Source organism: Peromyscus leucopus, chromosome 10 (assembly GCF_004664715.2).
Source record: "Peromyscus leucopus breed LL Stock chromosome 10, UCI_PerLeu_2.1, whole genome shotgun sequence".
In the NCBI taxonomy this organism is placed as follows: domain Eukaryota; kingdom Metazoa; phylum Chordata; class Mammalia; order Rodentia; family Cricetidae; genus Peromyscus; species Peromyscus leucopus.
In genome coordinates this window covers 62,454,552-62,598,730 of record NC_051071.1, presented here as the reverse complement: position 1 = coordinate 62,598,730, position 144,179 = coordinate 62,454,552, and the positions used below count along the sequence as shown (strand labels likewise).

The window sequence follows — 144,179 nt, the reverse complement described above, 5'->3', positions numbered from 1 at the left end:
CCAGCTGTAAGGCATTTTCTCAATTAGTCATAAATGGAGGAGGGCCCAGCCCATGGCAGGCAGCATGCTTGGGCTGCTGGTCCTGGGTTCTATAAGAAAGCAGGCTGAGCAAGCCAGTAAGCAGCTCCCCTCTGTGGCCTCTGCCTCAGCTCCCGCCTCTGGGATCCTGCCCTGTTTGAGTTCCTGTCCTGACTTCCTTCAGAGATGAACAGCAGTGCTCAAGTGTAAACCTAATAAGCCCTTCCCTCCCCAACTTGCCTTTTGATCATAGTGTTCCATCGCAGCAATAGAAACTGAGACATGGGCTTTGCCACAGTTTGGCATGAGGTGGTCCTCTCAACTGATGGTGACTGAAGTGTCTTACTGCTCGGTGGGGCTCTACAGCCGCTGATCCATGGGTGGGCAATGGCAGACCCAGGGGAGCTGAGGACGCAGAGCAGAAGTTGCTCCACACAGATGCTGGCCTGGCCCTGGCCTGAATGAAAGACCTACCTGGGCCAGCCTGTCACGGGAAGAAGGTGTTAGGTCTCCAAGGCACCTGTTGACCGTGTCACGGTGACCAACACCCCTGACAGAAACTGCTCAGGGGAGGGCAGGTTCATCTTGCCTCATAGCTTCAGGGGATACAGGGCATGGCGATGTGGCTCAGTCTGTGGTGGAAGGAGTGAGAAATGGAATCTTTTTCCTTTCCCTTTTTCCTCTCCCCTTCTCTCCTTCTTTCCTTCAGTCCTTTTCAACTTAATAAGTTTCACTATGGCATTCTCACAGAAACGTTGGGTGGCTCTTCCTTCCCCATGCCCCTCCCTCCCCTCCCTCCCCTCCCCCTCCCCTCCCGTTCCCCTCTCCTCCCCTTCCCCGTCTGCCCTCTCACCTGTCCCATCCGGTCCTCTTCCTCTCTCTGGTAGCCTGTTTTGCTTCAGGTCACGTGTGTTCTATTCCCCCCGCATTTTCCTCTTCTCCCACTTCCTTTAAGATCAGTTTTCTGCTTTAATAGTCCCTCTCCAGTTTCATGACCTATTCCCACACCCCGTGTGTGTGTGTGTGTGTGTGTGTGTGTGTGTGTGTGTGTGTGTGTGTAAGTATTGTAAAAGCCAGAGGTGGGGGAGGATTGAGGCAAAACGTGACAGGACCTATAAACTCACAGCAGCTGTGGTTGTCTGCACAACATCAAGCCAGTCAAGCCTATCATGGAAAGGGGGCAGGGTACACACACACACACACACACACACACACACACACACACACACACGAGCTCCCACCCACCCCTAGCTGAAGAACTGCTGACAGTGGATGGCTCTGCTAGGCTCGGGAGAACCCATGTTCTTTAGAGATGCGGTCCCTGGTAGGCTGACCATGCTCCAGTGCCGACCCCACACCCATACGCACATGAGCAGCACTGGGTAAACTCCGGGTTACTTTTTTAAAAAATGACATGAAGTTGGGAGAGAAACGTGATGAGAGATATGGGAGGAGCTGACAATGGAAATTGGAGGGCAGTGAATAAAATCAAAATACATTGTATGTATACATGAAATGCTCAAAGACTAAGTAAAAATACTGAATTTTCCAAAAGTTAAAATCTAGGGGCCACATACAAGAAAGAACATGTGATTTGTTTTTCTGAGTAAAAGTTATTTCACTGATTATAAAGAATTATTAAATATAATACTTATAATAATACAATATAATAATTATTAAAATGTAGTAATTATATTATAATATAATTTCCAAGTCCATCAGTGTTCTAGCAAGTGCTGTGACCTCATTTTTCTTCATAGCTGCATATAACCCCATTGTGCATATGTGCGTTTTCTGTACCCATTCAGCTGTTGATTGTTGTGGGTTATTATTATTTTAACTAGGCAAAGATGTGTTACATTTGCTTATGCTGTGGAATATTACTTTAACTATTAACAATTTAAAGATGTGTTGTATTTTTTTACACTGTATTGTTTAATTATGTAAAGATGTGTTGCTGTTTCACCTTGGCTGCCTAAGGCACCTGGTTGGTCTAATAGAAAGCTAAATGGCCAATAGCTAGGCAGGAGAGGGATAGGTGGGGCTGACAGGCAGAGAGGAGAGAGGAGGAGGAAGAAAGAGTGGGACATGCCAGGGCCAGAAGCCAGGCAGCCTCCAGCCAGGCATGGACAGCAGGGAAGTAAGATATACAGAAAGAAAGAAAGAAAGAAAGAAAGAAAGAGAGAGAGAGAGAGAGAGAGAGAGAGAGAGAGAAAGCCCCAAGGCAAAACATAGATAAAAAGAAACAGATTAAAATAAGAGCTAAGATAAGGCTGAGCCTTCATAACTAATAAAAAAAAGTCTCCGTGTCATGATCTGGGAGCTGGTTGATGGCCCCCAAGAAAAAGCCTGTTACAGCTGATAGACATTCAGACTGGTCTACTTCCCGGCTCTTGTGAATGGTGCAGCTGGACACCTGCTTGTACAGACCCCTCTGTAGTGGAACTTACATGTGTTTGGGTATAAACCAAGCAGTGCAGTAGCTGAGTCATGAGATAGTTCTTTGTGGCTTTCTTGAGAAAACTTCAGACTGATTTCCAGTGTCTGGTGGAGGTGTTTTCACATCGTGGCTGCATGAAGACCAGGTATAACCTTCGATGGCCAACCCCTAGTGTCAACTTCCAACAGCCAGGAGCCATCTCCTCATGACTCCACAGACTTCAAAGTTGCACCAGGAGCCAGAGAACCAGTCATCAAAATGCAAGTATGGGGGGGGGGGCGCAGTTTCCCTTGAAGCCATAACCATGGACACAAGTCCTTTGGTAGGCCAACCCATACACATGGCATGGTCGGCAGAGCAGCACAGATATGCTCCTTGGATTACAGGACTCCAGAGTCCGGGCAGTTCAGCAGAGCTGGTCTGATGTGGAATACTGAGGAAGAGGAGGGAGGAAGGGACAATGGGGAGGGGAGAAGAAATAGGAGGGATGGTTAGAGGAGGAAGCTCCAAATTAGCTTCAGGCACTTGAGCTGGGAGGGGCTGGGCAAGGACAGGTCACAGGTACCAATAGGCCGGAGTGGGACCACCTATGCTTGACTATTTCTGTTTCACAAGGCTTACCAGGATCAGACCTGTTCTGCCTGAGTGATCTTATTCTTCCCTGGGCCCACTGTGAGTTTCTCCTTTGGTATGCACCTGGAAAGAGGATACCTCATTTTCTGTTAATTACTGAAACAACAAAACAGTAGTGTGATCATTAAGTGCTCATGTCCTCGGAGAGTCTGGTTTAAAAAAAAAAAAAAGAAGAAGAAAGAGGAAAAGAGAGAGAGAGAGGGAAAGATGCAGAGCCACCTAATATTCCTTATTTTCCCATCTTTTGTGGATCCCATAGGAGCCCATCCATGATGGGTTTTACCATGGGTAAAAACCCACGGTCTCCTGTTACAACTTTCTGTCTGATGCTTTAATAACCTCGACATGAAGACTTCATATTTGTGCATTTCCTCTAAGTGTCCTTCCATATGCACAAGCAATTGTTCCGGTGCAATTACAATCTACATACAATTGATGTGCTCTACTTTAGAAAACCCAACATTATCTTGTAAACAGTTTTCTATGTTGTCATATAGTCTTGACAATTATAAATTTCAATGAATGTACAAAATTATGTTGAATTGTTGCAGTATAATTTTCTTAACTGTTCCTCAATGATTAGGTGTTTAAATGGCTTCTAATTTTGGATTAGGGTAGGTAATGCTTGATGGCATATCTTTATGCATTTGTTTCGTTTCTGGTGATGATTCCCTTGAGAGAAATTCCCAGGAGTGGTTTTACTGCATCAAAGGGGAAGAATATACATACATACATACATACGTATAATACATCTATACATATGTACAATACACACACACACACACACACACACACACACACACACACACATATATATATATATATATATATATATCTTCTTAAAACATGATGTTATAATTCCTTTCCAAAGAGGTTGCATGTCCTGAATTATGACACCCTTATCCATAATCTTTCATTTTGTTTTTATAGACAGTCTCACATAGCCCAGGATAGCTTTGAAATCTCTATGTAGCTGAGGATGATCTTGGACTTAAGGTCCTGCTGCCTCTGCCTCCTGATCATATGCTACCAGGCATGTGGTCACAGGCATATGACACCGCATCATGTTTATGCAGTGTTGGGGATCGAACCCAGGGCTTCAGGCATGCTAAATGAGCATTCTACTAGCTGCACTACATTCTTAGCTTCTGAAAAAGAATTTTTTTTTCCTATCGAGTCTTGTGAGCTGTGGGTTTACCGAGGGGTGAAGTAGAGATGGGAAGAGGGTGATGGCTAAGGGGACAGTCTATGTAGCATGGAGTGGACGGGTTTCTCTGTGTTCAGAGCAGGTAGACCCAGGAAGGAAAGGAGAGTCACAGCCTTACTCCTCAGAATTAGGGAGCAGTACATACCCATTGTAGCTCCTGATGCCTTCTCCAACTTTCACTTCGAGACACCATGATTGGTGGGCTCTGAGGCTGGGCTAGGACAGGACCAGAAAGGTTACTATGCATCCCTTAGCAAGGACACGGGGATGCAGTACTCAGTGATGGTCCCTCTTTGAGCAGTTCCACCCCTTAAATGCCTCGCACTGTAGCTGCACTGCCCAAAGAAAGATGATGTGAGCACGGGAGTGACCTTCAATGTGTCCATGACTTCTTTCTTCAAAAGCAAGAGGAAACATGAGCTTCTTGATTTCAAAATCTATTACAAAGCTGCCATTACTAAAATACGATGGAGCTGGCATAAAAGCGGCCATTTAAACTCATGAAACGCATCGTCCAGAAGAGAACCACGTAGATAAAGCCAACTGCCCTTCCACACAGGAGCCAGGGACACACAATGGATAAAAGGCAGTCTCTTCAACAAATGGGGCTGGGAAAACTGGATCTCCACTACAACCGAAGGAAATTGGATCTTTACATTACACACACACACACACACACACACACACACACACACACAGACACACAATCAGTTCAAAGTGGATTAAGATTCACCAACCTGAGCCAGGCGGTGGTGGCACACACCTTTAATCCCAGCACTCGGGAGGCAGAGCCAGGCGGATCTCTGTGAGTTTGAGGCCAGCCTGGTCTACAAAGCGAGTTCCAGGAAAGGTGCAAAGCTACACAGAGAAACCCTGTCTTGAAAAACCAAAAAAGAAAAGAAAAGAAAAAAAAGATTCACCAACCTGACACCTAAAACGTAGGTGGGAAGCTTTTTAAACACTAGGCTTTAATGGTGATTTCCTCAACACAACACCAAAAGCAAATTTTTACACATGGTATCTCATCATACTGAAAAGCTTTATTCAGCAAGGGAGATAACTGACAAACTAAAAACATACCCTATAGAACAGGTGAAAAATGTTTCCAAACCATGTATCAAATATGGTATGGATCACATGTAAGGCACATCACCTATGACTCAATAATAAAAACATAAACAACCCAATTCAAGAATGGGCAAAACTGAGTAGACATTTCTCCAAAGACATACAAATAGCCAGCAGGCATATGAAAAGATATCTGCTCCACATCACTATCCAGCAAGGAAATGCAAATCAAAGCCACAATGACACATCCCTTCCTAAGAGTTAGCATGGCTGTTATCAAAACCAAGACAGTAAATGATATCAAGTGCAGTGAGGATATGGAGAGGTCATATGCTGCTGGATTGCATGTGAGGATATGGAGAGGTCATATGCTGCTGGATTTCATGTAAGGATATGGAGAGGTCATATGCTGCTGGATTGCATGTGAGGATATGGAGAGGTCATATGCTGCTGGATTGCATGTGAGGATATGGAGAGGTCATATGCTGCTGGATTGCATGTAAAATAGCACAACTGATATGGAAAACAGCAGGGAGATGTCTCAAAAACATTAAAATAGAATCTAGGGATATAGCTCAATTAGTAGAGTGCTTGTCTAGCATGCACAAAGCCCTGGGTTGGATCCCCAGTACCACAGAAAACAAGTGTGGTAGTACATGCCTATAATCTAAGCACTCTGGAGGTGAGGGCATGAGGATTGCAGGTTCAGTCATATTCAGCTACATAGGGAGCTTGAGGCCAACCTTGGATACATGGGATCTTGTCAAAACAAAACAGCATAAGATAAAATAAAAATTGCCATATGAGCCAATAGCCCATCTTTGGGATATATTTTTTTTTCAAAAGAATTGAATTAATTCTAGGAAAGATTTCTGCACCTTCATTTCTGTACTTTTATTGCAGCATTATTTATAATAACTAAGATATAGAAACCTGTGGTTGATATATTGTATACCCCAATAAACTTATCTGGGGGTCAGAAAACAGAACAGCCACTAGATTAGACATAGAGGCCAGACAGTGGTGGCACACACATTTAATCCTATCACTGGACGGCAGAGATCTGTCTGGATCTTGGTAAATTCAAGGCCACACTGTGAACAGAGCCAGGCATGGTGGCACACACCTTTAATCCCAACACTTGAGATCTCATGTCTTTGCTTGGGAAGGATATATACCTTTAATCCCAGAAAGTAATGGCAAAAAGCAGAAAGGTATATAAGGCACGAGGACCAGGAACTAGAGGCTTTTAAGCAGTTCAGCTGAAATCCATTTCAGTCTGAGAAAGCAAGATCAGCTGAGGAGTTGGCGAGGTGAGGTTGGCTGTGGCTTGTTCTGTCTCTCTGATCTTTCAGCATTTATCTGGCTCAGGATTTTTTTAATCAAGACCATTTAAGAGTCGTGTTACAGAAACAACCCAATCAACAGATGAACAGATGAGAAAAATGTGACATATCCATACAACAGCATAACAGTCAACACTCAGAAAAGAAGGAAATCTTGCTGTCTGTGGGTAGGCCGTGACTGAACCTGGGGGACATTATGCTACAGGAAACAATGGAAGTCACAGAACGACAAAGACTACATGAGTTCAAGTTCACAGAAGCAGAGAATAAAATGGAAGCTGCCAGGGTTGGGGGTGAGGGGGCCGAGAGCTGTGCCGATAGAATTTCAGTTATTTGAGAAGACATCATGAGCCAGGCCAGATGGCTCGGGCATGTAGCCTCCAGAGGCCGAGGCAGGAAGATCAAAAGTTCAAGGCCAGTCTGGACAGTTTTAGTGACACCCTGTCTCACAGGAAAAAGTAAAGGAGGGTGGGCATACCCCTAAGACATTCAAGAACATGGCTGAGTTCCTAGTATCAAGAGGGGTGGGGCTCCAGAGCTCTGTGCAGCTTGACATCTGTAGACAATACTACATAGTACAATTAACATTTTTTTTTTTTTTTGGTTTTTCAAGACAGGGTTTCTCTGTGTAGCTTTGCGCCTTTCCTGGGACTCACTTGGTAGCCCAGGCTGGCCTCGAACTCACAGAGATCCGCCTGCCTCTGCCTCCCGAGTGCTGGGATTAAAGGCGTGCGCCACCACCGCCCGGCAAATTAACATTTTTTAATAAGTAGATTCTGAGTTCAGAACACATATATTTAGCAGGTTGTTTTTAAGTTTTGGTAAATCTCTTGTTTTTTTTAGCACAAAAAGTTTTTGGGGTACACTGTGAAAAGTTTAAAGGTCATGGGCATGTCTAGTATTATGATCGTGGAGATTATTTCATATGCTCAAATTCATCAAATAGCATGCATCAAATATGTAGGGATTTTTAATATAATATTCCCATAAAACTTCTTTTTAAAATTGAGCTAACATGCTGGATGGTGGTGGCACATGCCTTTAATCCCAGCACTTGGAAGGCAGAGACAGTTGGATCTCTATGAGTTTGAGGCCAGCCTGGACTACAGAGTGAGTTCCAGGACAGGCTCCAAAGCTACATAGAGAAACTCTGTCTCAGAAAAAAAAAATGGACCTCACATTAGGGGACCAAAAAGATGTCTCAGTAGATATGGCACTTGACACACAAGTGTGAAGAATTGAATTTGGATTTCCAGAATGCAGGTTGATGCCAGGCAGGTGTAGGCAGGGCACCTGAAACCTCTCATTTAGCAATGTTCAGGGCCAGAGACAACAGGTGCCCTGGGCAATCTGGCTACCTAGACCAGTCAGATCAGGTAACTCAGGGCCTTGGAGAGACCTAGCCTCAATATATAAAGTGGAGAGTGCTCAAGGACACTGATGTCAACCTCTGACCTCCATGTGCACACACATCCATGTGCACCTGCATACACAAATGCACCCACACATACACAAGTGTACATACACACATGCAGGAGTAACACATACATACACAAATGAGTAAGTGAGTTAAGGGGCTGGAAGATGGCTCAGCAGTTAAGAGCACTGCCTGCTCTTCCAGAGGAGCCTTGCTTAATTCCCCGCACCAACATAGAGGCTCACAGCCATCTGTCACTCCAGCTCCAAGAGATCCGACACCCTCTTCTGACCTTTGTGGGAAATAGTCAAATACAAGGTGCACAGGCATACATGCAGAAAAAAACTCCATATACATAGAAATAGTAACTTAATTAATAAACAGGTATTTAAAAATGGCTATCTTTAATATGTTATTTGTTATTATATAAAATGTACCACTTGATTATGTAAAGATCATAAAAATATATAGATTTTATGTACCCTTTGGCAATGACACCTTTGAAGTCCGATACATATTTTACATTTACAGTGCATCCCAGTTCCAAAGAGCTGTGTTTCTTTTTTGGAATAGGGGAAAGGAATTGAGATAAAGTCTTGGTATGTAACTCAGGCTGGCCTTGAACTCATTCAGTGCTGCCTAGAACTCAACATCCTTCTCCCTCCATCTCCAAAGTGCTAGGATTATAGACACGTGACACCATTGCACATGAAAAAGCTCTATCAGAGGCTCAATAGCATGTAGTCATGGCCACTGTGTGGGAGGCTGTAGTGCTAAAGCCCACCCAGAGGCATTAATGATGTTCCACACTATGAAAAATGTATTTCTGTTGATGCATGGAGCTTCTGGGAAATAAAAAGCATGATCTTTGTCAAAATAGAGCATTTGAGGAAAGCTTTGTCGTGTCCTGGGTAGGATAGAAGCTTCATACTAAAGACAATGAAGGGGACATCACAGATGCCTGTAGGTGGAGGTTTCTGTTCCACCAACAACTCCTAAATACCCAGCAGCCACTTCCCAAATAATTGAGTTGGAGGCTTAATATTACTTATAAATGCTTGGCTGGTAGCTTAGGCTTATTACTAACTAGCTCTTACACTTAAATTAACCCATAATTCTTATCTATGTTTAGCCATGTGGCTTGGTACTTTTTCTCAGCACAACATTCTCATCTTGCTTCCTCTGCATCTGGCTGGCAACTCCTGACTCCACCCTTCCTCTTCCCAGAATTCTTAGTTTGGCTTTCCCACCTGTACTTCCTACCTGGCTACTGGCCAATCAGTGTTTTATTAAACCAATTCAAGTGACAAATCTTTACAGTGTACAAGAGGATTATTCCACAGCAGATGCCCTTTGCTTATAGAATACATTTAAGCATCTCTCAGTCTAGCTCACTCTCTGCTCTGCCAGTGTATCCATCATTCTACATTTAAAACAGTTACAGAGTATATATTATCAGCATGCACCAGGATGCACGGATTCTGGCCCTGCTACAACCACACAGAAGCAAGATCTCTGGGGTGAGCCTGGAAACAAGTGTTTCTAAAGCAGATTTTTAGCTAGAGGTTTAATGTGATAACAAACAGAGCCTATTATCATTGAGGAGTTTGAAACTTAGAGAACAGGCAGCTCACTCAGGCTTTCTTGGCTAGGGGTCACGTGACTCATCAGGCTTCCTCCCATACCACACACCCACCACGGACCACCTTTCCAGCACAGTCTATGCCACAAAAATCTCTGCTGGGGTGTGGCAGCCATCATCGTGCTGACAGAACAGTAAAGGGAAAATACTACATGACGCTTGCCCAAACTGGAGAAGGAAGAATGGATTTCTGCCTCTAATCCGGCCTTGCTGCCGGCTGAGTGTGATCTCTCCTGCCGAGTGTTAGGACCGCATCGTGTGATATGATGACATGCATGGCTCCATCACTGAAGGGTGTAGAGCCCTGGGACCTCTTCTTGTCACTCCAGTAGCAGTGTGTGCACCCACATGTGGACAGGAAGGGCTGAGGCAAATGCCTCCGAGAAGTGTCTCGGCTGATGAATGCCATCCAAATGGCCCACTTCGGCCGTGGCCACGTGTCAACGCGGTCTTCAGACCCACGTGTGGTGATGAGACAAGCACTGTAGAACTGCAGCAGAGCTGTAAACATCCCAACAACAGGAGCCAGCAGCTGGGCTGAGACCCAGTCAGTCTAGGCGAAATGCTTTGGATCCAAGTGCAAGCTGAGCGGATGCACGGGAGCGGCAGCTGCCACACAGCTGGACTCGGGAGGCCTGTGAGAGCCGACTTGCAAATCACGCTTGAAAAATTCATCTGACTAAGCTTGGACGTGAATGCAGTCACATGGGCTCCAATCAACTCACATGCCTAAGCCAAGAGGGAGATAGAAATGCAACCAGGCTAATGGGAGGCAGTAGGCTGACTTCTAGCTGGATGTGGCTGACTTTTGGGGAATGGCAGAGTGCACTATATTTGGAAATGACCCTAAATTTAGAATGATGGACTTAGTCAAGAAGAGAATGGAGTGAGCTGGGCTAAGAGATGCTCGCACGTATTCTATAAGTGAGGAGCATTTGTGAATCCTTTATCCTGTGTTTAACACTGAAGTTCACTCTGAACCTATTCTATTAGTCTAGCACATTGGACTTGCAGTGAAACTTAAACTTACTTTACTTGGCAAATGAATGAGGCTCAGAGAAATTAAGTGAACATCTGAGATGCATGTGGATGTATACACATTCTGTTTGATATATGCAAACATTGTGTGTTTATTATGAATTATATACACATATATTAACTATAATACTATAAGTATATATGTGCATATATAACACAATCATTCATCCAATAATTACTCATTGGGTAGTAATTAGATTCTACATAGTATATAGGTATTGTAACAATGAGGATAAAGGGATAATACAAATATTGGTCCAGCCTTCCTGAAACTCCGAGTCCAGCTAGGAAAAATGACAAGCTATCTCAATAGAGACAGGAGACAGAGTCTGGGGTGAATACTGTAGAAGAGGTGAAAGGGACTGTGAGGGGTAGTGGGTAGCCATTCCACCTTTGACCCAGAAGTTCCAACCCCCATTGAGGCTTTGGTAACTGTCATGCCTACAAGGTGGTGCCAACAGAGGACCCTGAAGACCCGAGATCTGGATGCATGGGCTTTCTTGGTTCCTGGACCCTGGACGCTGGAGGTAGACCAAGCAGAGTTCTCCAGAGAACACCGCCGGACTGCTCTACACCTCTCCCCGACCCTATAAACTATCCCTTCACTTGTAAGTTACTCCACAAAATAAAACTCCCTTTTAACTATGTGGAGTGGCCATAATAATTTCACCAACAGTGAGGAGATATAACAGCAGAGGTCTGGCCCTGCCTAGGTTACTAGGATGTCTTCCCTGGGAGGAAGCCTGGAGCTGAACTATCTAGAAAAGCAGATATATACCAGGACACGTGTCTGCTGTTTGAATCTAGAAATTAAAACTACCATTGCTGATGGTGCTGGTGTTGATGATAGTTTCATTAGGCACAGAGGAGTAAAAGGATGTCCTTTAAAACTTCCCAGTTTATGGCTGGGTGTGCTGGTGCGTACCTATAACCCCAGTACTCATGAGGGGGAGGCATAAGGTTTGACATAAGTTTGAGGCCAGCCTGGTCTATGTAACAAGTTCCAGGTGAGCCAGAGCTACCTAGAGAGACTCTGTCTCAAACAATCAAGAAAAAAGGGGGGGGGCAGCTTCACAAAACAATTATTCTCAACCTGAATTAAAAGATAAGAAATGAAAACATGCAATTGGAATAATTAATGTGGGAATTCTGCCATTCGGTCCAATGACCAATTAAACGGACCGATTTGGGTGTGGTCTTTTCTGAAGACACGTGACCCCTAAACAACCATGGGGGAAGTTCAGTCGCACACTCTCTTGGGCTGGTCAGAGCAGGGTGGAGAAGCATGGCCTGCAGTTTGGTTCCCATCTCCCTTGGACGGAACGGCAGGACGGCGACGGCTGGGTCAGCAGCAGCGCCAACCTTGTTCTGTGCCCTGCGTGGACCTTATTGATTTCAACTGTTCATAAACCTGACCTGATCCCAGCCTTCCTATCTCGCTATACATTAACACTCCAGAAGAGACTGGGGATAGCTGGGTGGTAGACCACACGTACCTAACACGTGCAAGGCCTTGAGTTCAACCCCCAGCACTAAAAGCTAACCAACCAACAAGAGACAGGAGCATTCTATGAAAGCAACAGCGGCGTGCAGATGAGAGAGCGCGGCGTGCAGGTGAGAGTCACCGCAGCGTGCACGTTGGCTCTGTCGGTTGAAAGCAGAAGAGAGATGTCGAGATGCGGGTGTAATCGTTGACTCCCAGAGCGAGGTCACTTTTGCTTACCTCCCGTCTCTCCCTTCTCCCTTCCCCATCTATCTCTTTTCTGTTTCCTCTGCCCTCTTTATCTTTCACTGACAGATTAGCAGCACGTTCTCTCATCTTGACCTTGTTAAATGATGCCCAATTAACCTCCTCGTTCCAAAATTTCAAAGGTGTACATGACACTGCGAAACTTAGGAGATTACAGAAGCAAGCCTCTAATTATGTTCTTCCTGGTTCCCCGCCCCCCAGCTCCCACAGTCTCTAAATTAGAATGACTATTGCTATCAGCCACATTAGCGCTTCAGATGCGTCATAGAAATGCTAGCAGACTTGTAGCCGCACTGCGTGTTTATATAAATTAGCCTTTGACGGTCTTTCTCCTCCTCCTTCTTTTCTTCTTCAGAAAACAGTAGGATCAACATGGCCTCATAAGCTATTTTCTTAAAAACAAAGCATGGAATTCCTTGCTGTGGTAGTTCTTAAGTAAAGCGGCTACTTGCGTCTGGTTGCTCAAGTGCTGCATTTTCCAGGCATCCAGGACATCAACAATTTGGCAGAAATAGAGGGGGGAAAGGAAGAAGGAAAAGAAAAGACCAGTGAAGTCAAGGGAAGTTCCGACACAGCAGTTGCCTTGGATCCCATCTGGAGTTTAAGCAAGCAGCTCTTGCCTCTCCAGCAATTTTCTTGCTTAAGGAAATTCGTACTCCCTTTGCAGCCAAAGCTCCATCAAGGCTGTGATAAGATGCCCCGCAGGGCCAGCGAGGACTGGGGTGCAAGCGGTCAGATGGTATCATGGGAACCAGCCTGGATTCTGCAGAGGGTTCTGTTGACTGCTCTCTGCTTGCCAATAGTGGGACGCCTGTTCTCATTGTTAAATAATTAAATAGGCAGTTTTGTATTTATTTAACATACAGACTGTAGCCAATTCCTGCTGACAGCGACCAAAACAGTGGCATTCCCGAGCTTGAGATGGTTCAGAGGCTCTCAGCAGGCAAATGGGTAGGACCCCACCCCACCACCACCACCCTGACTACCTTTTTCATCATTTCAAACAATAAGTTAGTTCACAGCATATGATCCAAAAGCAACAGCCTGGTTTTAGTGGATAGGATGCCATTCTCTGGGACACTTCCCTTTGTCAGTGCTGAGGTCCCCTGAAACTGTGCTGGGCTTATTGAGGGGAGGGGACTGTTTTCCTCATCTGTGCTTATTCACTCAAAAAAAAGTGGATTTTGATCTCATAATTGAATATATATATATATATATATATATATATATATATATATATATATAATGAAAACTTGGAATAGGAGTTGAGGTGGTGGTAATGGTACTTGCTTGTAATCCTAGCATTTGGGAGGCTGAGGCAGGAGGATTGGGAGGTCAAGGCCTGCCTGAGCTACAGAGTGAGACTGTACCCTAAAACACATACAAGAGAGGGGGAAGATTAGGAGAGGTAAGCTATGGAGGAGAATCATGGGAGTTGTGGGAGAAAAATCCTTCATCATCTAAGTGGAGAAATATCTGTGGCGCTTTGGACAACCCAGAATAAAGTAGAACGCTCCATTTGGTGTGGCCCAGGCAACTCCTAATACAGCCCAACAAAACTCCATAAACTAACTTACAACATTCTGCATTTGTGGGGAGTGTCGAGAAAGACTGTCACTCAGGAGTGTAGTTTTAGAGAATGAATTTTGTAGATGGCAGTATCATGCTTCAAGATCAAGGGCTTGCACATACCTGCATGATCCAGCAGCCAAAGACAGTACCCTATCAAACAGTGGAGGATGGTGGGAGACATATTGGGCCATCCACATCTTATTAACCTTGTCACATGTACAAAAAATATTGTAAGCTGAGATGGAGACCAGAGCCCTCCTGTCTCCTGGAGGTCAGACTTTGTGAAATATCTAGGGCAGTGTGTGCTGAAGAGGCATCCCTGAGACTCCAGCTCTGCTCTATTTAACTCATGGCCAGCCTCCTGAGGTGGGTGGGTACTGCCCTATATGGCTTAGTACTCCGCCATTGTGGATTCCAAAGGCCTACCCTGGGGAAAAAGTGACCACAGGTAGAAGGTAAGAGTGAAGAAAGATACCATAACTTTCATTCTTCTCTTCATTTCTCTTTGGCCTTCTGACCCATCTTTCTTCTATACATTTTGCCTTTTGCATAGTTCTGCATGCAAATGGTGGATGCCATAGGGACCTCTCTGATTTCAATATCAAAACTCAGCAGCGGTTGAGGTAACAGGACTCCACTTGCCCCATCTTGGGCAGCACCACAGGTATTGACATGGTCATCCTCCAAACTGCTGGATCGATAGACGTGTCCTCCCACACTCAACTAAGCCATTCCCACAAGGAGAGTCAGCCCTTCAGGGTGGCACAGCATTTACCACTGCAGGGGGGCATCCCCTCCCTATTATCTGCAGATTCCTAAAAGGTCGGAACTCTGTTTCTTCATCTGCAAAACAAATCAGGCCCACTATTCTTATCATTGCCTACTCTAAGGATTGAAAGAGACAACGGGCATAGAAATGATGTCTTCATTGTCTACTGTGTCCTGGTGTCCTGTTTGTCAACCTGGAGACACTGCAGAATTCACTTCCACCTCCCTTGAAGACCAGGAGCTGAGGACCCAACTTCAGAAGCAGAATTTGTGGGGTGTTGTTCAGTGGCCACTCTGGTCTTCATTTCCCCAAATCTAAAAGAAGGAAGTTTCTCTATATGATCTCTGTGCTGATGAGTAATCTGGAAAGCCAGAACTTTGGTTGAGAAACACCTCCATCAGACTGGCCTGTAGGCAAGACTGTAGGGTATTATTTTCCAGATTGATGATTGATATGGGAAGACCCAGCCCATTGTAAGTGGTTTCACCTCTGGACATGTAATCCTGGATGGTATAAGAAAGCAAACTGAGCCGGCCAGGAGGAGCTAGCCAGGAAGCAGCATTCCCCCATGGTTTCTGCTCCAGCTCCTGCCTTGTTTGAGTTACAGCCTGTGATGGGCTGCGATCAGACTATGGAAGCCAAATGAACCCTTTCTGCTCCAAATTGCTTTTGGTCATGGTCTTTATCACAGCAATAGAAAGCAAACATCGACAATCTCTAAGGGTTCTCCTACATTAACTGCTGTTTCAGGTTCGTCAGTCCAGTCATGGCAGTGGAGATTCTCTCCATGGATGTCTGGGAAGCTGAACTGGAAACTCTGGAGGTTTCTAAAGCACCACGAGGTGGCTATGCGTAGCACAGAAGTGTGGCATATCTGCTCAGGATCTGGGATGCCTCCCTTGCAGGCTACCCAGCTATTCACAGCCAAGAGACATTTCTGATTATTATCTCAGTGTCTCTTGGCCACAGCCTTAAGTCACTGTTCAGAAATCTGCTCCTGGCAGATCCCCTCTGCCATTATATCCAGTTCTCTAGACCGGAAATGGTCCAGTGACCATTGCCTAAGGATTCCATCACCTCTGTATCCTGTGTCTTCTCTACTTCCTGCTCCACCTGCTGGAGCCTGCTCTGATCCCTTCCCACACCTCTGTTCTCTTCAATGACTCCCTCCTCCCTCTATTTTTCCCTTCTCAGTACTCAGCTGATAGGAGACCCTGCTTCCCACACTTCCAAAATCCCTCAGGACGAACACAGCTGGCCTCAGTCCCATTTCGCAATCCCCTCCTCTTTCCTGTTCCTCTTCATTTTTCCACAAGGAAATGACTGAATACAATCAATAAGGTGCCAATGACCTGAGCCATAACACCCATAGCAAACTGACCACACTCCTACATCACACTCAGGAGATCACAGACCCCCCCCCCAAACATCCAGTCCTTTGGGGGATGAGACATGTTCAGTCCCTGTGGAGACACACTCTCTGTCCACTGGATCCCCTGACACCCATAATCTAGAGTGAGAAAAGAAGTGAGGAAAGATCAGCTCATGAAGAGATTCGGAACATGTAACTGGAATCTTTGATAATTGTTGGATGTGCCGAGAGCTACATTATCCCTTAACACCTTTATTTAAAACAAAACAAAACAAAAACCTCAAGAGTGACTTTGTAAAAGACAGCAAATGATGATAAACCTCAACTACTGGCCATTTATCTAGAGGTATGATCACGGACACACACTGCAGTCCAAAATTCCCGGACCTGAAGATGTGAGGCTGTCGTCTTTCCCTGAATTTTGCAGTGTGCTCCTAGTTGGTCTCCTTGTTTCCGTAGCCCGACGGACGGAAGATTTAGAATGATTGCCAAAGCATAAAGCCAAGGCAATGTCTCTGTTGAAAATCGCCATTGCTTCTGTCACTTAGACTGCAACAGCGCATGACAGCGCGCTCTGCAAGAAGCAGGTCACAGATCTGAGGTCGGCCAACACCACGCTCTTGATGACCTGCTCTGACCCGGCCACACCCGCTCAGACCCGAAGGCACAAGTTCTTCTCGCCTTCCTGCTCTCACCTCTGACCCCTTCTCAGCTCCCAATCCCAATCTCTGCTCCCTCTGCTTCTCAGGGCTCCCGACTTACCACCGGTGTTCAATCATTCGCATACACCTACAAACACACACCACATCCAAATTGGGTTCATTGGCTGCATTTCCCCCCTTAGCAACCTAGTTTTCTTTTATAATTCTTGTCTGTATTTATAGTTTACCTTTCGCTACTTTTTAATGCATGTTCATGTGGTAGGGGGTGCTCTGTGTGTGGGGGGGTGGGTACTCTGTGTATGGCGGGGGGTGGGGTGGGGGTGGGGGGGGTGCTTGCGCATGCGTGTGGAGGACAGAGGACAACTTGAGGCAGGTCTCACCCTGAGGAACTTGTTTGACTCCTTTGAGACAGGTTCTTTTCTCATTGGCCTGGAAGTCCCCTATTATGGTAAACAATCTGGCCAGTGATCCTCCTGTTTCTGCCTCTCCCAGGCTGCTATTACAAGTGTACACACCACCATGCTTGGTATTTTTAGGTGGGTTCTGGAGGTCTAACTCAGCTCCCCATATTGGCAGGGCAAGCACTTCACTGCCTGAGTGACCTCTCCAGCCCATCGTTCAGTACACTCTGGGAGATAATGAACATATTTCCAACTGCCAGTGCTTCTCCACCTTCCTCCTGCTGCGACCCTTTACTACAGTTCTTCATGCTGTGGTGACCCCCAACCAGAAAATTATTTTCATTGCTACTTCATCACTGTAATTTTAACTGCAATTTTGCTATTGTTATGAATCATAATGTAAGTATTCTTGGAGATAAAGGGCTGCCAGAGGGGCCGTGACCCACAGGTTGAGAACCGCTAAGCTAGACGGTGAGAATTTTCCATAAGTGACAGGTCTCTCTTAGTCCCACTCTTGTGTCCCCAGCACCTGAGATCCTGATTCACTCCATGAGATGCCAGTGAAAAGCACGTGGTAGGTTGAGAGACTCCCAGTTTAGCTCTTTATCCGCTTCCTAGCTGCTCTACAATCTTTAGAAACATATTCAACTCCGACGCCTCTGAGTCCTTTGATCTATCTGTTCAGTGGGGCTAATGGGACCTAAATAAGAACAGCAACAAAAAAATCTACATGGAGGAGATACATGATCAAATCACTAAAACGTTTCATGGGCCATGAAACCTCAGATTACCAACTTTCAAGGAAGGGCTGGATGTGTCTTAACCCTTATGAAGCGAAGGGCAGCGCTAGTCTACCGGGCTCCACTTGCAGAGGAGTAAACTTTCCTCAGCCTGCTGGTGACTTGCTCAAGGTCACCACTGGGCTGCAGGCCCAGGACACTTAGGCTCACTCCTAGTGAGCCTGACCCAGCCCATCCCCTAAGGCTTCTAGCAGTTCCTCGGCTGAGCCTGGGTCCTTGTCTTGCTTACTTCCAAGTCATAAGTTCCTTGTCCTCTTCCCTAATTAACTGACTTCTCCTCCAAAGCACCAGGCCAAAGGGAAAGCCCCAGGGATTCTGGGCATCCACAGAGCACAGGTCCTGGGAGGACTGCAAGGACTCCTGGTTATGTTAAAGGAGGAAAAGAAAACATCTGTAGGCCTCTATCCTGTATGGCTCTCATCCGTCCCACTGAGAGCCATGGCTTCCTTAACTGCTGGAGATATTTAGAAGAAAGAGATGTTTCTGATTCTGCCTAGAACTTCCCCCCAGAAGTTTGGGTAATGCTTCTCTTTCTTCTTTAGCAGGAACTGCAAAAGCAATAATATCTGTCACTTCCGGGGAAAAGGACAGAATGGACACAGGTCACTTGAAAGGGAAAAGGTCAGTAAGGAGAAAGGTCGCCTGTGGATTCAAAGTCTAGGATGGATGTTTCCTTTTGACTTCCTTTGAGGTGCCTGTGAACAAGTGGTCTCCTGGGTATTAGCTTTCTTAGAACCTTCTAGAAATTCTCTAACGCCTTCCAGAACGCTGAGGTAGACAGGGTACCTCAAAGCAGACAAATTCACGGCCCTTTGCTGTTCCATGGGTTGGGCTCTGAAGTAAATGAGAAAATAACTCACCTTCCAACTGGTCTTCTGAAAACCCCAGCTTTGGGATTCTGGTACTAAAGGCGTGGGAGGAACTTCTTCACGTTGGTAAAGAGTTCCAGGATCTGTCTGGCACCGGGTAGCCCCTTTCTCTGCTCTACCAATGTGACACCGCAGTTGGCAGCCACTCTCTGCTTGGACCACTGCCACAGACTCCTAAGTGGCCTCTCCACTTCTGCGTTTCCCTCAGCATCCCTAGCCTGTTCTCTACAGTTAGCCCAGAGTGGCTTAAAGCTCCTCGTCAGGCCCTGCCGTTCTTGTGTGAAGAACGGGTCACATGGTCAATCAGGCCCGGTGGAGCTCTCCCTCTTCACCACTCACCCCTGCCCACCTCTTACTATCCGGCCACACCCCTGTCCTAACAGGTCCCAAAGGGACTACAGCATCCTGGCGTTCCTGCAGATTTTCATGTGCCTGTGAACACTCAACTTTCTCGGTGATACAGATACAACGTGTTTTCCTTGAGTCTTAAGTGTTACAGACAGCACCTTCTGAGATTTCCCGGTTCTTATGTCCCCTAACAAACACAAGCAGATAAGGTTCTGTGGTAGAAGTGGAGGTAACTCAATAAGAAAATAAAAAATCCACTTCCAAGAGTGAAAGTGAGCCAGAACTTAGAGAAAAATGTCAGAAGTTCAATGGTACTATCTCTCCAGTGCGCGCGCGCACACACACACACACACACACACACACACACACACACACACACACGGTGACTTCTGTAGATCTTCTTTTGCACACCCTCTCGTGCTTGTCTAGTCTTTCTGCCATTGATTTCTTTTGTACACTAATTTTGGCCTCCGGTTGGTTCTCCATCCCCCTCTCCTGCCTCCCTGCCCGGCCTAACACTGAGCCAGGTGATGAATAAGTTACTTCCTGCCTTGAGAAGGGAGGTAAGAAGATGAGCAGGCAAATGCAGTTCAGATGTGGACAGAAGAAAATGTACACACATCAGAAAATGGCCATGGTTGCGTCCAGAGATGCCATACAGGATGGGGGAGATGAGTGGCAGATCGTTCATGTTGAACATTTCCTTGGTTCTATGCTGGGTGCTCGTTGTTGTGGTTGCTGCTGTTGTTGTTTCCCAAGACAGGGTTTCTTTGTATAGCCCTGGGTATCCTGGAACTCACTTTGTAGACCAGGGTGGCCTCGAACTCAGAGATCTACCTGCCTCTGCCTCCCAAATGCTGCGATTAAAGGTGTGTGCCATTTTTTAAAGTAGGATAATACTATGTAGTCTTTACTTACCTGAAACTCACAAAATAGGCTATCCTTAGACTTGCAGAATCCTGTCTCTACCTCCCAAAATGCTGGGATTACAGAAATGTAATCTGTAATCCATACCCATCTGCCACCCATACCCATCCTTCAAATACTTAACCCTATGACATAGGGCAGTGGTTTTCAACCTGTGGCTTGCAATCCCTTTGCGGAGGCATCACAAATCAGATATTTGCATTATGATTCATAACAGTAGCAAAATTACAGTTATGAAGTAGCAACAAAATAAATTAATGGTTGGGGGTCACCACACCATGAGGAACTGTATTAGAGGACCACAGCATTAGGAAGGTTGAGAACCACCACCATAAGGGAAGGGGGGGGTAGGTAGGTGGAACCCATGTACTGGGGCCTCAGCTCTAGCCCTTCACTTCTGCCTACAGCCTTTCCAGCCTTAGGCAAGTTGTTTAACTCCAGAGGCAGGTCCAACTTCTTCAAAGTCGAGATAGAAATTAGTTGTAAATTGATATTTCTTTCTCTCGTGTTGTTTTGTGTTGAAACAGAGTCTCATGTGTCCCAAGCAAGTCTTGAACTTTCGAAGAAGCTGAGGATGTCCCTCAGCTTCTGCCTCCCAAGTGCTGGGACTGCAGGCATGTGTCTCCATATCCAGCTTTAAAACTCAGTATTTCTAAAAATACTTTCTTAAAAAGGAAAATATATATAAATACCTAGAATGGTGCCTGGTGTTTAGCAAGCATCCTTTAAAAACTGGCCAATTTTGTGAGTTCCTTACAATAATGTAATTTTTTTTAATTGGCTACTACTGATACTCTTACTGGCTTACAGAGAGGTAGGTAATTTCACCACAACCACACAGGTAGCAAATGCAAGAACCTACATTCAAACTCAAGCTTGTCTGTCACACCTGAGAACCCAGCCTCCAAATCAGGGCGTTCCTCTGAATAGTGGGTCTGAATAATGAAGGAAAGAAACTTTGTGATGAGCCTTTGAAACTATTTCTCAAGGTAGGAGTCAGAAAGCAAAGAAAGGGCCCTGTGGTCACAGCATCAGTCAAGAACAGGTCCTTGGAACTGAAATCTGAAAAAAGCGCTGCATCCCTGCCCCGAGGAGAAAGTGCTGGGGCTGGGCAAGAGCAGGCTGGTGGTCCACACCTAGTACACTGTGCTCCAGGCTGGCTGGAGGCAGCCAGGCCAGCACATCTCTAGGACTGGGAAAACTTCTGTCTTCCCTGGTCTGGCCAGGTTGCTGCTGTGGGATCTGGTGGCCACCTTGAATGCAAAGCATCTTGTTCTCCTTACACTGTCATCATCTGAGCCTCCACATTGCTGTTCTTCCTGGTGCTAACAGAAGACAGAGTGCAGCATCCAAACAAGACTAGAACAGGAGATCCATCCTGCAGACTTGAATTGCTCCTAAGGAACAGTTATGGTGTGTCTGCATAAAGGGCCTTAATTATCTGTTAGCCCAATAAAACAAGTTTCAAAGGATCCACAAAGACCAACTTACCAGGCACGTAATCTGTAATTGCATATTATCTGTTGAGCAATCCATAGTTGCTTAAAATCATTACATGAAAGTTTATGTGCTTCTAGGACAGATTATTTTTCTGAATCCTTTCATGTTTTTAAGCTAAAACATATGTGTGTGCGCTTGTGTTCATATATAGTATGTATGTGTTTGTATATACATATAATTGTGTGTGTGTGTGTGTGTGTGTGTGTGTGTGTGTGTGTGTGTGTGTAATGAGCATGCAGTTGTTGAAGAACTTACATTTGGGTGAAAAACATAAACTATGGAGTTTGTTGGCATGGACCATGATGTTGAGAATAGTCGTATCAAAGGTTGTATCAAAGACAATGGATTTGGACCTTAAAACCTGACATTGAGCCTATGCTTATAAACTGGTCCTAATTCACTGATGGCCAGCTTTCAGTGTATCTCATGTATGAAGCCAGAATGCGCCATTTAGGGGAACAGCTTCTGGCTCTTGAGCAGAGTGGGTCCCCTGTGAGGTGGTTTCATCTACATAGCCATTACTTACGAAGATGATATTTAAATTGTCATCCAACACCAGGGAGCACTCTGATAAGCAAGAAGGACTGGCATGGGCAGGCCTGCTTCTGTGGAGGGAGGCAACATATCAGTGGATTTACTCTTCCAGAGAATGGGAGTTGCTATTGAAATCTAAAAGCAGTAATAACTACTCCTAAGTAGTGCTTTTAGTCCAGATAGTCCCTCTAGAGATGGACTCATTTAGACAAATGGTCACAGAAGATCTCTAAGAATGTGATTTTTTTTTTTTTTTTTTTTTTAGCTGAAGAGGCACTTTATCAGAAGGGTCCAATACTATGAAGGCTAGTCTGACTGGAGCATGAAGAGGTACAAGATGACCACAGAGAAGTTCATGGAGACTGCCTCATCTAGGGACGTTTAATATGTGAAGAGTCCACATTCCATTACAAGTGCAGCAGGAGATTTCTTAGGAGAATTTCAAGTAGAGGGGCGGCATGACAATGGATAATGTGTTCTAGCTACTGAGCGCGTCGTGGGTGTAGGAGAACAAGCGTAGACCTAGGGAGGCTAGTGGACTACTGTCGTAATTGAGATGGAGAAGGTGTAGTCACGATGGTGGGCAAGGTCAGAAGTGGTTGGGTTTGGGGTCTGATCTGGCATCGGAGAAACGAGGGAGAGTGATTCACGGAGGGTGGCTCCTGACAGTTGAGCTGGGCAGGTGAGGGAGGCACAGGATGAAGGGGAGGGAGACGAGGGGTTGGAAGAGCAAGATCCAAAATTCAGCTTTCCAAGTTAGTTAAGTGTGCCTGCTGAATATGAATGGGCCAACGTATCACCGAAGGACCTAGAGCTTGGAAGAGAAGTCAAGGTTAGAATTTCAGCATGTGGAAAATTCTCCCCTCCTGAGGAAAGTTGATGTTTCAACATGTGAAGGGGTTTGCTGAGGTTCATACAGCTTGCATGTAAACCCTTAAGGCTCCCATCATATAATCTCTTTGTCTTCCCATCCTCACCCACCACTCCTGGACCTGTACCGTTCACCTTCCAATCACATCCGCTTTCTACTTCTCAGAGTCTGCCTCAGGGCCTCATGCACAATTTAGCCTCCACCTAGATAATATCATGGTTTTCTATAGTCAACATTTACAACTTCTCACGAAAGCTTCTACCTCAACCCCTGAGGTAGAACACGCATGTTAGTTGACTCCCCATTACTGTAACAAATTACCTGAGATACTTACCTTAAAAAGAGACATTTCTTTTGATTCACGGTTGTGGAGGTTTCAGTCCAGAGTTGGCCCATTGCCTGGGGACCAGTGGTGAGGTACACTTCGTGGTGAGGCAGGTGGCAGAGGACACCTTCCACCTCATGTTGGCCAGGAAGGGATTGAGATCTCAATATTCCCTTCTAGGACATGCCCTCCATAATATAACTACCTCCAATCAGGCCCACTTATTTCCTTAAAATTCCACCACCTCCCCACAGCTCCATAATCTGGTGACCCTGACTCTAACACATGAATCTTTGGAGGACACTAATGGGACCATAGCTCTGTGTGTCTCTGAAGCGTGTGATCACAGTTCCTTCTTGTGTTATGTGACGTGATCAAATTTGAAGAAATGGGATGTATTATCCACAAACCATAATAAAAGCCTCATAAGTGGTAATCAGGTAATAAATGGGTAATCAGGACATAAATGTTGGTACTGGTAATTGATAGTGGTAATCAGTGAATGTATATTTGTATTAGTCAGGGTTCTCTAGAGAAACAACTGATAGAATGAATATATATATATATATATAGATATAGATATAGATATAGATATAGATATATAGGATTTATTAGAGTGGCTTACAGACTGTGGTCCAGTTTGTCCAACAATGGCTGTCTGTCTACCAATGGAAGGCCCAAGAATCCAGCCATTGTTCAGTCCATGAGGCTGGATGTCTCAGCTGGTCTTCAGTATGTGTAGCCCAAAGAAGTAGGCTTTAATGCCAGGGAAAGAATGAACTTGCCAGTGAGAATGAGGACAAGCAGGCAAAGAGAGCAAGCTTCTTTCTTCCACGGCCTTCATATAATCTTCCACTAGAAGGTGGGACCCAGATTAAAGGTGGATCTTCCCACCTCAAAAGATCTGAAGTAAAGGTGGTCTTCCCACTTCAAAGCATTTAATTAAAACAACAAAACAAAGAGCCTTCACTGATGTGCCCAGATGCTTAGATGTTAGTTAATTCCAGATGTAGTCAAGTTGACAACCAAGAACAGCTATCACAGTACTGAATGAATTAATGTATTTTAAAAAAAGAAAGAAAGACAAGTAGGCTGGAGAGATAGAACAGTGGTTAAGAGTACGTGCTGCTCTTTTAAAGGAATCAAGTTTGGTCCCCAGAACCCACGTGAACCACATGTAACTCCATCCAGCTCCAGGAGACCCAATGCCCCTTCTGGCTTCCATGGGCATCTGCACTCATGTGCCCATACCCACACAGAGACACACATATATATACGTAATAAAAGACTTTCTTAAAAGAAGAGATAGATGAACAGCTATATTACCTGGATCATTTTGAGGAATGTTATTTATTAAATTAAAATATCTTCTCAATATTTAGGGCGTGTTAAAGATAAAGTGATTTATCAATTTAAAAGTAAAGCATTTAAGTACTTTTTTAAATCCAGAGGCATGAAAAACCAAAACCACCATCTAGATGGTAGTCATAATCATGCCCTCAAAGCTTTTCTTGGCATTCCAAACAAATTCACCTCCACAGATTCCCATCTCCCTCCCCTCACCATTTGCTCACTCACTTGAAGTGGGAAGAGTAGTGAATATGTCTCCAACATCAGTCACCAAGAAAGACTCAAGCCATTCTCAAAAAACACTGGAGAGCTCATCTAAAGCAAAGCCTGCAAAGGCTGGGGCTGCTATTCTCTGCCTGTTGATCTTTTATTGGTGGCCAAGAGACATTGGACCCAATAAAAAGCCTCCCAGGGAATCCACGGGCCATGGGAATGCAAGCGCCATTCGCATTTGAACCAGATGAAAGGCGTCTTGCTACCCTGATGGGAAGACCTTGTGGGAAGGAGGTGGCCCAGGAACTGCATGCAGCGGGGAGCATGGCCAAGCGTGCCAACAACCCAGCGGAGACCAGTTCCTCTGCCACCTCCACCCAGGCACAGGGCATGTGAGCCAACCAGTATTGGAGACTCGGTTCCTTCCACCCCTCTGGGACGCTAGACCCAGCTGATGCTGAATGCAAGGCAGGAAACAGGCCAAGTCAACCCACGGAGTCATGAGAAATAATAAATTGTTGTTTTTCAACCTCAAATTGGTGGAGTAATTTGTTATGCAGCAACGAACAATCAAAGTAGCAATTGCTACAAGGAATGGAATGTTTCAATAAAAAAAAGCTAAAAAATCTGTGGCTTTGGAACCAAATGGCTGGTAGGGGGTCTATACAAGACTGCTTGAACAGCTGCAACAAGGCAAAGAATAAGAACTCATGTGTTGTTATCCAAGGAAAAGGCCACCTGTGCCATGTAGTTGTAGAAAGTTTGGTAGGTTGTCACCTCTAGTTAGAGGGAACACATAGAGTAGTTAGTTAGTGACGTGGCTGGGAAAATCCCCAGAGGATGCGGCGAGTGTCTAGTTTGTTCTGTGCAGCTTTCTGTGATACATGAGAAGAGATCTACTAAAGAAACAGTGGTTCCATTTTCAAGCAGGAATGTAAAGGAAACATAGAGATCCCAAAACAGGGGGTTTGAGCAATGGCTCAGTCAGTAAAGTGCTGGCCTTGTAAGCACGAAGATGTGTGTTCGATGCCCCAGAACTCGCTTTAGAAAGCTGGGCATGATGACCTGAACGTGCCGACTCGGGCTCGTGATTTCAGGGCTGGGGAGACAAGGACGGGAGACTCCCTGGAGCTCACTGACCTGTCAGTCTGGCTCAATCAGTGGGCTCCCTGCTCAGTAAGAGACTGAGGAGAGCACCTGACACTGGCTTCAGGTCTCTACATATACCTTTGTACACACATGAACATGTATGTGTACACACACACAGCCATACAGACATAGACACAGACACAGACACAGACACAGACACAGACACAGACACACACACACACACACACACACACACACACACACACAAGGGTTGGGGGAAAGACCCAAACAAAATTTTAAGCTTCAAAAAGTTTCTTAAATTGAGCAATGTTCTTCAAGAACAGCAGCAGAACCCTTCCTACTAGTTAAAAATGGCTATGGGATTGAAAGACTAGTTAAAACCTTCAGGAAAAATCCAAGGTAGTGACCCCCCCCCCCTACACTCTCCATTGAACTGAACAACCTGAAACAGACAAACTCTGTTCTACTCTTGAGGAACTAGGAAACAAAGACAAGAATTTGAGACATGAGGAGACAGAGAAATGCTTCACAGAAATCCATCTGACAACCGGATGTGGGATGAGTCAGAGAGGACAACCCTGGGACACTAGGAGGCCAGATAGACATCCACCTTGGCTCTGCTCACGCCATCTTGAAGACACTGCACTGCGTAGCAGCACTTTGAAGACTACCCAAGGCTCATGACCGATTCTAATGACCAGCACACATCAGGCAGGCAAGACATGCCATCAAATGAACTAATATGTGAGCAACTCAAAATACTTCAGAAGAGTAACCCAGAGGAGGCTGTATCAGGGCCCCAGACCTTAGCACAACTGACTCCATGATGGAAGAACTATTCAGGCTGTAAAACTCAGCACGTAGACAGCACCACTTGCCAAAATGAAAACAAAGACCTCATCCATCAAAGTCTATGGTTCTGGGAAAGTCTCTAAAGGTACTAACCTTATTTTTGACTTCTGTAGTTCTGCTACTGGTAAACTGTTCTTATTAACTGAAGTATGCCAACCCAGGACATGGTTTTTGTGCTTAAAAGCTCACCCTGGGAAAGGCTTGGGAGCTACACTGGGCTTCTGAACACCGGCTGGCTAATGAAGACTTTCTATTGGCTTAAATCCATTCCCAAGCAGCCTCTTTTGGTGGCTACCCCACAACGGATACACGGGGACAGAGCAGCTCTCCTGAAGAGTCAGCTCTGAAACAGCTCATTCGATTGAGATGATTTAATGCCCCTCAAATGGCCTGAGGAAGAAAAGGCAAACCCTCGGTAAATTCAGAATAAAATACCCACCTAAAAGAGGAAACAAAAGAAAACATACATGTAAGATTTAGCGTAATTCTCTTATTTTTGATATGATAACCAGACAAAACTATGAATGCAGAAATAAAAGATTTGAATATTACGAATAAGGTTGATAATTTGTAAATATAAATAACTGTAAATATAAATGGATACAAACTGAGCTGCTATTTATTTATTTGTTTGATTGGTTGTGGTTCCCGTTATAGAACACCATTGCTCTTGTGCTGACTCAAGAAATTAAACTAAGGAAACAATCTTGGGGGTAGTGAAAATGTTCCTCTCACTGTGACTCTTACAGACATTGAAAATATAATGGAAAGATGTCAGGAATATTGGTTTTGCTACTTAAAGTTGGCAGTTGAGATGAACGGCAGCCAAGTGTAGTGGCACATGCTTGCGACCCATTAGTCCGGAGGCTGTCACGGGAGGACTGAAAGTTCAAATTCAGCCTCAGTTACATAGTGAGACCCTGCCTGGGAAAAAAAGTAATTTGTTGTTGTTTTGTTTTAAGTCAGGGCCTCAGTTTGTAGCCTTGGCTGGCCTGGAACTCACTGTTTAGAGTAGGTTGACCTCACTCATGGAAATCCACCTCTGTATTCTGAGTGCTGAGCTGGGGGCTGGGATTAAAAGTGCACCACCATACTTGATATCTGTCTCTGTCTCTGTCGCTCTGTCTCATCACTCGGGTAAACAGGTAGAAAAGAAATCTACCAACAATACCCACAGAGTAAACAGAGCATCCGCACAGTCCTGTATCTGCCGCGCGCGTGTGTGAATATGTTCTACCCTCCTGGCAGAGAAAACTCAGACACAAATGGTGCCATCAGGGACTTTGCTTCCTCCCTGCATATCTAAGCTATTTAAGGAAAGGAAAAAAGAAGAAACTATCAAATTCTTCCTGAAGAAAGAAAAAGAGAAAAACACTTCTCAACTGGTTTTTTATGGTGGCATTATTGTTGTTTGTTTGACCAACAGAAATGAAACTAAATTCTTTTTGTTGTTTTGTTTTGTTTTTCAAAACAGGGTTTCTTTGTGTAACAGCTCAGCTCTGGCTATCCTGGAACTCGATTTGTAGACCAGGCTGGCCTCAAACTCACAGAGATCTATCCTATTCAAAGATGATTTTACATTTGAGAATCAATAGCTGTGATTTAGCAGGGTAACAGAACAGAGGGGGGAACATCACAGAATCTTAACAGAGGCAGAAAAAAAGCACCTCAAGAAATTTAGCACCACACAGGGTAAAAACTCTTAGGGACCTATAAAGAGGACACTTTCTTCACCTGGAAAAGAGTCCGGACAGCAAGCCTACAGAGCAATGGTCTTGGGATCTGGCATGAGGCAATGAAAACTCTTTGCCTCTTGCAGCCAGGGATGTACAGGGGGTCCAGGCTGTTGGATAGGATTGATGTAATAAAGGACTCAAAAGGCATAAAGGGTACAAGAACTGGGAAGCACGGAGTGAAGTTGTCATTATTGACAGCTGGCATGATTGTGCACATACCCAAGAAATCTCCATATTTTATAAATAATGAATTAAAGGGAAAGATGGACAAAGGTCATTTGTATCTTTATCTGATAGGCTACAGATACGTTTTAAATAAAATAGATCATATACAGTAGTCTCAATCAAATACCCAAGACTATATTTAATAAAAGTTCTTCAATAGCTGCAGACTGGAGAGCATAAAATGCCAGGCAGAGAGAGTAAAGAAATTTTAAGCAAAGTCACAGACAGGTTAGTTTTCATGAGCCCAAGGATCAGTGTGATGAAGAAAGATGTCAGTGCTCAAATTGATCTATGGTTTTAATGTAACAATAATTACAATCCCAGCAGATAATTTAAAACCCAACAAGACAATTTTAGATTTTTATGTAAAACATAAAGAATCAACAACAGCTTACTCTCCCCAGTAACTTACACAGTCCATCTTAGAAAGCCGTATAGTCAGATAGCCACTCCCGGAGATAAAAACACTATGTTTGCACAGGCATGGACACAAGCTAAAGAAACATCATTGAAAAACCCAAAGTAGATCTACACGTGTGTTTAGTGATAGTAAAATACTTCATGATGTCACACCTATCGACAGTAGAAGCGGCAGAGGAGAGCAGAGCGGGGAGACTGTGCTTTGAAATAATTACAGCCCCGCCAGTTGAAGATGCTCACAGGGAAGAACCGTTCTTAATCCTCGGATCCTAGGATGGGTACTTTGCTGTGGTAAGTCTTCACATGAAGGAGGGAGAGGGCCAGCCTCTTCCTTTTTTTCTCTTACTTACTTATGTCCTTCCAGGAAGAAGGATTTACTCTGTTTACAGTCTGAGGGGAGAGATTCCACCAGGGCAGGAAAGGCATAGGAACAGAAAGCCAGTTGGTTACATTACGCCAGCAATCAGGAAACAGAATGTGAACAGGAAATGAGGCCAGACCGTAAATCCCACAATCTACCCCCAAGTAAGCGGAAAGGCTTCACCTCCCAGTGCATCTGTTATAGCCAAGAATCTTCTCTAATCTCAAAGGAGCTCACCCTCACAACCTTGTTCAAACCTACGTTCCAAAGGCCTCAGCACCCAATACCAGCCCACGAGGGGTTGAAGTTTCAACATATGGACATGGGGAGAATTATTATGTGGTCCAGAACAAGTGTTCTTATCAGCCCCAAAACATCAGTCATCAAATATCAATTGATTATAAGATGAACAAGTTGTGGTGATCTAAAAGAAAGAGAGAGAGAGAGAGAAAGAGAGAGAAGAAAGGGAGAAAGAAAGGGAGAAAGAAAGAAAGAAAGAAAGAAAGAAAGAAAGAAAGAGAGAAAGAAGGAAGGAAGGAAGAGAAAGAAAGAAAGAAAGAAAGAAAGAAAGAAAGAAAGAAAGAAAGAAAGAAAGAAAGAAAGAAAGAAAGAAAGAAAGAAAGAAAGAAAAGAAAGAAGGAAAGAAAGGAAGGAAGGAAGGAAGGAAGGAAGGAAGGAAGGAAGGAAGGAAGGAAGGAACTGAATGGGTTGTGATCCCTAGACTTGGGAGACAGGAAGGGAGTGGGTTCCAGGATAGCTTGGGCTATATAATGAGACTTGGTTTCAATGCCTCACCCTGCTAATTAACAACAACAACAACAACAACAACAGAGGGTTTCTCTGTATAGCCCTGGCTGTCCTGCAACTAGTTCTGTAACCAGTCTGGCCTTGAACTCACAGAGATCCATCTGCTTCTGCCTGCCAAGTGCTGAGATTAAAGGCATGAACCACCACACCTAGCTAATAGTAACAGTAATTTTAAATGGAATATTATATAGTAGTGAGGGTGAATATTATAGAAGCATTCATATCAGGGAGTCTCCCAGAGAACCCAGCCACCATGACATAAAGTTTTAAGATATCTTTATCCCGTGATGTTGGAAGCCAGACTACTGATACTTTGGGGAGACAGAAGTCAAGAGCATCGCCAAGGGGAGACTGAGGGCACAGCTGTGTTCTGTACAGAGCTGAGTGGTAAGAACATGTGGACGAGCATTTTGTGGTAACTAACACAGCTGCCCAAATGTCATTTGCGCAATTTTTTGGACATATACCATACTGCAATGAAAACGCGTAGTAAAAACCACTGGGCCAGGGTGGGACAGATGGGGGGCCTGCTACAGGGGTGCTACTTGAGGGGTGCACCCGCTGTTTCTGGACAGCACCTCCCTCCAGAGCCCAGTGAAAACTTTGAGTTTGATCATGGGTGAGCGTCACTCAAACCTCAATAGAGGAACTATCTACTAGAAGTGGGAAAGGAAAATCATAGTCTTCAAGAATGGCAGCGTCCGATACAGGCATGGTGGCTCACACTTGTGAACCTGGCATGAGAGAGATGGGGGTTACAGAGTGAGACTCTGAAGAGAGAAAACAAAAAAAAAACCAAAGCAAACACATAACAACAAAGAGAAGTGAACAAAGAAAAACCAAAGAGGGGCCATGAAAACATTGCCCAATTCTTTTGCTTTTGCTGTCCAGAGAAACTAAAAGACTGGCTCCCCGTGGTCTAGGCAGAATACACACACACACACACACACACACACACACACACACACGCACGCACGCACGCACGCACGCACGCACGCACGCACGCACGCACAGACAGGTGCGGAAAGAATTCATGGATGGCAGAGTGCTTCCGGCTGCTGAAAGTCAGTCATCGCCAGCAGTTGCCAGAATCTGGGGAAAGGCAGAAGTTCCTGCTTTTGCCCCTCTGGATGGGATCCTGACATTGGGGAAACCTTGGTTTGGGCCTCTAAGACTTGGGAACCACAGAGCGTGGTGATGCACGCCTTTAATTCCCACACTCAGGAGGCAGGGCCAGGCAGATCTCTGGGAATTTGAAGCCAGCCTGGTCTACATAGTTCTAGCCCAACCTGTCTCAAAAAAACAAATAAACAAAAAACAGAATTTCTGAGAACCTGAGGTCAAAGCAAAGCTACCTGGTCCACAGCCCATTTTGCTAGTTTCTGACCTTGACCTTTCTCCTGAGTCACACCTATAACTAAACGTCTCCTTTATGTTGTCCCTTGGATCACTAATAGGCATTTCACATGTGTTGAAATTCACATGTCAAAGCCAACAGTCCAGTGTTCCTTCTTTCCTGCAGAGTCCCTGTTTCATCCCCGTAACACGTATGGCCACCCACCAAAAATTTTAATTGAAAATATTAGAAGTCATCCTTGATTAGCCCCATTCCCTAAACTACTTTAATCCATCAGCAAATCCCATTAGTTTCACCTCCAAATAAATCCTGACTGTCACTGTCCTGGCCCTCTGAGCCAGGGGCTTTTCTGGGTTGTTGGAGACTTATTCAAAGAATGGAAGGCATCAGCCAATAGCAAAGGAGCAGAAGGTGTCGTCCAAAGGCAAAGTGGAAGCACAAAATGGATATGCTGGAGGATGGCAGCAGGCTCTGAGGGAGATTTGCTCCCAGGAGCCCTGGTAACTGCCTGGGGCTTCCTTATGCAAGTGGTGGCGAGGTTGGTTGCTAAGGGCAGGTTATAGGTGATTTTCTGTCTTGACTGCAGGCTTGAATTACATACGCATTTGTTAGCTGTGCCTCTCCTTTCCCATGATGCACCTGATCCTCTAAGCATGTATAGCGTACTATGACGTCTTTCCCTAAAAAGTTCACTCATAGGACACAGTTTGCTTGGCATCACAGGCACCTAAAAGCAGTTCAGATTGGCTGGACACACTACCTCTGTACCCAGGATGTGTCTGATCACAAAAGGGAATCAGTAGGAGTCACTAGGGATTGCTGGGGAGAAGTGATTGCTTTGTTCAGAGAGGTGTATGTGTAGATTGGTACAGGCTTGTGTAGATTGGTACAGGCATGTGTAGATAGATGCAGGCATGCATAGATTGATGCAGGCATGTGTAGATTGATGCAGGCATGTGTAGATTGATGCAGGCATATGTAGATTGATGCAGGCACGTGTAGATTGGTGCAGGCATGTGTAGATTGATGCAGGCATGTGTAGATTGATGCAGGCATGTGTAGATTGGTATAGGCATGTGTAGATTGATGCAGGCATGTGTAGATGGGTACAGGCACGTGTAGATTGATGCAGACATGCGTAGATTGATGCAGGTAGGTGTCCAAGCTGGTTAAGCCATCTTTGCAAAAATACTTGCCTCATACCCATGTGTCTTAGCCCTCACTGTAGCCATGGTGGTCACACCTATATTCTTTCTCAGCCTTGGCCCTGGCTGTCATCCTCTGAAAGCATAGGCTTTTGTTTTCTGAAATCTATTATTATTGTGTGCATATGATGTCCTGGGAGGACATGCAAATGCCATAGCATATGTATGAAGATCAGAGGAACCATTAAGTAGGTCCTAGGAGTCAGAATCAGGTCCTCACATTTGTGTATCATGTGCTTTACCAGCTGAGCCTTCTCTCCCAGGGTGACCTTCTAAAACTATGAATTGGAGCTGGGGATGTAGCTTAGTAGCAGTGTTTGTCCAGCATGCCTGAGGCCCTAGGTTCAAACCGCAGCACCATCACAAACAAGCAAAACAATGAAGTAGTTCATACCACTCTCTGTTCAACTCCGTCTCTGACTTGCCATTGCACTTCAAAGAAGAGGTGACATTTGCCGTGATACAGAGGACATTTGTCATTTTCTTGGTTACCCAGAACCTTAACTCAGCTTCTACAAGCTCCATCTTGCCTTTGGAGTTTTGATGGATGGGTTGTCCACTTCCCTCTCTAGAACATTCCACATTCCCTCTTTTTTGAGCTTCCTTCTCCCCAAAAAGTAAATATGGGATTCTTAGCTAATCAGCTGTACTCCCCCACTGTGGTAACCCCTGATATGTGTCATCTCCACATTATAGTTAAACTTTATCCTAGGTATGTCTGGGAAGGTGTTTTTGAGTGAGTTTAACCCTTGAATAGACAGAACGACTCAAGTAGATTACCTACCTCTCAATATAGGTGGGTCTCATCCAAACAGTTGAAAGCCTAGGATAAAAACGGAAGTCTTGGATTCAAAGAATCCACCCTCTGCTTGCCTAACCTCAAGCTGGGATGTCAATTTTCTCCTGCCCTTAGACCTGGAGTTGTAAGGTTTGGGCCAGAACTATGCTATCTGTGTTCCTGGGACTTCAGCTACCCAGATGAAGATTTTTGGGGATTCTTAGTCTCTATAAACAGAGAGCCAATTCCTCCTGGCAAATCTCTGGACAGCCCTGTCTAAGGGACCTGCAGTTGACTCAAGGTTTGACCTGTGGTCAGAGGAGATGACATGCATTCACATGGAGCATAAGCAGGGAGGGGGCTGCTGTCTGGTGCTCAGGGGTCAGTGCTCACAGGGATGGCAGCAGGAGGACCAGCTACAGTTAAGTCCAGCGATGGCTACGTGTTCCTCTCTTTTCTGCATCTGTCCCTCACAATCCCATGGGACTGAGCACCTCCGAATGAATTCCTTTGCCCATAGAATCCTGCATTCCATCTCTGTCACTCCCAACACAGATCTAGAGACATAGCTTCCAAGACCCTACGTAGTATTAAAGTCAGCATCGCTTTCCCAACTCCAGTGTCTACCACCTTCCACCTGAGATTGCTACAATCCATTCCTGGGGTCTTTGATCCCTAAATCCACCTTGGATCTTTGGCACTGGTATGGGGTGCCCTGCCCAGGTCTCTCTGTGGCTACTGCTTCTCTTATTGAGGACCTTGCTCAAAAGGCAGCTCCGTAGGTAGACTTTGCTGACCATGAGACTTAAAGCCAACCGCCTCTCTACCCAGTCTTCATTAACAACTTCTTTTCCTTACAGCACGGATAACTATCTTAAAGCATCCTATTTGCAGTCTCTCTGGTTTATGGTCCACCTTCCCCTCAGAAACTATCTCAGGTCAGGGCCAGGCTTGAATAATAAGAACCACAGCTCTCTACTTCCGTTCTGAGAAGAGGGAGGGAGCATCATTTGCAGGATGAAGAACCAAGGCCCCTCTTGAGAGACACCAAGCCAGATTTCTCAGAGGCCTTCTGCTGTGGCTTCTTCTTCATGCCTACTTCTGAATGTCAGGAGCTTGGGGTGCGAGAGGGTGGACGTGGATGACACACTAACTCTGCCCTTTTGTTTAAACCATCGCCCGCTGCTGTTTATGCGGTTTATACAGTCTCGTCAGAGCAAATTCCTTCAGTACTTCTGGAACTTTCCTCCTATTTCTTAGCTGTATTTAAAGTGCCGTCCTTTCTCTTCTCCACCCCGCAGCTCCTGTTCATGGGCCACAGTCACCTGTAGGCCATGTGGCCCCTTTTCTCTATGGCAAACTCTGTGGTAAGCATCGCACCTCTATCCTTAATCCTTACCATGGGGGTGAGGTCAGGACAGGCAGCCCCATTTTCAGAAAGAAAAACTGAGACAGAAGATTTTGCTCACAGTCACCTATTTAATAAGATGGGGGCTAGATTCAGTTCTACACAGCCTATACCTAAAGTCTATCATCTCAACCATCACTTTATTGAATAGTGTCTGTATCCCATTTACCTTGAAATCTCTTCATATCAAAGCCAATTGGACTCCTCTCTGTGCTCCCAAGGCACTGCATGCACACCAGATTCCATCAAAACAAGTTGTATATTCATGATCCGTCTGTCCCATGAGCCCACATGCTCCTTAAGGACACTCTCTATGTATGCCTTACTTTGTCACTGTGCCTGGCACCTATTGTGTGCCTCACACAGAGCAGGTGCTCGGAGAAGCGTTGGATGGAAGACTGTAGGGATTCAACGATTATTTCTCACCATCTGCTCTGACTTCAGAGACAATGTCTCGGCTTCTAGGACCGTGGGCGTCACTTGACTAACACAGACAGTGCCGGCAGACAAGCAGCAGTTAAGGCAGCTGGTAGAGAGGTTGTACGATTGCCTATTAGGATCCTGATTCATCCACCTCAAATTTATGTAGCTCAAAGCAAGAATAGGATAGGGGTGGGGGTGTTGTAAACATTTTTAAAAGCAAGGGAGGGGGCTGAATGGACAGGAGGCCTGGCACTCTGGACTCTAGTTTCCCAGTCCAGGGGGATTCTTTCTGCTGCTTCATCTCTGGGTTACGTTCTAATAGCCATGACCCCTCATGACCATCTTTTGCTTGTTTCTAAGAGGGGAGCTCTCATGAGACAACATGCTAGAAAGAGGCCACCACCCCTTCTCAGCAGATCCAGCTGTACGCATGCATCTCAGACTATGAATACCCCAAGCCAGAAGTTTGCAAACCCTTTTTTCTTGACTTAAGTAGCAGAACTCTTTTCTTTTAACTAGATACATAAACTATGTAAGTACCAGGGGGTAATGGTTAAAACTAAATTGTAGAACCGGGGTCTCCTCCACTGCCATCCTCATGCCCATGGAGTGCATTGAAAACCATCAGCGTGCCACAACTACATCATTTCAAAGGTGGCTCCAACTCCACAGAGCTTCCGTACCCTGCACGGTCACGGGCTGCTTAGCTCAGCCTATGGATGGCATGTGACAGATCTCAAGGAGGTTTGCCTCCAGACGCCCCTCTGCTTCCTTTCCCATACACACGCCTGCTAATCCCGGTGATTAGCACAGTGCCGTCGATTCTTCTCCAGCATGCACAACTTCAGGGCAGTCTCGGAGGCCTCCAGCCCCAATGCCATGCTTGTTAGGACCAAATGGAAACCTTCAGCTTTACTGACTGAGCTATTGCCCCAGAGCATTTTAATAGTAAAGGGTCTCGGGGAGGGGGTAGCTCTAATCAGATTCTTCATGCCTCGAACAAGAAAGGATTTATGGCAACTCATGAGCACACAGGTGGTTTAAGTGACCCTTAGTGTCCATTGCAGCCTTCTGGTTTGAGTACAGCAGTGCATAGTGCTTGACGGAGAAGCATTTCCTGGGCTCTCGGGAGGCAACCAGCTCCTTGTTGTGTATTTGAGTCCATGGGTGAGAAGAACTCCCATGATGCCCACAAGGGAGGCCATCTTTGTCCTCCTGCTCCAGCGGCTGTCAGCACCTGTGGACATGGGGATGTGTGCTTCTGCACTGCGCTGCCAGCCCTAGTTTCAAAGGAACAAAACAACGGTGACAGGCAAACCTCAGGAGAGCAGCTTCCTCCTTTCAGGCTGCAGCTTTGAGGTGAGCTTGAGAAGTCAACAGCTCCAGTGGGCGCCTCTGGCTTTCACTTCCTGGTTGCCCCTTCGGGGTCTATTTGGCAGTGTTTCTCAGGTTAAATTCTTGGATGCCGGTCTAGAACCCACCTATAATGGATGATTCGTCCAGATTGTCAGCTTGACTGCATTTAGAAATAACCTGGGAAACCACCTCTATCCGCGTCTGCACGGTGTTTCTGGGGAGCTTTAGCTGAGCAAGGAAGATTCATCGTGAATGTGAGCAGCCACCTCACCCACCCTCCACCATGATGCCTGAGCTAAAATAACCCCATTCGTTCCTGAAGCTGCTTTTGTCTCAGTGATGAGGAGGTAGCCCAGGCTGGACCACCCGGCTCCTCTAGCTATGCACACAGTTTCTGCCTTAAACCCTTCTCTGCCTGAAAGAGTCAATAAGGTTCTTGGACTTTGCGTGTATACTCTAAATGATACACAGACTTACACAAAACAGTACAAACCTTAAACAACCACAAAAGAAAATGAAATGACCAGAAAAAGAAGCACAAGAGTAGACAAAACGCATGTCATCCATTTTCTCCTTCTGCAAGGAGAAGAAGCTAGATTGTCTGTGAGCTTTCCATGAGTGACTTTACAAATGGAAGAAGCAAGTGTTTGATTGACAAAATCCGAAGCAAAGGCATTTCATTCATGGAAAAGTACCATTTGTTCTGGGATGAGGAAAAAAACAACCCTTTATGAATCTAGAAAGTACGGCTTCTGCTAAGTCAGTAGAAGTGATCTGGCTTGTTAACATTTGTTTTTAATGAAAAACAAAATCAGAAGGCTGGATAAAGTGGGGTTTACCAACAGCACCATGATACCGGTGTACCTGGAAACTTCTATTTAAATTAATTCCATGAATATGCATTAATCCCCCAATCTCTCAGAGCAGGGTGAAGCTTTCTTTCTCTGATTAAGAATCCTCTGATTTGAATTATAGTGCCATCTTTCCTATATAAATTATATCCACAATACATCATCTGTGATTTGGAGCTTTCCATTTGTTTAAACTGGGACACAAAATCTGACAACTCATGAAGAATTCTGAGTGCATTTTTTTCTAGAATTTTTAAAAATAATCTTTTCCTAGTTGTAATTGCTATAGCCACATCTACACATCTCCAGTACAGTTGTTCTCGTCATATCTACATCTACATGTCCCTCATGCTCACCTTCATGAAGTCTTTCCAAATACTCCTCTTGAATTTATTGAACTAGGAAAGTCAATTTTATTTTTGGAATATTTTAATGTAAATAATATGTTATGACAATGGCAAGTTCAACTGGAATAAATGTGTTTGAGAACACAATAGACTTTGGTAAGCATACAGTTTTGCTGCTGTGATTGAGTAGGCGGGCAAACTACAGACTAAATTAATCGACCCAGAACATCCCATGAGTTTGAAAGGCAGGAGAACCAGAAGACAATGATTGAATCAATGGTGGCTCCAGGAAAGTGGCATGAACTAAGGACTAAACTGCCCATCCTTAACACAGTATCTCTGAGTTCTACAGCCAGCCCCAGAGCAGGAAACAACCTGGGCTCAGAGACTGTGTAAAATTCCTCTCAGGTCCCCACAGCAGAGCAGAGTGAAAACTAAAGACTTCTTGTCTCCACACACGGAACCTTGATCACAGTAATTCCTTTCTTATCGTTTCCTTAATCTAAGGTGGAAGTTGATGGATTCCCCCGAATAGAATCTGGTGAAGCACTTCCGCTATGACAGTATCACACACCCTAATCACACACACAGCTTATTATGTTCATGGACAGAACTAGGATTTCAAAGGAGAAGTCAGAAGGACGGTGGTTCTTCAGACAACTGTACATAAGCACTGTTTTTATCAAGGAGGCATCTGAAGGGCTCTAATACCAGGGAGTTAGAGCTTACTTAGCCTGACAAGTACCTGGAGGGCGGCTATTTTCGTTGTCCATCAAGAGTAGGCTAAAGCTTTCCCAATCAGTCCAAACAGGAGCGAGGAAGGATTGATTGGCATGGCGGGTGGGGTGGGGTGGGGGTGGGGTGTGTGTGTGCGTGCTTTGGAGAGCAATTCAAAGGAGAAAAAAGTGATAGCCTATTGTTATCAGAAGGGTGAATACCTAATGCTACCCTGTGTGATTTGCCTGTATTTTAATCACAGGCAGCTGAACTGTAGAAATGTGAGTGTGATTGGAAAATGACTCCTTTTCTTCCAGTTTCCTTTACACACCCCAAAAAGAGCCAGTCATTTTCTTTTAAAATACATTCAATAAAAAAATCAACCCAGAAACACCAGTATCCCTACTACTTTCTCGAGACATTTTTACTTCCTAAAGCAGATTATATTTTCAGATTTAATTAACTTTTAATGAGCACAAACACTTCTCCCAGCACAGCGCTAGGCTCTCTCATGTGGATTATCTTTATTTAATAAACGACTAAAGTCAAATTTTACTTACATCTCCTGATGTAGCTTTTAACCCAGATATGTGCCAGCCTCTGTGCTGGGGAGAAGTGGACTAAAAAACAGACCTTACATTTCCCATAGCCAATTAGTAAGCTCTTACCTGAAAATATTGGATTTTTTTCTGTGTGAATATGGTATGGGCAATTACAGTGACTTATGGTGATATGGAATAATTACTATGAGCCATTGTGAGTTAAAAATGTAAGTTGAGAGACTGGAAAAATGGCTCAGATGTTGAGAGCAATGACTGCTCTTCCAGAGGACCCTGGTTCAATTCCCAGCACTCACATGGGCACTCAACTATCTATAATTCCAATTCCAGGGGATCTGGCACTCTTATACATATAGGCAAAATATTAATGCACATAAAATAAAAATAAATTTAAAAAATATAAGTTGATGATTCCATTTCTCTAAGTAATATACACATAAAAATAGGATGGGAGAAACCATTTCAAAGTTATCATTGATACCTACAGGGGTGAATGATTTGAGCAAATATTGTAGACCTGTAAGTTTGCAGGTTCTATATCTAAATAAATCCAGCCAACAAGGATTGAGAGAATTTTAAGTTGTACCTGTCAGTCTGGGAAGATGGCTCAGGGCGAATGTAGAGTGCTTGCTGAACGAGCATGAAGAACTGAGTTTAGATTCCTAGATCCTACATAAAAGTAGTCAGACATGGTAGCATACAGGGAGAGGGAGACAGGAGAATTCCTAGAGATTGATGGAGAGCTAGTGCAGCCAATCAGTAAGCCTCAGGTACGGTGAGTGATTCTGTCTTTAAAAAAATAAGGTAGAAAGTATAATGTCCATCTCTGGTCTCCACATGCACACACATACCTGTATACACACACACACACACACACACACACACACACACACACACACACACACACACACACACTGTTCCTGTACAGAGCTTACACAGACTGTTCTCCATGTTAATCCCTAAACAATACAGCAAATCAACCATTTGCATAGCATTTGCATTATATTAGGTATTATAAGTAATCTAGATAAACAATTTAAAGCATATGGGAGGGTGTGCCTTTGTTATATGCAAATAACCCATTTTAAATAAGGGCCTTGAGCATCCTTAGATTTTCCTTCCTGCAGGGGGTCATGGAATTAACTCCCTGCCGTCCTGAAGAAACCAGTGTATATTTAATAAAAAATTAAATAGAAATTTGGACGTAAGAGCCTTTGTGCTAGAGATGTCTGAAAACCTGGTAGACACAAGTGACATCCTTCTGCATCTTCCTGTCTGAGTCAGCTCAGCAATCTGTGTTTAAGTAGCTAGGGACTATCCCTCAAACACCCCAAAGACAGGAAGTCTTACAATAACAGGAGAGGTTAGTCACTTCCAGTGAAGCACGCAGTGGGAGGATGGGTTGTTCAACTGTTAGACTAGCAGTTTCCCAAAGGTTACCTACAAAAGACCAGAGTCTGAGGGTCGCTGTGGGAAGGGACGGGAGCCTGGGATTCATCAGCCACAGGAACAACCTGAAGCTCACACTTTCAGATTCTACTGAGATAGACTTGGAAGCCTGGTAAAATTCACTTGACCTTACTTTCCTCATCTTCGCAACCCACATAATTCTTGTCTCCTGAGGTGGTTGTGAGGATTAAGACCAAAATGTGCTTTAAATGCTTATAAATAGTCCCTTGAAGAAAGGGGGCTGAAGAGATGCCTTCAAGATAAGTAGTGACAAGAAGAGGCAAGATGGCGGACTCGGAAGTCCCTGGCTATCCCATTGTCTTTAAACTTCTCTCTCGTGCATTTCAGAGACCAGAGGGGGTTTTATATTAATTTTTTTTTGTTCTTGAGAATGTCATACATGTATACAATGAAACATGACTATAATCACTCCTCTACCCCACCCCACCCCCTGCCAAATACTCCCAATATGGTCCCTCCCAACTTCATTTTCTCTCTTTTTGATTGTTTGATAACCTACTAAATCCATTTAGTGCTGTTCCTATGTGTATGAGTGTATGGCCATCCACAACAGGTGAGTTTTAGAGAGAAGTATTTTATTATAGGGAATGTCTTAATTACTGTTCTATTGCTGTGAAGAGACACCATGACCAAGGTAAGTCTTACAAAAGAAGGCATTTAATTGGGGACTTGCTCACAGTTTCAGAGGGTTAGTCCATTATCATCATGGTTGATTGCAAACAGGTATGGCACTGTAGCCATACCTGTTTCTCTGTGTAGTTTTGGTGCCTGTCCTGGATCTCACTCTGTAGACCAGGCTGGCCTCGAACTCACAGAGATCCACCTGGCTCTGGCTCTGGCTCTGGCTCCCAGGTGCTGGGATTAAAGGCATGCACCACCGCTGCCCGGCAAAATCTGTACTCTTAACAAAACTACTTCATGTAGTTGCTAATTGATTGGCTCACCAAATGGAAACTATTTTCATATTACATTGGGTCCACTAGAAAATCTGGCTGAAGTAACCGAGAAAGTCATTTTCTTCATATCTGTTTTCTATACCACTCTGTAGGAATAACACATAGCTTGATAAGAAGCAGCAATACCTTAATGGGAAGTTTAGCACTCAGTCCAGGCATCCCGTTGCATAGACACAAGGTTTTCAGCTGCCCCAGAATGCCTATGCATACAAAAACAAGCAGCCACGAGGGAAGGCATTTGCCTGTCCTCATTCTTCATCTGCTACGGAACAAGAGCAACCGCTAAGCCACAGACCACAAAGAAAAAGGTCATTCTCATAAAAACACACCACAGTCCCACTGAAGCGCTCAGAAAAGCACGCACACTTCAAAGCCAGCCATGGAGGGAGACACACGGATGAGCCACCACTCAAGAACACTCATTTCGCCCAGGAGGATCTCTGCCGAGGACCCAGCCCTCGTGAGGTCAAACCCTTCAGAGAAAACCCACATCATAAAAGCTGCATTCCACCAATAAGAGTATAATCAACAGTGGAGGAGACATATGGGGGGCGGCTTGTTGATCGGTAATGACAGAGTTGACGGCTGCTTTCAGGGGAGAGCGATGCTTTCGCAGCAAGCGTGGAAGCTGAGATTCCTGCTTCGTCCTCCCTGTCAGTCCCACACCCCTCGGTGAATCCAGCACATTCATTTTCTCCCGAGGCTCAAATGAACAAGAGAGTCCTTTGAAACGCAGAGGAAGAAGGGTATCCTGTAGGGCACGAGACGTTCACGAGACCCATGAGTGAAAAGCCGATAATCCCGGGACCTCGCTCATGTGAATGTTCAAGTCCAACCACATTCTCACCATTATCTTGGATGAGTTAGCAGTAGACAGCAGAGAAGCCGTTCTGATTTCTTTATGAAATGGCAAAATGGTCACCTGTGGCTGAGGAAAAGACAAGAGAGGCCTTGCTCTTATGGCAAACTGAACTGATGTTGCCAAAAATCTTAGGATGGGGCAGGGGCATCGCTCCATGCTACAGTGCTCGCCTGGCATGTGGGGGCTGGGTCTAGCATGGTCATAGCATTATGCCTAGCATAATGATAATAATCATAAAATAAATAAATTTTTAGTATTTAAGGGTGAAACACCGGAGCATTCTTTCCAACTACCTTACCATAGCCATCAGGTTTAGGGTAAGACAGCAAAAGCTCTTAGAAAGAAAATCTTTGTACCTTAGAGATGAGCAATACTTCTCCTACAGGGTTGTTTTAGTGTGGGAGTGCAAAACAGAACACAGATTGCAGTGCATGGAGGCACTACATAAATTGTCATCATCGCTGATAACTATATGAACATTGTCAATCTATCAATTGTCATTGCTGTTTAAATGGCCAACAGACCTAGAAAGAGCCCAAAGACCATCAGTGAGTGAATCCATGCAAGGAGAACCGAAGCTGTGGCCTCTTTTCAGAAGGCAAGAATAAGTGAAAATGAACTGGTTAAAATGACCTCAATCCCTACTAACTGTATCATGGAAAATTTTGGAATGACAGTAATTTAAAACTGGATGATCACAGGGATAGATGAACAAGAAAACCATTAAATACACACTTGCCATGGGTTAGAATTTATGGTTTATTAGTTATTTCTCAATGAAAGAATTAAAAATATTTTCCAAATATTTCAATTCTCTTTGAAAGAGAATTAAGAAAATAAGAAGAGTAGAAAGCATGTTGCATTCAGCATAGAATGACAAGGAGAAAATAAATGTGAAAAATGTATTAGGAGTTCAGGGCATGGCACACAGAGTGAGACTATCTAAGATGCAGGTGAGTCCCAGAAGGAAAGAAAAAGACAGGATGGGGCACGGGCAATTTAAAAAGAACTGATCGTTTTTTAGGACTGATTAAAAGCAGGCCGATAAAGTGCACATAGATTCAAGAAGTCTGTTATATAAAAAGAAACTCGAGTTTAGATAAACCATAATAAAGTATTAAAATCCAAAGACAAAGAGAAATATAAAAATAAAAACATAAGTATCCTCAAAATAGACTGGGCTGACTTCTAAGCATGTGTGTATGTGTGTGTGTACACTTAATGCACATGCATGTGTGCACACATAAGTGTGAAGGTCCAAGGTTGATGTTGGTGTCTGTCAATCTCTACCATCCTTTTTTAAATACAGTGTCTGTCACTGAACCTGGTGCTCACCAATTCGGCCAAATTGTCTAGCGACTAACCCCCAGAAACCCTTCTGTCTCCGCCTCCCCAGTGTTGAGATTACAGGCATACAATGGCTCACCTGGCTTTTATGCAGGTGCTGGGGATTGAACTCAGGTCCTCATGTTTCTGCTGCAAACACTTCTTACTTCATGGCGATCTTCCCAGCCCCATGAGCTGAGTTCTCAACAGTCACGATGAAAATCAGAAGAGGGCGAAAGTGAATGTGCTATAAAGTACAGTTACTACTCTTGAATTCCATGTCAGTGAGAATGTCAAGATGGAAGATGAAGTCACTTATACTAAGGAGCTTTGCAACCTTCAGGCCTTTACTAAATAAAAGAAAATAATCGCTCCTCTGTATTTAATACGAACAACTGAACTGTTTCTCCTGTGTGCTGAATCTTGAATAGCCAATGGTTAATCAAATGCAGTACCCAAATCAAAATGTAGAGATTCAACACCCAGACAAGGGCTACCAGATTTAGCATGCAAACTAAAGGGCACCAAGTTCAATGTGAATTTCAGATAAGCAATAAATAAACAACTGAGGAAGACGATCTGAGATGGCACTGAAATAGTGAACGTGTGTCCTTATATAAGGGGGGCTTGGGGACACACACATGGGGGCAGGGGTGAGAGGGGCAAAGACACAGAAGCTAAGAATCGCCAGTCACCTTCCAGAAGATAGCAGACCCTCAGAGTACCTCCCAGAGTAGAGCAGACCCTCGGCGGCTGCCGCACCCTGGTCCTGAACTTTCCAGCTTCCGGCATGCTTGACTACCGACCTCCTCTCCCGAATTTTGCAGAAGAGAATTTATATCCCTTTCCTTTCTCTCTGCTTTTCCCTCCATGCCACATTGCTTTCCTTTCTGCCCTTGCCTGTAGGCCCTCCCTCCCCTCTGTGGAGCAGCTGACCAGGTCTTGGTAAGGCGCCCAAAGTTCTTGGCATTCCCTCCTCCCTGCCCACTGCCCAGAAGCCGCTTTCTCGGGTCCCACTCTAGCCAGTTTTGTCTTGGTTTTCCTGGGACCATTTTTTTTTTTTTACCCAGATGGCTCCCCTTTCATTCCCAACTGATGGGATGTTTATTTATTTGAGAACTATTAATTTGCCATTTGTGGAGCATTGTACTTACAGCTTTGGGGTCTGTGAGGGGGACACCTGTACTTCAGGGACATGCCTCAAGAACATAGGGACTTGTTGACCATTTTGGGGTGGGGTGAGGGTCAAGGAGAGGCAGCCCAGTCTCCCTCAGGACAAAGCACAGTCCACCTGGATAAGCTGGAGTTCCCAAGGCACCTTGGCTGGACCAGAGAAGGGCTAGGATGGATGAGTGATGTCTTCCAAAGATGGGAAAGCAGGAGATGTCAGCACAGGAAGACTGGACATTTGCCTTGACTGAAGTGAAGATTCGGATCTGGATGCAGATTATAGTTCCAAGAGAGAAGTCTTCAGGAACTCATAACCTTTTGGGCAATGTAATCTCTGTGCTGGCTAGATTTTTTTTTTTTTTCTGGTCAACTTGACACAAATTAGAGTCATCAGAGAAGAGGGAATGTCAACTGAGAAAATGTCCCCATCAGATGAGTCTGTAGGCAAGTGTGTGGGACATTTTCTTGGTCGATGATTGACACAAAAGACCCAACCTATTGTGGGCAGGTGACCCTGGGGGGGGAGGGTATAAGACAGAAAACTGAGCAAGCCATTGAGGGGTATAAGACAGAAAACTTAGCAAACCACTAAGCAGTATTCCTTCATGGTCTCTGATTCAGTTCCTTCCTCCAGGTTCCTGCCTAGTCTTCACTTCACAATGGACAACTGTAAGCTGAAATAAACTCTTTCTTCCCCAAGTCGTTTCTTCGTCATAGTATGTTACCACAGCAATAGAAAACCATACTAGAACAATCTCCAAATGACTGCATGATTCAACACTAGGCAAGTACACCCCCGTGGGCATACAGGTATTCTGTTAATTAAGACTAGATGAAGGGGAGACGGAGTGATCAGAGCCAGAATAACTCTAGTTCAAGACAGAGCTGATGGTAAGAGCCCCCAGAAGCATGGAATGTTGTAGGAATTGAGAGGCAACTTCCTACTGAGATGATTTTTGCTGGCCTTGAAAGATGGGGGCGTGTTTGGAAACAGGAGACATGAAGTGTGAGATTAGAAGCAGAAAGGAGAGTGGGGCATATGTATGGGCTAGTGAAGTCCAGAAGGGGAAGGAGTCTTGAATTACTGGCTAAGATGATGGAATTGTGACGAGAACATAGAAATTCCAACTGCAAAGTTGCCTTACACTAGGACAAGGTTGTTTGCATTTAGGAGGGAGGTAATAAAATTGGAAGCGGTTATTGATCTCCATGACATATACCATCACAGGAGTACAGCACTGCTTTCTACTTACTACGCCCAATTTACCATGCTGAATGCCTATGTATGTTTAGGCATACAAAGGGAGGTGCTACTAAAGGTTTCCTGTTGGTGCATCATGGTACTTGTAGTACTTATAAAAACTACATTTCAAGGTCCAATCAGCTCAAATTCATACAGGAATAAATGGCTAGACCAAGACTCGAATTCAATTTGAACTTGGACAACAAGGGCCTGGGCCAGTGGGGGAAAGAAGTACAGACTGGTAACATGAGCTCCTTAACTGCTTCCAACTCAAGATTTCAAACACAAAAAGGATAAAGAGAGTGAAAGCATTTGGAAAGAAAAGGCCTCTTAGCTCTGCGGTCAGTTAACGTTCATTCCTGTTTGCAATAAGACAGTGGCTATCGCCTGATTGAAATGTGGATCTGTCGTCTCAGATTGATACTGATATATGTTGATACTGATGCCTTCCTGGCCACAAATTCCCTAATTTGGAAGGTTTGTCTTCATTCCAGCTCATCTTCCCCCCTCCTTTTCCTTCCCCTTTGGGGACACACTTTAGCAGGTGTACATGACATGTCTACACAGCAAGGCAAGACAGATGGTATTTGGGCATATAACCTATTCTAGCATGCATGTAGGTTCATGTGTGTTGAGTGTGCAGGCACATGGACATGGAGGTCAGAGGCCAACCTCAGGTTAGGACTTGACTACTAAGGGCTAGACTGGCTGGTCAGTAACCCCATTTTCCCTTCTCCGCCTCTCCTGCACTGGGATTATAGGTGTGTATCAGATTTAAAAGTGTGTGCTGCCACACCAAGGCTTTTCTTTTCTTTTCCTTTTGTAAAAAAATGAGTTCTGGTCATAGAACTCAGGTCCAACCCCTGCCTTGACTGACTGAGTCTCCATAACCCATTCCTAATAGGCTATATGGTGCATGTAAGTTCCTTGTCCCACTTGGTTCCAATGGTCTGGTTGGTGCCTTCTGGTACCAAAGAATGATCCAGCCATAGGAGAGTAGCCTCCTCACATGCCACAGGGTCCCACGTGAGGGCACTGAACTCTGTCCCAGAAGCCAGCAGGACCAGAACGCTGTCATTAGTAGAGCAAGAGAATCTACCTTGACTCATGGCGAGGTCACCTCACCTCAAACCCGACACCAACAAGAACATAAACTGCTTTCTTCAGCTCCCTGATCCAACCTTGTATATTACCATTGAAGCTAATTTTTAGTCAATCTGTTTTAGGAGAAAACATGCTGCGTGCATTAGCTTGGACCACATGAAATTGCTGTTATTTACAGTTATTTTGCCAACAAATAGTCACTTCCCATGAATCAACCTAATGTTAATCATAGCTATGTGGAAAACTCTCCAAATGTTTTCTACATTTCTCAATTTAAATAGAGACCCCAGGTTGTAAGGATAAAAATAAATAGAACATACTAAAATTACTAATAGATGTCTATTCAATTTTCAAGTACATAAATCCTAGTGTGGATATGAGAGTCCTACATGTATTTCATGCAAATTGTGTACAGAACTTTCTAACCAGGTGAATGCACTTAAAAAACAAACAGAAAAACTTATTTGATTTATATATTTACATTTTTATTAGAATTCTTCAGAACTGTCAACAATTGGACAACATATCGGAAAAAAAAACACATGAACCATAACATGTTTAAACTTGCACAGCTTATATATTTACACATAAAGTTACTGTATATATAAAAAATATTTTCAGGGACTCATGGGGCTTAGGAATATTCAAAAGACATTATTGCTACATTTCAATATTTACAAAAAAAGCCACAAAATAATTCCAAACATTAAGCAACCGAAAGAAACATCTGACATCTGATGTAAAAAAAAAAATTATAAAAATATAAACTTTCAAGAATATCCAAGACAAATTCTCAAAATGGTGTGCCCCTGAAGTACCTAGACATCCATAATGAACAGCTACTTTCCTTACTATAATCGAAGTCAAGAGGAATGCAAAGGAATGTTGCAGACATTGTAGGGCAAACAGTAACAACCTCGTACGTGACGGACGACCCAACCTCCAAACCAGTTCACTTTGGAAAGGTGCTAGAGTGTAGAACTCCAGTGCAAATGGTCACTTCCAGGGTAACGGCCGCATGTCTCTCAATGTAGTCTAAGGAGGAAAGAACTGGGGGAAACCGTGAAGGCAACATACCTGAATCCTGCAAGACAACACGGACATCTTGCCATGTACACACTTATCACTTACACTGGACAGTGATGATGGCGGTGGGGGATGAGAACTACAAGGTCAGATCCAGGCTTCCAGTCTACGTTTTCCTGGAATGGCTGCACTATGTAAGGTCTAAGGAATGGGTACAGTATGCTGAATATAGATAAGAGTGTCCTAAGTGCAGGTGGATTACAAATAAATAGGTCCTTAAGCACTCCACTCTGCTAAGCTTCTGTGGTGGCTTTGGGTAAACTCTTCTGGACAGGGAGCCATGTGCAGGGAAACAGTGGTGAAGAAAGCTGTTACTCCTTGGGTACTGGAGGACCTCAAAGATTCAGGGCAACAGGTCCCCAAAATATCTCACCCACACGCATATACACACACGCATGCACACACACATACACACTTAGATACTGGCCCGATGTCCAGGATGTGCCTATAAAAAAGGCCGAACCTAACTTTCACTTCCTGCTACATGAGAATCCAAACCAGGACCGCACTGTTTTCTCACTCCTGCGGGAATCACGGGACACAAAGGTACCCTTTTCCAAACAGCATGAGTGCCCTGGGCTGCAACGCAACTCTGAAGCTGGGGGGCTTGTTCTCAGCAATCTGCAGAGCAAGTACATTGGCTAAGAGGCTTTATAAAGATTGTGCTTAGCAGTTAACATTTTTCCTTTAAAAAAAAAAATGCATTAACTGTTTCCTTCAAATTTGTATGGCTCTTAATCTATTCTTACACACAGCAGACCTAATGCCAGGCTTGTACACAGAAACTAAAGCTTGTGGGGTTCCCCCCTCCAATGTATGAACACATACAACGTATTGATGAGTATATACAAATGCTGGCTAGGGAGGCCTTGTCTCCAATTCTACTCCCTAGCAGCGAACTCTATTTAAAAACCAGGTCAGTTGTACAAAAGCCTGTACGGCGGCCCACAGCAAAGCATCTTTGTTCGTGCTTCCGGGGCACTTTCTTTCACAGTCTAGGGCTCCTTCTCAGCATGAACTACTAGATTTCTTAAGCCCAGATGTTTCCAAGTGTCCTCTGTTCTAATAATGGTCTACTTTCCACACAAAGGGCCTGGGTTTCGCTTTCTAGTTTCGCTACAATCTCCCCGTCATCTTGGAGGGGCTTTCTCTAGGCCGGATGGGACTACTTCTATTCTGCAGATGAACTACTGGTCGTACGTTTCAGATAGACTCAGAGGAGCATTGTCAAGAACTCTGGGCACCTACCTGCACCCTACCCTCCCTCCTCTAAAGCAGGAGTCCTGTTTACAGTAGGAGCTACTTTGCTATTGGGAAAATATATACATACAGTTGGGACCTTCGCAGTGAGTGGGACGGTGGCGGCTGACGGCAGAAAAGCAAGGTCGATCAGCCACTAAAGTGTGCTCATAAAGACAGGATCACAGTGGGGTTGGGGTCGGGGACCGGCTACCCTGAAGTGGGACACAAGTCAGAGGAAAAACAAAGCAACCATCACGGAAGCCAGAAGAAGGGGTCTGACTGCCACTCAGGCGTCTTCGTGCACGAGCAGAGGCTGGGTGGAGGACGCGCTGCTGCCGACCGAGTTGACCCGCACAGAATGGTCCGCCACCACGGGGTTCTCCGGGTTGGGGTTGAAGTTGGCTAAATTGGAGTAAATCTGTAGAGGAAAAGCCCACCGTCAAATAAATCCAGCACGCCGAGGGAGGCACTCGCGGCTGCGGAGTGCCGAAGCCAAGGGTTCGGCGAGAGATGGTGTGGCCAAATCCCACAGTGGGTTTACACGTCCTCCGTCCTCCCCACACACATACACGAGGAAGTCATTTTACACCAGAAGTGTACAGTGTCTGCGATGCTGTTCTCTCTCCTCATGGGACACATCTGAGAGCGAGCACCGGGTAGCCTATGAGGAAGGCTTCCGGATCCCTAGAGCCCAACCGCAGCCCAGCTTGCGGGTGTGATTTGCCGCGACCCCCATGACTCTTCCAGAGGCCATTTGTCAGGAATCAAAGCACTTTGGGTGGAAAATGATGTTTCATCTGGAATGTGCTTTGATGCCCCACAGAGCAAGCATTAACCCCAAAGGATCAGTGGTGAGCTATTAGAAAAGACAGCTCCCAGGGGTGTGTGTGTGTTGGGGGGGGGACGGGACCAGCTACAACAGAAATCTGGTCCCAGGAAAGATGGCTAACTCTTCCTTAAAAGCCAAACCGGAAATAATGGATTTATTTCATTCCACACTCCTCAAATCACCGGGAGGGATGTCCTAACTTCAAACAACCCTTCTACATGGCTGTGGGCATCTCAGCCATTGCCATGGGCTGGTTCCGGCTCTTGAAAGCTCACTTGACTGTGGTAACAAGGCTGTCTTCTCCCAGGCTTCCATTCTAGCTCACCCCAACCCACCCAGGATGAATGGCCCTGCCATGTGAGGAGGAGATCAGACAGTCCCATGATCGACATTCCAGGACAGGGAGGAAGCCTGGCCTGGCCTCATGATAACATCTAATTCCACAGATCTGAACACGAGGCCCCTCCCCCATCTCACAGGATCTGAATGGCAGTGGAAGTCGGGGAGGGTGTGAGCAGAAAGAAGGGGCTTCCGTTGTTTTATTTCCACCCTCTGAAGGCCAGGGAGTTGGGGGAGATCAGTCCTTGTCCTGGAAGCCTGGGGACCACGACCCTAGGGCAAGGAGGAAGAGGATTCCCAGCCTGGCCTGTCACTCACATGCTTGGTGCTCTCTGAGATCTGCTTCTCAATGAGCTGCACGACCTGCTTGAACGTCGGCCTTTTCAGGGGATCGGCATCCCAGCAAGTCTTCATTACGTCATACCTGAAAAATGGGGGTCCAATGTCCATCATGATGCCTTAACCTGCTGTCTGTTGTCCACCGCGCACGCGCATGCACACACGCGCACACACACAACTTCACTAACAAATCTGAGCTATGCACCAGGGCGTGTGCAGTGCCATATACACAGAATAAACCCATGTGCGTGTGAGATACTGTCAAAAGTTTCCGTACTATTGGTGACAAGAGAATATGAAAAGAACCACAGCCATGACATTTGAGCCAGGGTAGCCACCAAAGGAACCAAGTGACATTTCAATCTGTGAAATTATCTGAGGAAAAGGCCCGTGGGACCTTACATTTCCGCAGGTGCGTGCTCTGGACTCAGCATCCGAAAGCCTTCCTTGATCATCTTGTAAAACTTGGAATCAACTGGCATCCCTGGGTAGGGGCTGCTTCCTGGAGCACAGAGAGGCGGCAAATCAGTGTTAATCCTGAGTTGGTAGGATACAGAGGACACCTCCAGAAACTGTTGGGCAATGAGGCAGTCTTTGGCAAGGAACATTTTACCTAAGGAGAACAGCTCCCACAGGAAAATCCCATAGGACCAGACGTCACTTTCAAATGTGTACACGCAGTTGAAAATGCTTTCCGGTGCCATCCACTTGACGGGCAATCGGGCCTAGGAGGAAACACAGAGATCCAACCAGTTAATGAAGAGGCTCAAATGACTAGACAGACAGCTGTGCTGACGTGGACCTGACTGGAAGACAGGGATAAGTACCACCTAACAAGACCTTGACGTTCCATGACCCCCAGCCACCCTCTTCCACTTATGACTTAGCGTTCTAATAACGCCCTTTGAAAATGGGGGCACTGAGTCAGTATAGTAAATAAACTAAGAACATAGAAGTTCACCAGTTCTAACCTTCCTCCAATAATGGCCTCGAACAACGAAGACATGTAGAGTTTTACTCTTCCTCTGCCAACAAAATATATGGCCTCTCCCAATTAGAACTACATTTCTCAGCTTCCTCTGCAGCTAGCTAGAGCCAGACCACTTAGCTGCTAAGATCCAAGTTCTATGCAGAGGCATGAGAAAAAAAAACACCCTTAAAATACCTAGGTTTATGCAGTGGGTTGGCATCCCTTCATGCCTCTGCCTTATGGACATGACTGCTAGCTAGCTGTCTGTCATCTTTGACCAGGATGAGGAGGGCTATGCACAGGAATGATAAAACAGAGAAAGAGAAAAGGATCCAGCGCTGAACTTTTTGTTACAGAACTTCTCTGCCAACCCTTGGCCTCGATCCCTTCCTTTCTTTACTCTTGGACTTCTGCCGCCTGCAATCCAAACTACCCCTCACTCGCCTGCTGGAGAAGTTACCTAAATACAGATAAGCCAGCCTCAGAATCACCTTGCAAAACAAAAATAACACTTCAGGAGTTGTTGCATGGGATGAGAACTTACCAGGCAATGCAGGTAAAAATGCCTGATGGTGTCCGACTCACTAATAGGCACCCAGACCAACAGGCACCAGTGAGAGCTGTGGCTGGCTTTCTGAGGTGGGAAGTGGCGGAATTGGTGCTTACATCAGGAGACACTCAGGACCCTTCCACTCGGTCAAACTGAACTTACCATGACTGTGCCTCTTAGCGTCTGACAGGATTTCTGGATGTGAATCTGCCACGTGAAACTAAATCAATCCTTTAAATCCATTTAGGACTGAACACTAGGCAGAGAGCCTCTTCGAGGGTTAAGGTTATTTTAATGTGGGGTTGGGGTAAGGAATGATACACATACAAACTCTAAAACTTATCTACCATCTAATCCCAGATTTTATGCTGCAATTCCGACCAGGACTGTTAATTTAGGATTGATGAGTGTCTCAAGGGTGCTGGGTATCTAACAAAAATTAACTTCTAAGTGAAGTCTAGCATTTTCTAAAACTATAAAAAGCAGTAAAAGAGGACTCATGACTTGTCCTCTGCAGACACCAGACACCTTCACATTCAGTCTCAGTATTTCCTGGAATCTCAAAACAAAACTTGCACTCACTATCATTTTGAAATTAGAATGGCTTTTATGATATGTTGCTCCATACAATAAAGAAGCACGTACGTTGTCTACCATAAATTCTCTTTTCAAAATCTGGTCACTGCCATCCACCATACCTGCTTTCCTTGGTTAAATCTAAGTATTCTGTTCATTTGAAATGGTATTCTGACAAGGGACCCATAGGCTACCCTGGACTCAGAGCCCAGGGTGGAAAAATAATGAAGAATTCTCAAGAACTGAAAGAATTTTCAGAGACCGAAGAGCCTGTGCAATGGCTACAACTTCAGCTCCCACGCAGCACCATGTCATGTGCTTTTCCTTGCTTCAACTCCCTCAAACAATTGGTTAGTTCAACGAACCTGTCACCTGCAGAGTTAGCCAGGGAGGCGCTGGGACCCAAGCTCTATCCTGATGGTTTCGTTTCCAAACCACAAAGAGGAATGAGAATGGGCCTGGGCCTGCGACCTCTGCTGAGTACTAACTCCTTTAACTACTGAGAAATTGCCTCTTGTCAGTTACACACCCTGCAAATGGGACCAGATCAGGACTCAGCCAGCCTGGGCTGAGACACTCCATTTCCCTATCATTTGCCCCTATATCAACATTCAGAGGCTGAAATACTAAAGCATTTTCCATCTTCCTTCAAGTATTAAGCCAGGATGGGTAGAATTTGGTCTTATCAGTTCTTCTGAAGAAAAAAAAAATCTGACCTTGCTAGAGCCTTTTCAGAACCGTATGACTGAGCTAGGATATAAAGCCAGCAACACCTTTACAAAACCAAGTTGTGCACAGCCTACCAACAGAGTACCGTGGTGATGAAAGAGAAGGCACTGCATCATCGTGACAGACACACAACTTGACCTCCAGGAATAAATATGGACTGCTCAAATGGCCCTGGGAAAAATAGGCACCGAAGAATATATATCTAGGAGGTTATGGCCTTCCATACCCATTGGCTCCTATTGACTATGCTATCTCAGATATAAATCACTGAAATATACTACACCTTAGTTTCTCCTGCTATAAAAATTGGAAGACGATGTGTTCTAAGGCACGGGTGTGTTTGAGGTTACAGAAAAGGCCGGTGGTGAAATATAGCACTTTGAAAAATTCACTATGTTCTACAAACCAACCATTATTTATGAGTCTACTTAATAGCCCTACACTGACTACGAGACCCAGCATTCCATACAGCTAACTCTGATACCATCTTAGATTGTAGTCATTTTCACATAGTATTTCAACCTCAAAAAAAAAAAAATTGCCTACTGTGACCTTCAGGTCTACATTTCTTACAGTTGAGCAAAATCAAATTCATTGCTATTCTCAGACTATAATGAAAATTAAGGCTATTTCTGTTTCCTTCACATGCCCCCTAATTACATAATTATAACTAAGAATTCTATTATCAAATGTTAGTGGTAGTAATGTTCAGCATTCCGTTTAAATTTTGCTAAAAAGCTGGCATTACAAGGTAGGGGTTGGATTATGGCGATCATAGAAAACAATTTTGCCTCAAAACTGAATACAGGATACCAAAACGCTCTGTGTAGACCCATCGAACAGAGAAAGGTACTCACGTTTCCTTTAACCACATAATTCGAATCATTCCTGATGTCTCTGGCTAGACCAAAATCACAAATCTTTGTGATCCGACCGTGAGTGAGGAGAATATTCCTGGCCGCCAAATCTCTGTGAATACACTATTGGGGTAGAAAGAAAATGACAGCCATTCACATCAGCTCTCAAAGAGAAAACTATTTTTAATACTACAATGCTGTTTACATTAAAAAAAAAAAACTTTTGTTTTAAAGTATTTAGTACACCAAAAATAAAAGTATGCCGCAAATGATATGCACATTTTGTGTTTCACACGATCAGAACTCTAATTACTATAATTGCTTCCCAACCCAATTCTAATAAATGTCTTTCTCCCCCTCCGACTGCTTTCATTCATACGAAAATGTATTATAAATAGTCAAACTGCATTTCTAAGCTGAAAGTTCATTTGGTATGCATCTCTTTGAATGTCTTCTCCTAAAAAAAAAAAAAAAAAAAAAAAAAAAAAAAAAAAAAAAAAAACCATTTCACAGCTTCAACTTGATCTCTCCCAAGGACATAAGGAAGGAGGTCTTCATCTCAGCCCATCTCTCAGTTTGGTAGTTGCCTGGAAATGTCACTCTTGGGTGATTCCTTTCTCCTGGGGCATACTTCTGTCCCTACCAGGATCACATTCCAGCCTTCTCTTCCCACCACCATCCTTTTCTTAACTGCTCTTTGCTCTCTCTGACCTCTTACTTCCTGGCACTCCATACATACAGCCTGTAGGGCTCCCCCTGAGGGAGCCCAGCCGTGCGCCTAGTAACAGCGAGGCCCAGCGAGGCCCACTCCGGACTCCCGCATTGGCTGATAAAACCATTATCTTTCCATTTTCTACAAGTGTATCCCACATCTTGAAGCCAAAGTTTTAAATGAATTCACTGCATATAAAAGAATATTCATGGAAGCTCATTTAGACAGGTTTGCACTTTCAAGCTTATAAATTAGAGCAGGGACTCCAAAGAGACAGCAGTTGGAACGTGAAGAAACGAAATTTCCTCTGCTTTTGGTTACCACACTTCAAAATGACACTCTGCATTCTAACTAGGACTAGAGAAATGTTCAAGTTAAAAAAAAAAAAAGGGGGGGGGGGGACACTCTGTGCCTCTTTCGGGACTCACTGCCACTCACATTCTTGGAGGCTAGGAACGCCATGCCCTTGGCCACCTGGTAGGAGAAGCTCAGCAAGTCGTCCAGGTCCAGAGCCAGCTCATCATCTTCCATGATGGCGGGAGTCACGTCTCTCTCTATATACGAGTCTATGAGGAAGGCGGGGGTTTCTTAGCAATAAAAACCTTAGTGGGAAAGGAGAGGCCAGGAGCAGTCATGGTACCAAAGACTAGCAATGAATGAACAGAGTGAACTCCTGGGCCAATCACCTCCTCAGGGAGAAGGAAAGGTGGACACTGAGTCACAAAGCGAATAGCTAGCCAATAATTCCTGATAGGGTTTCAGAATCCTTAGGACAATGGTGGGTCCATTTTCAAAACCTCGCATATAATAGTAAGATATCAGATATAAAAACATGCATTTGTCTGAAACATCTGCCTGTGAGCCCTAAGTGCCACTGACCACCTGCTTGGCCGCAGCAGGTTATCCCTGGGAATGATGTAGCCATTCCACTTAGTGGGAAAGAGGCAGAAATTCTCGTACCACATTTCTTGAAACTCAGCGCCTGACCCCCAGCCCCTATCCCCGAGACAAGATGAAAACGTGGTCTGACTACAGTCCCTGCATGCCGGGTTGTTTTGGCTGCTTGATAGGAACCCACCAATTCTTGCGGATCTCCTTTTGTCTGTCTTGGTTGGCACAACGTAGGAAACTCCGGGCTTCATGTCCATGTACTCATTGGTACTGTCACTGCTGGAGAGATGAAACACCCAAGTCAGAACTCAACAGAACTGGAAAGGGGACACAGCCCTGGCACTGTCCGGTCAGGCGGCAGCTCTTCCCTGCTACAGCAGACAGCAGACTGATTTTATGTCAAGAACGGTAATGCAGCCGCTGAAGGAAAAGTTTCAAATGGGTTCTGTGAGATACGAGTATTTACCCTTCGATATTAAGGTCTAATTTACCATTCACTATTAAGGTCCAATCCTCAGGAATATCTTTTTTTTGGGGGGTAGGGGGAGGATCAGGTTAGAAGAGACCCATCTCCAGCTATAGTGGATTTAATGGGGGACAAGGAGCCAAAAACTGTTACCTCACATTACTTCAGACTCTAAATTAGCCCCTCGTCAGACAAGTGGGAAGTTAGCAAGGGACTTCCAAGACATGTGAAGGGGGAGATGGTGAGCACACAGCGACTGAGGGAAGAGGTTTCAGAAAACCAAGTTTGGTTCAGATAAACACCAATAATTTGGATGATTTTCTAGACCATCTGGACCTCTTGAATCTGCAACATTTGGCTGGAGACTCTTCAAGATTTCTAGTACTTCCTGCCTCTGATTAGCATGGAAACACCATGACAACAACCTCCTTCAGAGTGTGCTGGTGGCTCCAACCCCATATGGGATCCCAAAGCGCAAAGAACACCACACAGGACAGAACAGTTCAGGCCCATTATTTCAGTAAGTTAAAAAACACACGCAGGGCCTGCCCAGGCTTCAGACTCAGAGGCAAAGTGGCTCCTGCCTCTTTATGAGGAGTCCGTGTTCAAGAGAAACTAACCAAAGACGGGTTTTGTGGCATTCACTACCACGAGAAACGACTAAAGCTTACAGGACTAAAATGAAAAGACAAAGCTTCACTTGATATTTTCAACTTTAGTGGTGGGAAAAGGCTTCACAAGATAACTGTCCATCCACATCTACTGAGGTCTCCTTAAAAGTCTAGAATTAAGATTTTGGAAGACAAAAGCCTGCCGTCTAAAAACAGAGTGCACTTCCTATGGAATTTCATCATTTTAGTTTCTGGTGCGAGGATTTGAACCCAGGGCTGAGAGGAAACATGAAAAGAGGGAAGATCTACCACACAACTGCAGAAATTGCAAGGGCTAAAGGTATAAATACGATTCCCACTGGCCTGGAGGACCTGGGAAGGCTCCTTCTACGGTGGATCTCAAGCACTCTTGAGAAGAAAGGAGACACAAGCCACGCATGGCAGAGATCTCTACTCTGTACATCCAACTCGTTTTTCTCCAAGGAATTTGAAGCTGCATACACAGCACTCTTTACGTCGTCATCCTTCAGACCGATGTCAAAGGGGCCCAGAATTCAAACAATGGTCTTTAGTAACGATGTCTTCGTAACACAATAGAGTGAGGGGGCAGGCCAGGGACACAATACCAATGCCGACGACCAGAAGTCTACACATGGAAACGTGCTCACTGCTCTTGGCCATTCAGCTCAGCCCCAAAGACTTACTATGACCGCATGGCAGCATTTACCTTCTTCCCTGTCAATAACTCCACTATGAGGGTACCTACAGACCCAAGCTCAGGAACACAAGAATGGAACCACGGTAAAAAGAAACAGGTAGAAAAGGCATTTGGTTAGGGAGAACAGAAACACGCAATAAAAGAAATCAGTAACAATCTCAATTTGAATCTTCAAGGGTACTAGCTGAACTTCTGAAATAGTGAGTCGCGTGTAAATAATTTAATAATTCCGATTTCACACCTCAGAGTACCTCAGTTCATTTTTTAAAGAATCAGCCTTGATTGCAAACCCTCATGACCCCACGAACTGCCTGTCTACAGCTGACTATTTATGCAAACCGGTCTTACCAGGAAGTCTCCTTTGAATGCAGAAGGTTCTTATAAAGTGCCGCCTCTGCCTGGTCGTCTTGCTTTGAGAAAATAAATGAATCACGTTTTCTTCTCAAAAAATTCAGAAGATCACCATAGCAACAATACTCCGTAATGACCAGGGTGGGCCCTATGAGGATATAATAAAATGTTAGCAAGATGCAAGAAACACTATAGATAATCCTGCCTCCCGTCGAAATCCCAAGGGTGACCGCGGCTATTAACATTCAGCTTCAGTGGCTAAGCCTTCTCAGTCCCAACATAATTCTATCTATTAACATCATTTATCAGAAGAGCAGCATTGTGTCCCATGAAATAAAACAAGCAAGCCCCTTTCTACCGAGATGTCTAAGTGACATGAACATTAGGGGCCAGGCGTCACTGCTGGCTTTGCGGCCACAAGTGATGACTTTCAAAGGTTCTCCTGTGATCAAGCTTCCTGCCGGGACCCTTTGATCCACTTCTGACTACGACAGGTTTTTGTGTCCTTGCTGTAATGTTATGATGAAAATGAAGAACCCGAGCTGTAGCCCGGTAGGGAAGTAACCACATGGAAGAGTCAGCTAAACCCAGGCTCCATGGAAAAGTGGGCGAAGAACCTGAAGCGACCCGTTCTGCTGAGCGTTGCAGGCTGTAAAGAGGGTTGGTGCTCTGAATGTTTAAAAGCACAGGTCCGAGATCGAGGCCAGCCTGGGCTACCAAGTGAGTTCCAGAAAAGGTGCAAAGCTACACAGAGAAACCCTGTCTCGAAAAAAACAAAAAACAAAACAAAACAAAAAACAAACAAACAAACAAACAAAAGCACAGGTCCAAAGTTAACAGGCAACTAATTACCGTGGGTAGAAACCGTCTCATGAACAATTCGTGGCGTGATGAAGCACCAGTTACGGGGGCTGCTTTGAGACACTATCTAAACCTGTCTACTGTCCCGTGGCTCTCTGGAGACAGACCGCCATGGCTCACTCTACACACCTTTGTTCCTCTAGAACAAAATGCCTCCTGCAAACGGCAAGACATCCTTGAGGGGAACATTGACTAAGGGGTTAGAATTGGAAGCTTCTCTTTAACAGAAGTGAAGCGCTTGCTCTACTTGGTATGCATTTGAGAAGTGGGAGGCCCAGGGCTACTTCCAGTTACAGCAGGCAAACGAACATTAACTCCTGAGTGACTAATTATGACCCAGCAATATAGAAAGCTTTAAGATCAGAAAAGCCTTCTGCGTGGGCCGAGCCAGCGAAGGGCCTATGCTGATGTAGCATCCATGAGAGTATGTTGCACATATCCTGGCTATTCCCTGCCTTGGAAGACAACCAAAAGCTATATCCCTGTCCCTGTTTAAGGAGGAGGGTATTATAATTCAATACATGCGTGCAATGTTTAATGAGCAAAGGAGATTGTGAGCGGCTCCGCACAAAGAAAAATCCTGTGTGTTCTCACACATTTGTGGAAGTTAAAATGTTGATCTGCAGAGAGATGGATAGAGGTCCCTAAGACCAACGAAGGGGGAGGGAATGAGAAGCTGAGTAATGGGCCCCAAAATACAGTTGTGGGGAGTGGTCCCAATGCTCTACAACACAGTGTGTAGACAACTATAGCTTGCATCTCGAATAACAAGACGACAGGAAGTCTAAAGGCTCCCAACACACAGAATGATAAAATAAATAAATAAATAAATAAATAAAAAACAAAAAACTACATTCTTAGGAAAAACAAAAACAAACAAAACACTAGGTTAAAAAAAAAGTCTCCCAGAAAGCTTATAATTAAGCACTGCCCAAATCCTATTTTGATAGCCGGACAGACGGCAACAGGTGCTGTAGACACAAAACTCACCTCCCACGGTGCACGCTCCAAGGAGATTCACAATATTCATGTGATTGCCCAGGTAGCTCAGGACCTTCAGCTCTGACATGAGCGCCTCTCTTTCTGTCAAATGGGCACTTGCTAAAATGGAAAACACTGTATCTTAGCAAAACAAACAGAAGAAAAACAACCCCGGGAGGCAAACTGGTGGTGGGCACAGGTAGCGAATGGCCCGCAATCACTTACGCTTGAGCATCTTCACGGCGACTGTCATGGCGGCATCTGACTTAATCAATCCATATGCAGTGGCCTCAACCACCTTCCCGAAGGCACCAGCACCCAACGTCTTCCCTTTAGAAAGGAAGACAAGGTCAGCGGGAGGGACCCGATGGACACATTGCGAGGCTCCAAAGTCAACAAGGCAACTGAAGGCGAATGTGTCTGGAGACACTTCACCATAGTGCTCTTTTTGCTAACCCAGCCAGCTCCGGTACGGTTTGACAAAGCACTTCTTGTTTCAGGTGAAACAAGACAAAGGAAGCCAGGACAGGTTCCTTAAAACCATTGTTATGTATACACAAGAAAGCTGCGTGGAAAGCCCCTGCTTCATACTGACCAAAACTCAGCCTGTTTCTGGGAAACTCCCATTTGTGATCATAAGGAAGTTGTGTCGGGTCTATGTAAACATAATTGTTTCCATTTATCTCCTCGACAACCTTCCATTGTACTTCATACATGGGTTTCTGGAGGAGAAAGAGAAAGAGACGTCACTGTTTAACCATCAATGCCTCGGCCATCGCGGCAGGCATCCGGGGGAGAGAGAGAGAGCAAATCAATGGTCACCTGTAAATATTTGTAGGCGAGAACCATCACAATAATGCCCATCAGGCCAGCTGTGATCACAAAACCAATGAGCAGTGGTGTGAACAGGGTGTGGGCCTGGATTTGCTCTGCAAGGGAAGAGAATTGTGACTGTCAGCCGTGGGCAGGACAACAGCCTGGCCGCCACCACCTGTCCCAAACTGAACCACTTCTCTCATGGCGCATGCAGGGAACACATCCTACTCTTGGGGTTCAAATACATCATCCCTTCCTCTCTTTCCTTCCTTCTTTTTTATTATATTCTATTGTTGTTGTTGTTGTTACTTTGTGCTAGGGATGGACCTGGGCAAGTGACCTGACATTGCACTATATCCACACCCTCCATGGTGTAATGCATGGGCATCTTTCAAGACCCAAGTGGAAACCAGACTACAGAGAAAAGGAACTTTCCGTAGCACACACAGAAGGTTACACTGTTTGTAATGAGAAGCACCATCTGAATGGACTTCATTTCTGGGTTTCTTCTCTCTTATGCTTTCTAAATGTTCTACACTGAGCATAAATGTCTTTTACAGGGAAGAAAGGCATTTTTGAGGCATCCTTTTCCTTGCTCTGTCTGAGAAAAGTAACAACAAGCATGGAGAGCAGTGCTCTGAGTCTGCCCCTCCTTCTCCAAAAACTGAGGACATGTAGCTTTTCAGCATGAGCCCTACGGCCACTACTAAATACCACAGAAACTGGGCACTAAAAGAAACTCAGGTGCCCAGTACCCTCGTCTTATATGTGCGCATTCGGTCATGTGGCCTGCTAGTCACTCGGGAAACACAATGTAAAGAAAGAAGTGGCTGGACAAGGCGTGTAACTCACAGAAGGCCATCTACACAGCATGCACAAAGCTCTGTACGATTCTGACAGTGAAGACTGGCAAGCATGTATAAACATAAACACACACACAAATAAAATTGGGGAAAAATCATTTGCTGACAAAATCATATAAAGGATACTGTTTATATTTTGAGACATTTAACAAAGTGTGACTCATCTTAAATAACTAAAATTTTTAATTGAATTTAATCATTTATTTAGTTAGTTAGTTAATTGGTTACTTGAGACAGGGTTTCCTCTGTGTAACCCTGGCTGTCCTGGAACTTGCGTAGACCAGGCTGGACTCAAACTCACGGAGATACACCTGCCTCTACCTCCTAAGTGCTGGGCTTAAAGGCATGTGCCACCACACCCAACAAATTAAAATTTTTAAAGTCTCCTAATTATACTTTTTATGCATAAGGCAGGAAGGTTTCCAATGCTCAACTTAACTGCATGTATATAACTTGTCAAGAAGCTCATACAAACACAAAAAGAACAGGTAAAGCAGAACGGTTAAGATTGCATTGGTAAAAGCATGGGTTCCATCAGCAGACCAGCATGGAATGTGAGCCTGTGAGTTTGATGACAGCATGGTATGACGTAGGCATTACCAGAAATGACATGACCAACACTGGAATGGAGTTAAGATCATGGTATGGGACACAGAGCCTAAGCATCCCCTTGAATTGGATTAAAAGGAAATATACCTTTGTTGTTACCTTTAAATGCAAAGTTAAAGAAGGCGGAGCTCTTGCCCACATCGTTGTAGGCCTTACACTCCACTGTGCCGTTGTGCCGGAAGACACCGGAGTCTATGGAACTCCGCACCACCAGCTTTCCAAATGGCGACACAGATCCGTTCTGGATCTGTACATCCACTGGTGGGACGGGAACGGCACACCTACAACAAAAGAGAGCAACAGTGTGGGGGGGAGGCTTCCACCAGGACACCACATAAAGCACGTGACGCCTCGGTCTGGCACACTTGGCTGACTGGAAACGCAGACCCAATGAAAACACCCTTTCCCAGCCGTCAAGGCCGGGGTGGCCCGAGGAGAATGAATCCCTTGGGGCCCTGTGAGTGTGGAAAATACTATGGAAGAGCCGAAAGAGAGAGTGAAGGTTCAGAGGTTGGACAAGGACCCGTGTCCTGACCCCTCTGAGTGCCCGACCCAGTGAGTTTCTATGGCCGTACCGTCTCAAGGGTGGCCGAAAGAAATGGGCTCAAAAGGCCCCCAGCAACAGATGCCGCCACACCACAGACTCTTAGAAAGAAACAAATTTGGAAAGGGGGAGTGGTGGCTGAAGGTAAAGAGTGGAGAAGAGGAGATCAGAAGAAATCAACAAGAACGAAAACAAGAAAGACTCAGTGCAATAGGGAGGGGCCTGAGGCCCGGAGTCGGAAGCACATCCCATGTGTGTGATGACCACTCGGGCTGCAAGGATCCTCTCTTCAGAAGACATCCCCGGACACCTCTTTTCCATTGCATACTAAAGGCCGACATATGTCAGGCGCTCATCTGGTCCGCTCTCTCTCCCCACCCTCTAGAATTCGGATACACCCAGGCAGAGGCAGAGGCGTGGGTGCAGCCGAGCACGGTGCACGCTAGACCAGCGTTTACACAGGGTTAACTTCCATGTAAACGTGTTGCTGAGCACAAGATAATCACGCAGGCCGTGCCATGGAGGGCACAACGTTCAGAGGTTTTATGCAACCCCAAACAAAACATTCTGCTAAAACCCACACCCAAACAGCAATCCCACATAACCAATCCTGACGTGTCGGCCTACAACGTCTCCCATGAAAAATAAAATGTCCACCGCTATTCTGACTATTCATGAGGCCAAACTAAGCTTTGGAAGCTGGAGCACAACGTGGTGTTTGATGTGTAAAAGCGGCACGCTGACCCCATTTTCATCTTCAGGTAATGTGAGAGGACAATTTAAGGCTTAAGTGCAGGCAGCGAGGGAAAGCCACACAATGGCAGATGTTCCTTGATTCGGGGGCTGGGCACCTAATCAAGGAGAAATACTTTTTCAAACCCATTGCTCACAAACGCCATATGTATGTTGTAATTGTGAGATCATTACTTTTTGGTTACTTGGCAATTAACTTCTGAGGTAATTTTTTTCATGATAACTGCAGCCACATTTCCCACACACATTACCTCCTGTGTATAGAATGGAAATCTAATTACTCTGTCCTGGGAAATTGCTTTATCTACCTGCAGGCTAGAAATTGCATGATAAACCCAAAAAGATAACCACCAAAATAGAGAAGTCATTCAGTAATCATTTTTCAGCAAACAAAATTAATGTCGACCAGGAAAAATATAGCCATTATCCCCTTCTTAAAAAGCCACAAAGATATAGGAGAAAAAGAAATAATCGAAACACAGCTTTTTTATTCTAAAAAATAAATAGTAAGTCTGAAAACACATTTGAAATGCAACTGAATTATAGCCCTTGCCTTCTGAATTTTAAGCAGTGCCAAAAATAATCCTCTTACCTTTGCTCTGCTCCCGTACAAAAATACCAGTCTATTGTGGGTTCCGGGAATCCCGCTGCCACACACTGGAGCATGCCATTCTTGAGCCTGTCAGACGTCAGGATCTCTGGTTTTGCTGCAGGAAGAGAAATAGCCATTTGTCAGTCTGTTAAACATCCCCGGATGATTCTCTCCATTTTCTTATCCCATCCCTAGGTCCTTTAGGAGGCAGCCAAGGAACCTGACTTGCCACTCTCCCAAACACCAGGGATGGGAGATACCCAGGGTGGCACGAGGGTTCAGTGGGGTACCGTCCATGGCATGGACCCTCCCCATCCATTGAAGGCACAGGGATCCTGAGGAGCTCTATATGGCAGAGGCTGCCAAGATCAACCTGGCTGGTTTCTGCTTCAGGTCAAAAATCAGCATTCTCAACTTAGACTCCTTGCCAATGGGAGTTCAAGCCACTCTACCTGCCTGGACACTTCATGTTCAATGACGGGCAATGGGATAGATACAATTAGGAGTTGTTGCAGACAAATAGGAGCTATCCTCTCCTTTAAGGATGTGCAAGAGTTGGATTGCTATCCTTACAGGAAAGTTAAAAAGCGATAGTGAATGACAGTGTGAGCATCTAAACCTTTATTTCACAAAAAAACACAGACAGAAAGTGGGAAGAGGAAACTAGTCCCATGGTTTTGTTCATATATATTATCCACAGCCTGAGTATAATCAGCAAAAACATAAATTGTACCAGCGGGAAGACTCTAATTTGGCAGTCCTGTGTAACTACAATAATCAATTGATATTCAACAATTTCAAATTCTTGAAATTATTTCTCAAGTGAAAGGAAGATGAACTCCTACTGTACGGTTCTGATGGCAATATCCTCGAGGGCTTCTAACCCTTTGAGGATGAATGTGGTTAATAGTCAACATCCTGCAGGTAGAGATGGTCCCCTGCGTCACTGGAGACAAGCGCAGGCTATAAGAACCAGCAGGGCAGGGGTGTAGTGGACAATCCAAACTGATCAAGCTTCCATCCGAATCCTTCTCTTAACTCTTTCTTCATCTATAGAAAGGGCATAATGGCGACCATCCTGCAGGGTGGTGAGTAAATGTGACGGAGCACGTAAAGAGTTAAGAATGAGGGCTGTTGCGATATCCCATCAGGTAAAGAAGATTGCCACCAATCCCGACTATCTGAGTTTGATTCCCGGGACCCACACGGTGGAAGGACAGACTCCCACCAGCTGCCCTCTGACCTCCACGTGTATGCTGTGGTATTCACACACTCTTATTTTCACAAGCATGCTGGGGCATATGGCACGCAAATAAGTAAATGTGATAAACATCTTTTAAAAGAACCAAGAATGGACTCACAGATGTACAATGATGCATTTGTTATTTCTACTATTACTGATTTAGTTGTTTTCTATTGGAATGCTATGCCCCCCCCCAATTAAGCAAGTTGGTTACAGATTAAATGGACAATATTTACCACCCTTCATTCTCCCTTTAATGCTCTGAAAATTGCTTCTTTAAGACAGTGTGACGACAGTGTGTTTTAACCTGAAGGCTGGGATTTCAACATCAATTACACACAAACTCATAAGAGCAACAGATGAGAGAGGGAAAGACTGACGGGTCAGAAGCTTAAGGAGTTTGTTTTCCCGAAGGAAGTAACGATGATAAATGACATCTCTGCAGGACCACTGCTCTTCTGCAGAGCACCCCACCTCCTCAGAAGCAACATGGGTTGGCAGAGATCGGTGTCCACATGCATGACACACCCACCTGTCACTCAACCTGGTCCTGCTGATGGCAGGCCATTTGGCAAACACCACAAAAGAACCACTACTCTCCAAAGCCATCCTCAAGGTAGGAGCATCCTTGAGAATTTGGATCTAATGCCAGCTTTCACAAATAGAGCAAGAAGACGAGCCATCATCTTGCGAAAGCATCCATCTGGCAAGTTTCATTTAATTATCACGAGCAACTGTGGGATCAGGCTGAAAAGTAGGGCACAAAACAATAGTGGACTCTGAGGAGAATGCTATTTTGCTGGAGACCACAGCAGCCATACGGTGGGTCCCTCTGGACTCAGCTCCAGAGTCACCCTCCTTTTCTAAGCCACCCCACACTTCTTCCTAGCCAAGCTCTATCCCCATTCCTGGGGCCCCGAGGAACATCCGACTTTGTTATTCAAGCTCACGCTTTGCCTCCTTCATCAGACTTTCAATGGCAAGAGCCATAGGTTAGACTAATGGCGTAGGTCTGGTGGCAGTAGACACCCAGTAAGAGCTGGGGAATGGATATGAGACCACCCACGGGAACAAGTGATCAATGTCGTAAGGAGATAACTGGAGTTTAACTGTGGCTTTCCTGGCCAGGAGACCTAGTCCCCTTACTCTCAAAACAGAGAAGCAAGAGACAGGAAATCTACATGTACACCTTAGACAGGTGGAGTCTAAAAAAATACTGACATTAACAATGAGTAGGGAAGTCTACAAAGAGGTGGCGGAGATGGCAGGACGCAAACATCTCAAGCTCATTAGCTGGGTCCACTGATTTTGTCCCTCACCCTTGCTTAGGGCCATCATGTCCTAAGATGGACAACAGAAAAAGAATTCCTAAACGCTGAAAGGGCACCTTATGGCATTAACAGGGCATAGGGATTGTTTCTACTTTATTCTTCCAACCTTTTTTTTTAATCATACAGTGAACATGGAGCCAAAAGTGAATGTATAAAACGTTTTTAATTAAAAAATTGGAACGGCTCAAACATGCATTATCAATTATTCTTTGCTTTAGTGACAAGCCTTCTAGCATGACACCTGGTAGCAGTTACATAATGGCTGGCCGCGGCCGGCGATGTGGTCTGACTGGCCTACTTGCTCCTGGGTTGGTCAACTGAGGAGGTTTTGGTGGTTGGTTTTAAAGCTGCTATCCAAGGTGGGTCATTACCTGAGGCTAGCTGAATTGCTTTTGTCCTGTCGGGCCTCAGAGGGCCCTAAACCTTAGGTGTGCATTAGGCTTTCTGAGACACCAAATGAAGATTCCTTCTCCGACCCCCAGCTTCTGTAAGCCAAAGGGCTGACCCAGCACTTTGTGTGGTTTTGTTGTTGTTGTTTTTTTTTTTTTTTTAAACAAAGTATCTTAAAGGAACCCAATGGAGGCCAGGACTAGAAGGGACCAGAGAAGCGGCCCACAGTTCAGAAACACTAGCCCTGAAGGTGCACGTGGGGACCTATGAGTGAGGGCCTCCTCCAGTTTTGTCCTCCTATTTACTTAGTCCCAGCCCTGCCCTCAGTATTGGTGGTGTGATACCTCATTCTGAAAAGGCTAAGTCACACTGGTCCAGTGTGGGCTGTCCATGGCAGGTTGTATTAGGAAAATGTTTAATGCATAAAGAATGAGCTAGGTAGAACTGATTCCTAAAATGAAAATCTGAGCTTATCTGCATTTTGTAAGTGGCTCAATGCACCATGTATGGCATTAAATATGCATTCCACTGCTAAAGATACATAACTCTGCAATTCTCCAGGTTAAGTCAGAGCTGTAGTTTCTTAGACATTCTGAAATAAGTAGGATATCAAATGACACACTCCCTAATTCCTCCCAAGTTGGGGTTTTTGATAAGCCTAAGAAGTGTCTAAGTTACATGTTTCCTGTGCAGATTTTTTTTTCAAATAGCCTTTTCCATTTGAAAAGCATTGTAGACTTAAGCCATCCGGTATCCTCAACAATGATCAGCGTGTAGGCAGTAATTTGTTAATGTAATGTGAGAATTTGTTGCTCATGCAATTAAAATCCGAAACACTGATTTACCCCACAGATTGGTGATTTTGAAAAATATTCTTCTCAGCACCATCAGGTCCATGCGGAAAACAAGAACAAAATTAATTTTAAGAATGCGGTACATAGAACAAGAGTTGGCGGCTAGCACCGGGAGGCTCCAGGCACACAGAAGGAAGCTGGGGAGACTCGCCTTCCATTCACCTCCTGCAGGGGAGTGGTTCTGAGTAGACCTTCTCTGGCCCTGCCCACCTTAACCAGCTCCCATGCCCAATACAATTTGCCCGTACTCTATAATCAGCAGGAGGAGGGGCAGACTCCAAATAATACAAGGCCAAATGGGAAGTGGTCCGAAGGATGGATTTTTGTTTTTACAACTCTGGGTTTGCTGGGGCAGAATGGTGATGCAGTGGCCATGTTTAACAATCTGTCACCATTCTAGCTGGGTCTGGATAGAAGATATATTCCTGTCACAGTATTGTTATAATGAGAGGGAATGTAAACCAGCCTCAAACAGCAGTATAAAATAACTGTAGCTGATTTAAAAAAAAAAAATTAAAAGAAATATTATAGGCATGTGTTACAGAAATCCTTAGAATAGAAATTTTGGAAATATATTGCATTTTGTCCCTTCTTGAAGATATCTAAAAACTGGCAAATGAGTACTTTGGCCTGGTCTCATCTAGGCCAGGCTGACTTCAAGATCCCTATGTAGCCAAGGATGACCTTGAACCTCCTGCCTCCACCTTCAGAGAGCTGAAATTACAGGAGTACACCACCATGCTCATTTATGTTGGGGAGATCAAACCCACGGCACCTCCATGCATGCTAAGCAAGCTCTACAAACTGACCACACACACCACCAACCCCCCAAAATAGGCCATTTTAAATCAGAATTTTGTCCAACAAACAACAAAAGTAAAAACTTCAACTATAGTCTCCTATACCCAGATATTTCCAACGCAGAACTCATTTTAACAACCAATGCCACCTTAATGAGGTGGTATCCCCAACTAGATGATGAGTTTTATTTTTCATTTTATTCAAAAATCTTCTGGCCTTTTTAACTACTTAAAATTTTTTTTTTCTTGATCCGTTGGCTGCTCAAACCCAGTGACCACATGTGTAGTTTTCAGAATCCCTGTTCTAAAAGCCATCAGAAAGAGCCCCTAGGAGCTGGGGAGAAGGCTCAGGGGTCATGTGCTTGCTGTGCAAGAGTAAGGAAAATTCGAATAGAGTTGGGAGCCCCAGCACCTACTGGCAGCCCAACCGGTAGCCTCGGTACGGAAGCCGAGACAGGGGTTTGCTGGTTACCTAGGCTACTGCATCAGCAAGCTCACGGGTCAAGGGAGAGACCTTGCTTTAATAAGGAAATGTTCAACCTCTGGCCTCTACACACACTTGTCCACCTGCATGTGCATACAGATGGGAACATGCAAACACACATGCCTAACGCCACACAGACAACTAAAGAAACAGACAACATCAAAACCCTCCTGGTTTCAAGATGGAGTCCCCAAATAGCGTCTCCACTTGGAGGAAGCCTGCTTCAGTCAGACTCCTTAAGCTCAATTCCTGGACCCTCAGTGCCATGTAGTCCAGATGCGGGCCGGGCCGGGGCCCTGAACGCCCATCACAAACCTATGTGCTCTGCCAAGACGCACAGGCACAGGCTGAAATGTCATTTTTCTACTCTGCAAAGTAGGTAATTCATTTTGCCACATAATTCAGAGGATATTGACATAATGCCCACAGAAAAATTATGTACCTATTCTTGGATTAATTTAAATTCCCGCTGAAACAGAGGCGACCCTGCATCCATTTATAAACGAACAAGGCTAATTTGATGTGAAAACACACCTGGCTCAAATGAAAAGGAAATTTCCACACAGCAGAAGGTCCACGATCTAAAAGGACTATTCACGCTCCTGTCGGGAGGGGTCAGGGGGCAACGTCATCGAAGTTTACAGTCACACACTCAACCTACTTCTTGGCTTTCCCACATTTAATTTTAAAAAAAAAAAAAGTTAGACCACATGAGGCATCTAGGTAACAGGGACCCAGGGACCCAGGAAGGTGGCTGCATTCTCCAGAGGTCTGGCGTTCACAAAGACACTGTCAGTAGCGTCACACACACCCTGAGACCCATTACCTTATGAGAGGTGAAGGAAAGGAATGATGGACATTGGAGCCGAGAAAGATGTTTAGAAGGACATCTACTGCCGTCTTTTTTCAGAGTCAAAGAGCCAAGTTCTATGTCAATGGCTCGTTTCCACACGTTTCCCTCCAACTTCAACATCTCTAGCCATTCTAGTATCCAGAGATTCTCTTTCTCTGGAGAGATTTTATAACGTCACATCAAGGGGCCCGTGAGATGGCTCCGTGGGTAAAGGCACTTGCCTCCAAGCCTGACAACCTGAGTCCAATCCCTAGGAGCCACATGGTGGAAGGAGAGAACTCACTCCCTTAAACTGTTCTCTGCCTTGTACACGCACAGCGTGGCATGGATGGATGTGCGTGAGCGCCTGCGCGCAATGGGAAACAACTGTTAAAAAAAAAAAAAAGTCACATCAAAACAATACTCAGTCTGAGTTTAAGAGACAATAAAAACAGATTCGAGTACGGCCCGATCTCAAATAAATGTATGAAGTCTCCTAATAGATTAATGTGAAGACCAGCAACTATTTTTTACATAGATTAACTACCACACTGAAGACAACCTGAGAATTAGTCCTTAATTTAGAATGGTCCTGAGAACTGACAGCGTGTGGAAGACGTAAGAGCATGAAGCACAATGACAGATGGCAACTTCCTAACTTCCAGGCACTCGGGCAAGGTCACTCCTTCAAGATTAAACAAGATGATTATAAACTCCTGACAGGTTCCTTTTAAAAAACTCAGCCACATCATTTTAGAACTGTCTTACTCTATAATGTCTCAAAATCGTATCAGATGTGGGCTTAAAGGAGTTATGAAAGATCTGTACAAAGAGATACCAAGGGGAGGCTGTGGAAGAATATTTTACGACTTGAAAAGATATTCTCAATACATCTGTACTCAACACTAAAAAGCCAGGATACGAAATAACACAATCTCATCTTGGTTAAGATTTATTTATTTCATATATATGACTGTTTTGCCTACATGTATGTATGTGTCCCAAGTGTGTGCCTGTGCAGGGCAGAAGAGGGAAACTGATCCCCTGCAACTGGAGTAATGGATGGTTGTGAGCCATTATGTGACTGCTGGGAACCAAACCTGTGTTCTCTGCAAGAACATCCAGCTGACAGCCTCATATAAATAAATAAATAAATAAATAAATAAATAAATAAATAAATAAATAGATAGATAGATAGATAGATAGATAGATACACACACACACACACACACACACACACACGGTCTAGAAGAAAATTAAAAAAAAATAAGGGATATTAACAATGGGAAGTAATGAAATATAAAAACAAAAAACTTTTAAATGGTAAACATAAAATTTATTTTTCATTTTTGCTTCTTGATACATTTTCTGGGTTTACCAAACCTAACTTTTGAGGTAAGAAAAGCTTGAATTTAAAAATATATAAGTAGATACATTCAACTACACTGCAGGACGGCCTGCATGTAAATCACACAGCATACCCAATTTGCCAACAGCAAAGGTGGACCTGGCAAGCCAGCCATCTAGACCACTTCAGACCGCCTGCCAGCCATCTGGGTCGCCCACCTGGCTGGAATCTCAGGGTCCTTTACCAGTGTGAAAGCAAGAAGTCTTGCCTTCAGGGACAGCTCAGTGTGGGGCTTGGAGTCTGCGCTTGAAGAAGTTCCTCATGCAACAAGATAGCAAGGTCACAAGCATCGGGTGCGTTCCAGTCACTGGGAAGCCCCACAGCTTCCAAGAAGCAAGTCAACAGTAAGGACATCCATGAAGGACCGCTCTATTTACGGTTTCAGAATCCCAGCTACTAAGTCCAGGAGCAAGCCTCCGAGCAGCACTAAAAGGCAAAAGCCTTCCAAAACAAAACCCCACAGAGAAAGGCATGATGGTTTGTTTGGACACCTACTCATTTGGAAAATCTTTCACCCCCACCCTTTTTAATAGAAAACAGGGTTGCTGGGCATCCAATTCAAGAGGCAAGCCTTAGGCTTCAATCCCAGTATCCAAAAACCAACCACTGAGGAGCAAGAGGAAGACAGACACATACTCTAAGTGCTAAGAGGTGGGAGGAACTTTCCAGTTATGGAAAGCATTCTCTTAGCTTTACTGTTCCTTGAGGATTTTTTTCAAGGGCAGGCTTGCTCCAAGCCCCCAAATTGAGCAGTCCTTGAAGGCAGGCCACTGTTCTCGTTCCACACTGGTAAAAAAGACCCTGAGATTCCAGCCAGGTGGACAACCCAGATGGCTGGCAGGCGGTCTGAAGCCATCTCCATGGCTGGCTTGACAGGTCCACCTTTGTTGTTGGCAAATGGGCTTGCAGGCTGTCCCACAAATAGCTGCTTCCACCTAGTGAGGCTCTAGCCATCTGTAACTGGATTTATCGATTGATAACCCCAAATACAGCCAAAGCAGTCTGGACTTTGCGGAAGTGGTCAAAGGGGAACTTTCTCATCAAGAAGCATCATTACGGGTGATTTATTACTTTGGCTGATTTTGGTATATAAATGATCATGTGAGCACCAAGCAGGATGTTAATTATTTGGTGCAGTGATTTAGAATTAATCCATTAAAGAGCATTTTCTTAACTTGTTTCTGGTGCCTGGTTAGCACCCTTCCATAAATGGAGTGAAGCTGTTGGTGGCACTGAGAGTCAATGTGATGTGGTCCAGCCATCACTGTAGACTCCAGTCACGTGAGCTTCACACAAGTCGGCTCTACAGAAGCATCCTGAGGAAGGTGAGTCCTCCTTTCCCTCCCCGCTCCCTGTGGACCTCAGCAGCCCTCCCTCATGGCTGAGGTCTGTCACTGAAGGGAATACCCTTAAGACTGGAGAAAGAGCTATCCAGGACCCTTTTATACAGCCAGGAGCTCCCGATAAGCGATGCAGGCTGCCCACACAGCTGGCCGATAGAATTTTTTCCCAATATCGAGAGCATTCTGGGAAAGAGTAGTGTCTTTGGAGTAAAATTTGGAGTTTTTAACAATTATACACTTCTCCTCAATTTTCATTTGCAAGGGAAATACATCACCATTTCCCCCCAAGGGCATCTAACTTTTCAGAACTAAGAATTTGACTTCTACATACACCTTGGGCAAGCACTCCCAAGAGGAATCACAGTAATGCAAATTCAAAGGGGGAAAAAACGTGTGGCTTTGTTTTGTTTTAATGAAAACTCCAAGTCTCCTATATAAGGGATTGGCTCCCTACCCCCCACCACTAACTATACTGAAATCTACATGAGAAAATTTCAGAACGAATGGACTTTTCAAGAATTTAGACCACTGCAAATCAAGGACTTACATTAGCATTTCTTAGCACTGAATCTTGTAAGCAATTACACATCAGTGTCACTAAGTAGCCTGAATTTCTGTGCTAACCCGGCGCATTTATTATCTTGACTTTCATTAATTCTAATTTTTGCAGTACATAATTCCTTTCCCCCTGGAGGCTAAGCTTATTTACAGAATAAACCATGCATAGAATTACCCATAACTGTCATCGTTACCCTAGGATGTCAGAATGGACACAATGATTCCCAGAGTTTCGATGTTTAAAACAGTTTTGTTTGGTTGTTTGTTGGAGACAGGTTAAAACACAGCTCAGGCTGGCCTCAACTCACCACATAGCTCAGAATGACCTTGAACTTCTGACCTTCCTGCCTGGGAGTATAAGCACTTACCACCACGCTTAGGCTTGGCTTTATGCAATACTGGGGACGGAAGCATGATAGGGACGCATTTTACCAATTGAACGACATCCCCAGCCCTTGATTTTAGCTTTTAAGTCCACCGGAAAAAAATCAAAAAAATAAAAGAAAGAAACCTAACCCATAATACTGTCAACTGTAACAGTCCAGAGCAATTGCGACATGCCTCACAAGAGGTGGACAGTTTGAACAAATATGCTCACTGTCAAAGCCATTTGTAAATTCAATGCGCCTTGTGAATGGAATGAATGGCTTTGTCAGCTTAGCATTTGCAAGAAACTGATGTGAATGAAAAGGCTTCCCGAAGAGTTTAACCTGGAGGGCAGAGCCCATTGCCTGTCCTCCACACACCCAGCGGGATGAAGCAGGCACTCCATCCATGGCAAGGTGCTTGCTGGGGAGCTCGGCCCTAGACAAGGCCTCCCCTGACAGGGGGAGATCATGTTGGAAGTTGGTGGAGTTCCCCAGCAGATGTGGTTGTAACTGACCCTGCCTGGTGGGGCAGGGCAGCCTCATAAATCAATCGGCGGCCATTCTAACCACCCCCCCCCAGGAAAGTCAGAATGTACTGCAGTGGTCAGTACTGCGGTACTCAGTGTCTCATGCCCCAGTGGCAGCTGGCACGCTGGGAAAGAGGTCTCTAAATGCCCCCTCTGGCTGAGAGGCCCAGGCAAAAAAATGACACGATGAGCTTCTCGACGTGTTCCATGGAGCATGCTCCCCTATGATCTGCTGCCGCTGGTCCACAGGGGAAAGGCACAGGAACACATGAGTGGCATTCGGAAGGAGCAATCTGGTAAAACGTTTCTTATACCTGTGAAACCTGACAAAGCCTTATGCACTGTCCACCGGTTTCTTCATTTTGCTTTTGAAGGGTTTACAACACGGTCGCATTTACCAGGCGGACACTTCCGCCTAGCCATTTCCGGATCAAGGCGTCTCGTAGCTAGGATACCCGGCGGACTCCGCCTAACAAGTTCCGGGCCAAGGGGTCTCGCGTGATCAGGGTCCGTGACGTTACATGGTCACGTAAGCGAGCAACGTGACCATGTGATCTACGCACACGTGTGGAGTAGTGACGTGACCTGGCCACGCCCCCAGCCGGTTTTTAAAGCGGAGCGCCATATTCCCGGTTCTCTCTTCTTCCCTTCTCTCCTCCACGCACGTGTCTCTCCCACAGGCCTGCGCACTCTCTATCCCTGTATTTCTAATAAACTCTTATAAGCGGATTCTGTCGTGTTTCGTGACGTTTCCTTGCAGGGTAAGAACACAACGCAGCTAAATAACTAACATTTTGGTGCCGAAACCGAGCGGGCGCTCCCGGGCGCTTTGCGCCCGGCAGCCCGCGAACCGGGGAATCTGCTCCGTACGCGACAGACCGCTCTCCATTCGCCTGAATCCGAGTCACGGCACCAAAATGTTAGTTATTTAGCTGCGTTGTGTTCTTACCCTGCAAGGAAACGTCACGAAACACGACAGAATCCGCTTATAAGAGTTTATTAGAAATACAGGGATAGAGAGTGTGCAGGCCTGTGGGAGAGACACGTGCGTGAAGAGGGACTGGGAAACATGGCGCTCCACTTTTAAAACCGGCTGGGGGCGTGGCCAGGTCACGTCACTACTCCACGCGTGTGCGTAGATCACATGGTCACGTTGCGCGCTTAACGTGACCATGCAACGTCACGGACCCTGATCACGCGAGACCCCTTGGCCCGGAACTTGCTAGGCGGAGATATCCGGGTCCACCGGGTATCCTAGCTACGAGAGACGCCTTGATCCGGAAATGGCTAGGCGGAAGTGTCCGCCTGGTAAATGCGACCGTGTTGTAAACCCTTCAGCTTTTCTGTTAGCTGGCTCTTACTGTATTTTTGGGAACACTGATCTACAATGGATTGGGGGTCTTGGAGCAGGTAGGTGGGAGAGGCCTACTACACTCGGAATCAAGTTTTGCATGAACAATTTGCACATTATGCTTGCAAAAAAACTGATTTGCCTACTGTCGTCTCTTAAATTAGTTGAATATTAAGGTTTTCAGAAGTAGGTAATTTTGCCCATGTGTAATATATTAAGCTCCCTTGATTAACATCTGAATTAATCTAGAAATATTTGAATTGAGGGCCAATGAGATAGCAAATAATCAAAAACTGTTCTGAGGAACAGAAATATTAATTAACATTTCGTTTGGAAAGGAGGAGCTCTGTGGCCCAGAGTTTGGGATCATTAGCTCCATCCCACAAACCTTGCCCCCACACCCAAGGAGGTACAGCGTTCATCAACAGATTTAAAATGCTGGGGGAGGGGGGGAGTCAGCCACATAAAAGTATACATCATAAGCATGTGACCCTTTCCCCCCTTGAGACAGGGTCTCACTGTCTAAACCAGGCTGGCCCTGAATTCACAAAGATCTACCAGCCTCCACCTCCCAGAATGCTGGATCAAAGGCAGGCAGCCATGACACCCAGTTCAAATACATCCTGATGCCTGTGGTGGCTCATCTTGGTTGTCCACCTGACTGCCTCAGGAATCAACTAAAACCCAAAGCTGCTGTGCACTCCTGAGAGGGATTTTCTTGATCAGATTATTTGAAGCAGGAAGATCCACCCTAAATCTGGGTCTTCTTCAGGATTCCAGGAATCCTCCTGGCCCTCAGCGCCATATTGGGACTACTGAGACATTCAGCCTGGTGGACTGAATGAGACCGCCATTGCTGGACTACAGTGACAACATTCTGTAAGCCAATCTAATAATTCCGTGTGTGTGTGTGTGTGTGTGTGTGTGTGTGTGTGTGTGTGTGTGTGTGTGTGTTTTCTAGCAGGTCTGTTCCTAGCACTCTGACTGATACATCCTCTTCACCAGGAACCACAATTCTAGAAATGCTGATATAGCCGAGCAATAAAAAAGCAGTCCAGAGAAGACCTTTACTAGTTATTTCTCCTTCAATAACAAATGGCTCTGACCCCACCCAACCTGCTGTCGTAGCAAGGCAGGGGCAAATGGGAGAACATATATATGTGAAACCATGGCGGGTAAGCTGCTCCAGGGGCGGGAAGAAGCTCCCCTGGCCGCCCCGCCCCTCTCCCACCCATCCACAATCCCCTTTAGTCCAGCCCGCTGCCCAGTGCCTGAGGTTTTTTTGTGGGGAATTATTCTGGTTTGATCTGAAACATCCCCAACAGGCTCATATATCTGAATGGTGGATCCTCCCTGCTGATGCTGTTTTGGGGGAGACTGTGGAACCTTTGGGACAGGAGGCATGGCTGGCAGAGGAGGTCACTGAGGCAGGCCACTGAGACTGGCTTCAGGCCTCAGTTCTCTTCTTCCCGATTCGTCAGAAGGTGAACAAGTTAAGGTGCAAGCTCCTACAGCCACAGACCTAACCCCACAGACATGCCCTCCCCGCCAAGATGGGCTACTTTTCCTGCAAGCACAAACCCCAACCCCCTTCCCCTCAAGCTACTTTTTCTGCATTCTCTTGCAACAAGTAGCTAACAAAGGAAGGCCCCCCTGTGGTTCCCCCAGACCCCACACACCGAGGATGAATAACTCTAACAGTCACTTGCTTACTGGGCCATCTTCTGGAACACGCTAGCAGGTGCCATGTTGTTATTCTTCATTATCAATGCAGGCTGGACCCAGCGCAGAGCCAAGGGGAAGCCCTTCACTCGGCAGAAGCTGCAGCAGCAAGGACTGACTCCTGTCCGCTCGGCCTCCACCTCTGCTTAGGGATTTCTCTAAGAACCACAGCCATGCAGGACTTCGGTGCTGAGGTTCCCATGACTACAGACAATTGCCCACCACCACCACCACCCCCCCCCCCAAACCACTTGCTGTCTGCTCGCTCGGTACTCCTCAAGTACTCAGGAGTAACCCATTGAGCTGGGTCAATACCGCATTGATCTTAGTGGGAGAGCAATCTAAACATAAACGGTATATCACAGCCTGAAGAGCAAAAGCTCTGAGAAGAGAAAACTCCCGTCAGGCAGGGCTTGACAGTAGCTCTCCCCCACCCCATGGCAAACCCCAGCTCCCACTCAACAGCTGGCTTTCCAGTTCAACAATCAATAATAATACACTTTTCTCTTAACTCCTAATCGCAGCCTCCCCGGCTCCCCTGTTTACTTCAGAGGCTGCCCTCAGAAATTCACACTTCTACAAGGTCATGCGGCCAGTGAAATGTCGGACAGGGAATCGGTTTCTCTTCCAACCACCAAACCACGAGGTCTTTGTTAAGGTCAAAATTATCATGAAACATTATTTACAGAGTACACAAGAAACGCAGCTCTGCAGCTGTTATACACGCGAGCTGCGGCGTGCAATAACACAAAATAAAAAGATAAGGAGTCCTGCAATTTACTTACTGTGCACATAAACGTTAAATGTCACGGAAGTGCTGACATCAGAGTTGGACACCAGGAAGGTGTAGGTGCCTCCCTCTGTGCCTTTTAATCTGGTCAGATGAAGTTCGCTCACATATCTACAAGGGAAGGACAATATATCAACCCCCTGTGGATAGTCTGTCCTAAAATCCAAGTCTCTGTCACTGTTTCTACTTGGAAAGAAATGCCTATTTGGGGGGAAATATCAATGACTCACTTAATTCAGTGTTAACAAAATACACACACACACACACACCATGATATTTGGGACAAAAACCTGCATGTGAAGACACAGAACTAGGCTAGCTAAACTTTTGGGGTCACTGTCCCAGGCTACCCTCATGACCAACTTCCTATTCTGCCCACACTGTAGCAGTACCTTGAGCTCTGTCCTGGGGAACCCTGGCTCTGCACACGCCCTCTATTTTCACGTCGACTCTTGGGGCCCTCGGGAGCCACATAACAATGACTCCCCTCCACCCACTGTCAGCCGACCTTGCTTCTGTCAATAATGCTATCTCTTGGTATTCTTTTTACTCCCGGACTTCTTTTCCCAGAGTCCCCTGCAGTATTTGTTATTCAAGTATCTGCTGTACTCGGGGACCTGCAGGATGGCTGTGAAGACGGAATAGCATATAACCCTCGAGTTAGTGTGAGCTCTAGATGGATAGATCAGCTGGGCAGGCCGTGACCGCGCTCAGTGGCCTTGGTCATTTTCCTCTCACCAATCCCCTCACAGACCACTGCTAGGGCAAACTTTCTAATCTCAACCTCCCATGCAGGTGCCTCTGTGTCCCTGTGCCTCGTCTACAGGCCTGTTTCCATGTGCCCTCGGACCCATGTTGTGGGGGCAGTCCATCACCCCTCACATCTGTAACCTTCCCCCAAGGGTCACCTTGAATGTCCTTACTCAGCAGCTTGCCCGTTCCCTCACAGTTTTCTCTCTGCATAAATCCCATGCCACTGAACTCCTGTCTCAGGTTCAGCTTCTAGGGAACTGGGCCTGTGGTAATAATTCCTTTTTAAACAAACACACACAAGATCCCAGCCTACAATCGTCTACCTCGGCCACTCCTCCCCTACTTCCCAACTCCACCCTCTTCGGCCCAACCCTCAACAACCCAGGCTAGCTCATCAATTCACTTGTGTTCACCCAACCGTCAGCAGCTCCTGAATGGAGTCACAGAAACTCCACCCAGTTCCCAGCCCCCTATTGGTCATCTGATCTCGGTCACATGGCTCCACGCTTCTGTGCCTTGGTGTCCTTGTGCACAAAAACGGGGGAATTAAGAGTGCTCCAGAGCCAGTGGGGTGAGTGGGTAAAGATGCTCCCAACCCAGGTACCCGAGTTTGATCCCTGGGATGCATGTAAAAGGTGGAAGGAGAGAACTGACTCCCAAAGGTGGTCTCTGACCTTCACACGTACTTTGGGGTGCATTATATTACTGCATCATTACATACCCACACCATAACAAACTAAATTTTAAAAGATTAAGTGCTACATCTAAGGTTTGTGCTGATATATGTAAGGTATACACACATGTGAGCACGTAATTAGGTATTAATTAGTACTGCTCCTATTGGAACTATGATGTTTTGAGGATCTAATAAGAGGTCTGATAGTAAAGAAAAATAATTGATCACCTAGCCCAAAGCTTAATAACTCATAGCTGCCCTCAGAGTTTTATTAAAGTTGTAACAATACTAATTTTCCTAGCTTCCTAAGGAGAATTATTGTGACCTGAAGATAGGCCAGTCATTGCTTTGGGTTACCCTTAAAACTAAGAGAAAAGTAACCCCCACTTTCCAAACGAGAAACTGAGTCAGCATACATCCGCAAGTGTGGCGTGAACGTTCTAAACCCACAACGAGATGGAGTCCTCAGCTGAGGACGCAGAGGTAATGCTTCTTCATGGGGCATCTTTCCATGCATTGCTGGTCATCAGGCCAGGCCCTGCTGGGAAGGCGGCTGGGAGAGAGAGGGAAGGGCACTAGTTCCTTTCTTACCTGATGTTACTTTTGTTATCCGACTTGAGATAATCCTCCCCCTTGTTAGCGGAGGTCGTGTTCATGTATGTCCACTGCTGGTGTTCAGGTTTGGGGTAGGCCTCATATTCCACAACCAAATCTACATTTTCTCCCTCGTTTACAAAGACTGTAGTATTCTTCACGGGGAAGATGTTAATGAATCCTTTATCTGTTTGTAACAGAATAAGACAACAATCAATATTCCGACAATCGACAAGAGCACACACCGTCACCTTAGGATCACAAAAACGGTGGCTTCCAGTGTTGACGAGCACCGAGTGAGACGACTTGTGAGCGAGCCATGCGTTGACCTCCCTTTGCTCGCCACATCATCCTTGGATGAGAAGGGCACACACCGAAGTCCCTGCCTTGTATACTGCTGTCATCACTAGCAATTCCCTAGAAGGGCCTCTCCAACCACTCGCCTCCATGCTTGTGGGGTACACGTTTCAGGGTATTTTACTAAAATAGCCCCTATCTAGATCCAGAAGAGTTACAAATATAGTAAGAAAGTACCACGGAACAAGGCTAGTATGAGCTCTAACGTGTGGTAAAAATGCTACAGAAGATATCATTGTGTATCTGAAGAAGATGAGAGTTGGCCCCTTTCAGATCACATGCTGTCATACCATGGGCCACCAATCAGACGGCATCTTAACATGAAAACCAGACTTTCACCTCTAACGGTGAGATGGGGGGAACAAGGGGGGGGGATGGTTTTTGGAAGCAACTAAAGGAAGAAAACACAGGAAAGGGCAAATCTGAATTAAGGTAATGGGAAAGAGGACATAAACTAAAACTGGAGGGGGGGGGGGTTGTTTAGCTAAACCGGTAATTAAAATGTGAATAGCACTTTCCATTTATTAAAAATAGCTAAACTAATTTAAAATAAACCCAAGAAGCTCAAGTGCATTCAAAGAAGCCCGGCGAGCCACACACGACAAACTGGCACACTCCTTCTCAGAACCAGTTAGCAATCGAGATTTTCTTTTTTTAAATGATCTATTTTTAAGTCTAAATCCTATCATTTCCATTTGAGAACTCTTCTTAAAATGGGTTAGAGATGTACAAAGTGCTATTTGTACAGGTTACAATGACTCTTAAAATGACAGAACATGGGCAAAGTAAATAATGCAGTCTTAGAAATGGTTACATAATAACCCAAGAGCACCTGAAAAAGAGCAATAAACTAATTGCCCGGTATTATTTTTATAGCCACCATTTAGGGAATGCTTACTACATGCCAAGAACTGCCCCAGGCACTTTAGCACACATTTTGTTTAATAATTACGACATTTATGCTTACAGTCATTCGGGAACATAGAGCTGTAGCCTCTAATTTATAGATGAAAAGCGGGTTATGGGTTTTCTGTGTATGTGTGTGTGTGGTGTCTGGTGTCTGTGGGGATGGGACATGCACATCTAGAGTGTGGAGATGATGCCTGTCTGTCAGGCTAGACCAGCACTCCAGGTGCTCACTCGTCACGGTCCACCCTACTGCCTTGGGACAGGCTCTCCCACTAAGTCAGAGACTCACCATTTCAGTAAAACTAGCTGGCCGGGGAGCTCTCAGGACTGCCCCTCTCTGTACCCCAGTATCGGGGGCTACAGTCATGCTTAGTTTTTTTACGTAGATACTGAGGATTTGAACTCACCTCCTGAGGTTTTCAGAGCAAGTGTTCTTATCCAGTAAGTCATTCCCCAGCCCCAGGTTAAAGATTTAGTGACCACTCCAATTTATAGGTAATACTTGTAATCTCTAATTTATAGATGAAATAGATGATTTATATTTGGATCCAAAGCCATATAGCAAAGTCTAGCTTTGAACATAGGTCTAAGAGAAGCCAAGAATGGCCTCTTTTTTTAGTCTCTATCCATTTTAAGTGAGAGAGAATAAGAACATGAATAAAATTGTATGTATAATGAAAACTCATATACAAAAATAAGCAAAATACTCAAATCTTTAAAAACAGCTACATCAAGTTAAAGTTTAAATTTTATTCTATTTCATTTTCAAATGCTTAAGATTAATTGTAAATTTTCACTAACTTTGTAGTTATCTACATATACACAAGAGCTTGTCACTGCAGTTTTTAATGCTCTCTGGTTGCCGATAGGTTCAGGATCAAAAACACAATCCAGTGTCCTCTCACTACTGAATCAATTCGAAAGGGATTGTTTTCAGCGTGGAATGAAAAAAAATTCCAAAATAAAAAACTGGAGTTGGAGCTGGTCCTCTCCTAAGGTCAGAATCACAAACAACATAACCCTGCCACTTTTTATGACAAGGAGGGGTTGTGGATTGTTTGTTAGATCTTGCTATGTTAAAAGAATAAACGGTGCTTCACAAGGTCATATATCCAGATACTGCACAATGAAAAAAAAATGCCATCGATACCACAGAGCAAATATGTAAGTGGTCCTGGGTTTTCTGTAGTCTACCTTGCTCAATATAGGTTTTATGATTTGACTATAAAGAATATACCCCCCAAAGGCCCATGTATTAAAGGCTTGGTTGCTAGCAAATGGGCTTGTAGGAAGTGATTGGATCATGACGATTCTAAGTTCATCAATGGGTATCCATTGTTAACTCTACTGATGAATGGAACGGGGAAGGGGCTGGGGGGGGCGGTTAGCGGGCAATAGGTCAGTAGGGGGATGCCCCTGAAGAGTCTGTCTCGTGTCTGGCCTTTGTTGGCTTGCTCTCTGCTTCCTGACTGCCAGAAGGTAAGCATCTCTCCACTGACACCTGCTCCTGCCATGCTGTTCCAGACTTGCCTCAAGTCTCCAGACCTGGAACCTGGAACCTGGAACCACAAGCCACAACTCTGCTCCTTGGAACTGTTTGTGTCCGGTGTCTTGTCGTAGTAGCAAAAGGCTGACCTAACACAACAGGACTATGTTGTGTAGTGGAATAAAGCTTTAAGTTTCTATAATGTAAGAATTAGTAAGACTCTGCCTTAAGTACCATAACATAAAGAAGGAACTCTAAACAAACTGCTATGTTTAATTTTCTTTTCCAAGTACTTCTGCATTAAGAAACTGGTGGTACATTAACTTTTAATCAGGTTCAAACTCTATGTCTGACATTCCCATAAAAATCTGCCTCTTCTCATCTCCAATGCTGTGGGGAGCTGGAGGCTGTTTCTTCTGAGAGGAAATGCAGAGAAAAACTGGGGTAAAAAGTGAGGTAGCAGGGCCCCTAACCCCAAACCAGGTCAGATTCCATCAGCTCGAACCACAAAAAAAAAAAAAAAAACAAAAAAAACACCAAAAGGTAACTGTGGGAAATGGTGGGTATGTTCACTCGCTTCAACCACAGTAAACTTTTTATGATCTATATGCAGCCCTGTAACATCATGTTGTGAGCCTTCGATGTACACAATTCTAAATATTTTTTAAAAAAATCAAAGTTAGCAGAGTCCCCAATTCTTACTCTAATGCCCGTCCCATGTTGGATCCAAACCCTACTCCTGGCGTTGACAGAATCATCCTGCCATTGTCTTTTCCTGTTCCTGTCCCACCACAAGTCACTCCTAACCCACGACAAAACCAGATTCGGATTTCACAGCCACGGGGCTGGCTTTCCAGTCACACATTTCTAATTCTTGGAAACTGATGAATGGATTTTTGAAATCCGATTACATACAACAATATGTTCAAAACATCCTTACTAATAGCTTTCTGGAGCTGAAGAGGATATATCAACATGCTCCCTAATCAACTTAGCAAATTAGTGCTTATGGAGTTTAATATTTTAAAAGCATAGCCCTCTATTCAAATTAATAAATGGCTCACGATCACATTCGGGGACAGAGGAGTACACTTTCTGTGTGAGGACTCTATAATTATAAGCGAAGTGTCTTCTCTGTTGAGAGACTTTCCATTAGAACTTGGGCAGAAACACCACATTTTTTATGACGTTACTAAAGGGGTTTTAAAAAAAAATCACAGAGCTCTGCTCCATAAATTACTGAAATCTGGGGGGGCGGGGGAGATGAAAACAAACAGTGCGTTGCTTTATTATTCCTTACAAAGAGGAGCTTCACCGCGCTACATGGGTGTTATCCAAAGCAAGCAGCAGGAAAATGGTTGCATTAAAAAAGGCATGGAGAGATACATAACTTTATATATTAATTACAATAAAGACGCAAAGTTTTTAAATACACACACAGGAACCAAAAAAAAAAAAACCCACAAAACCAAAAAAACGTATGAATAAAATAATTTTGGGATAATTATTATTAGTCTGAGTAAAACAAAAACAACGAAAAAATCACGATGTGCTGCCTGGGAAGTCAACACTTGTGGAATTCCCAGCATTGGGAAGAGCAGAGCGGAGCAAACATGGCAGACCTGGGGGGGCAGAGAGCACCCCCCACAGGACCCTGCTCTCACAGAGGCAGGCTCTCCAGGACCAGCGCTGCCTCCTGAAGGCCTGAGCCATGAAGCTACAGAGCAGTGAGGAGCAAATGGGTTGGAGAAGCCCAATTCAGCACCAACCGCAAAGAGACCGAAGGCCATGACCAACACAAGACACCAGAAAGACAGAGAAATACTCCAGGCATCTCAGATGCCTGACAAAGAGCATCTACGGTCATTCCCAAGCTCCAATCTCTCAGCGAGGGCTGCAAGGTGAGGGGGGGGAGGGGGAGGGGGGAGGGCAAAGTGACAGGTCTGCACTTGAGTGACAGTTCTCTCCACTGTCCTCTGGGGTAAACTGGTAGGCTCTGGTTTGGTGTTCTTCTGGCAAGAAGCTCCAGGAAGAATAATCATTCATTCCTTCATTCATTCATTTTCTGGTAATAAATTTGACGAATTGGTTCTTAGAATCCCATTTGCATGAAAAGGAAACCATCTAGTAATTCCTCCTTTCACTATTGCTGGTAATTTATACATTCCCATAGAGATATTTACCTACTACTTTCAAGGTTGTTGTGACATTTGCTGATCCAAAAGTATTATTGGCATAACACACGAACACTCCGGAATCATCGACTCTTACGGAGCTGATCGTCAGCGTCTCCTGGCGTTCGTAATCGAAGTCCCCCCGGTGCCAGCTACTGCGTCTCACCTGGGCTCTGGTCTGTGGTTTTCAGAAGGGGAGGAAGAAAAAAAAACATCAAAGATTACCATATAATTTATATTCAGGATCTTTCCTAAATTAAAAATAGCAGCAATTAACTTCTCCATATTAGCATTCATTATACACTACTGAGGAGGAATAATAAGGCGTCGTGACAAGCCTGTCACTAGGCCCCTTCATATCACAGGATTATATTGAAAGATAGTCATTATGAATGATTGGAGGGAAAATGAGAAAATTCATTCCAAGTTCTCCGCAGTATTAGATTTTAGGAGTCACCATGGAAGAAATATTACAGAATACTGACATTTCATAATGAGTCAGCACACTTATGTCCGATGAACATTTCCTACCCTGCCCCCCTTTGAGACAGGATCTCCATGTAGCCCAGGAGAGCTTCTAACTCCCTATGTAGCCAAGGATGACCTCGAACTTCTGAGCCACATGCCTCCTCCGTCTGAGTGCTGGGATCACAGGCCCAGGCCACCCTCAAGTACAGTTTCCATTGTGCTGTGGATTGAACCCAGGGTTTCATGCATGCTAGGCAAGCAGGCTCAGCTGAGTTCCAGCTACCACCTTTTTTTTATGTGTGTATCTAGTGACTGAAAGAAAACATATAATCTCCTTCTTAACATTTAGTATCTTCAAAAGTGAAATGAGAATCGGAATCAAGACAGCTGACTTGGAGGTTCACCACCACAGTCATCAGCCCAGTCACATTTTCTTAACTACCGAAGGGATGAGGCACGTGACACGTACAAGACCACATCACAAAGCAGCGTTGGAGCAGGCCGACCGGGGAGGACCATGGCTCTGCCCTTGTGACCGCACTCTGGTGATCTGTCTGCTGACCATTCATGGGGAGATGCTTGCATAGGAAGTCTCATGGGAAAACTTTAATATAGGCAATGCTAATTCCAAATTTGCTGCTGTGTGCACAGATTCCCATTACAATGGAGAAAAAGCATCCACCAAAGAAAACAAGCAAGTGGGAGGTGATACCCGGCTACACTGCGCCAACAGGGTGAGCCCAGCAACCGGTGCTGGTACCGGGAATGATGCTGGAAGGGAGCTGGGCAGGACACTCGGGTCCTCAGATCAGCTGTGTCTAAGAGACAACAGGACAAAAGTTCCAGGATGTGATGACCGCCGTCACCCCCGAAACAACATGAGCATCCATTGGGTCAATGTCACAATAAAGATTATGACTGCGAAGGGAATGGGAGAGATGCTTCTTTTACTTAGAAAGCACAGAAAGGGACAAGGTAGCTCACATCTGTAGCGCCAGAACTTGGGAGCTGAGACAGGCCGACAGCTACAGGTTCAAGGCCAGCTTGGGCTACAACAGTGAGGAGCTATCACAAAGCATCAGTCTTAAAACTGCCACCAAGTGAAAGCACATGCCTGCAGGGAAAAGACAAGCGAAACAACATGGAAAGCGTGTGAGCCACCTGCACCAATAAGGACTAGCCACTTGTGGCCACGGAGCATTTCAAATGTGGCAGTTGTGAATCCACATAAAATATAGCCCAGATTCTGGCTACTCAGAATTATCTAAGATGCAGAATACGCCGGGCGGTGGCGGCGCACGCCTTTAATCCCAGCACTTGGGAGGCAGAGGCAGGCGGATCTCTGTGAGTTCAAGGCCAGCCTGGTCTACCAAGTGAGTTCCAGGAAAGGCGCAAAGCTACACAGAGAAACCCTGTCTCAAAAAACCAAAAAAAAAAAAAAAAAAAAAAAAAAAGATGCAGAATACATCATTAACAACTTTTATGTTAATTTTATTAAGAAATGATAGTATTTCATATTACTGGGTCAAATACGACGTTAAAAATCCCTTATTTTTGGAATGCGCCTACTAGAAGTTTTAAATGGCCCGTGATGGTCACATTATATTTCTATCCTACCTACAACATTGCTAACTACAAACACAGACACTGCCTTTCTTTCATTCTTTCTTTTTTTTTTCCTCGTATAATTTAGTTTAAGAATTTGTCTTCGGGACTAGCAACTGCAGGCCTTACAGAGGCAAAGCAGGTGCTCTGTTAGAGCTAACACCAGCCCACCATGTTTGGAATCCTGTTCCATTAAAACGAGCATACAGAAAAGTTGATGGCCCAAGGTCTAATAAAAGGAAGAGAATCTCTGTGGCCACTAACTGGCTGTGAGCTCTTGATCAAGTTGAAGACACAGCTGGCCTTGGCCTCTGTTTCTAAAAGGTCTGAGCTAACAAGAGGGCTTTGAAGACCTTCCCCATATGGAGGCTACAGATCCCAAGCTATCCCTTCTAGATGTTTCTAAATGGTAAAAATCTGTCATTTCTCTGCATAGGATCACTATCAAAACAAAACTTCCTGACTTCTCTCCAAAGCCACGGTAACAACAAACAGATGGAACACCACTTCCTACTAGGGCCAGAGAGTCCCCAAAAGGGTGCTCAGCACAAACTCTGAGATGGCCAGGGCAGAACAAAACAGCTTGGTCAAAAATGATGTTCTGGGGCTGGAGAGATGGCTCAGAGGTTAAGAGCACCGACTGCTCTTCCAGAGGTCCTGAGTTCAATTCCCAGCACCCACGTGGTGGCTCACAACCATCTGTAATGAGATCTGGCGCCCTCTTCGGTATACATAATAAATAAATAAATCTTAAAAAAAAAATCCTATTTAAAAAAAAAAATGATGTTCTAACAATGCCCTAAGTCAAAGATCATAATTAGCATCCCACCAAGCTCAGAAGCGAAAGTGAATAGAAATGTTAGCGTTTGGATAGCACTAGGAAAGCCAGCCAAGATGAAAACCATTATAGAAACTCCAAGACTTAGGCTTGAACAAATAATCACAGCCACTCTGAAGATCTCATTGGATCTAATTTCTCATGAGTGAAACTTCCTCTAAATGGTCAGGATCAAACATTATAGATTTTTTTTTTAAATAATCTGATAGTGCTAACAGCATTCCAAATTATGCCAAAGGATCAATAAAAGATTCATGGTGAACCCTGGCAGAGGGCCAAGAGTCCCATCTGCAAGTCACACATTGCATGCTGTCTGCACATGATTTAGTTTTCTTTAACCCTTGGAGGCACACACTGGGATCTCCCCAAAGAGTTCCTAACACTAAAGACTTGGTTACCATCACCAGTGGGTTAATTGGGAATGGCATGCAGGACTCCTGGGAACCCCGGCTCAGAACAAAACCACCTGGGGCAATCGAATTTCTCATCTTAAAAGGGGTAATTTTCAAGTATACACAGGCTCAAATACACACACATAGTCTAAATGGTTCTCTCATCTGAAATCAAGGATTATAGAAAGCCAATTAATATGGGATTGTGCTCTGTAAGGTTAGCCCAAAATCCATACAGAAGCTATTATTTTTATTACATTAGATGGTCTAAAAACTAAAACTTGTTTCTCTGAGGCATTGGTTTAAAAGAATGAGCCTCTAGTACAATCCATTCTCCAGGGCAGTGGCAGGCTTCATAGACGAAGCAAGATATCATCCATCAAGGTCTGCACAAACACCATCATTATGCGGATCACCATGGTTATGCGTTTAGCACAAGGCTCTTTATGCAGGCATGAAATTGCCAATGTTGAACATTGGCCAAGAGGAGGAGGAAGAGGAGGAATAAAATGTTTTTCTTTTTTTTTTTTTTCCACCTCACATTCCCATATGTCAAATGAAGAGGAGCTGCTGATGGCTAGGTAATCATCTCACTAAAATTACTTAAAAATAGAAAAGAAACTACTCAATCAATGGGAATTTTAATGCAAAATATTAGGAAAATTAAGCATTTTAAAACCCTTGTTATTGAGACCAAAAAAAAAAAAAAAAAAAGCCAAAATAAAGTAGCCATATAAAACTGTCTAAAATGGGTTATAGAGTGCCCTTGCTCAGCATAACACCTTTGGGCTCAAGCCTTAGCACAGGAAGAAAAGAGATTGGGGGGTGGGGGGTGGGGTGGAGTACCTGGCTAGAATTTATTTAAGATATGCCCAACACAGCATCTGACATGTAGTGGGCATTCAATATGTATTTGTCAACTGAATGAGAACATCAACATGTCTAAATGTTTCACATTAAAGATAACCAGTTTATTAATAGCAAGTAAAACAAACAGAAAACCATTACCAACTTAATCTCAGGTAACCAGCCTCAAAGGAGGAAATCTGAGCTGCACAAAAAGAGAACCCCATCCCCAGTCATTCTTTGGGGATCAGAAGAGTTTTGGGGGCCACACATGACACTATTTATCCTTTGCAAGAAGAGGGGAGAAGGTTGCTGACCACCCTTGTATCATCTGGCCTCACACAGACAATATTCACGTGAAGGTTATACAGTTATTCGTTTGTTTTGTTGTCTTTTTAATCTCCTTACTAAAGTCATTTTTTTTTTTAAAAAGTGTTAAGTAATAACCCGAGGCTAGTGCCCACTCTTTTCTGAAAATACAGTGAGGATGTGGCCGTTATTTGCCACTAATAATAAATGCCTATGTTGTGTAATATATATAGCATGGGAACACACTCTAGCCAGCTGCTAACAGCCATGTCTACCAGCAGAGTCATCCACAGGCCAGTTTCGTAGAGAACCTGTACAATCTCCCACGCGGGGACAGCCACAAACCATGAGGAATGAACAGAGCTCCTTACCTGAGTGTTCCCCTTTATCCACATTGAGCCCACGGAACTAGACACATCTTTGATGGTGCATGTCACTGTAAATTTGTCCCCTTCCCTGAGGAGATGACTTGTTTCAGACACAGACACAGCTGGAATAGCTTTGATGGCTAGAATTAAAAGAAATATGTACCTGAAGTCAGTCGATTCGTTACAGCATGAATTTTAACTTCTTTCAGTTAAACACGCCTCCTTTTCTTCTCTTTAGTGTGTGAGTGTGTGTGTGTGTGTGTGTGTGTGTGTGTGTGTGTGTGTGTGTGTGTAAATGTATGCCATGTATGAGTGTCTGAGAAAGCCAAAAGAATACCCTGGAGCTGGAGTGATAGACAGATGTAAGCCACTCAAGGTCAGTGTTGGGATTTGAACTGATCTTGTGGAAGAGCAGCAAGTCCTTTAATTTCTATGTCACCTCTCTAGACCCCAACTTGCTTTTTCTTGACTGTGCATAGCTCGCATTATATCATTAAATAATATACAAGACACAATACATACTAACCTATCTGTATTGCTTGCATATCTAAGTATACCATCAATTAAGTCATTCATCTCACAAGTAAATTCATCCACGCTGAGTGAAAAAAGATAGGCGTGTCCACTAGGAGATCATAAATACTTGCTTGTGGCTTTTCCTATCAGGTGGAAGAAGCTAACACAGTGAAGCAGATGTAACCCTTTACCTGGAACACACTTGATGATTTCCTGAGGACGTAGCCTACAACTAAAATTATTCTCCTAGCCAATGAGTCTCTTTCCTATATATTATACAATCACACCTTGCTTATTTCTGAAAACTCCGGGTTTTAAATAATGAAAATTCCCTTCATTTTAATGAACCCAGTTTTTCAAAAGCGGATTAATAATGCTCATCGGTTGAATCCCAAAGTGAGGCTGAATTAGATAATCTCAAATACAAGGCCTAGTTTATCTTCCGGCTACTGAGAGGTTCATGTGACGCCACAGTAAAGTTCCACGGGCTGTGGGCACTTTCTTTCCCAGAGCTTGAATGGCTTGGGAATGCATTAGAAATCAATCAGCTCAAGGAAAAAAAAATCAGTCACTTGTCCACAGCAAATTAAAAAATAAACCCCTTGTCGACTAATCGCAAATTAAATCTTCCCATTGAGTACGACACTTAGGGGAAGCATGTCGCTTTGGGACGCCCTAAACCACCAAGTTTAGTGACCATCTTAGCCAGCAACAGCCATGAGCCATGGACCTGTCACTGGGGGGAACCCACCAATGTCCAGCATGACTTTGGAAACTGGTAACCTTCCTAGACGCTTGTGTCCTGACACGCTCGGCTAAGGGGGAGGAGAGAGGTTGGCCCCGTGAACAGGGTTCTCCATCTCTCACAAGATGTAAGCAAGGCGCCATACCTGCCCTCACTTTCAGGATGAATTTGTCCGACATCACCCATTGGCCTTCTCGCTGGGCAGCACAGCGGAGGCAGAGGCGGTGGTAGGCCCGCTTCACGTTTTTGATGGTGATGCCAGCCTTGGGGTTGGGGACGAATGTCAGGTCCTTGGGGAGAGGTTTCCCGTCACACTCCTTGAGGGAATAGTTGGACACCTGCGGGTCTGTCAGAGGGCAGCGGACCAGGGCGTCGTGGTCTTCTTTACCGTACAAGGGCAGGTCGACCAGGAAAAGAACGGCAGGATCTGTGAAGCAGCAGAGCAAAAAGTCGGTGTGTGGCCTGGCTGCCCGTGGGCACGTCTGTGCGTCAGGCAGGGTCTTACTAGGCTGGCGGGGAACTTGTATGTAGACCAGGGCGGCTTCGAAATCACAGAGATCTACCTGACGCGGCTGGGATTGAAGGCATGCGCCACGATGGGAAATCACATTTTTAAAAGACTTTTAAAGCACTACAAGCTTCTGTAACACATTTTCTTAAACTGTAACTTACATGTAGGAGAATGTGGTAGCTTGTCTGTAGGTAGATCATGGCCCACAGACTGAAGACTGGAAGTGGGTGTCAGATCCCCTAGAGCCAGAGATGTCAGTGGTGGGAGTTGCCCAGTGTGGGTGCTGGGACCCAAACTGTGTGCCCCGTAAAAACCAGCATGTGCTTTTTTTAGTTTTTCAAGACAGGGTTTCTCTGTGTAGCTTTGCGCCTTTCCTGGAACTCACTTGGTAGCCCAGGCTGGCCTCGAACTCACAGAGATCCGCCTGCCTCTGCCTCCGGAGTGCTGGGATTAAAGGCGTGCGCCACCACCGCCTGGCTCCAGCGTGTGCTCTTAAAGCCGGAGCTTCCTCTCCGGCCTCCAATACACTGGCCCTCACTGTGGGTACTATGGATCAAAGGCAGGTCCTCAAGCACTCATTCGACAAAGCAAGCTATCTATCATCCCAGCCAGCCCCCTCAACTACTGTTGAAAAATTATCCTGTCCACTTTGGAAATCAAATGTTGCAAACACACAGACAGAATCTGTTGCCGCTGAAATATATTTGTTTAATCATTTAATTAAGGGGGGGAAAAAAAAATCAAACCGTCGTGACCGAACTATGATCAGAAGCCACAGCTGGTTTTCTGCCTACCCTTTCTCTGTCACCAGGGTGTAGGGCCTCCGACAAGGTGCCATTTTTCTTTCCTCACGGTGGCATAGACTGGTTAAGGGCCTGAACGTGAAGGGAGGGTATGAGCTCTGATTGCTCCAGCTAACTCAGCAGCCTCTTGCTCGTCTGTGCGGCCCATCATGAAGCCTAACGGTGCTCTCATTACCACCTGGACATTACAGAACACCTTCTCCAATGTCACCAGCAGCTGGGGGTGGGGGTGGGGGGTGGATGGGGGGGTGTGCTTAACAACCGCGGAGCCGAACCCGGAAGCTCCTCAGCTGCCCACTTAGGAGGGCAGGACAAGTGATAGAGCAGGCCGAGGCACAGTCAATTTCACGGCAATCTTCCGAGGCAGCTTTATTAACCCCTGTTGGAGCGCGTTAAGATTTGTATAATTGTGTCTCCCTAACAATCCCCTAAGGGAGGCTGCTCATCTTATCTAAAGACCACAGTGAGAAATGGAGGCGGCGCTCGCTAGGCAGCCCATCTCCCAGGCACAGGAAATACATCTGCTGTAGGCTCACGGAACCGAGAGAGAGCACGTGATAAATGGCAGGCCCAGTCCCAGTTCAACCGGTGCTGGAACCAGGACTTCCATTTCCTGCCTTCTCACGTGTCCCTTAAACTGTCGTTAGCTTCGTTTTTACATCACCCAAAGGAGACGGCCCTGGCAGGGCTTCTTGACATCCCAGCAAAAGCACACACACAAATTGGTCTAGAAAATGAGGTAGAGGAACATAACTGTCACGTCTCTCTGTCTTCTGTTTCCGAGAGGTTGTAACGGCTGAGAAGAATCGACCCCAGAAGAACTCACGGCTGATAAGGGACGCTTAGCTGTCTGAGCTGCTTTTCTGGGGTTTACTCCCTGAAGAGTGGGCCAAGTCTTTTGAAGCGCTAGTCTGTTTAGGCCTTTGGAGGCCTTTGGTTCCCTGAAGTGTTTTTTACTAAAGCGGGAATATTTAGTATCTCAAGGCATTAAAATGCAGTTTTCCCAAAGGGCCTAATTTATTCTGAGGGCTGACTCCAAGCACCAGGACAAATGGGCTAAGCAGATTGTAATCCAGTTATGGCCTTGCAGACCCCCAGCTGGGGTCACACTCTAAGCCACTGTGAATCTAAAGATGGGGGAAGCCAGCAAAGGAAAACCTTAATGTTGAGCCTTCTAGAACCTGTCACCTTAAAGTAGGAACGGGGTACTGGACACTCCACGACACAGCGACCCAGGAAGCCCGGCACTTACCCCTAACAAACACGTAAATGGAGCTTCGGAGTCCCGCGCTGTTGACACACGTATATTTGCCCGTGTGAGTGGCCTCGGCTTTTTCCTGAACCCATTCACGGTGCTGACCCTCACTCATTTGCTTGATGGTCTCGCAAGTCCATTTGACGAAGGCGGGGTCAACACACACCAGCCTGATTGTGTCGCCGGCTTCCACGATCAACTCGGGTTGTGCTGGCTGGATGGACGGTGGAGACGGCTCCCCTGGACTCACAGATGGCTGAGAAGTCCCTGCCAAGAAAAACAAGGACTGCGTTGAGTGTGAGCTGTCTTGGCGAAATAAAGCAGTTCTTCTAATATTGAGTTCCATCTTCTGTGTACACTACAATAAAAATAGCCCTGCTATTTGTGGCTGAAAAGGGAATTCTGTCTAAAGTTTAAATTCATCTATAAAGTTATTTTCTGCAGCCTTCAATTAGTCCTGCGGGCCATATCTGGCGTACAAGCGGCCGGGCTGGACGTGCTTTCTTCGGGTCAATCATGCACACACAGGGCTGGCACTGCTGACGGGCTGTCCTCACGGCGCTGCTACGCTAACGCTCACCTTGGAAAACACAGCAACATCACACACAGTGGGAACCAGAAACCAAAGTGATCCCGGGTGGCATGGGCATGACTTCGTCCTCAGTGGTGTCCTCACCGCTGATGCGTGGCCCTCACTCAAGGAGATGAGCCACGAGCGAGCGCTGCTCACGCAGGCGGGCCTCATTAAAGTCAGTGGGTCACCAAAGACAACACTAGGAAGACTTTGTGTAAGTAAGAGGGGGGGCTAGGGAAGAGGGGGTGGACAGGAATGGGAGGGGGGAGACGGGGAAGCAGTAGCAGGTATGATAAAGACACACACACACATGTATACATATATGTATGTGTGTGTGTGCATATGTATCTCTGAAAAAGTACATTAAAAATAAGAGCGTACATGACAGGAAGACATCCGTCTGTCTTTCAAGCTTTGGAATTCACCTGTTTCCATACAACACTCCTTCCGTGGCAATGTTCACAGAAGTAAATATCTATCCACCTATCTCCGAATGTCAAGGTAAAAAATGATGGCCGCACCTCGCGGATTAGACCCTGAGACAGTTTACCTCGTATGTTGGTTTCCAATCTGATCAACCGAGCGCCCAGGAAGTCCACCTCGGTGCGGCACACGATTTTGACACACATTGCAGAGTTAAGGAAAACTCTCCGCTCCAGAAGCCAGGGTGAGAAGCACCGTCAGGCAAGCCTGGACATCGGAACTGAAAGCGGCGGGGTAGAACCAATCCCTAAAAGTTGCCCTCTGACCTCTGAAGGTACATGCGTGTGTGTGCACACACACACATGCACAGAATAAAAATGTTTTAAAAGGACTCTGCTCAAGCACAGACTAAGTGAACTACAGCTGTAAGTTCAGACTGAAGAAGAGGAGGTGGGCTGGACCTTGACCCCATCAGACGAGGTGGAGGACGAGACTGCAGAGGACTAGGCCGCCAGGGGGAAAAGGCCTCCAGAAAGGCAGTGTATGAGGCACCCGGCTGGAAAACAGTCCTTGATAGGGAAGGCTGGAGAGCTTGCAAGACCCACACCTTGGCATAAGCCTGGTCCAACCTGCAGGACGATTCATCACGGGACAGGAATGACTTCAGGATGGAACCCCTACCAGCGAGGGTTCTACCAGACAAAAACAGGGGGGAAGTCATGAAAGGCTGGTTTTGTTGTCACTGTTTTTAAATCACCAAGGATGGGGGGGAGGGGGGAGGAGGGAGGAAGGAGGGGGAGGAGGGAGGGGAGGAAGGAGTGGGGAAGAGAAGAAAAGGAGAGAAGAAGGGAGGCCAAGGCAAGATTATGCTTTAGAAAGTGCCAGAAAAAAAAGGTGGGGTTGAGGCAGATACCACATGATGAGACCTCAGACAAGAGACTCGTCCTCTAAGACAGTTACAAAGAGACTCCTGGGCGCTGGCCAGGCGCACACCTTTCATCCCAGCACTTGGGAGGCAGGGGCAGGTGGATGTCTGTAAATCTGAGGCCTGCCTGGTCTACATAGTAGGACCCTGTCTCAAACAACAAAAACAGAACAACAAAAATAAATACAACACACACACACACACACACACACACACACACACACACACACACAAACGGAGACTCCTGGAATTCAAGGGCACAATTTCAGTGGAGTGGGAATTTCTGCCTGTGCCGGGGCAGGCAGCTTCAAGTGTGGAGCTCTCCTTATGGCAGGAGATGGGAGGAAGAAATCGAATGTACAGGCAAAGAAGTAAGTCTGCAAAGTAAGGAACGCAGGGGGGCTACGCACATGCGCACACAGAAGGCGCAGGGCCGGGAGAGTGGGACGGACGGACGGAAGGCACTGTACAGAAAGGCTCAAATTGTCCTCTACGGGCTTATGAATGCATGATCAGCTTCATTCCCTGTCTAAATCCAGGCCAGCGGTTCACCTGGAAGAGCAACTGTGGTCCCATTGTGTCCAGCCTGGGTCACCCCAGAGCAAAAAGACTCTGCCCGGGACAACAATGACAGGGGTTACAGCCATCAAATGTCACTGAGCATCAGCAACCAGAAAGCTGTCCTAGGGTGACAAAGCCTTCCTGGGCCACCAGGCGTCTCACCTCAATGGGGCTGCAGCCTGCTTAGGGACATGGGGCATTGGGGACGGTCTTCAGAGGCCTGGGGAGCACTCAAAAAGAAAAGTGGAGGTGGCCACAAACTATTGGTCTCGGTTACTTATAGCCCAATTTATGTAGCCTTGAGAGGGAGGGGGAGGGGGAGGAGGGAGGGGGAGGGGGAGGGGGAGGGAGGGAGGGGGAGAGAGTGGGAGGGAGGGGGAGAGAGGGGGGAGGGAGGGAGGGAGGGAGGGAGGGACTAGTTCTAGTGAATGGAATATGCGTGCTTCAGGCACTGACACCAAATTTAATCCAGAAATTCAGTTGATGCCTTACATCCTTTTGTGAAAAACTTACAAATCATTGCCACTAGAAGTATTCGGGGTTTATTTCCCCAAAATGACTTGTAAGTTCAACCTGCATACACAATATAAACTAAAAGTAGTTTTATTAGGGTACAAGCGAAGGTAATGTTGATGCCTTGTTTCCATGTTGTCGTCATGGCCTCTCCAAAAATAATAATAGTAGTAACAGAGATTCAGGGTTAGAGAAATAGAGATTCGCATTAAAGGAGCGTCCCTCAGAAAGGTACTCCAGGGTTATAGGGATGCTCAAGGGATAAGAGGGCTTGTAGGACAAGCCTGAGAGCCCGAGTTTGGGTCCTCAGCACAACATAGAAAGCCAGGCATGAAAGAGAGCCCCTGTAGCTCCAGCCGGGCAGGCAGAGAGATCCCACCCAGGAGCTCACTCTCCGGCTGGCCTAGCCCAGGCAGCCGGCCCCATGTCAGTGAGAGATCCTGTCTCAGGGGAGTGGATGACAAACAGCAAAGGCAACACCTGAGGTCCTCCTCTGACCTCTGTGCACAGGGGTGTGTGTGCCCATTCACACACACATACACACACACACACACACACACACACACTCTCTTCAACTGAGCTGTGAAACCACTCTGAAATACACATTTTCAAATGTATGCCCGATATTCAGCAAGCCTCCAACAACTTGTCGACTTGGCCATCTTTTGTCTGTCTACACTGGGATTTTTTGTATCACCAAATGTGATACTTCCTTGATTTTATGTGGCTGTGAATAGGAGTAAGAGTTATGTTCTTGTCCCGGAACATGTTCATGAACCAAAAGAAAATGACCGACGATGATAAAACTCACCACCCCAGGGGCCGACGGGGGTTGGGGTGGGGGTGGGGGTTTGTACATAAACAGACATCCATGAAAAGGGATGCATGACCTCCCTTACGTGACGTACGCGGAGCAGGGCAGTTCAGAGACAGGCCGTAGCATGGAGTTGGTTTGGGGGATGAAGAGACCATTTAACAGACGGCAGCTCTGTCCAGAGGTTGAATGGGGACTCTCCCACACCGTGCACCCGCTCTCATCATCGCTGAACTAGGTAACGTAGCACACTCTCTGTCATAGATAGTGCATCCTCCTTCTTTTAAAACCCTAAAATCAAGCCGGGCGGTGGTGGCGCACACCTTTAATGCCAGCACTTGGGAGGCTGAGGCAGGCGGATCTCTGAGTTCGAGGCCAGCCTGGTCTAGAGTCAGTTTCAGGACAGCCAGGGCTACACAGGGAAACCTTGTCTTGAAAAACAAACAAAAACATAAAATTAAAAAAAAAAAAATAAGCAAAAACCCTCAACAAGCGCCACCTAAGCCTTCTTCTCCGGCGGCCCTGCCTCTTTCCTCCATGACACTGCCACCTTTGGTGGAGCCTGATGAGGCCCCCAGTGTGACTGACTGACACTGTGTCATTAAAAACAAAAGCAAAAAACACTGAACTCCCCATCGCCTGCTGTTCTGCCCAGATATGTCCACGCTGCACCTTCCAGGAAGCAGCCAGTGTTCATCGCAGTTCTTTTAACTCTGAGCTGAGGACCCTGTAACAGGCTGGAGCCCAAAGCGTTTGTGCCCCAAGGTGGCCAACGGCTATTCACACTGCCCGAGTCACCTGCTCTTTATCCCCAAACTGCCTAGGATGTGTATTGATAGTGTATCACTTACGTGTACGAAGTGTGCGCTGTGAACACACACACACACACACACACACACACACACACACACACACACACACACACGGGCATGCGTGTAAGGAGGAAACAGCTGAGGCTCGTGATTAGTAGAAACTGTACGAGGCGCCTCTATTAGCAGATCTACTGTTGGATTTAATGTGGGTGAAACGTTTAGATTAGATTACGATTAGAGGGGGGCCTCCAACTTGCAGCCTGCATTCAGCGCGTCTGCAGAGGACTTGGGGGAACGAGATTAAAATCCGGAGCCCGGTGTATGTACCGTGAGGACGGCGGCTACTCCTCAGAACGCTCCTGAGGACTCCTCTGGAACTCAAAAGCAACCCAAATCTCAAAGAAAAGAATCCGTTCCTCTATTGCGTCCTCTATTGAAGATACAGTATGTCGGACACCAACTTTCATATTTTTTCTTCCCTTCAGAAAAATAAAATGCCTAAGGCGTAGCTGCATTTTCTACCATGTGTCAGTTAACAAAACCGAGTCCAGACCTTCCGCACGTGCGGACTGACCAAGTCTGCTGGTCCCCGGTCCGGCCCTTACAGTAGTGACTGGCTCCTATCAGCCTTGACTTCTAGGGCCTTATTCTTGGACAAAGAACCATTCCTGCAAAGCCTGGATTTCTAGCTGAGGTTAAAAGTGGGGAAGTCATTTCAAAGCCTTTCTACCTTTGGAGGTGAATATAAGGAACCAGGTAAAAGGATGGTTTGGAAGGAAACCCACGCAGAGGGGCCTAGTCTGGTTTTGGGGAAGTGGGCCAAGAGAAGACAGAGCCTCTAGCTTGTAGTTCAACTGCCCCTCGGTTTCTGTACTGTTTGGTTACAATTTATAATAAAAAGAAAAACTAATGATGTGTGTGTGTGTGTCATATTGTTTCTGACATACTTTTCAGCCCCGTAGGAATATCATGATAAGAACCGAGATGGAAGGATCCTAGTAATTGCCCACAACACCCTGGAGACCTTACAAAGTCCATACTGGGAATAGAACAAAGCTGGGCGGTGAGGAAGGGCTCAGTGAATGTCACAGGGGCCCTCAAACCACTCCCGGGGGTAGGGAGACTCTGGTTCACCCACACACTCAGGGAACCCAGGCCACCCAGGGCCCAGACTCTCTGCAGGCTGCTGTGCAGAGGCCAGCTCCTTCGGCACAGATCTGTCGCATAACTAAAACTCCGTGCTGATGGGGACCCCAGAGGCTTGTGGGAAGCCAGACAATGTGAATGAAATCAAGACAGTGGGGGAGGTAAGTGAGCCACATGTCACACACTGAATGAAGACTATCACGCTGCCCCAGATAGAACAAGAAAGGCTCCAGGGGAGGGGGCCATGACACCTGAGTCCGGGGAATCGGCACACGTGTGTGAGGAAGAGAGTAACTTCTCAAAGTAGATGACATCAGGGATTCAGGGTCAGCTACTCCTACGAGGGCCTGAACGGGCAGTACCCCTCCACAGGGGGCTCTCAGCCCCTCAGATCTGCCTCTGCAGCCTCAAGTTCCTTAGAGGATCGGGGACAAGAACATGCTCAATAAATGCAAGGAGGGGTGGGGAATGAGAAGGTGCCCCATCTAGGAGAAGGGCTATTAACTGAGAACACCATCCCTAACCACATCACAGTGTGTGCGTTTGCTCACGTTTTATTGAAGGTTAGCTCCAATTTGTGGCGAATAACTTTATTCTTTTATATTGTTGTACACATTATGCAATAAAAGATTTAAAAGAAAAATCAAATGTACTTGGGGGTAGCATGCACTTTGAAATAGAACAAACTACTTTAGGCCCAAACTACTAGAACTAGGTGCCTTTCAAAGTATCTTCCTGGTCAAGTCTGAACACACTCACACAGGCATTACACACGGACACACCACTCCAAGATCTCCAAAGGACTTTCTGGGTAATATTCAACCCAGTCATACAAAGATAATAAATAACAGTACTGGTAGAATCATCATTAAGGTCACACAACACAGGTTTAGACAATACTGTAAATAAACTTTGACATCATCTCCTAGGCCCAGGCCCTGAAAACAACCCCTTTTGTTTAAAGCAAATTTCTGTTTAGCTTTTAGAGGTGGGCTATTTAGACTCTGTACAAAGTCTGTCAGATTTATGAGCCAAATTGATGTTTCAAGCAATAGAAATGCAACCACTTGCAAGTCGGCTTAAACCTCACAAAAAACAACAAGGCATCTTGGCAGGATACTTTTAAAAGCAGCTCCTACGTCAAGGTTGGCCTAAAGATGAGCCTGTTTGCTGAAGGGGGAGAAATTAAACATAATAAAACGGGCCCGTCGGTCATTAACATAACAGGTGTGAGCTGGGTCTCCACAGACCCACAGTAACTCTGTTTAACTAGGGGAACGCCGAGGGCCAAGAACACCCAGCCCACACCCCAGCCGGCAGGAGGCAGACTCACAGCCAGAGATCATTACCATACCATGAAGCTGGTGCTGGCCAGAGGGCTGTGCATGGTGCTGGTTCACCTCAGGAGGGGTCAGAAGCAATCCTCAATGGGAACTGAGCTTTGGATTGGGTCCTATCTTACAGGGACTCAGCCACCTGAGACAGACAACCATTTTTTGTTGAAAATCAAACAGGCCTTGTATTAGATCATCTTGCCCAACTGTGGGCTGACAGTGTTCTTAGTCTCAGATAGGCTAGGCTAAGCTAGATGTACGAGAGGTTGAGCATGTTAATCAGGTACCTTTGAAACTTCTAACGGTTTTATAAGTGCCGATACTACTGTAGCTTGAGGAATATCTACACTCAGGAGAATTGATCTGAGAAACGCGCGGAGTGTCAGCAACAATCAGAAAGGGATTCCTAGCGTTCAGAGTTCAAGTTGAAGAAAGCAAATGGCCAGGCTGCGGGTGGGATGGGAGAGGGCAACAGTGGGCTCAAGTGAGAGCCTCTGGAAGAGAGTTTCAGCTGGAGGTTAGGGTTGGGAAGACCATCCCAGGGCCTGCCTCTCCATTGGAGGGGTAGGGAGCCAAGCCTGGCTGCCACTCTAGGATCAGGACTAGAACAAAGCCAGCTTAGAGACAAGAGAGGGCCTAGCCAACAGCTTGTGAGACATGAGCAGGCCCTAGGAGGACAGCCAGGTGAGGTGGGCATTTCTGGGTGCTTGAGGTGACTCCAGGCGGGCTGGCCCTGGACGGTGAAGAAACAAGACAAGACTCAAGTTTTAAGGCCTCTGTGATGGGATGATGGCTGTGCCAAGTGATTAGAAAAAAAAACAGACTTAAGGACATTTGAACCAGTGTGATGGCCAGGCCCTAGAGATTCGAGCACAGGAGAGGTGAGGGCCAGGGACACACTCATGCTTACTGGCCCAGATAGTAACTAGGGGTATTGGTATCTGTGAAATCACTGGGATGAGGGGTGGACTACAAAGGCCCGAGCTATCAAGGACAGGACCCAAGGTCACTGAGGGCGGGAGGAGACTGAGGATGGGGCATTTCGGGTGGATGGTGCACGTGGAGGAGACACTCCAGGGGCCGCTGGGAGAGAGCGGCTCCCGGGCTGCCACATGAGGCCCAGTGGTACAGGAGCCCATAACGGCTCAAGGGCACCCAAGTCAGGGTGCGACACTGTGTCAAGCCTCCCATCTGTGATACAAGGGAGGTGAGGCTCTCTGCCGGGTCCCAAGAGGAGTCCAAGTGGAGAATTAACAGTGGAGAATGAGGCCTGGCTGCTGTACCCAGATTTCATAAAATAGCGGGGAGCTGGGCCCAGCAGGGCCAGCTTGCTGTCCCATTGCTTAAGAGGCTGAGATGGGGGAACCCAAGGATCTTGGAAGAAGCATAGTTCCCCAGGGCTAGAAAAGGAACACACACACACACACACACACACACACACACACACACACGCACCACGACAAACAGGAGTGCCCTTGCTCTGAGGAGGCAGGGCTAGGAAGCTACCTTCTCCACCCTTCCTCCTACCTGCTGGGCTGCATGGGGACTTCAGTCAGGGGGGTCCACCCGCAGCTTGGGCCCTTCCTGCCCCAGCTGCTGAGGGAAGGAACTGGGCTTCAGCAGGTCCCCCCAGTTTCTGCCTTAACCACATGCACAAACCCGGGGCTAATAAATCGCCTTTCCTGTAAGCTTCATGTAGTCTTACATCTCTGGTTCTGGGGGATCTGGGGCTTTGTTTTTGTTGTTGTTTTAATCTTTTGAGAGGAAATCTCCTAATGTTGCTCAGGCTGGTCTCCAATGCCAGAGCTGAGCGAGGTGACACCCCCCCACACACACACACACCCGTACACACACCCTCCATCTCTGTCTCTTGAGCAATAGGAACTGACTGCAGGTGGGCACCACTGGGCCGAGCTCCTGGCTATGACATTCCTGATCCCCAGGCAGGGCGGACCGGCCTACTCTGCTGTTAAGTATTTCTCCACTCAGATTCCTCCGCAGAGCCCTGTGGAGCTTGTCTCTGAGCGGGACGTGCCCCACCCCAAAATCCTAAGCGAGCTATCTGGTGGCAAAGAAGATGCCCTCAGGCTACCTGCACCTTCTGAAAAGCAGATGTCACATGTTCAGACCAAAGCGATTGTCACATGTTCTGCTGCTTCCGAGGGACCCACAAGGACGCCAGGGAGGTTTTTACAATCGTGGCATTCAGCACAGCTTCCCACTGACTGAAGGACATGGGCAAAAGTGTGAGCTGTTTGGTCTCGCTGGGATTTAACATTTGTACATCTTAAATAAAACACATAACTGCCTCTGTCTGTTTTCAAGCAGCTAGCGAAGGATAAAGGGGAGTACACCGGGTAGAGAGACATACAGACGGTCTGAACTTTCCTGACCGGAAGTCTCCTCACCTAAGAATTAAAAGTTCAAAAGTCTCAGGAGCACTAAGAAAAAAGTCCAGGGCCTGTTGGGGGACCTAGCTCAGTGGGTAAAGTCAGTCTAGTTCGCCAGAGGTCCTGGGTTCGACTCCTGAGTCCCTCTTATACTGGAGTGGGGCAGACAAGCCTGTAATCCCGGCCCCTCCAAAAGGCTGAGCAGGAGAGTCAGGAGTTCAAGGTCATGCCTGACCTCCACCAGCCCTTGGCCCACCATGGGCTTGTTGAGAGCTTGTCTCAACACTCCCACCACTACAGAAAACTTAGATCCTTGCTCTTGAGGTGTCTGCCTAAAATTCCGGGGGCCAGCAAGACAGCTCAGCAGGTCAGGAGCTTTGCAGGCAGCCTAGTGAGCTGAACTCAGTCCTGGGACCCACACCATGGAAGGGGTCGACTCAGGAAGTTCTCTTCTGACCTCCACACATGTGTGCTGTGGAGCACACATGCCCTTACAACACACACAAAGAAAATAAATAAAAATTCAAAATAAATATAATTTAAAAAAAATTTTTTTTGGAAAGTCCAGGACCTATAATCAAATACTTAGAACCTAAGGGGTAAAGGTAAAGAACTCTCCTTAAAGACTTAGGGGCTGAACAAACAGAAGATCCTCAAATGCCTTGTGGCACAGCTAAAGGCCACAGGTCAGTAATTCCTGGTCCACACCCACACTTCAGCGAAGATTCTTAATTTTTTTTTTTTTTTTTTTAAGAACGTCTTCCAAATATACAGTTACCAGAAGTACAGGCTTTCCTAGGAAAATATTTCCCTTTAAAATAGTCCCTGCTCACACATCCTAAGAAAAAAATCCACCTGAGCGTCTGAGGAAGCAGGACCACCCCCTACACCCCAACCCCATCTCAAAGACTCAAAGAGAGGAAGCTTCCTTAGTCATTATGAACGTGGTCTTTGGGGAGCCAGATAAGCCCCGGGTTTGACAAGGACGACATGTGTGGCTCTAACACAGAGGAGGAGGAACTTTCTCACTTCCACTGGGTTTTCCCCCCCATCCAGCCCAGCTCCTGCTGTAAATATGGAGGTTTCCGTGTTTTGATTTCTGGAAAGCACTCACTGAAATGTGAACCAGATAAGAAGCGCTAGGAGCGGCCTCTAATAAACACCCGAAAAAGAGACCCAGCCATCTGCTCAGTCAGAGCTGGGGGTGGCGTCCGGGGCTGTCCACTTCTTTCAACATTAACTTCCTTAACTTAAAGAGCAAAGCAGGAGACAGGTCAGGAAGAGAGGCAAGGGTCGGCCACACTCAAGAGCAGGACGGTTGCAGGGCAGTGGGACTCCAAGCCACAGGCAGCTCAGCACAGCCCTGCTCCCGGCGGCCTCCCAAGCTGCACAAACATGCCCGCAGGGATCTGTGTAGGCGCTGCCACAGATCCAGGTCAGGAGTGCTCTGTCTTCACTGTGGCAGCAGGAGTGGCCTATGATCACGGATACAGCACTGCTCATATCCTCCCGGCATGCTGTGCTCTCTCGGGAGTCTTAGAACCTGGCTCAATACCAATTCTGCAGGTCCAGGAGGGAAAGCAAGGGTGGTGTGACCGTGACAAACAAAAACTTTTGCAAATAAAGCTTTGGAGACCCCAGGCTCTAGTTCCAATCCTATGGCATCAAGTACTAATGGTGTCCAAGGAGACATTAGGTAAGAAATGATTAACATTTTCACACCTCCGTGTGTATGTGTGTGCACACATACATATGCACATGCATATGGCAACTGGGGCATTTCAGAAATTTATTAGATAAAATATGCGTACTAATTAATGATGTTTAACCATTTGTAAGTATGAGGTTGAGTGGCATTAAGTGCATTCACATTGCTGGGCAGTTATCATCGTTCATTTTTATAAATTTTCATCTTCTCAAACAGAAACACTGCCCGCTAACCACTAACTCGCCACTCCTTTCTCCCCTGCTTCATGAGGCCACTTTCCATCTCCATGAATTTGGCATTCTAGGGACCTTGAGGAAGAGCACTCCTACACTACTTGTCCTTGTGGGACTTGTACGTTTCCCTTGTGGTTACGCCGTGGCGTGTCAGAACTCTATCCCTGTTCAAGGCCGAATAATGTTCCATTGCACGTCTGTATGTGCCACACTTCTGCCTTCCTACTCATCCTGACGTTTGGACGGTTTCCCTGAGGCATTTTCAACTATGATCAACACTTTGGAAACGCCTCTCTGATTTTTCCAGCTTTCGAAAAGATGCTAGGAATTAATTATACTTGACTTAGCTAGATGAATATGCTAATTTTCTTCATAATGGGTAAGTCAATACATTTGACTCATAAACGTACTCCGAAATCTACTTTTAAGGGACCTGTCAAATAAGGAAAAGTGCGTCTTCCCTGTTCCTGCACACTACAGCAAACAGGAAATTTCCCTTCTACTGCTACCGTCAAGATGTCATCTATCCAGAAGCGGGGGATAGAGCGGTAATGTTTTCGACAAGACATTTTATCTGAGGCAGCTGCTGAAGAACAGGGCAGAGGCAGTGGTGGCTGCCCTGCCACCAGACTTCAGTTCCTTGAAGGGTAACAGTGTCCTGCGGAGCTAACAGCCGGCTAACAGGCTGGGGCGACTCCCCGGGGAGTCGAGAGGGTAGTCCCTCTCTACTCTTCCTGTTATCTTGCCAAGGAGGAGAATCTGTTTTGTCGGTGCTAGAGAGATTTCTAGGAAGAACGTGAGCCTGATCAGAACCTACAGAAATTAAGGGGCTCCCTAAGGAACGGGAAGCCCCCTTCTCGGTCCTTCCCAGAGAGAAGAAAAAGCAGCCCTCTAGTTGAGGGCAGGGATGGGTCAGCCTGGGTGGCCTGCACGTGCCCGTGAAACCAGCAGATGACATGTTCTTCCCCGGGAAGAAAAAGAAAAAAGCGAGTATCAGACGTTAGCAGTTGTACCTGGGGTTCTCTGCACTCTCGTCTTGCAGCTTCTCTGTGGGTTTGCAATTATCCACCTCACCCCACCTAAACAAGGAACGGTAAGGGGCGGGGGCGGGGTCCAACTGTGTAACTTTATACAGCACTTTTTTAAAGTCTAGACCAGAGGGTCTAAGTGACAGGTGCTGCCCTAAGCTTGGGGTGGCAGGTGACACCACAGAAATATAGTGTGACTCAGGGTAGGAGGGTTTGCCAGCCAGACACAGGGATCCCAAGCCAAGGCGACGAAGCTTTGGGGAAGCCCACTGGCCTCTCCAGACCTCAATGGTGACGTCCGGAAGTCACGCATGGGGCTGTTCAGGATCCTTCCATCATCCCTAAGTCCTCTAAGAACCTATTCTTGATAAAGCTCCCCGCTGTTGCTGCTGGGATCAATAATGTGACAGCCAGAGAGAGGCTAAGGACCTAAGGGACGTGAAGTCTCACAAAAAGCACCAAGAAAACCTGAAAACCCTGAGCCCAGGACAAGCAGGAAGACGGGGAGGGAACGGTGGTTCAGAGTGCACTGAGGTCAGGTGGGAAATGGTACCTGACGACGAAGTCACTAAAACAAAGGACACAGGAACCAAAATTACATGCCTCTGGGGTAACAATGTCCCTAGTCAGCTACAGTTATTCTCACACAATTCTTAAAAACTTGAGCTTTCGTTCCTAAATTTACTCAGTCAAGCAGAAGTTTACAACAGGTATAAGAAAGTATGGTGAGGTGACTCTGATGTGTAGCTCAGAGGCAGAGGGCTTGGCTAGCACACTAAAGGCCCTTGGTTCGATCCTTAGCATTGCAAATACAGAGTATATAGAAGCCGCTATGTAAAATGCACACACTCCAGTAATTTTCAAATAGTCAACAGATTCCTAGTTTCCCTACCCAAAGCAAGATTCCCACAAGCACATGAGCATTTTTACTCTATAGGTCTTGAAATACCATCTTCAAAAAACAGGCTTAAGGCTACACTGTTTTTGTAAATGACGTGTGTGAATGTTACGGCAACTCTTCACATAAAGACCAATGAAGCTGAGTCTCTTATTTTAGACAAATGCCCCCATCTCGAGCTGCTGCTGTTGCTGGGATGTAGCTCATAAGTTTTCACCTTCTAGGAAGGGAACACAAAGCTTTAGCCAGGGCAAAACAAACTAGGGCCAGGAAGTGTATCTTTCTTCATTTTGTGTGTGTGTGTGTGTGTGTGTGTGTGTGTGTGTGTGTGCCTGTCTGTGTATAGTTTGTGTGTCTGTGTCTGTGTATCTGTCTGTCTCTGGTGTGTGTGTGTGTGTGTGTGTGTGTGTGTGTGTGTCTGTGTGCAGGCACCTCAGAAGCCAGAAGAGGGCATTGGATCTCCTGAAGCTAAGGTGGTTGTGAGCACCAGAGCAGGTTGCTGGGATCCAGCTGATTCCTCTTCTGGGAAAGCATGAAGCACTTTTAACCACTGAGCCATCTCTCCAGGCCCTGCATGTCTCTTCTATCACTGCGTGGGAAGAACAGACACCCCAGCACCCCATTTTTGTGCGCAAAGGAGGAAGCGGTGCTCAGAAGCCTGGGGGAGACAAGACAGCAGTCATTTCTATGAAAACTTACCCTGCGCCTTTTCCGGTGCAGACTGCTGACCTCTGACCCTGTATCATGACTGCTTCTTAAAGCTCTGGCGTTGGTGGAAATGCAGGTGTGTCGAGGTACGGCTGTCCCTTAGACTGTAACTCTGTGCTTTGTGTGCTTTTAGCTGCACACGAGGCACAGGGACACGGAGTAGTGGCCAGCACACCCCGGGCAAACACCAGCACACCTCTAACTTAGTCCAGTGGCCTGTTCAGTGGGATTTGGGGGTGGGGGGTTGTTGTTGTTGTTCTTGGAGACAGGGTTCCTCTGTGTAACAGCCCTGGCTGACCTGGAACTCGCTCTGTCCTCCTCAAGAGTAGCCTCTCCTTCGGCTATCTCCCTGGAAGACTCACACTCCAGAACCTGCTCTCATGGGTAACTCCACGGCCAGAACCAAGGTTAAAACCAAGAAACAAAATGCTACCGCAATGGGGCCAGCTGCCAGTGAAGCTAGACCAGCTTTCCTAAGAAACTCAGCAAAATCAGATAATTAGCATGCAGCCTTAAATGCAGGTGTCCTTGAAATAATTGTGAAGACGGTACTTCACCTCCATTCCCATCATTCAGTCCTGCAAAAATACCACACTGGAGTCTTGCCATGGGCTAGGCCCGGGGAACACCAGTGCACAAGACCTCCCTCCCCGCCCCCGCCAGTGCAGGTTACACTGAGCCCCTGGTCGGGCAGCGGACCGATACTGACACATTGGTGTAATTAGTCTGCGATAAAGTGTGAAGAATCAGGCAGCACAAGACCCACCCTAGGGGTGGAAGAGCAAGGGGAGGTGCAGGGGATGGAAACTGGGGTGCACCGGGAGGCCAGGGAGAAGCCCTCTGCCCTCGGTGCCCCAGGCCGTGAGCAGAGGGCAGGAAGCCACATACCTTAGAGGAAGCCAAGGGACCTCTGAGTGCAAAGCAGGAGGCAGGTGTGGCAGAATAGAGCCAGGCTACCCAAGAGGATGTCTGTAGTCCCCCGTGTATGTAGGTGAGCAATTATGGGGGTGGGGGAGGGAGGTCTCCAAAAGCTTGGAATCAAGGCAGCTGTCAATCGTATTTATCCTCTGAAAATATCACCGCTAGCAAGGTCTTGGCTTCTCCGGCACCGCGCACGCACGCTTCTGGAACCTGTGCACACACAGTGCTCAGTGCTGGAGTTTTCTGTCTTCCTGTCTGGACTAACTGAAACTCCTATCTATCTTTCTTAGGCTGACAGAAGAAGAACTGAGAACCTGCACCCTGTCTGAACCCAAGGGACTCAAGAGGCCCGGAGCTTCATGCTGCGAGGAAGCCCAGTCATCCTGACACCTCATAGTCAGCGGTTCTCAGCCTTCAGCCTGCAACAGCTTCCCCCGATGGCCTTGTGAAAGGGTCTGGGGAGCTATGCTCTCAACATTTCCAATGCAGCAGGTCTGGGGGAGGGGGATGCTGGCATCTTTACCTGGTGCCAAGGGGCAGCGACTGATGTGGCCGGTCCTGACGGCAACTGGAGAACTGGTAGCCCCCCCCCCCCCCCTACCCTACACAGTAGTCAAGACAGCTAGCAGAAGCAGCAACCCAGACTCGGGACATTAGCGTAGCAAGAAACTGTACCAGGATCTCCATCTTGGAGCTCAAGTCAAACCTGCAGAAACAGATTTTCTTGAGTGAGCGAATCTGCCTGGCTTTTACACCTAGAAATCGGCCTCGCGCTGGGTCCCCCTGACAAGCCTTGGCAGCCCGTCCTGCACAGATTTCTCAAATCCCCAAGCTTTCAAGTGGGAAATGTTGCAGAATGCACCAGTCACAGCTACAGGACTCCAGAACAGTGCCACTGGTGACGAAGACAACTTCTGCAGCGCATCAGACCTCAATCTGGCTCAGTGAGTCAGAGGGCCTGGCACTCAATCCTCCCATGTGTGCCCCCCACCCCCAAACCCGCCCCGGGGGAACCTCGGAGCCCATTCTCTTGCATCAAGGAGGACAGGGGTCCCTTGCACAGACCATGCTCTTGAACAGGACCATTACCTCTTACAGACAGGAATGATTGCTACCTGCTGGAGAGGCAGAACCTGAGTTGCCGCTCTCCTCAGAGAATCTAAGGGACCCTGGCTGCCATGTGGAACTCCTCTCTTTTCAGAGCCCCTTCGTGCTGGTCTATAACACCGGGGCCTGACTCAGAGCCCTTGCCAAGCGGTTGTCTGTCTGTCTGTCCGTAGCATTGCTAACCTTTCTAATAAACGTCTTGCTCATGACAATCTGTCTCTGTCCATTCAGAACTCTACTCCCGATACCTTTCAGCCCCTAGCAAGCATTTCTTGGTTAGGCAGATACCCGCCACTGTTTCCCTCCACTGCTAATCAGATAACTGTCCTGCAACAGTTAATTCTACAGCCGTTCTACACTCACATACACAAAATAGAAAATAATTAGACCCAAACAATTGCATTGGTTTAAAAGCACACTAATGGACAAAATTGGTGTATTCAAATTTGATTCAACATTCATCAGGGAGGCTTGCCGGTCAATTTGCTTAATGAGTGTTCACTTTTCTCTTAAATTTTCTGGGGTGACATTCTCTCGGAGCAACACATTAAAGCCTGCTTCTCTTCTGGAAGGAATTCTTAATGGGTGGGTCCCTGGTGTAAAATGATCTCAGCGCCTGCAGGAAACAAGAATAAATGCCTGAAACCGGTCCTGCTGTTTTCCAGAATCGAGAAAAACAACAATAAACAACAACAAAACCTTCCAGTATGTCCACTGAGAAAGTTTCACTTCCTACACTGCTTCGGACTATGGCCGGCTATAGACTGAGGACTAGGAAGAGAGGCCAGTTCTGAAACAGCAAGCTTTTGTTTGTTTGAGACGTAGTCTCTCTATTCAGTCCGGCCACTCCCTGTGTAGACCAGGCTGGCCTCCAACTCACAGAGATCCTCCTGACTCTGCCTCTCAAGTGCTGGGGTTAAAGGCGTGCAAGGGTGCCTGGCTAGTTACCTGTTCATATGATGATTGAAATCGATCGACAATTAGGAGAAATTCACGTTGGAGGGAGAAAAATTTGGTGATTTTTGGGAATATAAATTAATATTTCAAGCCCTGGCAACATTTTTTTTTCAAATGACTATAATTAGAAATACACAAATATTTTCCACTGGGGGGGGAGGGGGAGAGGAAATGCACCCAGTTAGGTAGCAGTGATAGCTGTATTCAGTGGCATTATAGATGTATAGATGTATAAAAGTATAGATGTGGCATTAATAGATGTATAAAAGTATAGATGTGGCATTAATGCTTTCAAGACTATAAAATGACTCTGTCTCCTTCAGAGCTCCCAGACAGACCAACAAACAGCACAGAGTGTCAGTTCTTACAAACGTTCCTCAAAGACAACAGTTCTGTAATGAGCTTCCTGGTCCTTGATGTTTTCCACGGCCATGTTTTGTCGTAAACAATAAGCTGAGACAGCTGATGTCAGGAGGCCAGGAAGTATTTGTTTCCACACTAATCTGTTTTCAGATAGTTTAACAAACGCAACTCTTGTCTCCACGACAAATGTTTTTAAATTGTACTTTAAAAAGGAGATTGTGTTTTCAAAGGCATCAGCCAGTCTTTTAATGTTTCACTTTGGTCCAGGCCTGGCAAATCCATAAATTAACAAGCCGTAGGGTAAAGGGGGGCCCCAGAGTCGGCTTCAGGGGTGGTAATCACAAAACTGGGTAGAGAGCAGAAGCCAAGACTTCAGATGACATCACAGCCCTGAGTGACCTGGTGGGCAGGGCATCCAGAGTATGACATCACAGCCCTTGTGATCTGGTGTGTGGTGCCCTGAGTATGCAGAGTGGAGACGAACTACCAGCAGCAAACGTAGCTTACCACACAGCTCATTCTGAGAAGACATAGTGAGCGCAGGGAGACTGGGAAGCCATGTCCAATGTGCCCGGGTATTCTGGAGGGAGGGAGGTTCCATGCCTGAGGCAGTGGTGGGGATGGGATCTAACAGAAGAGGGGTAAGAAATAGAAAGAGAGGCCTGGACAGAGCGGCTGGGGACAGGCACAGAGGGCAGTAAGGTTACCACCGTTGAGTGACAACAAGACCGGATAGCTGGGCCCGCATTACTCAGGACACAGTACTGGCCTGCCCATTTCAAAGAGCAGGAGAGAGAAAAACCAAAAAGCAGAGTAACATCTCTAGTGTAGAAAACAGTCTTTCAACTGGCGGCACACCCCTGTAATCCCAGTGTGCAGGAGGTGAGGGGAGAAGAATCGAGAGTTCAAAGCCAGCCACAACTAAATAGTGGGTTTGAGGCCAGCCAGGGATACGTAAGACCCTATCTTTAAAACACACATGCACATGCACGCGTGCGCACACATGCGGAAGACTGGCATTATGGAGCATGGTTTTAATCCTAGCACTCAGGAGGTAAGGAAAGCCAGATCTTGTCCTGTGATTGATAGTTTGAATTTATGAGAACTTTACCTAATGTGACCTTCTTAACCCTCAGAGTATAAATTGCCTGAGGCTCTGAAGCAAGCTGACTACTGCATGTGACTCTGGTCTGCCTCGTTTATCAGCTCCACACTCCCAGGTCCCACCACCCACCTCTAGAGAAGTAACAGTTGGCATCCAGCACGCACCTGTAATCCCAGCCTAAGCGGGGATGGAAGGAGACAGGATCACTGAGGCTTACTGCAGTCCAGCTGAGAAAACCCAAGCTATAGGTGCAGGGAGAGACCCTGCCTCAAAGGAACAAACAGGTGGAGAACAATAGAGAACACCCAGTGCCCTCTTCTGATCTCACTCACAAGCATACATGTGCACACATGTAGTTGTGCATATACTCACAGACACACACACACAAGCAAATAATTTTAAAACTTGGAAGGTTATTGAGAAAAAATGAAAATTTAAAAAGTGGACATGAAAGAACTAAAAAAAAAAAAACATCAGAAATAAAATACAAAACACAAGAACAAATAAAAGTGAATGTGTCAGAGAGTACAGTGTGGCCCTTCCTGTAATCCCAGAATTTGAGGCCATCCTAGACTATACAGAAAGACCCTGTGTTTTTCTTTTTTTTTTTGTTTTGGTTTTTTTTTTTTTTTTTTTTTTTGTCTTGTTTTGGTGGTGGTGGTGGTGGCAGCAATATAGTAGTGGCAGGGGCAGCGTGTGGGGGGGGGGGTATGTGTATGTGTGTGTGTGGCAGGCTATGTGTGTATATGTGCAGTGTGTGTGTGTGTGTGTGTGGCAGGGTATGTGTGTGTGGCAGGGTGTGTTTGTGTGTGTGTGGTAGGGTATGTGTGTGTGTGGTGTATGTGTGTATATGTGCAGTGTGTGTGGCAAGGTGTGTTTGTATGTGGTGTGTGTGTGTGTATGTGTGTGTGTGTTAAATATTGAGGAAGCAGCAGGAGCAGGGTGGCAGGGTACCACCTCAAACAAACTGGATGATTTGAATCTAAACAAATTATAAAGGAACTAAAAGAATTTCCAAGGAAATAGTAGGTCTAGAAGACAGACAAAGAAGATCCAACATATACATGCTGGAGAGCCTGAAGCCAATGGAGAATAGAACGAATAGAAACCTCTGGTCTTCAACAGCTCTCCAGTGAGGGAAAATGGAAGCCTCGCTCGGGACTCTTCATCAAGGCAGCAATCACATCTCGGGATAGACCACCACTCAGAGCTACTATGCTGCAAACGGTAGAAGAAAGCATTCCCGTGCGTGTCCAGGTAAAGGTGTGGCCACGTCACAGGCAAGGACAATCCGATTAGTGCACCTGGCTTTGACAGCACTTTGTGGCCAAAAAAGACAAAACAGCAAAAATGCTGGGCAAAGCCGGGATGGCCGAGGAGGCTTCCTATCAGACATCTGACCTTTAGAATAAAGACTGCAGGCAAGCTGCCATGAACGTATCACTGGGATGGCTGACAGGGCATCCCTTCAGAAAGAGGAGCTCAACAGAGCATCTCCACCGGCACCAGGTGCACACTGGCCCCTGCAGGACCAAAAGTAAGTGATGGTGGAGAAGAGGTGAGTCCTTGTCACTGACAGAGTTGATTGGAAAACGGGAGAGAGCAAGTTCTGCAAACAGGTATTAGCTGAGGGCAAAACGGGTACTTACTCCTTCAAATCCCCAGCTCCGGGCACAAAAGGCACAGTGAGCAGACTAGTTGCTAATTTAAATGTCACTCATGGTAGGAAACGAATAGAAAACAGCTCCCAGAAAAAGCAGACAAGAGGGCTACCTAAGGTATCTGTCTAAAGGTACCCATTAGAAGAACATTATTGTCATCGAAAACACTAACACACTGCCTATCCAGCATTCTCTTTAAAAACAAAATCTGATCATGCTCGAACCACTCAATCAACAATTTGCGGAAATGCAGGCACTGAAACAGGCTAATTGTTGCAGGAATGCAATCAGCATAATTCCCACTGACAGGCGGTGACAGGGCAAACATACAACCCCTTCGGCAGGCGCGCAAGGCTGAACCCTCCCAAGAAGCAAAGGCGCGACCCTCCCAAGAAGCAATGGCGCGACCCTCCCAACCGAGGCACGCGCTTCAGTTCAGTCAAACATTCTCAAACTTGTTTATATTTTTATCTTACTTATTTCCAACAGGACAAAGGTGGGGACTGAATACTCCACAGCAGGCTAGAGATAGGGCTTGTGTTCCAGTCTGAATAAAGTGTCCCTCCCCCATGTCTTGAAGGCTTGGGGGGACCAGTGCAATGACCAGAGATGGCACTGTTACTGTTCAGAAGAGGGAATCGGGATTTTAGAGCTCTTTAAATACTGAGAATATTTATAGATGAAATCGAGCTTCATAGGAATGAGCAGGTGAGCGGGGAGGGGGCAAAGGCCCAAGACTGGTCTTGTGGATCTGAGAGCTCACTGCTCCATGTCGTCCTTGAGATGTCCCTTTGATAAAAACATGTTAGCCAGGTATGGTGACACCCCCACCTGTCATCCCAACATTTGAGAGGTGAGGGCAGGAAGATGAGGAGTTTGAGGTATCCTTGGCTACCTACTGAGTTTGAAGCCAGCCTGGGTTACATAAAACAATGTCTTAAAAGGCCAGCAACAATGCAACCATCAAGTTAATGTCTGCTCCTCCGTGTTGAAAGAAAAATGCCTGCCAAAAGGTTTTCAAACAGTCCAGGGAACAGTACAAATCAGAGGCTGACTCTCTGCTGCTTTTCAAAATGTCTTTGCTCTCTCCCAGTCCAGAGACAATAAATTTAAACATGGTTATGCTGGCTAGTTTTTATTATCAACTTGCCACAACCTAGGGTGGTCACCTGGGGAGAGGAAACCTAGACAGAGGAATTGTCTTGTGGATGTGTCTATAAGGCTTTTCTTAACTGGCCATTGATGTGGAAGGCCCAGGAATTGTGTGTGAGTGGTGCCATTCCTAGGCAGGTGGTCTGAGCTGTAAGGAAAGCAGGCTGAGCAAGCCAGGAAGCGGCACCCCTCCATGGTCTCTGCTTCGGTTCCTGTCTCCAGGTTCCTGCCTTGACTTCCCTGGGGTGACGAATTGTCAGCCTGTCCCTTTCCTCCCCAAGTTGCTTTGGTCATGGTGTTTATTACAAAAGAGAGAACAAAGGTCAGGTTAAACACAGGGCCTGGAATTCTCACCCCAAACAGTAGTCTAAGCCATGACGATTAAGCTGGATCAAAAGGAACAAGCGTTTCGAACAACTGATGTTGGGAACCAGTAAAAACCCACGCGTGCAATGTCCGAAGCCAGTGACTTATCAACACTGCTGGATACCACAGGTCAAGCATCTCAGGCTTCCTCTCCCTAAAACCTTCGACTACATCGGTCAACTCAGGGGTGTCCTTCCCAGTTCCAGCAGAGGGGCGCGGGGGCATTATCTGTCCCTAGATCCCTCCATGAGGACCAGATATCCACCATCCAAGGGCAGACGGAGAAGAGCTGCTAGTCCTTATTTCCCGGTCTCGATTCTTAGTTAAGTCCCATTTCTAAATCTGAAGAGCTAGCTCGGAGACAATCACTTTCTGGATGTCAGAAAGGCCACTCGCTCTAAAGGCTAGGATGCAACAAAAATCAATCAATCAATCACACTATGTCCCCTCCTGTGTCATCTCCCTGCAGGTAACTGCATCCAGACCAGACACAGCCACAGAAGTGGGTGGAACTTCAGGGCTGTCAGTGGCTAAGATGCACAACGTCCAAGTACAGTTTCATAGGTTTTAATATGGTTATGCCAAAGCTCTTAATAAAAAGATGAAAGAAATGAATTTTTAACTGTGGTACAGAACCAGTCCCTCCAGCCTCCGAGAGCTCCAAAGAGCAGTGGGTTTAGACCCCTGAAATACCTCCCTCAGCTGTGAAAGAAGAACACTCTGGTATGTTCTCCAACAAAGGGTTCCAAGTCTTCAGACTGGCAAGGCACCCTGGCACAGTAAAGATGCCCCCAAATCCTGAAGCTGAGGGCTGACCCAGTGTTTCAGTTCTGATTTGGTCCTCGTCAAATGAGCGCCAGATGAATGAAGAACCGTAGTCCACTGGGACCACAGCCCATGGTCAGTCCTTCCTGGGAAGGCAACGGCCCCCAATCACCCGAAACGTCCCGCTGACCTGGTCCCTATCCTGTTCCCTCCCCACCATCTTTGAAAAGCCATCTCCTTTTCCTGCCCTCCCGGGTACCTTCTCTGACCTTTCTCTGCTTATCGCTTCATTGGCCAGAAGCCGCTGGTCATTAAGTCTAAAACCAATGGATTTTTGTAAAAACAGGCCTTCAAATTTCTTTCTCTACTCTCTTTCCTTCTCTGCTTTTCTGGGCTCTTGAGAAGAAAAGAATTCACTAGAACATAAGCCCCAGGTCAAGGCTGTTCACTGCTACACCGCCACCCGACACTAAAGAGCTCCTCACACAGGCTCAGTTGAAGAACAGTCCACCAGAGAGACCCTGCTCCCACCATGCATCCCATGTCAGGAGGGGCCCCTCGCCCACGGGCACCTCACTCGCCCAGCCCCTTCAAAAGACAGTGGTTCTAAACTGGATGATCATTTGAAATAATGTCCCTTAAAAATGCTGAAATGTAAATTAGGCAACACATGCGGATCTGAAGGGAAAAAAAACTCACAACCCCTTCTACATATGCTAGCTTATTTTAAAACTGGGACGGGGATTCAGGGGAGGGGGGAAAAGGGGGGTCCTCTCCTATCAAAATGGTGCTTTCTGGTTCTGGTTCAGCTGAAAACGCACCTACTATTTCCCTGCAATAAACATACATATTAGAAGAAAATAAATACAAGAACGTTCAAGGACAAATTTGTTACTAGCTACTCTAAGGCCTTCACATTAAGAAAAACAAAGCTGGTTGGTTGGCGCATGCCTCCCATCCCAGCCCTTGGGAGGGTGAGGCAGGGAGATCAAGCATTTGAGGTCCACCTGGGCAGCACAGTAAGTACCAGGCTAGCCTGAGCTCCACAGTGAGATCTTGTGGGTTCAAACAATGAAGGCAATCTACACTGGGACAATTAGGATGCAAGTCGAAATGCATTTAAAATATTCTACGACCTAACGATCACCTTAAAAATTCCCTGTCTAGTTTCTCTGCTTTGAAAATACAGTTCTGCTCCCTTTTTAAGCATACGCCGGCCTTGTAGCATGACAGCCAATGCCACCACCTTGAACATTTCTAATATCTCCAGGACATTTTTCCCCCTGAATCTAATACAGGCATTGGATTCCATTCTGTGAGTACTTCCTCCCCAAAGAGAGACAGTCCCTGCCAAATCCATTGTGACCACCATTCCTTTGTTCTCAACACATAGAGAAATCGCTTAAGAGTAGACTATTATTTCCAAATTACTGGTAGTTTCAGAACATCAGGGAGTCCCCCTGTTCCTAATCCTTTGAAACACCCCAAGTCACTTGAGGCAGGCTGAATATTCTGCCTCACACGAGCAGAGATGAGTTTCTCCCCTTCTCATTTTTCTACTTACCTTTTCCCCACTAGGTCAAGGACCTACACCTTCCCCTAAGTGACAGTACTCTGCCCACCACAAACTGCCACCCGCTCTTTGTCAGGTCCAAAGGAAACTCTGATTTCCCGAGCTCCAAAGCACAGTCCATATATCCAGAAATGAGTTCATTCTTGAATATACGGGCTACCGGAGACCCAACGCCCTTTCAATATTGTTTCTATACTGGGGGCCCACCAGTATATCTAAAAGTCTTCTAACGCAGCAGTGGCCACCGAATCTGGAAAGAACCTGTGTGTCCCAGCCCCACCGAATCTGGAAAGAACCTGTGTGTCCCAGCCCAAGCAGAGACCTTGCCGAGGTCTTGCTCATCCCTGGTTTTGCTAGATCAAGAGAATTTACATAAGGGGGGGGCTTTGGAAGCCTGTTGCATACCCTATTTCTCATTTCACTAAAGATTTAAATTGTCAATGAGTGAAGAATGGGAAGTCATCTCTTGCCACTTGTCAGATGTTCAGATATTTGGAATCATGGCTAGGAGTGGCTTGCGGAGGGTGTCAGGGAGGGAAAAAGAGTAATTAGCCTTGGACTTCAAAACAACTCGGTTCATACCTGAACTGGATTTGCATGATGCACACACAGACATAATCACACGCAAAAGTGAGATGCATGCTTTTCCATTTTTTAAAGCTATCTCTCTGAATAGGCAATTACTTGACCAGATTTCATTTACAAAAATCTCATCACATATGGCATTGTGGGAAACGCTTCAATTTCTGAAGAATTCTGAAGAATCCAGGTGCCCTAAAGATTAGCCCATACCACCTTGTACTCTGCTCTCCAGAGCCTCTTTCTATGGGAGCCTTTGGGCTCACTCAACGCTTCACTTTTGCTCTTCAGACCCTGACTGAATCACAGCCCACTCTTCAAGATTTATTTCTGGTCCCCAAAATGCCTTTGAACCCACCATTCTACTCAAGGAGTGATGCCTCGTCCTATAAATTCCAGGTCTTGGAGCCAGGAATCCCACCTTATACATCATCCTCTCTCTTTTTTTTTTGGGGGGGGGTGGGGTTTGGAGACAGGGTTTCTCTGTGTAGCTTTGCGCCTTTCCTGGATCTCGCTCTGTAGACCAGGCTGGCCTCGAACTCACTCTGCCTCCCGAGTGCTGGGATTAAAGGCATGCAGCACCACCACCTGGTTCACACCATCCTCTCTTACATGACATTACTGTCCCACAGAAGCTGATGAGCCACCCCACGGTTCCTACCGCCTTCCTCCAGATCCCTGGTTGGTCTGATGTGTGCCTTTGAACCATGACTGTGAAATGCCCAAAGGGGATGGGCAGATGGGAAGGAAGAGTGGTGGTGAGCCACAGAAGGAGCAATCCACCCTGAGTAGTCAAGGAGAAAGGAGGGCGGTATTGCATCCTTCATCTCCGCTGAGCATTCTGCATCCCAGTCAAGCTTTCTACCCAGCCACAGGGCAGGGTGGTCCCATAGCACATGGGACCCCACAGCACACCAACCACCCTTAGGTGAGGATGGATCTCTCTAGACCTCAGACTTCCTCAGTTCTCTTATCTTGGCACTCCATTCACTGCACAGCACAATTTGCTCTGTGGTTAGATGACCTACCCCAACAGATCAATAACCTATTTTTAGGCTGTGGCTTCCTCACTGGCTGTTTTCCATGGAGCCCAAACCTAGGAGGCCACACGGCACATATGAGAAACATTCCACTCCACACCAACAGAGGGAGGAAACAAGCATGGCCAGTTATTTTCCCATTTCCAAATAACATCACAAGGACCTGCTGACCCTTAAAGGGACATCAAGCTAACTGAGTTAGGCGGGATGGGGCCATATCAAAAGGGCACTTGGCTTTTCTCATCTCTCCAGCAGCGATCCATTAGCCAGCTGTGGTAGTCTTTTTCAGCCCACAATTAAAGAATTTTTTTTTCCAAAAACAAACAAACAAACAAAAAACCCCAGTTTCCTTCCAGGGCACTACATGCCCACTGGCAACTTGCCCATTCCTGTCACAGACTACAAACACTTGAAGATTGACAGTCACTCAACCTCCCTCACCTTATCATCTCCAGGTTTAATAAATCCAATTTCTTTAAGTTGCTTTCAAAGTCCTTGTTTCCCCAAAGTGCTCATCAGCTCTGTGTCTGCGTTTCCACCCCCAAAACATCCATTCTATTCACCTCTCCACCGGACACTGCCTTTCACGACATCTTTCTTTTCATCGAATGGCTGGTGCACACTTAACACAGAATCCTTTCTAATCCCCCAAATCCTTTCATAAAAATGGTGTTGAGTCAGAGTTTGAGACTTTGGGGTTTAATTTTATTTCTTACATGGACCTGACCCGAAAAAAGAACTTCATTGATACAGAGCTTCGTGTCTGTGAAATTGAGTTTCAGGTAAATGCAACCCAGAGGTGATGAATGAACAAGCCGGACAACCATGTTCTTTCCCACCAAGAGCCCACTCCCAGCCTGTCCTGTGAATCCCACAGCCACCATTACTCCCAGGCACCTACACCAGCAGAGCTCCAACTCTCCTTTCCAAGGCTTTATGCCTGGCAGGTGGTACCAACTGGATGCCATCTTTATCCACCTTGGTCCCTTGGGCACTCCCCCTTGTCTCCAGAATATACCTGTAGGGCTTCCCACCCCTTTGTCCAGTACTGCTGAAGAGCCTAAAAGAATTGTCCTTCTCTACAGCTCTCCACTAACACAGGGCTCTCATTCTGAGGTGAGACACCCTTGCCCATCAGTGGTGACGGGAGAAACAACATGCAAAGGATACATACAATAGGACAAATACTAACCAGCCCTAAAAGGGGGAAATCCTGCCAGGTATGGTGGTACAGACAGACAGAGGGACAGAAGCAAGGTGATCAAGAGTTAAGAAGTCAGTTTGGTCTACATGGCAAGACCTGTCTCAAAAATACAAACAAGTGAACATGAAATTCTGGCCTTACACAACACGGAAGACCCCTGGGGACATTACGGTAACTAAAATAAGCCAACCAGAAGGCGGCAGACATTGTGGGGTCTACTCACAGCAGACACAGAGAACAGTCCAGAAGCAGTAACAGCCAGGGGACGGGTGGGGAGGAGTTCTCTAATGGGTACAGCCTTCCAGTTTTGCAAGATGAAGCGATAAGGCCGGTTTCATAACAATGTGAATGTACTTAATACCCTTGAACTGTGCATTCCAAAGTGGTAAAGCGGTCAGTTTTAGGATACACAATTTTAATTACTTTTAAAATAAATAAATAAATAAATGAAGACTCTCCGTTCTTCTTGACTGCCTAGAGTAAGGCTGTCCCACGTCTGGGGGCAGGAGGGGGCACTGATTTCCGTGCTGTGCTTAAGGGAACAGAAGGCAAAGCAGGTGGCCCCGGACTGGTGACCTTGTTGCCTGTCACGTCCACCTTGGCCTGGCCTTCAAGGCCTTCTTCACAATCTGGACCAAGCTCAACACTAAATACACTCCCTCCTCCTTTCCCTCCCTCCCCCCGTCCCTCCCCATTCCTCGAGACTTATCTAATATTTCTACCTTCATACCCTCCACTTCCTTACCCTCAGCCATCTGACCAAAGATTGGATGGGCCTCAGGTAAGATCTGAATATCCTGCCTTCCCGTTCCTCTTGATTCTCCTAACTAACACAGCTACAGATATTCTGCTCCCCTTCTGCGGGGGTTCAGTCTTATCTCAAAGTAAGATCTCCCCTGTGGACACCCACGGTCCCCGGGTCTCTGCTAACACCCTCCCGATGAGACTTGAGGTGCCTCTCTTTGCACACACTGCCCACCCGCCATGCCTCTGCACCCCCAGTTTGACTCTGAGCACGTCCCTCCCACGGGAGCTCCTATCTGCTGTCCCTGTGAGGACACAGCGAGGGATTGATAAACTTCCTTCAACTGATCCAGCGTTCGCTAGCCTTCCTTGCCTGTGCTCAAAGCGTGGTCCGGCCGTTAAAGCAGTGCTTTCCAGGCTGCTGTGGGTTGGAACCCAGCCAAGGGCAGGCTTACAAGACCCTGTTACCCCGCCACCCATCCAGAGGGTACTCCGGGGAAGTTAGCCCAGGAAAGCCCCTCCAGAAAGCGTCTATGGTCCTGTGTTGGCACAGTCCCTTTGTGTAGAGAACAGGGCTCCTGAGACCAGAGGAGGGGCTTATTCACCTGGATCCTCGCTCCTTAAACTTTTATCCCCAACTCTGTAAGCCCTTTGGCGGGAAGGCAAAGGAGGTGAGGTCAACTACAGAGCCAGGAAAAGCAGCACGCATCACCACTGGCAGCAAAGCCTAGTCATTCATTCACTGAATGAACTTCATCTTAATACAATTTAAAAAAAATCCAAAAAGGTAAAACAACCAGTGCAATCTAGTTTTACATCAGTTGCACAGCTGCATTTTCCCCCCTAAGAGACTAAGTTGAAAGGGGGGCTGTAAAATCCCAGCACAGTGGAGACCACCCACCCACTTCTTGAGAGCGGCTCCAAGTACAGAACCTCCTGTGGTCAATCCCCCAGCCTCTGCACCTTGACCCCGTTACCCCTCCCCCACACAGAGGGGTGAGTGAGGGGCAGAATGAGATGTCAGTTCCAGACACCACGCTCTGAACTCTGATGCCATCCGCCCTAAATAATAACTGAACTTAAACGTTGCATTCTGTCAAGGTGTCTCTCGCGGCCAAAATGGAAGCCAAACCATAAGACGGATGGGAAATGATCAGGCTGAAGCATTTTAGTTGGAACCATCTTCCATGTTTCCTAGAAGCATCCAGTCAGCCAAACAAGCATGCCCACAAGCTGGCTACTGCCTTAAAACTACTCATTTATTTGGAGACTGAAGTCCAAAGATGAACCACACACCCACCCATGCCCCCATAACGGCAGCAATCCGAGCCAGGAGGCCAGGCTTGCACCCAGGTCTCTCCTACTTTCAGCAAGATCCATGCTGGATTTGTCCTCGATTCAAACCCTTCCCTACCACTGACTCCCTTCCAAGCTCCGCTCACCCCAGAGCTGCAACCGTGAAAATAGCGACGGATGCTGCTGAGGCTGCATATGAAATTTTGCATATTTGGATCCCTACAAATGTCTTTTAATCCCACTTTTGGAAAAGTTACCACACATGACTACAGCACTTCTCACACCCCCGCTCGCCTGCCCGCCAACTCTTGAACCTAATTCATTCTGGAGAAATGAGTCCGTGGCCCCCTGCTTCCGTGGGGTAACCCCACACCTAGATCCAGCTAAGAATCCTGCTCTGGACGCCCGGGCTGGTTTGCCTCATTTCCTTGTGTCCTTTAATCGGCGGGAGGAAATGAGTCAAAACCCTAGGAGTAGCTTCTAAGGGCCGTCAACAACAGTGGCAAAATCCATCACCAACAAAACAACATCTGCAACCTCGGTGCACGACAAGGGGAGCCCTCAGAACACTTGGCACATTTCCGATGAGAATTTCTTCTGGGAGTGCGGTAAATGGTCACTGTATTTCACCGGGCTCGGCCAGAATAAACAACCTCTGATATCCGCCAGTTACCAGGGACAAATACATAACGCTCATAATCATCTTCATTTAAGGGGGGCCGGGAATGGTTTTCAACTTCATTTCAGAGATAACTTATCTTCCTTTCTGAGGAAGCCTGACTGGATGGATCCAGCTAACGGCCCCCCCCAAACCCTCATATGATAGGCTCAAATGCCCCTGCCCAAGCTATACAGCAGTGAATCCTCCTGGTGGATGAACTCACTTAAATTGGAAAAAAACTAACCCAAATGTTCTAAGACAGGTAGCCTGAAGCCCTTTTTACCCAAATCAGAACCTCAGAACCTCAGAACCAGGCTGGGCTTGTAGTAAGCACTCATTAAATATTTTTGTATGTGTCTTACTTTACAACAGATTCTGGCGAGTTGTATAAATGGATACACAGTGAGCATATGGAGCTGGGCTCAGGCTCCTTCACCGATTATTTTGGGCAAGTGACTTGTTCTCCAATAGGAAAATACTAGAGGCTGGCTGTGGTGGTCCAACCTCCTGGGCCCCCTGAGTCGTGAAAGGCAGGGGAAAGCCCTCAGTACGGGGCCTGGCAGACATTTGCTCATTATAGAGCCCCACGGATGCACAAAGCACATCCATGATATGATATCTAAGGCACACTAGAAAGCGTGTTGCAAAAGCAAGGCGTGCATGATTTAAAACGTCACAAGAAAAAAGAATGTGTGGCTGGGTGGGGGAAGTGAAAATATCTGGGATCGCTTTAGTACAGAACTATCAGATTATTTCCAGTAGGATCATAAGCCAGAATGCCAGGTGCATGAATGACTAGGGTCTTGCACCTGCAGGAACAGGGGGAAGATATGATTCACTGTTTGGGGACCATCCTGTTGAGCTGCCAATGCTGTGAATGCCCTGGGAAGAAGGAGGGCTTACTACAGAGCAGGTACTTGCTAGCCCTCTAAAAGATCACAACATAAACAAAAACACACAACTGCTTCCTGCTAAGCCAGGAGCAGAACAGCAACACACACACACACACACACACACACACACACACACACACACACACACACACACACAAGAGACCCTTAAACAAGAAAGCAGCTTTCTGGAATTCTGAAACATGCCCCCCCCCACACACACACACACATCCTTCATGATGCAATGTCTTCTAGTACCTTCAGAGAAACTGAAGCCCGCCCCCCACACACACACACACACTCCGAATTTAAATGACCCGCCCAAGGGCACATAACCAAGGAGGCTGTAGGTCTGAAAGGGGGGCCTGAAACTGGAGGGGCTAAGCAAGGGCTTGTCATTACAACACACTGCCTGCCAGGCAGGAAACAGACCTTCCAATTCCCTTTGCCAAAAAGTTATTGGTCAGAGCACACTAATCAAGAGGAAGATGCAAACCATTGATTCGTTTCAGTTTTTAATGAGGAACTATGATCTTTCTGGTGTTCCACCTTGGTCTAAAGCAGAACAGGGTGGAAAATATAAAAAAAAAAAATCATTGGAGTCAGTTTCAGCTAAGCGGTCAAATACGCCTAGGAATCTGGACACTCATGTGATCCCTGGTGACCCCTCCTCTGACACAAGGGTCCAGATGCAAGGCCTTCCCCACAGGAAAGCCCTCCCAGTCCTTTCAAAAGCATCAGGGGTGGGGAGTGGGATCTGGAAAATACAACCAGCGGTGGGCTCCAAACGGGTCACAGCGTCGCTGGCCGTTGGACGCTTCATTCCAGAGAGCAGATTCTCTCCAGTCTATAGCATCAGGGCAACCTTAAAGGGTTTCTGGGTTTTGTTTTGAAAACGACCCGGGAGAGACCAAGGATTCAGGGACTAGCCAGGCGACTCGCACAGGCAGCGCACCAGCGACACCTGGCCGAAGGGGCAGGGCTAAGGAGCACCAGGAACCTGCAGATCCTCCTCCACCTTGAGACCCAAGTTCCCGTGTAGAGGTACCACGGTTTCCCTAACAGCTTGAAGAAACAAATGGGATTTGCAGGAAGTTCACCCCTTCTTCCCCTACCCCACCCCAAGCGGCCAGAGGGTGGCTATCACGTGGGAGGGGGTGTCTAGATCTCGGGATTCCCCCCCAAAAAGCGGCCACCTGCGATTACAAGTCTCATACACTGAGACCCGGAGGTTCCAAAGCTAGGACGGGCTGGCTCGTCTCTCATACTGTGCGCACGAGGTGGCAAGGAACAGCTGCGTCCCCGCACGAGGTCCCTGCTTCCCAGGAGCTGGCGGCCAACGTAGGCTGCAGCAGCTCCCCGGCGCGTGGCAGCAATGAACACCGTGCGACTGCAGAGGGGCGAGCCTTTAGCACGAGATTTACAAAAGGAAAAAGTCTGCAACCTAGCGGCTGCTTGCCACACGCCTGGCTCAAGTTGTCCCCGTAGCCGCCACCTACAGGCTCGCGGGGTCCTGCCCCAGAGCCGCACGCCGCGTGCTCCCCGTGCAAAAAAAAAAAAAGGGGGGGGGAGCACAAGCAAGCCCGAGATTCGTCTCCGCGGGTGGCGCCGCGCACGACCAGAGCAACTGCGGCTGGATCCCCAGCCCTATGCACAAAGAGCGCCCGCGGAGGGGAAGCAGCGTCCGCAGAGCAGAGAAAAGGCTCTCCAACTTTGCCCGGCGCGCGTCCGGGGACCCGTGGGCTGGTCCTCGCGGGTGCCGGTCACCCACACGCAACTTTTAACAAAAGGAAGCCGCGGCCGCGCCTCGCACGGAAAGGGGACGCTCTCGGTGCGAAGCCCGAGGCCGCCGCCACGGCCACCCGGGCTCAGCCGGCACAAAAGCATCGCCAAACTCGCCCGCAGCCTGCAGCCCCGCGGCCCCGGCTCCCGGAAGACTCCCGGCTCCGGGTCTCCACCGGCCGCCGCTGCCGGCTCCTGGCGCAGGTGAGCGAGGCGGGCCAACGGAGTCCCGCCGCCGCCGCCCGCCACCTTCGCACTGCCGGTACCGCACAGGCGGAGGAAAAGCCAACAGCCACCACTCTGGACGCACCCCCGGCTGGTGGCACCCCTCCCGGACCCAGGACTGCGCCCACCGGGTGGGGGGTGCCCTCCTCTTGTCTGCCGCGCTCTCCCACCTGTCTGGCCCCGGAGCAGGACAAACAGGACGCAGAGCAGATCCCAGGCGCCGCGAGCGCCTCTCATCGCGGTGGCTGCGCTAGACTCTGAGCTCCTCTCTCGGCTACAGCTCTCGCCCAAGTGCACCGAGCGCGGCAAAGCCGAGCCCCCAGAGCCACTAGCGGCGCGCGACAGCCCCTCCTCCCGCCCTCCCCCAGCGCGCGGCCACGCCCCTCCCTCCTCCCTCCCGGGTCGCACTCCCTCCCGCTGCCTGGTGCCCGGGACTCTCGGGATATGCTGATCCCGGGGGCGCTGTGCCCTCCGAGACCTGGAGCACCCATAGGCCCCCCATCCTGGATCCCCTTCCTCCCGGCCCTCTCCCAACAGCGGTGGTCCTCCGGCCCCAGGCGACTCGCTGGCCACGCAGGTGCTGCCCGCGCTTTGTGAAGCCTGCCTGGCGCCACGAGCGCATTAGGCACCGGCCAGCCACCTGGCAGGTGCTCCCTAGACAATAAAAGGACAACCCCAGGGGTCCCCCCCCCTCATCCCCCAGCACGCTCTGGCTCGGGAAGGCTCGACTCGGCCGGCAGTTGGAACTGATAGGAGTCGGGATGGATGGGCGAAAGGATTAGGAAATTGGGTCCACAACATTGTTCTCCGTTCCTGCTCGTAGAGGGGACCAATTGTGGCGCCCCGCACCGCGGTGAAAAGGCTGAGTCCACGTTTAAGTAATTTTTCTTGCTCAGTTTCTCCACCTGCTGCGAAACCTGTAAGAACACAGCTGATTTCTATTGGCCAGCGTGGACCTCCGCCCAACCAAGCTCCTGCTGAGACTTGTGGAAACTGGGCCAGTGGAGTGTGGAGAGGCTCCTTGTGAAATAGTTAGCTTTGGAAACATGGTTTTAAAAGCCCACTTGAATTTGGGTGCCTTTTCTCTTGTGGGTTGTTTTTTTTTTAAATCTAACCCACCACCACCCCACCCCACACCCCACCCCCACACTCCCGGAACCTCTCTCCTGTTCTGGCCAGCCTTTGGGGGCAAGATAAAAGTAAAATCATTCTCTTTTCTTTTAAAGATTCTTTTTTAACGTGTATGAGTGTTTGGCCTACATGTATGTCTGTGCACCACGTGTGTGACTAGTGCCCAGGGAGGTCAGGAGAAGGCGTCAGATCCCCTGAAACTGGAGTTACAGGTGGTTGTGGATCACCTTGTGGGTGCTAGGACCCCGACTGCTCTGAACTCTTGTTCTTAACCACTGACCCATCTGGCCAGCTCCTAAAGTGATGCTGTTAAGACAAAATCTGCTTGGGAGCATTTTACGGTCACTGTGGCTGTCCGTGGGTGGATGGTAACAATGCCCCTGTACAGGATTTTTATAGTTCTGTACCCCATTGTCCAGGCTTACAATTAACTCTGTGAAATAGGGAGAGTAAACGCTTATTATTTTAGTTCTTAAAGTGACCCAAGGTTACACACCTAATAGTGGGGAGACTTAGAGTCTGAGGCCTCCTTCTAAGACTTCCTCTGGGTATTGTGCTTCCCCTACATATTCTTTATTACTTTTATAATGTTTATTTGTTTGCTAATTTACTTATTGAAGGTGTCACGTGTGTATGCCAGAGGACAACTTTGGAGAGTGTGATCTCTCTTTCCACTGTGTAGATCCTGGGTCAAACTCAAGTCATCTAGCTTGGTGGCAAGTGCCCAGAGTGGTCTCACTGGCGTTCTGATAAGTGGATAAAACACCCCTACAGAGAGCTTAAGAAAGTAAAATAGGGCGGACACGTGCCCACAAACAGGAAAATAAAAGGGAGGTGATCATCAGGAAAGATAACAATTTAAATACAAGTGGCCTCTTTGAGTAATCACTTACTCTGAGTAATCAAGAATAATAATATATCACTTCCCAGCTCTCTGACTTCATTTAATATTGAAGCTGTCCTTTTGGATATTGACAGGACCTATGTTGGCTTAAGAAAATACATTTTCAAAGCTATTCACTTAAAAACTTAATCAGTACTAGAGGACAATCAAGTCATCCAGGTATAACTGCCTCTCCCGAAACCATTTCGGTTGTCCCTTCATTCAAAGCGTTTTTTTGCTTATTTGTTTGGTTGGTTGGTTGGTTTCTCGAGACAGGGTTTCTCTGTGTAGTTTTGGTGCCTGTCCTGGATCTCTCTGTAGACCAGGTTGGCCTCGAACTCACAGAGATCCACCTGGGTAATCCAGCCTCCAGAGTGCTGGGATTAAAGGCGTGTGCCACCACCACCAGCCAAAGCATTGTTTGAAGTGCCTACTGGGCAGCAAGGAGGAACTAGGCACTATTAGTAGATGTGGCCTTATTCTCATAATTCTTAGGGTCCAGGTAGAATCCCATGCCCAATGTCCTAGTGGATAGTTCAGATCATACATTTGCAGAGAGACATCAAGCTACACTTTATTCTTAGGATGGCAGAGGTAAGCAATACCACTCAAACAATCCTAGTTTCTGGGATCTTGATTTATTTCTAAATCCATCCTGTGTTGAGGGGAAAAAGCCACTATGAGTTAAAATATCAACAGTATGCCTGGGAGAGAAAAATTACAATTTTCTTCTTCAATCACCTGACATTAGAGAGGATAACATCTCGGAAGTATGGTGAAAAGAAGTCATATTGCAATTTAATCCCAGCAAGAAATTTCTATCAGGAAAAAAAATAAAATAAAAGCAGAATGGAGAATTATACAACTCTGAACTGTCATTCCTATTTATCACTCAGCAAACATTATCGAATGGCCAGGACTTGCCTCTAGGCACCAAGACCTATGCACAAATTAATAAGACAAAATCCCTACCTATAGGAATTCACAGTGCAACCGTGAAAACAGTCTCTCAAATAAGAAACAATAATATCTGAGAACAGAGCTCCCATTGGGCCAGTACACCCCAACAAGGCCATATTGGCTGGCTGGTAGAATATTGAAATCTTACTGTTCTGATTTAAATTTAAAAAAAAAAAAAAGTCATTCCCGAAACACATCCTAAGTGCCGCCCTATTCCAACCTACTCCTGAGACACCTCGCATCTCCTTAGATCCAGCAATTACAGGTTGGATGCTGAGCACAGCAGAGAGCCTCCAGTACCTGTGCTTTTAGGGTGGTTAGCTATTTTCAATAGTACCCCCTGCCTGTTCTGTACTGCAAGAAGATGTGTGTAAGGTGCCATTAGCCCAGAGCTATGGGAATGAAGCACATTATGGATGAGCACTGTCCAACTGAACATTTTCAAAGATGGAACTGTTCTGTTGCTCAGAGAGAGGAGATGGGTCGGTTTTAAAGTGTATTTTGTGATAGCTGTAGATGCTATTATGATTGTGGTTTCCATATATTTTACTGTCTCGGTCATTATTTTAGTGAGGGGCTATTGACTGCAGCCTGTGGGAATACACTTCAAACCGACTTAAGCAAACAAAGAAACGGAATTTATTGGTGCTTGCACCTGAAAGGCTCGGGGATGCTTGCATTCCAGACTTTCTCGCATCCAAGGACTCAACGTTGTCAGGATTTGAAAAGTGGTGGTGACAGTGGTGTGTGTACACGTGTTGGATGGAAATGGTTGTCGTCCCCCCCTCCACTTCCATCCTCCACGGATACTTTCCTGTGTCGCTCAAGTTGGTATTGTGTGTACAAGGCAGCTAGGCTACAGCTTCCTACTACCAATGGAGACACAGCTTTTCTGCCCCGTCAACCTCTTCTATAAAAGTGGTGACTAGGCAGTGGTGACGCACGCCTTCAATCCCAGCACTCGGGAGGCAGAGGCAGGCTGATCTCTGTGAGTTCAAGGCCAGCCTGGTCTACAGAGATAGTTACAGGATAGCTAAAAAAAAGAAGGAGGAGGAAGAGGAGGAGGAGGAGGAGAAGAAGAAGAAGAAGAAGAAGAAGAAAACAAACAAAAAACCAATGTTTTTCTGGAAGACTTACAAAGCTACATGTCTGTGACCCTGTAGGGACTGAGCTAGGGGGTGAGAATTCTAGGAAGGAAAAGTACATTATCTTACTAAAGGGACAATTATTCTATCTATCTCTTTAGCGTGGCTTAAGGAGAACCCGCCTTCCTAGGGCTGGGCCTGCCTTCTTGGAGATGTTCCTACCTTCCTGGCGATGGTCCTGCTTTCCTAGGAGCACTTCCACATTTCTGTGCAGTGACCCCTTAGCCAGGTCATTGACCATGCCCGACTGGAATGTTAGGTCTCTACCCAGGCCAGCGATTTCATCTTCAAGACAAGAACTTTTCCCTAAGGGACCTTGAACGCTGCTGTGGCCCTCCACCCACAGGATAAGCCTTTCCGACTTTGTTACTTAATAGTCCTTGATTTGTCAACAGTCATCTGAAAGTCTTCTGGCCATGAATTAAGGACATGCATATATGACCCTCACTGTGAGACTCCCTGTTAACTAAACACCTCATGGTTTGTGAGGATGGTCGCGAACGCAGCTTTCACTCAGTACGTATTGAACAACTTTGGTGGGCCAAATGTGCTGTGTTGGTTACACGGAAAACAAAGTTAGGTGAACCTCAGAGGCTGACCTTGGGAAACTTCCAGCGGAAGAAGAAGACCCCGTGGGAGTGGCAAGAACGCCATCGACATGTCTTCTCATCGTTACTCACTGGATGACATTTGAAACCAAAGGAGCATCTAAACCATACACGCAGTGATCTCAAGAGACTTCCTCAAAGCGGCGGCCATTCGATTCTGCGGGACCAGGAAGCAGGCAAGGGGAAAAGAGAGGAGAGAGGCGGACTGGGCAAACAGTGGGAAGCACCCCTGTAAGGGACTTGAGACAAGAAACAGCTTTTGGGACGTGAAGAACAGGAGAGACAGACAGGTAGGGAGATGGAGCCTTGTGGGTGACACTCTTTACAAACCAAGAAATATGACCCACATCCTCTGGAGGACAGTTACTGAAGACTCTAAAGCGGCCAGATGGGATAAGATTTTGTAAAGGGAGTGAGGAAGCTCAGGGAAGGATGAGTTCAAAGATGGCAAGCTCGGTAGGGAGACGGTAGTGAGCAGTGTAATGCATCCAGCCAGACACGCAGGCCTGGGGCTCAGCACCAGAGCAGCCACAGAGAGACAGCTGCTGCCTGGATCTGGCTGAGCTCCCTCCACTGAGAGTGTGTGACAAGGAGAGCAGAGGGCAGATGTTGTCTCCTTAGGGAGTTACCCACATGGAAAGGACAGGCGTCTGAAATGAAAATCACAGGAAGCCATTGCTTTGAATCAGACTCTGCCGACAGACCAGACTAAATAAATCAAAATGGAGCCACTCATGCTAAAATCCAACATGACCGGACTTCAGCTAAGCTGTTTGGGTGACCCGTAGGAAAAGCGGAGAGAGGTGGCCGTCTAAGTTTCATACTGGTTGTTTCAGCCATGTTAACAAAGTACCCTCTACTCCCATCATACAAAGATAACCTGAAGCAACCTACCGCTCGCCATGTTTTCTATCATTCTGACTTCCTGTCCTTACCTTGCAAGAACAGTCACACTGGATTGACAAACCGGATTTTTATTTTTCACTTTCTCCAGTCTTTTTCTGTCTAGAAAACAAAGCCTCCTTGGCTTAGCTCTTTGGAACACTTCCTTGATTTCTTTGGACCTCTGTGTTGCCCCCAGTCTAGCATTGAAGGTAAAGCCAATGAAAACCTCTATACTCTCACAAAACCTGCATTTGCTCCCCAGCCAAGAATAAAAATAAAAATAGGACCAGCAAGATGCCTGAGCGGGCACAGCATTTCCACGGGAGCCCCACAGAAGGAAGCTGGGAAAAGTGGCATGCATCTGTAATCCCAGGACTCCTAAAGTGAGACAAAAGGTGGAGACAGGGAGGTCCCCAAAAGCTCATGGACCAGCTGGTCTGGAAAACAAACCACAGTGGAAACAAAGAGACCTTGCCTCGAAAATGCAGAGAGAACTGACTCCCTGAAGTTGTCTCCTGACCTCCATAGGTAACGCTTATGCATGCCTGCATATAGCCAACCTCTCACACACACACATCATATACACTCTCACACGTGCAAACATTCTAAAATAAAAATAACTTTTAGAGGCTGGAGAGATGGCTCAGAGGTTAAGAGCCCTGCCTGTTCTCCCAGAGGTCCTGAGTTCAATTCCCAGCAACCACATGGTGGCTTACAACCATCAGAAATGAGATCTGGTGCTTCTTCTGGCATGTAGGCATGCATGCAGATAGAATGCTGTATACATAATAAATAAATAAATAAATAAATAAATAAATTTTTTTTTTAAAAAAAAATAACTTTTAAGCCAAGCAGACAGGCAGATCTCTGAGTTCAAGGCCAGCCTGGTCTATAGAGTTCCAGGACAGCCAGGGCTACACAGAGAAACCCTGTCTCAAAGAATCTGAAAGAAATAATAATAATAATAATAATAATAATAATAATAATAACTTTTAAATAAATTATTGTAATTCTGTCCTTTGGCAGGTAGAAAAGAAGAGCCCTGAAAAGTAACCCAAGGAGACCTCTAGGAGCATAGGGGTGTCAACAGTGTCATACCTCTGAGGAAGGTCACACAAGACAACAACAGCAAACTTGACAAGCTTTAACAATCCCTGCCGCTGTTCATGAACTCCTTAAACTCATCACCACTACCATTGACTCATTTAAACCCCTGGGGCAGACGCTCTTGTTCTCCTAAGGTGCAGATGAGGGAACTGAGGCCCAAGGAAACCCAATAACTTGCAGAAAATTCAAGCAGAATTGGACCCCTGGAGAGACTGGCTTCATCACCCTGTGCTCAATTGCTGTAACCTTGGGCAAACTGGAGGGGCCTGTTTGTTTTGACAACTTCTAGCCCCCTGCCTCAGCTTCCAGGTCTATGCCATCATGCCTGGTTTTATGGTCCGCTGATATCAAACCCAGGGCTTCATGTATGCTAGCTAGACAAGCCCTCCATCAACCTACTAACACCCCCAGCCCAACGTGGAAGTTTGAGGTGAATCTATATACCTGCTCCACACTGAATTTGTGGAGACAGAATTTCTACCACAGGGGATTGAGCAATAGGGCAAAAAAGAAAAGGGAGGCCCAAGGATGTAGCATGAGAAAGGCCCTAAAATTCCATGCCTAGCACGGCCACCCACCAGATGTCTAATAGCAGAAAGCCTGGAGTCATACCCAGGCTAAGCGGCCTCTCCCGCCCACCCTCAAAAGGTTTGAAGCAGGCCGGAGGATTGTGCCTTCTAGAGAAACCTGCGCTACTTAGTAAGGCGCTTGCTGTCTCTGGAAAACACAAACAATCCTGGAGTCACCCCCACACTGAGGTAGTGCTGTCACCTTAACAAAGGTTGGTCATTAATGGGAGCTTGCTGGGTTCCCCTCTTCTTACTTAGTTATTTATTTTTGAGATGAAGTCTTACCTGGCAACCCGGGCTGACCCGGAACTGGAACTTCCTATGTAAACTGCACCAGCCTTGAACTCACAGAGATCCGCCTGCCTCTGCCCCCACTGGTGCTGGGATTAAAGGTGCACACCGTTGCATCTCACATCCTGCTCAAAAAGGTTTTTAGGTGTTTTGTTTGTTTCTTCGTTCTTTAAAAAGCTAGACCTAGTAGTGCAGGCCTGTGATCCCAGCTACTTAGGAAACTGAGTGAGGAAGACCACAAAATTAAGGCTGATCTGTGTTATAGCCCGCACCATTTAGTGAAATGCAGTCTTCAGTATTTTTTAAAAGTAAAAATGAGGCTGGGGACTTATTCCAGGGGTAGAGCTCTTGCCTGCCATGTGTATGGCTTGGATTTGATCCCAAGCACTGCAGGAAAGTAAATAAACAAAAGTAGGCCTATTATCTAAATCCTGGTTGTCTCCTGCAGAGGAGAGAGACGTTCGGAGTTCATAAATCCCCTCAGAACATGGTCGGGACGCCTCTTGAGTCATACATTTTTCTTTGGTTTGTATGAGAATTATCTGTAACCTTGTCATAGTCTCTCCACTAAATAACAATTCTTTGAGGAAACTGCACTATAATTCAACTGTGGGTCTCACAAGAAGGCTTACTCAGACAAAGCCTGTGCACCTAATAGGCACCGCCTGTGTGCAAAACTGAATTCCTGACCATGCACCTTAGTGCTCTTTCTTTGGCTTTTAAAAATTTCATCAGGGTTTGCTTTGTATCCGAAAAATCCAATGTTATCACCATCATTATTATTTTGATAAATGTATGCAAACTAAATCTATGTTAATTGCACCATAAATATCATAACCCCTTCATCATTTTATATTGTCCTTCTCATCCAATAAAGAAGTCACGCTGCTGCCACAGGAGTTAGAAACATTTTAAGTCTGCAGGTCTCAAATGGCTGAGTAAATACGAGAAGTAAATATGTATTTAACTAAGAAAGAGTCCAGATCAACTGGTTTCCTGAAGGGTGGGAGACAGGGAGGCATAAATGTCTGCACACTTTGAGCAGTTCCTAAAGCTTGCAAGTGAACAACTCACGCTAGGGTCTGCCTCTCATTCTTAACGGGTACACCCTATTTCTACCAAGGAAAAGACTATGCTGTAGGGTGGCTTAGACCATTGCCAGATGCAACCTTTCAGCTCATGCCTTGTCCCCAGGCTTCGGAGGTTAAGTGCCTGGGGATGGGGTTATTTATGGCCCCGGGGAAGAGAGGCAAGAGAATGGAGATAAATGGGGGAAAGAGGAATAAACTCTGTGCTCTTTAAAAACAAGTCTGATGTTTTGCATTGGCTGTGGGTGGGGTGGTTGCATAATTTATCATCCATCCTGGGACATTTCTGGGGTGTCCCCCCGCCCCCTAGTAATAGGATGCCTCTGCTGCTTTTCATTGCTATGAGGACTGTTTATCTGCTCTCTTTTATCTTGAGATGGGATCTCACTATGTAGTCTTGAACCCATTTTCCAGTCCAGGCTGGTTTACAACTCAAGCTCCCCCTGCCTCAGCCTCCTGAGTTTATAGGCAGAGACAACCTGGAATTCCTGTGTCAGTCATGAGCTCTCTTCTGAGATTTGAGCCTCGGTGGGAACAAACACCTCGGAACTGTGGCTAACCAGGCTGAATGCTTCTGAGTTCTGCCTGGGGGAGGCTCTGGGGGTTGGGGAGGGGATCCAAAAGCTCCACCCAGCCTCTGCAGAGACACCAACAGCACTGGCTTGTACAAGGAAAGCAATTTCAGAACCTGAAAGATGGCTCAGCAGCCAGAGACATTTGCCCCCAAAACCTGGCAACCCGAGTTTGATCCTTGGAACTTGTGTAGAGGTGAGAGGAGGGAACCAGTTCCCGGAAGTCGACCTCTGGGCTATACAGCCTCCTCCACCTCTCCCGTATATCACTCACAAACACACATGCACACAGTTGAAAAAACTTGACAGAGGCAGTTCTAGCTCAGTCAGTAGAGTACTTAACTGTCTCAGTTAAACACTGGGCTTGACACCCACCCTGGCATAAACCTGGCAGGGCACACGCATGTAATCCGAAGCACTGACAGATGGCAGAAAGAAATGGAGAGTTGGAAGTTCAAGGTCATTCTTTGCTGACAAGTTGAAGGCCATTTTGGAATACATGAAATTACGACCAAAAGGAAAAAAAAGAAAACAAAAAAAGAAAGAAAAAAAAAGGAAGGGAGGAAGGAAGGGAGGGAGAGAGGGAGGGAAGGAGGGAGGGAGACAGAAACAGAGAGAGAGAAAGAAATGAAAGAAGGAAGGAAGGAAGGGAGGGAGGGAGGAAGGAAGGAAGGAAGGAAGGAAGGAAGGAAAGAAGGAAGGAAAGAAGGAAAAAAGGGACATCCTATCAAAGCTCAGAGTGGAGGGGCTGTAATCCCAGCACTAGGGAGGCTGAGACAGTGTCACTGGGAAAATCAGGATTCCCTCTTCGGTTCTTCGTTTTATTAATAAAAGAATTTAAGGACAAATTCAAATGGAAGTCGAGGACAATCTTCTTTGAGCTTAGAAACAAAAAACACCCCAGAGTAAGCAAGCAGCAAGCTTCCCAGAAGAGGAAAATGGAGAGGAGAAGGAGAAGGGCATGGCGTGAGTTAGCCAGACAAGGAAGTTAAGTCAACAGGGCAGAAAAGCATCCACGTAGTACGGGGAGGAGCTTTGGAGAAAGTGAATCCCAAGTGTGCTTAGAAAATGAGGCGGGGCGGTGCTGGAGAGATGGCTCAGCAGTTAAGAACACTGGCTGCTCTTCCAGAGGACCTGGGTTCAATTCCCAGCACCCACATGGCAGCTCACAGCTGTCTGTAACTTCTGTTCCAGGGGATCTGATGCCCTCATATAGACACATCTGCAGGCAAAACACCAATGCACATAAAATAAAAATTTGTCTACAAGAAATAAGGAAAAAAAGTTATACAAACCAGTGTGACTCTGGCTCTAAGGGAATTTTGGAAAGGAAAAGAATATTGTCTTATATAACAGGCTAATTATGCCTCCCATCTCTTTAGCTTAGCTTATGATGAATACACTTTCCTGGCATACATAGGAAATACCAGGCCAGCCTGGGCTTCATAGAAAGGCTGTTTCCAAAAAATGGCAACCAAAAGTCAATCCCTGGTCCAGATCATCATTATTATTAAATGACATATAGTAATGGTTCTTCTTTGTGACATAATCGCTGGAGAGGCTCACCTATTACAATCACCCATAGGGCTTATTAACAGGGCTTAAAACCTGTTATGGACATAGCCCTGCTGATATTTCCTGAGTAATTATGAAGTTACATGTATGAATCCAACTGCCTGTATTACAAGAGTTCTTCACACAGCTCTTTCAGACAGGTCTGTTAGTAGACCCACGGTCGACAAGAAAAGGAAGACATTTATTCACAGGTCACATGATTAGGAAGTGACAGAGCAGTCTTGGGACCCTAACAGCCTAAATAGCCTCTCTGTGGGCTGCCCGGCTCTGCACCATGATTATGTTTCCAGATTCATACGTAACTGCTTAGAACCAAAGGGCAGGACCACTTTATAGCATCCCCCTGCATCCCCCACAGTATCATATGCTGGAGGAGAAAAGTTCAGTATTCTCTTACTACAAAACAACTATTTTTTTTTTAATCTGTGACAAATGAAACAATTTGAACCTTGAAATCATGTTTGATGATTTTGAGCAAAGTTGTATATTATCTGTTTGTTTTGAGACAGGGTTTCCCTACGTAGCTCTGGCTGTCCTGAAACTCACTGCACAGAACAAGCTGGTCTCAAACTCACAGAGATGCACCGGCCTCTGCCTCCCAGTGCTGAAGTTAAAGGCATGAGCCTCCACACTCCCAGCTCTTTTTAGTTATTTTTGGTTTTAGATTATTATTTTATGTGTATGAGTGTTTTGCCTGGATGTATGTCTAAATACCACATGTGTGCCCGATGCCCAGGGAGGTCAGAAGAAAGTGTCAGAGCCACTGGAATTGAAATTACAGATGTCAATGACCCCTATGTGTGTCCGGGGAATTGAACCTGGGTCCTCTCCAAGAGTAACAAATGCTCTTAACAATCCTTGGAACAAAACTTCGTTGTTGTTGTTCTTTTTAAGGTATTGGTTCATGAACAAAATCACCTTGAAAGAGAAAGAGTTGGTTCTGACTCACAGTTTGAAGATGCAGTCCATTGTAGTGGGGATGTCAAGGCAGAAGGACTTGAGACGATTGGTCATATTGGATCATCAGTCAAGAAGCAGGGAGAGATGGAGGCTGGTGCTTGGTTTACTTGCTCCTTATTCAGTCCTGGACCCCAGCCCACATCACTCAAATCTCCCTGGGAACTCCCTCAAATACCTGCCCAGGGATTTGTCTCCTAGGTTATTTTAAATCCTGTCAAATTTAAAGTCAAGATTGGCTACCTGGTGTGATAACAGTGTGGTACTAACATTAAAAACTTAGAGAGCTTACAGTTTAAAGATGCATACTGTTTTTATGACAAAGTGTTTTGATGCCCGAGAATCACTTGAAAATTTTCCGGTGGGCGGGAGACAGGAGAAGGAGATGCAGAATGGGGGAATGTGGATGAAGCAGGATTAGCCAAGTGGTTGTTGAAGCTGTGTGGGAGGCCCTGGGGGACATTATATTACTGTGGATGTTTACCTTTATCCAAAATAAATGGTTTGGGATTTTTTAAATTGTGGTTTTTGACCAAATGGAGAAAACCATGGGAACAACCAGATGTGGGCAGCTAAATCTATGCTTGGCACTCAAGCCCCCTGGGAGTCTAGAATCATCCTGTCTGAAGATGAGAGGTTTGTCCATGACACTCTATGAGGTTCCATCCAGCTCTAGAATTTTAGTAGTCCTCATCTAAGGGAAAATAGTTAAGGAGAAGAAGTGTTGACCAGCCAACTCTGCAGTGGCCAGCTCTGTCTTAAGAGGAGTTGTGGGTTTATCCATAGAGGAAGAAAGAAGGGGAGGGAAGGGAGGGAGGGAAGGAGGGAGGGAGGGAGGAAGAAAGGGAGGAAGGAAGGAAGGAAGGAAGGAAGGAAGGAAGGAAGGAAGGAAGGAAGGAAGGAAGGAAGGAAGGAAGGAAGGGAGACTAAATGAGCCTGCTTGCTCTAGCAGCATACATACTACAGTAGGAACAACAGAGAGAAAGCTAGTGTGGTCTCTGAGCAAGCATGGCATTCAAATTTATTACGTTCCATATTTTTAAAGTATCTCTCTCATGTCTGTACTTAGTGGCCTCGGTGATAGATCACATGGACCAGCCATTAAAAAAACAGTAAGCCTTTATCTGCTAAGAAAAAGAAAAGAAAAAATTATGAGAGACTGGAAAGTAGAAAAACAATTAACTTTATATCGTCCTTCATGACTCATGTCTCTGCCTATGCTCTGTTCTTCCTCATCATCTTACCCTTTCTGGGTCTCTTTCCTGAATGCTACAGTGTACCCATGCTTCCATCTTGTTTATATATAAGCATGTGTACATCATAGTGGAGGATACACATATGAAGAGAATATGATTTTTTTTCTTCTTCTGAGTGTCTGGATAATCTGACATTTTAAATATATGCATTTTCCTGTAGGCTTCATTTTTCTATACAGCTGAATAATACCTTGCTATGGGATGGTCTGTATGTCAAATCTGTTGCTCTGATTGGTCAATAAATAAAACACAGATTTGGCCAGTGGCCAGGCAGGAAGTATAGGCGGGACTAACAGAGAGGAGAATTGAGAGAACAGGAAGGCGGGGAAAAAGACACTGCCAGTCTCCACCATGACAAGCAGCATGTGAAGATGCCAGTAAGTCATGACCCACGTGGCAAGGTATAGATTTATGGAAATGGATTAATTTAAGCTATAAGAACAGTTAGCTAGAAGCCTGCCACAGCCATACAATTTGTAAGCAATATAAGTCTTTGTGTTTACTTGGTTGGGTCTGTGCAGCTGTTTGACTGGCAGGTGACAAAGATTTGTCCTGACTGTGGGCCAGGCAGAAAAACTCTAGCTACAATACCCCATTCTGTACATGTACCGTGCTTTCATGATCCATTCATCTGCTGAGAGACATCTAGGCTGGCTCCATTTTCTTGCTGTCATAAATAGAGCAGCAATAAACATGGATGTGCAAATAATCTCTCTGGGTAGATACGGAGTTCTCTGCGTATATGCCCAGGAGTAAGGTAGGTGAGTGTGTTAGAGGTTTTTTCTTTCTTTCTCTCTTTCCTCCCTCCCTCCCTCCCTCCCTCCCTCCCTTCCTCCCCCCCTCCTTCCCTCCCTTCTTTCCATCCTTCCCTTCTGTGTATGTTGGATAACTCTATAAAAATGTAATTGATAGGGAAAGTGTAAAACCCTAGGAACGCTCCATGGCTTCAGGATGGTCATTTGAACTACACAGAAGTTCACTGTGTAGACGCATAGAGTTTAGGATGTGGCAAGAGTGTGCTTGCGTGGCTGCCTTAGTCTAGCTGCCTGGTCTTTTTATTTGTGAGTTCACCATAAGAAAGTGATTTTTAAGAAGAAGAGCTGTGGAAACCACACCTTCCTCTGTCTATCCCTCTTCACAGCTGGACCACTGGCTTTCATTTCATTCTTTGCTCTGATCGCAACATAACTTTGGGTCCTTATTTAACCTCTCTACTACCTGTCAGTTTTCTGCTCTGTAAAATGGGGTATGAATAGGGTATTAACCACCCCAAAGACTATGATGACAATCCCATGAGTAAAATAATTCATATGAAGTGCAGAGAGCTAGCTGTGTCCAGCATATACTCAGCACCCCGTCCATGGCAGATACATCTTTTCCTAACTCCATTTAATGGCTATGAAAACTAATTGTGGCTCAGTGAGGATAAGTGGTTTGGCTAAAGTCTATCTGTTTTAATAAACAGCTATGCAGACATTTAAATGCGCAAGTTTCTGACCATAAATCCAGGCTTGTTTCCACTCCAATTGTCCTCTGAGGGCATTGTTATGAAAAGCAGTAAAGGTTGACAGATTAAGCTAGGCAGTGATCTTGGAGGATCTGGTGGCACCCGAAGAGTCCAACAACACCAAAAAAATAAGTTAATGTTTGTTATTAACACAAAAACTCAGTCTGCATGGCAGACTGCAGCTCTGTGGTCGTGGAGCCAGCCCGCCTCTCTCCCAGACAGCTTGGAGCCCGGCTCAGAGCAGTTGGAGAGCACTGGGTGACTGGGAGGTAAATTACACCAGCCAGTGAGAGCCAGCCCAGCTCAGGGAAGGGGACGCCGGGGTTCTTTTGTTTGCACACTGAGAAGCTTTGTAACTGAGCACACTGGCTCCTTGGGACAATCTCTACCTTTTCAATATACTGACCTCAGGTGACCAGGCACTATCTTTTTTTTTTTTTTTTTTTTTTTTTTTTAACGTAGCTTGTGGTGAACAATTTTTTTTTCCCTATCTCCATCAAGGCGGAATCTCCTCTTCTTTCTAGCCTTCATCCACCCTCTCAAGATTCATCTTATTAGTATGTTTAGAGATTGTCTGTGCCTGGTAAATAAGAATGATCTGTCTGTCCACATGAACACTAAGTATGTTTAATGGCAGGAGTTGTTATAAGCAGAAAGACGTGCACATAAGTATGTGTAGGGTGATTTAAATGGGCTCAGACGTTAAGTTGAATGCTGCAGAGCCGTGGATGAATCAACAAGCTTTGACTAGGAATAGGAAGAATCCCACAGTTCTACGTGGTCATTGAAAGAATGTGCATGAAAGAAACACTCATTGCTCCTCTTCGGATGGTAGGGTAAAACTGGGGAACAGAGAGCAGGTAAGGAAGTTCTTTTCTAGCGTGCACCTTGCCTTGAATTTACTACGTAAATTACCAGGCTAGATTTCAGCCCTCCATCCTCCTGCCTCAGCCTCCCGAGTGCTAGGTTTGCAGGTGAGTATCACCACAGTCACCTTTCTCTTGATTTTTAAATGCAGGGAACTGTCTTAGTCGGGGTTTCGGTTGCTATGATAAATTCCATAATCATAAGCAACTCGGGGAGAAAAGAGCTTATTTTACCTCAAAAATTGCAGTCTATCTTTGAGCAGTCAGGACAGGAACTCAAGGCAGAACCTGGAGGCAAACTGAAGCGGATGCCATAGAGGAACACCAAATACTATGGCTTGCTCAGTTTTCTTTGTTACTCCCCTGCCTCCTCTCCCGACACACAGGGTTTCTTTGTGTAGCCTCAGCTATTCTGGAACTCCCTCTGTAGACCAGGTTGGCCTCGAACTCACAGAGATCTGCCTGGCTCTGCCTCCCGAGTGCTGGGATTAAAGGCATGCGCCATCACCGCCCAGCCTTCAGCCTGCTTTCTAATACCACCCAGAACCTCACGTCTAAATGGTGGCACCACCCACAGTGAGCTGGGCCCACCCACATTAGTCATCAACCAAGAAAATGCCCCCACAGACTTGCCTACGGGCCAATCTGATGGAGGCAATCCCTCAATTGAGATTCCTTCTTCCCAGCTATGTCTAGGTTTGTGTCAAGTTGACACAAAACCAGCACAAAAATATTGCTGAGCCCTGAACACAGGATTAGGGGCTCCTAGGATCTTTTTGAATGTATATGCCTTTGGCTCCTTTGGCCTCCCAGCCTCCTGCCTTCCCCCATTACCAGCAACAGGAGAATCAACTCTGTTCGGCACTGTGATTCTGCACTGTGACCTCCTTTCTGCCACATGGCCATTACAATAGAAGCTCATCACTATCTGGTACATGAATGAAAGCTTGCATGAGTGGGGGAGGGAGGGCCTGATTCTTCTGCGTAATATACGCCCTGCTTAGAGCCACGACAGGGCAGAGCTGTACAGACGTACTCATGTAATGGTTCAAGGGCAGCGAGCTGAGAGCAAATCAGAAACTTCCTCGTGTTTTGTTCAAAGCCCACTAACACTTCGACATGTATTAAATGTTAATAAGCAGCTATCTGGGTCAGTGGGTTAAGTAATAACTGTGGAGGAAGGTGAGAGGTGAAGAAATACACGGAAATTACATTCGAGGACGGCTTGGCTCACCAGAGCGAAACTTGTATAATAGCAAGCCAGTGATTTAACCAGGCTGTCTTTCCCCCTTCCTCACACAGCGAGCTCCGAGCGGGGACAACAATTCTCTTTACTCAGGCAGTTGTGGGACCTGGTGAAATTTGGGAAATATTGAGAAGCATCCAAAAGGTTGCATACAGGTCACTGTCTTCTCACAAAAGAAGGAGAGAAAATCACTGTGTTTAGAGAAGTATTTGGGAGATGATTACACTTTTCAGGCCATTCTTTCTGTATGTATATCCTGCTTGTATTTGACCATTTTTTTTTCACATTCTTATGAAGTCCAACAAAAGGGAAAAAGGTTTTTGTGAGTACAAAATTGCTGCTCCTGACAGCAGTACCAATGATGATGAATATGATGATGATGATGATGATAGCAACAGCTAATCTTTTTCTTTTCTGAGCATTTGTTATGCACCAGATCAATTCTTTTTTTCCCCCTCTCTTCTTTTC

At 46.1% G+C, this 144,179-nt stretch overlaps 1 protein-coding gene across 2 annotated transcripts; it reads right to left on the bottom strand.

The window, feature by feature from the left end:
• Nucleotides 1-48,184: 48,184 nt before the first annotated feature.
• Nucleotides 48,185-127,382, bottom strand: Kit (KIT proto-oncogene, receptor tyrosine kinase). 2 transcript variants are annotated; one of them, XM_028857963.2, is made up of 21 exons: nt 127,236-127,382; nt 94,605-94,874; nt 92,184-92,465; nt 90,781-90,917; nt 85,961-86,129; nt 81,023-81,212; nt 78,998-79,113; nt 65,002-65,116; nt 63,200-63,393; nt 61,647-61,753; nt 61,420-61,546; nt 61,050-61,154; nt 60,834-60,944; nt 58,980-59,130; nt 57,024-57,115; nt 56,384-56,511; nt 55,234-55,356; nt 52,165-52,276; nt 51,954-52,053; nt 51,531-51,636; nt 48,185-50,462 (listed from the first exon to the last, which is right to left on the bottom strand). In XM_028857963.2, the coding sequence occupies exons 1-21, from the start codon at nt 127,300-127,302 to the stop codon at nt 50,331-50,333; spliced, it is 2,934 nt and encodes a 977-aa protein (XP_028713796.1). In that variant the 5' UTR covers nt 127,303-127,382; the 3' UTR covers nt 48,185-50,330. The 2 variants fall into 2 exon arrangements, with proteins under 2 accessions (XP_028713796.1, XP_028713852.1); XM_028858019.2 differs by having other exon boundaries at nt 63,212-63,393.
• Between the last annotated feature and the right edge of the window lie 16,797 nt (nt 127,383-144,179).

What these genes read in the sequence shown, in the direction of transcription:
- Kit (XM_028857963.2), bottom strand. Translation starts at nt 127,302, where the DNA reads ATGAGAGGCGCTCGCGGCGCCTGGGATCTGCTCTGCGTCCTGTTTGTC. An exon ending in CCTGCTCCGGGGCCAGACAG is followed by an intron (nt 94,875 to 127,235) that starts GTGGGAGAGCGC and finishes TTTTCTTGGCAG; the next exon opens with GGACTTCTCAGCCATCTGTG. An exon ending in CGCCGTGAAGATGCTCAAGC is followed by an intron (nt 60,945 to 61,049) that starts GTAAGTGATTGC and finishes TTTCCATTTTAG; the next exon opens with CAAGTGCCCATTTGACAGAA.